The sequence below is a fragment of the Myxocyprinus asiaticus genome, chromosome 4 (assembly GCF_019703515.2).
Source record: "Myxocyprinus asiaticus isolate MX2 ecotype Aquarium Trade chromosome 4, UBuf_Myxa_2, whole genome shotgun sequence".
In the NCBI taxonomy this organism is placed as follows: Eukaryota; Metazoa; Chordata; class Actinopteri; order Cypriniformes; family Catostomidae; genus Myxocyprinus; species Myxocyprinus asiaticus.
Window position 1 is genome coordinate 59,152,789 of NC_059347.1, and position 119,499 is coordinate 59,272,287.

Sequence of the window (119,499 nt, forward strand, 5' to 3'; positions counted from 1 at the left end):
TATCAACATTACAATTTGAGGAAAAACTAACAAATTTCAGAATGTCAGTATTTGGAAAATGCCCCTTTTGCTTGAATGACAGCATGCACTCGAAATGGCATGGACTCCTAAAGTTATCCAGCATGATTTCAGAATGTTCCAAAGAGCATCTTGCATGCTTTAATAGAAGCAAGGAAATCAGTTAAAATGCTCAATTTCACAAATAAGCTTACATTTGTGCTGCCTTAAAGTGCACCTGGGAAGCTCGCACTTCCGTGCTGGACAATCGTTACTATGACATGTCACACATTCAAGTGAAAAACAAAAAATGGAAGACACCAGACTGAAAGAAATACACAATGAATGACAGCAAAAGCACTTTTTCTGATGTATTAATGAATAAGAATAACTGAACACACCTGCATCACTTTTACATGACCTAGATGATGTATTAATGTATGTTATCTAACAAATTATTCATTCATTTCCTTAAACCGCGAAGGGTGAGTCATTAGTTCACTATCACATATAGCATATTACACTGTGTAACACATTTTTTTTTTGGTTCCTGGGTAGTAAGTGTTATTTCCTAATTTCTTATGCCTCAAAAGTATAGAAAATGGCTATTATTCCCCACAAACTTTGCTTTTGTGACCAGGACAGTGATATTTTGAAATTTACATATTTCCAATGAGAAAACAGGTGAATTTGTGTCTTTTCGTTCACATAAAGTCAGAAAAAAACAACATATGAATCCAAATTAACATGTATTTATGCTAAAGAAATACAACGACTACAAAAGATATTGTAAATCAGTTTCACGAATCAGCCCCCAAATGTAGTCTCCCATCATGTTCTGGTTATACTGTCCTTGGTAGGGGCATTCAAAGTCCAGTATATCCTGATGGAAGCGCTTGCCTTGCTCCTCCGAGTACGCTCCCAAGTTCTCTTTAAATTTATCAAGATGAGCATCAAGGATATGGACTTTGAGGGATTTCAGAGGTCGCGCTGAGGAGAGAAACCCATACTACCCCAAACAAAAAGACCTCAACGACTTGATTAGAGATCTTGGTCTCACCAAGTCCAATGTTGAGCTTTTGACGTCTAGGCTCAAGCAGTGGAACTTGTTGGATGAAAGTGTGCAAGTCGCAGATCAGAGGAAGCGTCACCAACCTTTTCTAGCTTCTTCACCCATCAAGATGGGCTCTGCTTCTGCCACAATGTGACCAGTCTGTTCGAGGGAATTGGAATCGCCTGTAATCAGAATGAGTGGCGCCTCTTCACTGACAGCTCATCCAGGAGCCTCAAAGCTGTGCTGCTCCATAATGGTAACAAGTACCTGTCTCTTCCCCTGGCTCACTCCTAAGGGGCAGAGGTGGCTCAGTGGTTAAGGCTCTGTGTTACTGACCAGAAGATCAGGGGTTCAACCCCCAGCACCGCCAAGATGCCACTGTTGGGCCCTTGAGCAAGGCCCTTGACCCTATCTGCTCCAGGTTTGTCATGGCTGACCTGCACTTTGACCCCAGCTTATGTGAAAAATTAATTTCACTGTATGTATAATGTGTGACCAAAATAAAGGCTTCTATATACTTGGTGCACCTCAAAGAGTATAACAACAGGACACCTTGTAGTATGATGAGTATGGCTGGGAGGTCATAGGAGACTTCAAAATGGTGGCATTCCTGATGGGTCTCCAAGGTGGTTTTACCAAGTTTCCCTGCTATCTTTGCCTGTGGGACAGCAGGGACACCAAGGCACACTATCACAGGCAGGCCACTGGCCACAGCGGACTGAGTTCTCTGTGGGGAGGAACAATGACAAGTGGGAGCCACTGGTGGACCCCTGGAATGTGCTGATGCCACCACTGCACATCAAATTGGGCCTTATGAAACAATTTGTGAGAGCTCTAGAAAAGGAGTTGGCAGCCTTCAAGTACCTTCAAGACTTCTTCCCTAAGCTGTTTGAGGCAAAGGTCAAAGGTCTTCGTCGGACCACAGATAAAGAAGATCCTGGAGTGCAATGAATTTCCCAAGAAGCTCAGTAGTAAGGAGAAAGTGGCTTGGAACAGCTTTGTCACAGTGGTTCAGGGCTTCCTGGGCAATCACAAGGCCAAAAACTATGTGGAGCTGGTTGAGACTCTGGTGAAGAACTACGGCACAATGGGCTGTAGGATGTCCCTCAGAGTCCATATCCTTGATGCTCATCTTGATAAATTCAAGGAGAACATGGGAGCATACTCGGAGGAGCAAGGCCAGCGCTTCCACCAGGATATACTGGACTTTGAGTGCCTCTACCAAAGACAGTATAACGAGAACATGATGGGAGACTACATTTGGGGGCTGATTCATGAAAGTGATTTACAGAATAATCGTAAATCTCGAAAAACTACTCACTTCTAAATCTTTTGTAGTCATTTTTGTATTACTTAAGTATAAATACATGTTAATTTGGATTCATATGTTGTTTTTTTCTGACTTTATGTGAACGAAAAGACACAGATACGTCCGTTTTCTCATTGGAAATGGGTAAATTTCAAAATATCACTGTCCTGATCACAAAAGCAAAGTTTGTGGGGAATAATACTCATTTTCTACACTTTTGAGGCATAAGCAATTAGGAAATAACACTTACTACCCAGGAACAAAAATTGTGTTATATAGTGTTATTATTATTTAAATAAAGCACTGAAATCAAAATAACTTTGCAATCATTGCTTCCCATCATATTTCATGTCAACATGCCCCATCTAGTGTCCCAACTTGGCAATTTGGGTATCATCCAGAATTCCGACTTTCCCACTCGTAAATATGACTTCACTTGGTCATTCATGTGAACTAGTAATTACGATATTTCTGACTCCACTTGAAGGGCACATTGATTAGTGACCTAGAAATAGTGCAGAGAGGAATATTCCGGGTTTAATACAAGTTAAGTTTAATCGACAGCATTTGTGGCATACTGTTGATTATCACAAAAATGATTTCGACTTGTTCCTCCTTTTCTCTAAAAAAGCGAAAATCAGTGAAGCACTTACAATGGAAGTGAATAAGGCCAATACGTACAGTGCATCTGTAAAGTATTCACAGCACTTCACTTTTTTCACATTTTGTTATGTTACAGCCTTTTTCCAAAATTGATTAAATTCATTATTTTCCTCAAAATTCTACAAACAATACCCCATAATGACAATGTGAAAGAAGTTTGTTTGAAATCTTTGCAAATGTATTAAAAATAAAAAATGAAAAAAATCACACGTACATAAGTATTCACAGCCTTTGACATGACACTCAAAATTGAGCTCAGGTGCATCCTGTTTCCACTGATCATCCTTGAGGTGTTTCTACAACTTGATTGGAGTCCACCTGTGGTAAATTCACATGATTTGGAAAGGCACACATCTGTCTATATAAGGTCCCACAGTTAACAGTGCATGTCAAAGCACAAACCAAGCCATGAAGTCCAAGGAATTGTCTGTAGACCTCCGAGACAGGATTGTATCGAGGCACAGATCTGGGGAAGGGTACAGAAAAATGTCTGCAGCATTGAAGGTCCCAATGAGCACAGTGGCCTCCATCATCCGTAAATGGAAGAAGTTTGGAACCACCAGTACTCTTCCTAGAGCTGGCCACCTGGCCAAACTGAGCGATCGGGGGAGAAGGGCCTTAGTCAGGGAGGTGACCAAGAACCCGATGGTCACTCTGACAGAGCTTCAGCGTTTCTCTGTGGAGAGAGGAGAACCTTCCAGAAGAACAACCATCTCTGCAGCACTCCACCAATCAGGCCTGTATGGTAGAGTGGCCAGACGGAAGCCACTCCTAAGTAAAAGTCACATGACAGCCCGCCTGGTGTTTGCCAAAAGGCACCTCTTGAACTCTTTGGTCTGAATGGCAAGCGTCATGTCTGGAGGAAACCAGGCACCACTCATCACCTGGCCAATACCATCCCTACAGTGAAGCATGGTGGTGGCAGCATCATGCTGTGGGGATGTTCTTCAGCGGCAGGAACTGGGAGACTAGTCAGGATCGAGGAAAAGATGAATGCAGCAATGTACAGAGACATCCTTGATGAAAACCTGCTCCAGAGCACTCTGGACCTCAGACTGGGGCGAAGGTTCATCTTCCAACAGGACAACGACCCTAAGCACACAGCCAAGATAACAAAGGAGTGGCTCTGGGACAACTCTGTGAATGTCCTTGAGTGGCCCAGCCAGAGCCCAGACTTGAACCCGATTGAACATCTCTGGAGAGATCTGAAAATGGCTGTGCACCGACGCTCCCCATACAACCTGATGGAGCTTGAGAGGTCCTGCAAAGAAGAATGGGAGAAACTGCCCAAAAATAGCTGTAATTGGTGCCAAAGGTGCTTCAACAAAGTATTGAGCAAAGGCTGTGAATACTTATGTACATGTGATTTTTTTTTTTTTTTTTTTTCGGTTTTTATTTTTAATAAATTTGCAAAGATTTCAAACAAACTTCTTTCATGTTGTCATTATGGGGTATTGTTTGTAGAATTTTGAGGAAAATAATGAATTTAATCCATTTTGGAATAAGGCTGTAACATAACAAAATGTGGAAAAAGTGAAGCGCTGTGAATACTTTCCAGATGCACGGTATACGTTAAAATACTCACTTTTTCAAAAGTATAGCCACAAGACGTAAACATGCTAATCAACATGCACAATTTGCCAAAAGCATGTCGATGCAAATGCTGATTTCCAGTCATTTCAGTGGTTGTGCTGACTGCAGAGATTTCATATGTTGAGGGAAGAGTCTCTTGATGAGGCTCCTCTGTCAATGTCCTGTGATATGCTAGCAGGTGTTTGTGTGCACTTCAGCACATTTTCCCCTCCCAGAATCAAATCAATACAGAACGGAGCTGGACTGTCCTGCAGCCCTGGAAATTCTGCACACTCAAGTCTTCCAGGGGAATTGAATATCCTTATGTGAGCCAAATGGGGGGCTGTATATTGTCAGAAGGGTCTTTAGCATGAAGGTCAATGGTGCCATGACATGGAGCATTTAGTCTCCGCTCCAAAACCTAGTGAGCTGCCTAGGTAAGTAGAATCCTACGTATGTGGGCAGCAATTTAAGGCATTATAGGTGATATAAAGGCTGTTCCAAAATCCTTCTTTTGGCCAAATTTGAAGGCAGCCCTGTCAATTTAAATATCATTATTTAATACCAGAAGTATAAAATAGTTAGATAGTTGAAGTGGGCTATTTCACCCAATATTTGTATGTAATTTTATGTATATTAGATTATAGTATTAGAGTAATAGTTTGTGTTCCTGCACAATAAGTTTTGCGTCCCCTTACAAAAAGTTTGCGTCCTCTCACAATAGTTTGCATTCCCTAGCAATAGTTTTGCGTTCCCCCTCAACAAGTTTTGCGTTCCCTCGCAAAAAATTTGGCATTCCCGCACAATAGTTTGTGGTCTCTTGCAATAGGTTTTACATCCCCTCACAATAGATTGTGTTCTCCAAAATAATTTTGCGTTCCCTCGCAAAAAATTTGCCATTCCCTTACAATAGTTGCCTTTCTCTCTCAAAATGTTTTGTGTTCCCTCTCAAAAAGTTTTGTGTTCTTTCACAAAAAGTTTCACGATCTCTCAAATTACCATTCCCGCACAATAGTTTGCAGTCTCTCGCAATAGGTTTTTACGTCCCCTCACAACAGTTTACTTTCCCTCACAAAAACGTTTGCGTCCCCCAACAATAATTTTTACGTTCCCTTACAATAAGTCTTGCAATAGTTGCCTTTCTCTCACAATAAGTTTTGCGTTCCCTCACAGTAGTTTGTGTTCACCAACAAAAATGTTTAAGTTCCCTCACAATAAGTTTTGCATTCCCTTACGATAGTTAACTTATCCTGACAAAGTTATGTGTTCCCTCTCAAAAAGTTTTGTCCTCTCACAATTAATTTTATGTTCCCTCACAATAGTTTTGCATTCCCTCACAATAAATAGTTTTGCGTTCTTTCACTATAGGTTTTGTGTTCCCTCATGATAGTTTGCATTCCCTTACAATAAGTTTTGCGTCCCCTTACTAAAAGTTTTGCGTTCCCTCACAATAAGTTTTGTGTTCCCTCACAATAAGTTTTGCGTTCCCCCAAAATAGTTTTGCGTTCCCTCTCAGCAAATAGTTTTGCGTTCCCTCTCAAAAAAAGTTTTGCATTCGCTTATAATAGTTTACGTTTCCTCAAAATAGTTTGTGTCCCCTTACTAAAAATTTTGCATTCCCTCGCAATATTTTGTGTTCCCTCACAAAAAGTTTCGCTTTCTCTCACAATAGTTTGGCCAATAAAAATCAAAGTCATTCTGCCACAAAAAGGCTACCTACATATTTACTAAAGTAACACGATTTTATTTTTTATTTTTTTGTGGTACAAAAACCCCCCCATACCCTTACTAAAAACATACCCTTACTAAAATTAAATATGGTTAAACTATAGTAAAACTGGAGTTTTGGGTAGGAACCAATGGTTATTGTTGTAAAACCATGGTTAATTTTCATAAGGCTATTTTGAAGGAACCCAAAATAATTAAAGGAACGCAAAACCTTTTATGAGGAAAAACGTGAAAATATTTCAGAATATAAATGCACTCACTGTCCGTAAATGTGCTTCACATGAGGAGCGATATTTGTATAGTGCACAGAGTTGCTGCCAATGTGGAGCATTCAGATTGGTCTCTTATGAGATTCCTTTTAATTTAAGATGCTGCCTTAGAAGGCAGCTGCATATAGTATGTAGGTAGTAGACAGCAAAACAACTCTCACATATATAATGAATAAAATGACAGCACTGGTTCATCCTAAAGCTGTCACAGAGGCCTTCATGAATACATCATAATTACACTAGTGAACAGTTTTTGTTTTCTTTTTTTTTTCTAACATTCGAGTTGTGTTTTTGTAATCACTTAGTCATTTTACAGCAGACGGCGTGTTTCAGCATCAACACACAATACGGGCTAATTTGCATTCCTGTGCAAGGTCGTGTGTAGTGTCTTGAATAATAACTGCAGAACACGGAGGGTGGCGTGTGTTAAAGGTATTTCCACAGATGTGTGCTTGTGCTCTGTTTGTAGGTATTTGATTACATGTGTTATATTGGTTTGAGTTATAATCCTATTAACCCACTTGGCCTTGTCAGGGTTTGACGGAGTGATTGTCCCCATGGAGGCCTTTATTAGGGTAGGATAAATTTGTGAGTATTGATCTGCTCCCCACCAGCCTATTGAGATGTACTTCAAATCCCTCTATATAACTGTAATAGATACAAGTTGCATTCATAGCAAAAGAATTGTTGAATATTTTTTTGTAAAGCAAATGAAAATGTTAACTGTCATATTGTATTTAATCATATTATATTAACCTTATGAAACTAGATATTTGCTGTATATTTTCTAACACAATACAAACAATATACTGTTCTTACTATTTAAACTGTAATTATAAGGAAAAGTGTAAACTATTGTGTGTTATAAATATAGGAAACTAAGATTGAATAAATTGTACTTAATTGTCAAACAAATTAAATTAAATTAAGCTTTAAAAGAGGAATAGCTCTTACAAAAAATTACTGTGGCTGTACCATGGTACAGAGATGAAATAATAATACCATGGTACTTTGACATGTTTAACCATTTTCATGTACCATAGTATTTACATGGTATCCTAAGGGATTTCAAAGTATACCATAATATGATCATCATACATGTACTAAAAGAAAACAGTGTAATGCCATGGTATTCTTTGAAGCACCTTGGAGTATCATGTTAATGTCATGGTACATAAATATGGTAATTATCATGGTTATAAAATATAAAGGAATATGGTAGCATACAGTATAACAAAGTACCATTGTATAGACCATTTCAAGGAATATTCGTTGGTTTAAGGAAGTGACGTCTTTTTCCCTTGAACATTTCCTGCTAGTTGTCAAACTCTTTCAAAACAACAGCAAGAGGCACTTAATTCAAAGTGATTAAACATGATTAACATTACTATCATTAAAGGGATAGTTCACCCAAAACTGAAAATTCTCTCATGATTTACTCACCCTCCTGGCATCCCAGATGTGTATGACTTTATTTCTTCAGCAGAACACAAATTAGAAGAAGAATTTTTAGAAGAATATTTCAACTCTGTAGGTCCTCATAATGCAAGAGAATGGGTGCCAAAATTTTGACGTTCCAAAATCCACATAAAAGCAGCATAAAAGTAATCCATATGACTCCAGTTGTTAAATCCATTTCTTCAGACACGATATGATAGGTGTGTGTGAGAAACAGATCACTATTTAAGAATTTTTTTTATCATAAATTCTCCTCCCTGCCCAGTAGGGGGCGATATGCACGAAAAATGTGAATCACCAAAAACAGAAGAAGAATGTGAATGTGTAAGTGAAAGTGGAGATTAACTGAGCAGGGAGGAGATTTTATAATTAAAAAAGACTTAAATATTGATCTGTTTCTCACCCACACCTATCATATCGTGTCTGAAGAAATTGATTTAACCACCAGAGTCATCTGGAGTACTGATATGTTGTTCTTATGTGGATTTTGGAGCTTCAAAATTTTGACACTGATTCACTTGCATTGTATGGACCAACAGAGCTGAAATATTCTGCTAAAAATCTTTGTTTGTGTTCAGCAGATGAAAGAAAGTTATGCACATCTGAGATGGCATGAGGGTGAGTAAATGATGAATATTTTCATTTTTGGGCGAACTAACCCTTTAATACGATTGTCATAAAATGTGGACCATGTTGTTCGGTTGCTGGATGCTCCCTGGATGCCTGGAACTAATGGAAATTAAAGTGTTTAGATCTCCGAAAAAGCAACCACAAATAGATGCATGAACCGCAGCAGTGAAGCGAGATGGATACATGCAGGACTAACAACTGTACAACACATCTTATCTCTGGCAGGTGAACGACCAACATTTCAGTTAGGACAACTCTAAGAGATAGATTAAATATTTGTATTGATTATAATGACAGTGAAGTAAGCTTAGTCTTTGCAGACTAGATCTGCTTTTTGAAGCTGCTACTTGACATGAGTCGATATGCTGCTGCTGTTGGCACGAAAATATGATGCTTCTGAGACAGAAGAGACATGCTGCTGCTACTGTACCAACATCAAGATAAGCCCCCCAACAGCTATATTTAAAGATAGATAATACAAGCAAACAGTAATGTCTCCCCTGTTCCCCCTCCCCCAAGCAGATCAGACCATCAGACGTGGGCTGAAGTGAGGTGGATATCAGTCACGTGTAGCTTGTCATGTATCACTAAATGTGTTCTCAATAGGTTTATCTAGTGACCTGAAAAACTGTGTATGAGTGACAAACTAAATTACTAATTAACTATGAACAACATGTGCCCTGTAGAGTTTCCTCACTGAACTTAATTCTCATTTCAGTTAGGACAACTCGATTTAGCTTAAAGATTTAAGTTGATGCAAAACAGTGGAGTAGGCTTTGTCTTGATGACTGATCTGCTTAACACCTGCTGCTTTTTGACATGAGTCAATATGCTGCTGCTGTTGGCACGAAAACATGATGCTGCTGAGACAAAAGAGACTTGCTGTTGCTACTGTACCAACATCAAGATAAGCCCCCCAACAGCTTTATTTTAAGGTAGATAATATAGCAAACAGCAATGACTCCCCCTCCCCCCAGGCAGACCAGACCGACAGATGTGGGCTGCAGTGAGGTGGATTTCAGTCACATGTAACATGACATGTATCCCTAAATGTGTTCTCAATTTAGTGACCTGGAAACTATGTGTATGAGTGACTCTCAATTTAGCTTAAGGATTTAAGTTGATGCAAGACTGTGGATTAGGCTTGGTCTTGTCGACTGATCTGCTTAACGACTGCTGCTGCTGCTGCTGCTTGACATAGTATATATGCTAGTTTGCTTAGCATTGCTTATTCCTCTACATTCATCGTTTTATCCTTTGCCATTTTACCGCATGCTTTGTTTTTTCCCCACTTTTCTACCATATTAACTGCGTGTATATTACCGTGCATACCCGTTTTCTTTTCTTTTTTCTTTCTTTTTTCCTCACTTAGCTACACCTCGCATTTCGACTGCGTACATTCGTTTTGTCCTTCTGTTTTACATGGATTATTGCATCAATCTCAAGGAACCACCACAACAACAACAAACAACTACGTGAGGGATTCACATTGATCTCAAACCCTCGCCGCTCAAGAACAACCATAACAACAACAAAAAACAATTGCGGTAAATCATGGCATCCGCTCATATGATCGCTTTGTGCATTGCATGCCACATGTTTACTATAGCTTCTTCTGTCAGCAGTGAGGGATTCACATGTGATAAATGTAAGGAATTAGTTAGGCTGACAGAGAGGTTAATTAGAGGCACGCATCCGAACGCTAGTGGAGGTCAGTGAGAAAAGAAGCCGGTAGATATGGATGCGGGTAGAACAGCGGGCAAAACACACACTTCGGTTCTGGCTGTAGAGCCCCCGAAGCAGGGCGTTTGGGTGACGTCTCGGCGGCATACTCGATCAGCAAAGCGACATCACTCTCCCATTCCTGTTAGGGTTTCAAAATGATTCTCCCCACTCAGTAATGCACCCATTGAGAATCATGTTGAAAGCACCCTTGTTATAAGATATTCTATTGCAAGGAACGTGGAAATAGAGACTCCAGCCACTATTGTTAAATGCATTTCCAGTGCCAGAGTATCTGACATCAGATAAAATTTACAAGTGCTGGCTAATGCTAAACGTAGATTTTCTAAAATTGTTATTCATATTGGCACTAACGATGTCCGGCTTTGCCAATCGGAGATCACTAGAGATAATGTTAAGGAGGTGTGTGAACTTGCAAAAAATATGTCAGTGTGTGAACTTCAAAAACTATGTCAGACACTGTAATATGCTCTGGCCCCCTGCCTGCTCATCGTGGTGATGAGGTATATAGTAGATTAGTGTCACTGAATGGCTTGACGTCTGATTTGTGTCCAGAGAATATGTTAGGACTTGCTAAAGAAAGACAGACTCCATCCCTCCAGGGAAGGTGCTGCTCTGCTTTCTAGTAATTTGTCTCATAGTCTTAATAGTGATAGAATCTGACTAACTGGGGTCCAGGTAAGGAAGCAGACAAACTGGCTAATCCGAATGTCTGCTAGATGCCTTGATAGAGGTCTGCGTGGACCTTAAAATGAAACCCAACACAAAACCGAGACCGTGTGCCAACCCAGCCCGAACGATATTGTCAGATTTTAAGCCTGAACCCGACCCGAACCTGCAATCGCTTACTATCTCATTTCTTCTTCTAGCAAGTGCTGTTGTAATAGGCTGTATTTTATGTAAGCATATAGGCAACATTTTTAACAGTACTGAAACAGTAAACATACACAGTTTAACAAGCACCGTAGCCCCTCAGTACACTACAGCAGAAGAGGAAAAAGCATTGACTTAACGTTTATTTGCTGAAACTTCACTTGGTGCAGAACAATCTGGAATAATATGAAACATTGCAACAGTCCCCTCTATGTAACCTGAACTTTGATTGATAAATCTTTGTGACAAATGTGCTAAAAACAATCTAGATGCAGCCTAAAGAATGAAAGAGTGCGCAAGTGTCTCGACATGCATTTTTTAAAATTTGAGGTTCTTTTTAACTTGACATAGTGTTAACCCCTCACTAAATCATTTAGAAAAAAATTGATTAAGGTAAAACTTGAAAATAACAAAAAACTGGAGATAAATGTAATATAAAGGTAGGGCTACTAAACATTAGATCTCTTTCAACCAAAGCACTAATTGTAAATTATATTATTACAGATCATAGTTTGGATATGCTCTGTTTGACTGGAACCTGACTTAAACTGGATGAATATATTAGAGTCTACTCCCCCAGGTTATTGTTATAAACATGAGCTTCGTCTTAAGGGTCGAGGAGGAGGTGTTGCTACAATTTGCAGTGAAGTTTTTGGTGTTACCCAGAGGACAGGATATAAGTTTAAATCTTTTGAACTAATAATGCCTAATGTGACACCGTCAGATATAAATAAAAAATCTTGGTCGTCTTTTGCCCTTGCTACAGTATATAGATCACCCGGGCCATATTCTGATTTCCTTGGTGAATTTGCAAATTTTATATCAGATGTAGTAGTTACTGTGGGTAGAGCTTTAATTGTTGGTGATTTCAACATTCACATAGATAATGAAAATGACACACTGGGATTAGCATTTATCGATATTCTCAACTCTCTTGGAGTCAGACAAAATGTGACAGGACCAACTCATCACCATAATCATATGCTAGATTTAATTCTGTCATATGGAGTTGATGTTGATACTATAATAATTCTGCCGCAGAGCGATGACATCTCAGATCATTACCTCGTCTCTTGTATGCTGCTAATGTCACTCAATCAACACCACGCTACCGTTCAGGTAAACTATTCTTTCGACCACTAAAGATAGCTTCTCTAAAAATCCTCCAGATTTTACTCATATACTCAGTAAGCCAAAAAGTCTAGAAGAGCTTGATGTAATAACAGAAAATATGAATACAGTCCTCTCTAGTACTCTTGATAGTGTCACCCCTCTTCGATTAAAGAAAATTTAAGAAAAAAGCCCCGCACCATGGTACAATGATCACACTCATGCTCTCAAGAGAGCAGCTCAGAAAATGGATTGCAAGTGGAAGAATACAAAATTAGAGGTATTTCACGGTGCATGGAAGGATAGTGTCTGTAGCTACAGGCAGGCACTAAAAGCTGCCAGGTCAGCATATTTGAGCAAACTCATAGAAAATAACCACAACAATCCTAGGTGTTTATTCAGTACTCTGGCTAAATTGGTTAGGAATAAAGCCTCGACTGAACCAGATATTCCGTTGCAGCACAATAGTAATGACTTCATGAATTTCTTTAATGATAAAATTAAAATCATCAGAAATAAAATTGGAATTATGCAATCGTCTGTCACAGTAACTCAGAAAACTTTCCACACGAGCAACTTCAATCCTTCGCTGTTATAGGTCATGAAGAGCTAACAAAACTTATCAAAACATCAAAAGCCACAACATGTATATTAGATCCAATACCAACTAAGCTTAATATTCTTAATATTATTAACTCCTCTGTATTCTTAGGACATGTCCCAAGAATTATTAAAATAGCATTCAAACATCTTATTAAGATGCCACAGCTTGATCCTGGAGAATTGGCTAATTATAGACCGATTTCAAATCTACCATTTATGTAGAAAATACTAGAAAAGGCAGTGTCCTCCAAACTATGTTCATTTCTACAGAGAAATAGTATATATGAACAATTTCAGTCAGGATTTAGGCCCCATCACAATACAGAGACTTCACTTATCAGCGATACAAATGACTTGCTCTTATCATCTGATCACGGCTGCATTTCACTTCTAGTGCTTTTAGATCTTAGTGCTGCCTTCGACACCATAAATCACGACATTCTCTTGAACAGACTTGAGAATTATGTTAGCATTTGTGGACTTGCATTAGCATGGTTTAGGTCCTATTTAGCAGACTGCTGCCACTTTGTCTGTGTAAATGAGGAATTGTCAAATCAAACAATAGTTAAGTTATGGAGTGCCACAGGGATCAGTTTTAGGGCCTCTGGTTTTCTCCTTATATATAATTTCCCTGGGAGATATTATCAGGAATCATGGAATAAGTTTCCACTGTTATGCCAACGATAGTGTATCAGTGAAAACAAAGACTGGATGGCCAGAAATTTCCTTCTACTTAATTCCGACAAACAGAGGTACTAATTATTGGACCAAACATCTCTAAAAATAAGCCGCTAAAATATAATTTTACCCTTGATGGGTGAAATGTTACATCATCTTCAACAGCGAAAAAATTTATTTTATTTGATACCAATCTGTCCTTTGAAAATCAAATTTCCAATGTTTGTAGAACAGCATTCTTCCACCTCAGAAATATTGCTAAGTTACGACACATGCTCTTTGTTGCTGATGGCGAAAAACAAATTCATGCATTCATGACCTCAAGACTAGATAATTGTAATACATTACTAGGAGGATCTCTTACAAGTTCAGTAAATAAACTTCAATTGGTTCAAAATGCAGCTGACTAGAACCAAGGAATATGATCATATTATCATCATTACATTGGCTACCTGTTAAATTTTGTATTAATTTTAAAATTCTGTTAACTATGTACAAAGCTTTGAATGGTCTAGCTCCACAGTACATAAGTGACCTTCTACCACACTATATTCCATCACTTTCATTACGATCGCAAAATTCTGGTCCGTTAATAGTTCCTAGAATATCAAAATGCACGAAAGGAGGTAGATCCTTTTCCTATCTGGCTCCTAAACCATGGAATAGTCACCCTAACAATGTTCGGGATGCAGACACACTCACTCAGTTTAAGTCTAGACTAAAGACTCATCTATTCAGTCAGGCATACACCTAATTTATCCATCAACTCACAATTAGGCTGCTATAGTTAGGTCTACAGAACCAGATCACGGAGAATAGTATGAGCCCCACATGCTGTGAGTCTCCGCGGTGTCATGCACAGCGAGCCACGTGATAAGATGCGTGGATTGATTGTCACAGAAGCAGAGCCAAATGAGACTTGTCCTCCGCCACCCGGATTGAGGTGTGTAACCGCGCCACCACAAGGACCTAGTTAGTAGTGGGAATTGGGCACTCCAAATTGGGGAGAAAAGGAAAAAAAAATAAAAAATAAAAAATAAAAAGATATATATATATATATATATATATATATATATATATATATATATATATATATATATATATATAAATGACTACGCTAATATTGTTCTATTTGTTTCCCTGTCTCAACCTTGGGATTCATATCCTGAGGTTACCAGAGCCAGCCAGATGCAGCTGCTTGGTCCTGCTTGGTGTCGGACTCCACTGCTACGTGAGTTATGATGACTAAATGCAGCCGGTGCCAGCCAGACATCACCTCAGTCTATTACAATGGACTTCAGAGGATGAACTGATGCCAGCTGCAAACATAAGACATGGGATGCCACTGCCTGAACCTTGGACTTAGGATAGACCTTGCCGAAATGACCAGCCGGTTGAACTGCAATGCACGTCACTGATCTCTACCTGCATCATCTTGGTCTAATGATGGACTACACTCTTAAAATTGAATACATAGACTATCAATTAACCCTCAGGGGTTGACGGACCTGCCGGCGCGTCCTGCTGGATTTTTTCCTCATAACAGCGGAAACAACTTAAAATACTCCGTCATTTTGGGGCATAAGTGTAAGACATCATTAGAAACTATAAAGGGTCTACTTTTATTTGTGTACACTCACAATAACAACAAAACCTTGTGCTTTTGTAAAATAAAGAAAATAAACAGGGTGCACTTTCAGCCGTCTCTGTCTCCGTGAGCATCTTTCTGAAACACGTCACAAAAATGAACTGAAACTCCGCGAATACTTATCACACAAACATGAAACATATGTCTAAAGAAAGCTTACAATGTCTACTTTTAAATAAAACAATTCAAATTCAAAACAAATATTCTCCTGCAATGTAATCTGTATGAAACTAAACGATGTACAGTTTCTCCTGGCTCAGCTAATTATCCCTAATGTGATCACACCCACCGGCAGAGCGCGCTATTCATACGGTAATGTGCGATCAATGCAAACGGTAAACGCCCCCGAGGCAAGTTTTATACATATATATATATATATATATATATATATATATATATATATATATATATATATATATATATATATATATATATTTTAAATGCAATTCTTTCCTGTGATTTAAAGCTGAATTTTCAGCATCAATACTCCAGTCTTCAGTGTCACATGATCCTTCAGAAATCATTCTGATATGCTGATTTGCTCTAATATCTGATATAGGGCATATACACAATATTTATACAATTCTTTGATGAATAGAAAGTTCAAAATAACAGCATTTATCTGAAATAGAAAGCTTTTGTAACATTATACACTACCGTACAAAAGTTTGGGGTCGGTAAGATTTATTTTTTTTGGAAAGAAATTAATACTTTTATTCAGCAAGGATGCATTATATTGATCAAAAATGACAGTAAAGACATTTATAATGTTACAAAAGCTTTCTGTTTCAGATAAATGCTGTTATTTTGAACTTTCTATTTATCAAAGAATCCTGAAAAAAAATTATATATTGTGTATATGCCCTATATCAGATATTACATTTTATTCTGTTGCCAGGGGAGGGGTCTTCGTCTCCTCAGGTGTGAATCACATCAATATTCATGATCATTCACGCCTCCTCGCATATGGCCTTTCTAAACTAAAAGTGTCTTACAAAAGTTAAATGACTATATTGTTTTGTATGAATGAGTGATCAGGATGGTTTTCACATCATTTTGTAGCAAAAACTCTAGGCTACAAGATCCAGTTCTCTAAAGTCTTGTGAACAAATGTTTAGTATGTGTTATATGGTCTTATTTCAGTGACCTACATTTTTTTTAAACCACGCATAAACGTTATTTTCTCAAAAATACAAACATGTACATACATGTTGCTCACATATTATTGTAGCCCAGTTTGTGTTATCAGACTTTAGCCATTAATATGTCTTTAAGCAACTGAAAAAAGCACAAATGTCAAGGCATTTCAAAACTTCTCTAGAGAGAAGTTCTCTAAGTTTGAGAGGTAGCGTTCTAAAAGTGACTATAGATCGCTCTCATTGTAATGAATTCAGCTGCGCAAGTCATTTACTTTTACATTTAGTCATTTAGCAGATGCTTTTATCCAAAATGACTTACAAAATAGGAACATGTCAAGCAATTTGCCACACAAGTTCTCAGAGTAGCTGGAGTAGTATAGAAGCTAGTGCAGAAGAAAGAGTCAAGAAAAGTATTTTTATAGTTAAAAAAAGAAATCCTCACCTTATAATATATAATAGGAGCGGTCCAATGTTCCGGATCTCTCTGGTGAGGAAATAATTGTGTACATATAAACTACGATACGCTTTCATTGCCTCTCTCAAGTAGACGCTCAGTATCAACAACAAGTCTGGATAAGTCACTTCAGGTAAACCCTTGATTTTCTTTGGGAAAAGTATGTTAACTCAGAGCCTTATTTAAAGAAACCAGTAATGATACCGGAAATGCTTCAGGGTCAGTAGCATTCTAATTCCTTTGTTATTGTTTACATCTTTGAAATGTAACACGATACAGAGTAGGAGAGGCCGGGGTTGGTTGGATCACTTTTCATTCTTAGTTGTATATTTTTAGTGGAACAAACACTATGAAACCTCAAATACAACCCCAATTCTGAAAAAGCTGGGAAAGTATGGAAAATGCTAATAAAAACAAAAAGGAGTGATCTGTCAATTCTGTTCACCCTGTGCTATATTGAAAGCACTACAACAACACATTATTTGACGTTTTACATTGTGAATTTAATTGTTTTTCTAAAAATATACACTGTGATTTCAAATCATATGATTGCAACATGCAAGTTGGCACAGTCAAGTGTTTACCACTGTGTAACATCACCATTTCTTTTAATACCACTTATAGATACAGTCGGCAAGGAGGCCCCGCCCACTCGTGGAGGAAAGCAAAGCGCTGTTACCATAGTTCTGTTTCGATTCAGTTCACTCAACATTGCGACAAATGCCCATAGACTGTCGCAATGTCTCGTTCCCTTCATCTCAGGGAACCGAGGTTACATGTGTAACCAGAGACGTTACTTATACATTCCTATGAGGAAAACGAGGAGAACTATCCGAAAGATTTGGCTATTTTAACAACGAAAAACATAATGAAAGCTGTTGTGTAGTTTTTTGCACTTCTAACAATGCCAAAAAAACCTGAAACTGATTTTTTATTGCCCGACAACTGACAGAAATATAAGCTCAAAGAAGAGCACTGCGGCTGCAAGCTGTTGATGCATAAAGTAGTTTCTTAGCAGTGCCAGGCCACCCCAAGACAGAAGTTTACGTTTATGACTTTCACGTAATATTTTGTCATTCGATTGGTATCTTAAAACATTTTTATTTATACCTTGTAAAATGAGTGATGGTTAATGAAATGACTGTACACATAAAATAGCTCAAATTTCACATTTCACAGCAAGTTTACCAGAAACACCATTTACTAAACACTTCGCCAAACCGAACTTACCAAGAAATACACCCCCTTGAAATGTTTGCTTGATTAAAGCATGAAAAACAATAAGCAGAACTCCACTCTGATCATGTCAAGTGTTCACATGTATCTTGTCTTGTTTGTCTTTGTTTTGTCTTGTCTGGTGTTAACTCATCATCTCATCATTATGTCACCCTTGAAGAGCACTTGGACGCCACTTGAAAGGTCGTTCCAAACAGAAGTAAGAAAGTACATTTTTTTCATAAAGGGCCCTTTCAGAAGACTTTTAGTGAAGGCTACATTTAAACTATAATGCCATGTTCCCTTCAGAGTGCCCACTTCAAGAGCTCTGTCTTTCGTAGTGAGTAGGGCATAGGGATGCTCACTTTTGATTGCAATTCGCCCTTAGTGTATGACTTTCTTTTTTTTTTTATTAGCATTTTCCATACTGTCCCAACTTTTTCAGAATTGGGGTTGTAGGTGCAAATGAAAGCTTAACTTCTTGGTTAAATAAACAACAGATATAAGTAGTGTCACAAACCATTGTTTAGCTTTTGTTTATTAATGAACAAAAGTGCATTTGATCTTACCATCAGGTTGTGCAGTTATAATAATAGTATGAGCAAGGCAACAAACAGAAAAGATGAAATTGCTTATTTTAAACAGCTACCACCACTCAACACGAATTGGCCCGATAGAGTTATATTTTATGATTAATATTAATAATTTATGATTTATGAGGATCATAACCATTTTCATAAACGTTGATCCAACCAATCCCGATCTCCCCTTCTTGTTTTTATGAAGTTATTCGTGGAAGGAAAAGAGTTTCACATGTTTTATTCCAATGACAAACATTATACATAAAAGTTAAGGTCTTTTGCAACGCCCCTTTAAACGCGTGTTAGCCGCGTTCGCTCCGCACCCTTTTGAACGCGCAGTAGACGCATTGGGACGCCGGGTGCTGAGGAGAGCAGCGCTCATAGTAACACCACGGATGCGCATCGAAAGGCGCGGAGGACGACACGATCCACCGATAAGGCGGACTACTACAGGCGTTTTCACGTTAAAATGAGACTCTCTTCACATTATAAAGCCTAACCGCTTTAAACGATGGATATTGATGTTTTTGGCGGATGGACTGAAACGGTAAGAGCCTCATCCGATCTAATTGTGCAGCGCTCGTGACGGATGATCGCAGGTTTCCAGACATTGACATTGAAACTAAGCGCATTGACATGTGCCAGATACCATTAGCGCATTGCAAATGATATGGAAATGATTTGATGCTTTGTGGATGGAGTTGCGCATGAGGCTTTCATTAATATATGCATTGCTCAAATGCGTCAGGAACAACCTTTAGGCGAGTTAACAATCTGAATTCTGCTTTATGCATCGCGTTTTAATTATTATTTATAGATAGCTTGCAATAGGTGTCCAACCACCAGCCATATAAGTCTCTTATTCGCATTGGAAACTACTATCCTGTGCATGCAACTTACTTTTTGCATGCAACAGACATATGCTTGGCACTGTTTTATATGTGCTGATGTAATTATTATTAACGTTATGTAATGCAATCGTGGATTTATCGACCTCAAACGATGCATGGCCAGGGGCTGGGGACATCCTACTAGTGCAAGTGCAACTAACCTCTAATGATGCGTGATTAAATAGTCTTCTTGTGTCACGTGGTGTGGGATGCTCTGGGCTATACGTCATCGTGCAGTGGCGTCCAGAGACTCAAGTGTGCACGCTCTATGAACTGCAGTGTGCACTAGTGCAGGTTTGCATGGTGGAAACTCCTTGCTGGAGCTGTAAAGCAATTACCTTTCACCCGAAAAATAAAAATGCTGTCATTGTTTACTCCCCTTCATGTCGTTCTAAACTTCTAAAACTTTCTTTCTTACGTGGAACACAAAAAGAGATGTAAATTATGAAGATGCAATGAAAGTGAATAGTACGAAGCCCCTTATAGAGGACGGGGTGGCGTTTGCATATGGCAGAGTATGGCAGTTGCCATACTTTAGCATGCAGACACCGGCGGGAAAATATATGCTTCATTAAGATGTTTGCTCGTCACTTCAGTCTGTGTCAGCCTCGTTTCCCCAAAGCATTCTAAGTCCAATTATATCAAGAAATGACCGTACGAATCATCTTAGAATTATGGGCTGTTTCCCAAAAGCATCGTAATTTAAGTATTCTACTTGAAAATGGTCATAGATCTAGTGTTTTGGAGTAAGGACATATCTAACTTATGCAGGCACATGCATCGTGAAATTACACCTCATATAATTTAATACAGTTAATGTCTTACACTTTATGAACTTTATGCAGATGTATACAATGTGACCATGATAATTTAATTTTTCATTTTATTTATATTTAAATAGAACATAATTATAAATGTCTACTTATATAAATTAATCTACATAGGCCTATTTGTTGATCTAATATATAATTATATAGAGTTTAAAATTACGGAATAAAATAGATTAATGAAAATAAAAAAGATGAAAAAAAAAGAATGTTTGATAAAATAATTCATTAGCATAAATCAATAAATTACTGACATACTGTATTTGTGTGCAGGACCAAAGTGGCCACATGATTGAATTACACATTAAATTCAGAGGGAATTGAGATAGGCGCACTGCCAACACATTAAACATATTTGTTATAAACGAAACACTGAAAACTTACTTATGATGAACAAAGCACTGATTGTGTAAAAATAATAGATCGTACTGTATTGATCGTAAAATATGTTTAGTTAATTCGTTTGTTTAAGATAATTACTTTAAACCTTTCCCTGCTTGGTACATGACATGTAGGTTTTTGTGTGCCCTAGCAATAAAATAACCATGGTTTTAATATAGAATATTGTAGATTTTAGTAACTAAGTTGTTTTTTTTGTTGTTTGATTTTTTTTTTTTTTTTTTTTTTGCCAAACCATGGTTTTTATTATAGTTATATTGTTGTAACCAACCACTACCGTAGTAATGTTTTTTTATTTTATTTTATTTGTTTGCTTCTTTTTTTTGTGGCAAAACCATGGGTTTACTATAGTGATATTTTAGTGACCATAACTGTATTAATGTTTTTTTTGTTTGTTTTTTTTTTAGGCAAAACCATGGTTTGTTTATAGTTATATTGTAATAACCATTACCATAGTATTTTTTGTGTGAAACCATAGTTTTACTATAGTAAAATTGTAGTAACCATGACTGTAGTAGTCGTTCTTTTTTTTTTGAAACCATAGTTTTACTATAGTAAAATTGTAGTAACCATGACTGTAGTAATCGATTATTATAGTCATCGAATACCATAGTTTTACTATAGTAAAACTATGGTTTCAAAAAGTAACCATGACTGTAGTAGTCGTTCTTTTTTTTTTTCTTTGAAACCATAGTTTTACTATAGTAAAACTATGGTAATAACCATGACTGTAGTAGTCGTTCTTTTATTGTTAAACCATAGTTTTACTATAGTAAAATTGTAGTAACCATGACTGTAGTAGTCGTTCTTTTTTCTCGAAACCATAGTTTTACTATAGTAAAATTGTAGTAACCATGACTGTAGTAGTCGTTCTTTTTTTTTTTTGAAACCATAGTTTTACTATAGTAAAACTATGGTTTCGAGAGAAAAAAAACGACTACTACAGTCATGGTTACTACAATTTTACTATAGTAAAACTATGGTTTCAAAAAGTAACCATGACTGTAGTAGTCGTTCTTTTTTTCTCGAAACCATAGTTTTACTATAGTAAAATTGTAGTAACCATGACTGTAGTAGTCGTTTTTTTTTCTCGAAACCATAGTTTTACTATAGTAAAATTGTAGTAACCATGACTGTAGTAGTCGTTCTTTTTTTTCTAAAACCATAGTTTTACTATAGTAAAATTGTAGTAACCATGACTGTAGTAGTTGTTCTTTTTTTTTGAAACCATAGTTTTACTATAGTAAAATTGTAGTAACCATGACTGTAGTAGTCGTTCTTTTTTTTTGAAACCATAGTTTTACTATAGTAAAATTGTAGTAACCATGACTGTAGTAGTCGTTCTTTTTTTTTTTGAAACCATAGTTTTACTATAGTAAAATTGTAGTAACCATGACTGTAGTAGTCATTCTTTTTTTTTCCTCGAAACCACAGTTTTACTATAGTAAAATTGTAGTAACTATGACTGTAGTAGTCGTTCTTTTTTTTTTGAAACCATAGTTTTACTATAGTACAATTGTAGTAACTATGACTGTAGTAGTCATTCTTTTTTTTTTTTTTTTTTGAAACCATAGTTTTACTAATGTATTATTGTAGTAACGACGGGACTGCAGTAATGTTTCGGCAGAAACCTTTTATTTATATATATATATATAATAGTAATATTGTAGACTGTAGTAACATGTTTTTTGGCAGAATCATGATTTGGATCAAATTAACCATTTTTTTACTACAGTAACCATTAAGGTATTTGTAGTAAAACCATAGTAACCACAAAATTATTATTTTTATTCCTATAGTTTTGTTTTTTACTGTATTATTACTTTGATTTCACTACAAATATCATGGCTTAAATATGGTTACTATTGTAAACCATGGTAATTTCACAGGTTACTGTGGTTTTACTACAAATACCATAATTCAGCTAAGGTTAATTGATTGTGAGGGAAAGCAACTATTAAAAAAAAAAAATCCCTCCTTCGCCTCTAAGGGGCTCTGTAGAAACGGCGAACATTCTGCCTAACATCATCTTTTGGAGTCTTCTTCTGAAATATAATGTACAAGTCCATTGTCCTTTTTGGAGCCTGACCGACAAAAAGCGGGAAAATAGCTGCACGTTATGATTCTTCAAAAAGTATTACTTTTGTGTTGTGCTGAACATAACAACATATAGGTTTAAAACGACATAAGTGTGAGTAAATGCACACGTTTATTTTTTGGGGAGAACTATTCCTTTGAGTGATGAGCTGTATTTGCAGTCCTGTGGCTTCTCACATTGTTACATTGACAGTGATAACTGTTCACAGGAAACACAGTTGCCTTCGGTCTCATTGGAATCTCATTGCTGTCAGTAATGATTGCATTACATACATCACTCTCTCGCTCTCATGTGTGTGCACAGGCTGTCTCACAAACATTACATACACACTCAACTGACTCGTAGCTTTCTATTTTTACTCCATAAGCAACCATTGCATTATTTGTGCTGCTTTCAAGGAAACAGAGATAGGGACAATGTTTAAGATGTATTTAACACAATCATTCTCAGTCATTTAAACAATTAAAGGCATAGTTCAACCGAAAATTAAAGTTATAGGTGAATAGGTGACACTGCTGTGTACGTGTCATGTGCAGCTTAGTTTCAATGAGTAACCCTTCAATAACTTAAAACTTCCTACCCAGTCCATAAGGGTTACTCAGTGAAACTAAGCTGCACATGACACGTACACAGCAGCGTCACCTATTCATCTATAACTTTAATTTGTGGTTGAACTATGCCTTTAATTGTTTCAGCGTGGCACATTGTTTGCCAAGAGTCAATTATTGAAGTATGGGGCAGTTATTCAAACTATACTGAACCTTTAAATGCACTATTTCCCATGCAAAGAGGGCATTTACACAGAAGCCCCTCAAGTCATTCCAAATCTCTATGACTTTCTGTTCTTTGAGAGGAAAGTAAAAGGAGATGTTTTAATAAATATCACAGGCTGTCTCACTTTAAAGTTTAAAAAAAGCACTGAAAAGTATTATAAAAGTTGTCCATGCATCATATTCCAAGCCTTCTGAAGACATATAATGTGTTTTGGTAATAAACGGCCAAATTTAAATCATATTTCAGTGAAAATCTTGACATCCATTGCACCAAAACACCTTTTTTGGTCCATTGTCTGCATCACCAAACCGTCAGACTTTGTATTTTAAATGTCACTCTGATGTCGTATTCAACTCATTTCAGAGGATTTCAATACTTAACCCAAGGCTACATTTGTAGATAAAATTAACTTTTTATTTATTTATTTTTTTTTTATTTTTCCCTTTTTTCTCCCAATTTGGAATGCCCAATTCCCAATGTGCTTTTAAGTCCTCGTGGTAGCGTAGTGATTCGCCTCAGTCCGGGTGGCGGAGGATGAATCCCAGTTGCCTCCGCGTCTGAGACCATCAACCAGCACATCTTATCATGTGGCTTGTTGAGCGCGTTGCCACGGAGACATAGCGCATGTGGAGGCTTCACGCCATCCACCGCGGCATCCACGCTCAACTCACCACGCGCCCCACCTAGAGCGAACCACATTATAGCGATCACGAGGAGGTTACCCCATGTGACTCTACCCTCCCTTGCAACCGGGCCAATTTGGTTGCTTAGGAGATCTGGCTGGAGTCACTCAGCATGCCCTGGGATTCCAACTTGCGAACTAGCGAACTCCAGGGTTGGTAGCCAGATAAAATGAACTTAAAATTCTGTCATCACTGACTCATTGCTTTTTTGCTCATTGTTTTGTTTGCCAAGGGACACAAAGTGAGTTTTCTGAATGTTTGAGTTGCAGGTAGGGGTTAGGTGTTCAAAAATATCTGTATCATACAGCCCCACCAGAATTTCACGGCACTTTTTCTTGATCATCGCGGCCCAAAATGACGGAATTTGCTGCAGATTTTCTCATAAATTGCGATGTCATTTGCAGTGTTTTACTGTGTTGTTTTGCAGTGAAAAGTCACAAAAAATCAGAGTATACTTGTGTAATTTGTGTCAGTGACAGTAGAAGTGCAATTGCCTGTAAATAATATAGTGCATAATAACTGAATATACAGTCAGCAAGGAAAAAGTCATAAATACACACAAAAATACCATACATTTAAGAGGTAAAACCCATGAAATGGCTAATACGAGTTCAGTGGAAGCTAATTTAATTTCCTTATTTATTTATTTTTTATATTAAAATTGTCTTCGTCAGACAATGCAAGTAAACTTTGGTATGGTTAAAATAGTAGACCTACAATAAAACTGTAAACTTAAAACACAGATATATTAATAATTAGACCTGTTGCGACCATTGCATCGCCTGACACCAATCATTTGGTCTAACCATGATTATTTGAGATAACTGCAATTATTGAGCACTTTAAATTCTAATCACAATTTTACTCATTTTAAGCAAATATATGACATGAAAACCATGTTTTTGTGTTTAATTTGACATTGCAACAGTGCATTATGTGAGCACTCCAAAAGAACTCTGACCTGCACTAACTGTATTAACTATGATATTTTGGTAGACATAGTTTCTAAAAGTATTTAGACTACTGTTTTTCATGACAAAAATAAACCATAGTTACTAACCATGGTATTGAGGAGTCATGCAAGGTTTTAAATGTGGTCACCATGGGCTTATTACAAATACCATTGTTAAAATTGTCAATTTTCATGATTATTATGGACCAAGCTAACAGTTTTCCTTCTGTGTAAAATCTGTTCTCTTTTAATGCTCTCTGATTGTAGGAAAATGTAACTGGTTTTGTTTTCCTTAATTATTTCCAAGAGATGACTGAACTTAATTAAGGAGCCTGATGAAAGGAATCTTTAAAGGAGACCCAATTTATTCACTCTGTCTGAATATTTCAGTCTACTGTGGCCTTATATAAATGATGTTATTTTTTAACAGATGTTACTGTTAGTATCATCATTTACATCTCTATCCCAAACTCAAAATCAATGCTTACTGTCAAATGTGAATTTCAGTGCACAAAATATGCAATATTATTGGTTATCGCTTTGGTTATTTCAACTGGTCCTTTGAGGGCACACATAACGCTAATGTGGCCCTAGCTGAAACTGAGTTTGACACCCCTGGTTTAGGGGATCTAAATTATCGATATGATAGTATAATGTACAGTAACTAAAGAAATATATTTAGAAGTATATTAAAACATTTTGCAGTTAAAAATGCTTGATAAATCCAAAGATTGCCGAGCCTTTAAAGGAATCGTAAACACGATCTCATGAAAAGTCGTACAAATTCGTACGAGGTGGCTAATTCGTATGAAATTGTATACGAGCTTGTTCGTATGTACTCGTAAGACTGGTTGATGTAAAGTTCTGCGTGACAGACGTTGTGCACATGGTTCTTAATTTTATGCCCTTACCCAAACCCCATATCTAAACCTAACTGTTGAATCCCAGTGCATGATTTGAAGCAGAAAGAGAAAGTATGGCGGAAGAATTTTTAGAAGGAGACGAGGGAGAGTCACCTGATTGGCTGTTGTAAAAGTCGTACAAATTTGTACGACCCAACTCGCACAGTTTCATTCAGTTTAGCCAAGTCGTACAAATGCGTACGATTTCTCCGTGAGAGTGTGTTGGAATCGTCCAAACTGAGGTTAGAACATAAGGACAATGGCGTTTTCATGATGCAAGAAAAAAGTTGCTACTCTAGCTGTTTCCATCAATGTTGCAAATTCAATTTATGTTAAAAAACCATGATATCGCTAAAGCAATGTGCGGATAAAGCCACGTTTCCATGCCATGTTTTAAAAAGAACAAAATTGGCACATCTAGGGAAAGTGAGCGTATAAGATTTGAATGCGTATTTTGGAGATTTTATTAGCGTCTTGGTGTTTCCATCCAGCAGTTTTTATGCGATATCCAAAAATGAACATACAAATACGTGGACGGAAAGCTAGTGACATGGCGAAATGCTCAAATACTGTACATGCAAATGAGAGGCAAAAAATGGCAATAGTTGTGTGCTGAAGGCAAGCCAAGATTGTGACATCTGTCATAAGAATATCAAAATCTGTTGCAGATAGTGCTGGAGTTGGTTGGTTCAGTGCTTATCCAATTAGTGTCCAGATTTTTCCCCGGAGATGTCTTCATTAGAATTATTTGCACAATCTTTCATATGTTCAGTTGATACTATAAAGTCCTTTTGCAAGCGTATTTTACATAAAGGTGATTTAAATTGATTTAAAGGCAATTTTAATGTCCAGATAGTTCAAATATAATGTACATAAATACTGTATTTTGGGCACATATTGGCCTAATTCCCCCAAATGAAAATTCTGTCATCATCTCATTACCCTAATGCTTTTGCAAACTGTAATGGCTTTCTATCTTCCATGCAAAACAAAGGAGATATAAGGCAGAATCTTAGTGTCAGTAATCATTCACTTTCATTATATTGTAGAAGCGACATGAAATGATGTGGTTGCTTCAGAAAAAAAAATCCTTTTCGTGTTGAATTTGCTTTTAAAACACAATCGGTTTGGTTTAGGCGTTAGTAAGGGTAAGATGTCTGTTTTGCTCATATCTCATTTATCTTTTAGGATACTATTGGTTAAGTTTAAGCTAAAGTTTTAGGTTAGGGAAGTACGTTTTACTCATTAAAACATCCATCTAAAATTCACCATACAAACCTTGTGTGATTATAGCATCATTTCACTCGCTTTTGTCACCCCCTGCTGGACATTTCACTAGGAAACTGCAGACAAATGTGCAATACACCACGTAATTTCATGAGATCAGGCTGAAATATTGACTACAATACAAATACATACAGAATTTTCCAACACCATACCAAAAAATAAATACTCATAGCAAATACTTAAAGTGATAGTTCACCCAAAAATTCTATCATTATTTATTTACCCTCAGGATATCCCAGGTGTGTATGGCTTTCTCTCTTCAGCAGAACACATCTGAAGAAAAATAGAAAAATATCTTAGCTCAATAGGTCCTTAAAATGCATAGTGTGCTTAATGACAAAGATTGGTGAAATGTTTTTTTTTTTTTTACTTTTGCAGAAAAATTAAATTGAAAACCATTGTTTTTTTGTTGTTGTTTTTTAACACAAATATTTATATCTTATTCAATGTGCACATGTCTGTTTGTTTTGACATTAAAATCAGAGCTCATGTACACCCGGTCTTCTTGCGTTGTCTAATTGTTGAAAGTATTGTTGTGCAAGTATGGACACATTGCCTTCGGTTGTAGAAGAGACTGCATTTGAAAGCACAACCTCTAGTGGTTTGGAAATTAATTCAGGCTTGGCAACTGGATATTTTAACAAGAATTATTGCGTTCAGACATTTTTGAACCCTGCAGATTAGAGTAATTCACGACCCCCCTGAATAACCTCCCCTGGGCTGTTTGTGGTCTGCATTCCACTCAGCCACATTCTCATTTTACGTGACAAACTCCTATCGTGTTCATGGGTGAGAGTGGATTACTGAGATTAGAGATTTGGGTCACAGACTGACTGGCAGTGCAGAGTGCAGACGCTATACTCAGCTCTTATCATCATAAAGGTCATAAACTGGGAATCTCGCTGGCAGGGAATATGATGATGATGGAATTGTCGAGAGCAGTCAGGGGGAACTAGGTGACAGAGATGTCAGTGTCTTTCTGAATATCACTTTATTTTAAATGTCAAAAGGCCAGAGACTGCAGAGTTAAGTAGTAGTTCACCCAGAATTTAAAATTGTGTCATCATTCACTAACCCTCATGTTTTGTTTTTCCAAACTGTATGACGTTCTTTCATCTGTGGAACACAAAAGATGTTAGGATTTCTGAGCTGGGACTGGGGGCTGACAAGCTCCAAAAAAGATATAAAAGTGCAATAAATGTATCCATCCATCAAATACCTTAGCACCAGAATACCCTAGCAACACTTAACAACCAGCCAGATCACCCTAGCAACACTTAACAACCAGCCAGAACACCCTATCAACACTTAACAACCAGCCAGATCACCCTAGCAACACTTAACAACCAGCCAGAACACCCTAGCAATGCTTAACAACCAGCAAGAACATGCAGAGGCAACTGAAATTCACCCTCCGCTACCCGGACTGAGGCGAGTCACTACGCCACCACGAAGATTTAATGCGCATTGGGAATTGGGCATTCCAAATTGGGGAGAAAAGGGGAGAAAAAAAATAAAAAAATTAAATAATATATGACACTGTCCTTGTTGATGTAAAGAAACATAATGGTGCGAAGCCACAAGTCTGATAATGTTGTATTTCAAATTTGAGGATGATAACTTTAAAACTCTTAGTTATATGAATCATTTTCCAAGACCATGCCTTGTGATGCTAGCCGCAAATAGCATTAGCTGTTAGCATTAGTGCCTAAATACAGAATAGTAAACATTATAAAATAAACATTATCTTGTGTACATATTTTACTTCCGACCATAAACAAGTTGTTACAGCAGTGTGTTTTAATGATCTCATGTGGATTCCAATCATATAACGAGGCAGAAAGCAGATTATTGGCAGGTGAAGCTGATAGCTGGTGTACAGCTCTTCTGCAATTACAGCAACAGAACTATCAATAATCATATGCAAATATCAGAGACTGCGTGGAAATAATAGACAAACCATATATTTTTGTAATCGTAATTCATGATAGGTTATCTGTGAACAGAACGCTATCGTAAGGCCACTTAAGACTTGGAATGTAGCACACAAGTTGTATGGATTACTTTAATGATACTTTTATGATTCTTTTTTGGAGCTTTGAAGAATAAATCGGCATCCACTTTCCGAACTTGGAGAGAACTTTCATTTTGGGGTGAAGAATCACTTTAAAATCAGTGTGTGTTGAACACGGTTTGATGGAGTTGCTGAGAAGTTGGATGTTGCCCGCTTAGCCTGAGCAGTTGGTCGTTCAAGACTCACAGCAGGGAGCCAACTTTGAGACATTTGTTTTTGATGGTGTCTGTCAAGTTTATTTAGCAGATCTCAGCTCGAGTGTAAAAGTTGGGTTGAAAGCACAAGGGCCTTGTTACATCCCATAATCTGTCTCTTTTTCCCACATCAGCAGTGTGCTTTTCAGTTGTCTTTATGTCAAGAGTTTTGTACGAGCTATAATGCAGTTTGAGCTGCAAAGAGTTGCGTATCTGCAGTGGTAATTTAGCAGATTCAGGCTGCTGGAATTGGACGTTTTTGTTTGAAGCGTTTCACAAGACTGCCATTGTCTTCCGTATCAAATGGAATTCTCATTATGCAGAATTAGCGCTGGGGCTTCGCTGTGGAATGGATCACTTTGGCAGCCATCTCATTTGACATGGATAGGTTTCATTCAACATAAGACTGTAGGTTTTTAATGAGTTGCTTTATGAGATCAGACTACCATTGATAAAAGTGTAGAGGCTCTGATTGCTCATGAGGAATTCACTTTGAGAAATGGCATATTGGTGTAATAGGTAGATCACTCTATGTGTTAGAAGGCTTGAAAATGTCTTGAATTACATTTGTTCTTTACATTGTATTTATAGAGAAAGAGTGCATAAGCACATGAAACATCATAATTTTTATCATGAAAGTTAAGCGGCTTGTGATTTCAAAGAACTTGAAGCCAACCCTGTGGACAGCTTTTCATTTTGCATAAGGTAATAGGAACTTTTTGGTCATGCATGTTTTTTTTTTTTTTCTGTCCTATCATTTTAGCAGTTTTATAGCTTTATATATATATATATATATATATATATATATATATATATATATATATACAGGTGCATCTCAATAAATTAGAATGTCGTGGAAAAGTTCATTTATTTCAGTAATTCAACTCAAATTGTGAAACTCGTGTATTAAATAAATTCAGTGCACACAGACTGAAGTAGTTTAAGTCTTTGGTTCTTTTAATTGTGATGATTTTGGCTCACATTTAACAAAAACCCACCAATTCACTATCTCAAAAAATTAGAATACATCATAAGACCAATAAAAAAAACATTTTTAGTGAATTGTTGGTCTTCTGGAAAGTATGTTCATTTACTGTATATGTACTCAATACTTGGTAGGGGCTCCTTTTGCTTTAATTACTGCCTCAATTCGGCATGGCATGGAGGTGATCAGTTTGTGGCACTGCTGAGGTGGTATGGAAGCCCAGGTTTCTTTGACAGTGGCCTTCAGCTCATCTGCATTTTTTGGTCTCTTGTTTCTCATTTTCCTCTTGACAATACCCCATAGATTCTCTATGGGGTTCAGGTCTGGTGAGTTTGCTGGCCAGTCAAGCACACCAACACCATGGTCATTTAACCAACTTTTGGTGCTTTTGGCAGTGTGGGCAGGTGCCAAATCCTGCTGGAAAATGAAATCAGCATCTTTAAAAAGCTAGTCAACAGAAGGAAGCATGAAGTGCTCCAAAATTTATTGGTAAACGGGTGCAGTGACTTTGGTTTTCAAAAAACACAATGGACCAGCACCAGCAGATGACACTGCACCCCAAATCATCACAGACTGTGGAAACTTAACACTGGACTTCAAGCAACTTGGGCTATGAGCTTCTCCACCCTTCCTCCAGACTCTAGGACCTTGGTTTCCAAATGAAATACAAAACTTGCTCTCATCTGAAAAGAGGACTTTGGAACACTGGGCAACAGTCCAGTTCTTCTTCTCCTTAGCCCAGGTAAGACGCCTCTGACGTTGTCTGTGGTTCAGGAGTAGCTTAACAAGAGGAATACGACAACTGTAGCCAAATTCCTTGACATGTCTGTGTGTGTGGTGGCTCTTGATGCCTTGACCCCAGCCTCAGTCCATTCCTTGTGAAGTTCACCCAAATTCTTGAATCGATTTTGCTTGACAATCATAAGGCTGCGGTTCTCTCGGTTGGTTGTGCATCTTTTTCTTCCACACTTTTTCCTTCCACTCAACTTGCTGTTAACATGCTTGGATACAGCACTCTGTGAACAGCCAGCTTCTTTGGCAATGAATGTTTGTGGCTTACCCTCCTTGTGAAGGGTGTCAGTGATTGTCTTCTGGACAACTGTCAGATCAGCAGTCTTCCCCATGATTGTGTAGCCTAGTGAACCAAACCGAGAGACCATTTTGAAGGCTCAGGAAACCTTTGCAGGTGTTTTGAGTTGATTAACAGATTGGCATGTCACCATATTCTAATTTTTTGAGATAGTGAATTGGTGGGTTTTTGTTAAATGTGAGCCAAAATCATCACAATTAAAAGAACCAAAGACTTAAACTACTTCAGTCTGTGTGCATTGAATTTATTTAATACACGAGTTTCACAATTTGAGTTGAATTACTGAAATAAATGAACTTTTCCACAACATTCTAATTTATTGAGATGCACCTGTATATATATATATATATATATATATATATATATATATATATATATATATATGTATGTATAAAAGTTTCTCAGTTCACAGGTTTTTTTAAACCCATGGTAATACTTAATTTTTTTTAAAGATATTTAACCCTGTAATGCATGACATATGAAAGAATTGTCAGAAAATTCAAATTTTTTGACATTAAACTGTTTTTAGTACCATTGGACAAAATATTTTTAAAAATTTGATGTTTTTTTATTTCATTTTTTTATGTATCATATCTGATACATTAGGCTTTAAAGGTTATTATCCTCCTGAGGCACAGCAATTCATTTTTGTAAAGTACAGTTGTCACTTAAGTTTTTCTTAGCCCATAAATGCTATAGTGGTAAATCTTGGGGTATTCTCAGAGGATCACTGGGCTTTTCAGAGATACCAAATGTTTGAGAGTTTGGCCATGACAACTTCCTCTCCTTGATCTATAAATATGGATTGAAATGTATCACAAGTTACACAGCAAATCTTTTTTCGCTGGGTCTCAGGAACTTATGGTAAGATGACATCATAATAGCTTGTAATGAAAATAATGAAATCTTTATAATGACAGAGCAGGCTGCATATATGAAAATACACAGAAATATTAGTTAACACTTTAAATATACCTTATAAAAAGTATATGTCAGAATTTTCAAAGCTCTGTGATTTTTTATTCAAAACTTTTTTTTTTTATATATATAGTGGGCATTAATGGAATGGAATAGCGATTGAGAGATATACAAAAAATACAAACAAAGGCACGCACATCCAGTTTACCAGGTATTAGGGTGCAGAATCCAAACAACGGATAATACAACAGTAGAAAACAAAGGGGAGATTGAGAGATATACCTCAAAAGTCTGTTGTATCATATTTGATACATGTAATTTCAAAATGCTTTTTCAAATGTTTTTTTAACCAAACATAAGTTGCTTATATTCAGCAAATACTCATTTTAAAATATCAGCAACAATATAATCATTACTGTCACTTTTACTTTATTAAAATAAGTTGTCATTTATCCCAACATAAGAGTAATTTTTTGCGGAAGTCCGCCACCATTTTCTATAAATCGATATAAACATTGAAACCACTTTTTTTTCCACAAATAACCATTAGATGGGATTTTATGGTTTTTAGACTCTAAAAATAGAATAGAATCTTATTTAGCTCTAAATGACTAAATAACACCATTCATTTTCATATAATAAAGCACACTTTATGTTGTCTTCACTTCATTAAATAGGCTACCTTAATTTCAAGTCAAGTCAAATTTATATGTATAGCACTTTTCACAACAGGCGTTGTTTCGAAGTAGCTGTACATGAAATTATGGTATAACAGAAAATGAATGTTATGCCAATATTAGTTATTTATGTTTAGAACTATTAGTGGTTAAAATTAGTAAACTAAGTGTTGTGGGTCAATGGTTAAACAAAATGATTTTGTATGAACTCATCCTGAATTAACTGAGGAAATACATGTAGATACATTGTCCTTTGATTTCGGCTGATGATGGCTTTTGTTAGAGGTTAGTTTTTTTTTTTTTTTGTTTTTTTAAGAGAGTATTGTCCCTCCTTTGACCAAGTTGATAGAGGTATCATTCAGTGAGGAGCATCACAGTCTAGCTTGAAGCTTATAGCAGGTAATTTTGGTGAACTCCATCCTGAGCCCATGCTTCAGACAGAGGCTCATGAAGAATCCCATGTTTTCAGGATATAATCCTGAGGTATAGACAGGGAAAGAAATAGAATAAAATTAGCATAGATGCCATTTATTTTAAAGCAGGGTTAAAGAATAAGAGAAGTGTTTTCGGTTCCGGCAGACCTAACTAAAGAAACATAACTGTGAACTGAGGGATAAAGGTGTATGCCTGGCTGAATAGATAAGTCTTTAGTCTAGACTTAAACTGAGAGAATGTGTCTGAGTTCCGAACACTGCTAGGAAGACTATTCCAAAGTTTAGGAGCCAAATATGAAAATTATCTCCCTCCTTTTGTGGATTTTGATATTCTCGGTATTGTTCGGCCGGAGTTTTGCGATCATAAAGACCGTGATGGAGTATAGCCTGACAGAAGTTCACTTAAGTACTTTGGAGCTAAATTATTCAAAGCTTTGTGAGTAATTAACAGAATTTTTAAATGAATACGAAACTTAACAGGTAGCCATGTAATGCCAATAAAATGGGGCTGTTATGATCATATTTCTTGGTTCTAGTTAGCACTCTAGCTGCTGCATTTTGAACCAACTGAAGTTTATTTATTAAACCTGAAGGACATCCACCTAGAAATGCATTGCAATAATCTAGTCTTGAGGTCATGAATGCATGAATTAGTTTTTCGGCATCAGAAACAGATAGCATGTGTCCTAACTTAGCAATATTTCTGAGGTGGAAGAATGCAGTTTTTCAAAGGTTAGATTGCTATCAGATATAACACCTAATTTTTTTTGCTGTCGAAGTTGACATTACAGTACATCAAGAGTCAGATTATATTTTAGCATCTTATTTTTTGAGGTTTTTGTTCCAATAATTAGCACTTCTGTTTTATCGGAACTGAGTAGAAGGAAATTTCTAGCCATCTAATTTTTGATATCATTTATACACTCTATTATAGTTAATTGTGAAATTTCATCAGGTTTTGAAGAAATATAAAGTTGGGTATCATCAGCATAGCAGTGAAAACTAATTCCATGGTTCCTGATAATGTCTCCTAGCGTAACATATAGGGAGAAAAGCAGAGATCCTAAAATTGATCCCTGTGGCACTCCATACTTTAATTTGACCTAACAGTTCCTCATTTACACAGACAAAGTGGTAGCGGTCAGAGAGATAGGACCTAAACCAAGCTAATGCCTGTCCACAAATGCCAACATAATTTTCAAGTCTATCCAAGAGAATGTCATGATCTATGGTGTCGAAGGCAACACTAAGTTCTATGAGCACTAGAGGAGAAATGCAGCCGTGATCAGATGATAAGAGAAAGTAATTTGTAACTCTGATAAATGCAGTCTATGTACTATGATGGGGCCTTAATCCTGTAATTGTTCATATATACCATTTCTCTGTAAAAATGAACATAGTTGGGAGGACACTACCTTTTCTAGTATTTTTGACATAAAATGGTGATTTGAAATCGGTCTATAATTTGCGAATTCTCCTGGATCAAGCTGTGGTTTCTTGATAAGGGGTTTGATAATTGCCAGTTTAAAGTTTCTTGGGACATGCCCTAAGAATAATGAGGAGTTAATAATATTAAGAAGAGGTTCTGAGATTACACCTCTTTTAGGAGTTTTGTCGGTATTGGGTCTAATATATATGTTGTTGATTTTTATAATTTTTGTTAGCTCTCCTGACCAATAACAGCGAAAGACTGAAATTGCTTGTAGGGAATAATTTTAGTCTTCTGAGGTGCTGTGGCAGACGGATGCATAATTCCAATTTTGTTTCTGATAATTTTGATTTTATCAGTAAAGAAATTAAGAAAGTCATTACTACTATGCTGCGATGGAATATCTGGTTCAGTCGAGGCTTTATTCCAAACTAATTTAGCCACAGTACTGAATAAACATCTAGGATTGTTGTGGTTATTTTTATGAGTTTGCCCAAATATGCAGACCTGGAAGTTTTTAGAGCCTGTCTGTAGTTACAGACACTATCCTTCCATGCGCTGCGAAATACCTCTAATTTTGTATTCTTCCACTTACGCTCCATTTTCGAGCTGCTCTCTTGAGAGCATGGGATTTTTATCTTTAACTTTAATTGAAGGGGTGCGACACTATCTAGAGTGCTAGAAAAGACTGTATCCATATTTTCTGTGACAACATCAAGTTCTTCTGAACTTTTTGGCGTACTGTGTATTTGAGACAAATCTGGAAGATTATTATTGAAGCTATCGTAAGTGTAAGAGTGTAATCTTAAAGTGTAAGAGCAGTGCAGATGTGTTAAGAGCCATCTGTCTCTTTACATTTAATTTTGTGACATTACATATTGTAGCCAGCAGGTGGCAGCAAAAGACCATTTTTGTGTGTAATATGAGCCTGTTGGTGACATGAAGTGAATCAGCATCAGTCAGTGTTTTCATTCAACAGCACTCCGTGATCGTTCGTATTACTACTACACTACTAAAACTAGGAAATAGCTTTAAACGACTTCAAACTAAGAACTTCAGCATTAAGGCTCATCAAAGCTGAGAGACACAACAGACTGATTCATTATACAAACTCAAGACGCTTACCTCTTACCGGACTTTCCACAATGGAGAGGACAAATGGCGGAGGAGATTGCGGTTTCTATAGTGAATGACTCTTGCGCACCGGCTACCTGGAAATAGAGAGGAATACCCCTACTTGGATGGCTGTTTTTCCACTGAGAAAATAGGATCTATCTAGCCCTATCGCCAAATGACTACAGCCCCATAGACTCTCTGTGCCAGTGCATTGATGAAATTAACAGTTGGATGTGCCAAAACTTCCTTCAGTTAAACCTAAACCATAAACAATGACAAGACAGAGGTCATTGTATTTGGCAACAAAGGCGAAATTCCAAAGGTGAATACATACCTTGACTCCAAGGGCCTAAAGACAAAAAAGTCAAGAAATCTTGGTGTAATGTTGGAGTCAGGCCTTAGTTTCAGCAGTAACATCAAAGCAATAACTAAATCAGCCTACTATCATCTAAAAAATACAGCCAGAATTAGATGTTTTGTATCCAGTCAAGACTTAGAGAAACTTGTTCATGCATTCATCATGAAGGGTGAGTAACAGTAGGGTAGACTACTGCAATGGACTCCTAACCGGCCTTCCCAAAAAGACTATTAGACATCTGCAGCTCATTCAGAATTCCGCTGCCAGGATTTTCACCAGAACCAAAAAATCTGAGCATATTACTCCAGTCCTCAGGTCTTCACATTGGCTTCCAGTTACATTTAGAATAGATTTTAAAGTACTATTACTCGTTTATAAATTGCTCAGTAGGCTAGGACCTAAATATATTTCAGATATGCTTGTTGAATATAAACCTAACAGACCTCTCAGATCATTAGGATCAAGTCATTTAGACATACAGAGGGTTCACTCAAAACAAGATGAGACAGTATTTAGCTATTATGCCACCTGCAGCTGGAACCAGCTTCCAGAAGAGGTTAGATATACCCCAACAGTAGCCACATTTAAATCCAGACTGAAAACACATCTGTTTAGCTGTGCATTTTCTGACTGAGCATTGTGCTAGACTGAATTATTTTACTTTTGTCTTTCTTTCATTTTAATTAATCTATTGTATTCTTTTTATTGTATTTTTTTAATATAACTTTTTCTCAATGTGTGTGTAAACAAATTTTGGTTATCCTCTGTTTGGTCAGGAAGGTTAACAACCATTGAAGTGTTTGTTAAATTTTTTTGGTTATCTTCTGTTTAATCAGGGAAGGATAACAACAGTTATGGATGGTGTTAACAACTTAATATTCTTTTTCTTCTTTTTCATTTTAATCATTTAAAAAAAAAATCAAATTTATTTTATTATTTTTTATTCTTATTTCATGTTCTTAATTTTTTTTGATTTTTTTTTTATGTATCTTGTATTTTCTTTAAAATGTATATGTAAAGCACTTTGAATTGCCATTGTGTATGAAATGTGCTAAATAAATAAACTTGCTTTGCCTTGCCTTGCCTGAGGCAAAACGCGGAAGTGACCATGCATAGGTGGTGGTTTTTGATCAGCGGGGGTTTGAGATCGATGTGAATTCCTCACGTAATTGTTGTTGTCGTGGTGGTTCCTGATAACCAGTCGTTTGAGATCGATGTAAAGATCTGTGTAAAAAATGCGTGTGGTAAAGCATGCTGTTTAAGCACGTTAAAAGTAGAAAGGCGGGTGTGCATGGTAAAATGCACGTAGTTGTATCGCGTTAAAAGTATAAAAGCGTAAAAAACAATGCGTGCAAAAAATGGGAGAGATTAAAGATTAAACACTGAAAATTACAACGTGTTGGCTCGTGACTGATTTTTTATTGTCGATGTTGTTGATAACGCCAAATAATCATTTCAGCCCCAGTCGGTTTTACCGATGTTTATCACCATGTTAACTTATGCTACACGGCTAACCTGCTCTGAGTAACAGATCACAAACAGATACTTAACCAATCAGCTGTGAGTAAAGTGACATCTCTGAATCAGTAGTCACTTCATCTATACCTCTCTTCAAGTGACCAATGAGTTTCTTTTTTTTTTTATGAAAAACTGACAAGATGTCAAGCTGATCTGAACATTTTCGTTGCACTCAGCTGCATATCATCACAAACGCTGATTGTAATCCAAAGTGATTCTGTCACCAAGTGTTTTTCCTGCCTTTTTTCCTACACTAAAATGATATCAGAAAGCGGATACACCCAATTTCTTTAATCTTTATTCACTGAGAGTTGCATATGGCAAGCCTTGAAGGGACAAATACACAATCACACACTTTCACAAGGTTTGTTGACTCCATGAATTGCACAACTGGCTCATTTGGAGCATTTGTTTCAGAACCTGCTGTCCCGAGAGCACCTGGAGAAGAAATCTGTAGGTCAGCTCGTCACTGTAATTCATCATCAAAAAGCGGATATAGTCTTTTGGTGAATATACTGTATAACGTATAGTTGCACTTAAAATTAGAGTTATTTCATAATTCCTGAGGTCATTTGAACTTGTGGATAGCAGCAGAACAGACACAGGCGGGACGGCGTTTGTGTGTTTGTGTGCGTGCGCGAAATTCTTGACCCTGAAAACAGGTACTTTTCAATGCAGAAATAATGCAAAAGCAACTACTGACCGATAAAAATAACCACAACGGAAATTTTACAACTCATACTCATCCGTGTGTCAGATAATGTTTATTTGCAGTGCAACCTCTGAGTGGAAAGCGTATTCTGTGCCATGCAGAGAAGTTTTGCATAACCGTGACACAAACAATACATGAATATTTGTACCTGTAACCCACTGACACATTTTTACAAGTATGTAATTTTAAAGTATGTAGCCCCTGTTTCAGAGCAAATCAAGCAAGCTACAGGTCTGAAAACACCCTACGGTATATCACTCTATTGCACTTGTTTATGCACACGTGGTTCTCCTATTGTTATTTCAGCGAGCTGCACGTGACTGGGAATCAGAGAGAGAGGGGGCTGCGGTGAGTGGGTATGTTTGTCACCACTACACCATTCTTAATCGACAAGTGTGTCATACCTTCGACTTAAGAGAGCGAGATCTCAGCAAAACAGTCTGCATTTGTGACACCCTTGGCCAAAATCAAGTTCTTTGGAGTCTGCTAGTTACTGACACCCTCCAACTCTCTCTCGCTCTCTCTCTGATTCCCTGTCACGTGAAGCTCTCTGAAATAACAACAGGAGTATCGCGTGAGATTTCGCGTGAGATGTGACATATTCAGATGGTCCATTACCACATCATCCACAGTTTTAGCAATAAATGCTTTGAGAGTTATCAATACTAAAACATGTATAACCTTTCATATAGGCTAAAATAAGAACTCTCCTGATCCATGACATTTATCTTCTTTATCTTACGTATATATACATTTGTGTTGGTTTATGTATATTTATGTTTTGTTTTTACTTATTTTTTCCTTCACCAGTACCAGTCTTGTCTTTATGACTCATTGTTCGATCTGTACGATCGAAAGCATGATTTTCTGTAAAGCTGCTTTGAAACGATGTGTTGTGAAAAGCGCTGTACAAATAAAAATGACTTGACTTGGGAAGGTGCGTTTCGGTCAAAGGTCTTTTTCAATTTTTTTCAGTTTCTCTGAAGACTCTTGCAGTTGCATGTATATCACTGTTACCATCATGACTTACTCGAGAAGTTTCACGAATGACGCTGGTGATGCGATGCGCTGCGAACAGAACCAGAAAAGGTTAATGGTGGTGGACATTCTCCTCCCAGTGTGAACTGAAAACTTTTTACAGTCATGTCAGACCGATGTCAGAAAAAACATGTGATGACAGTAAGTCCTCACTTTCTTTGAGACGCTATTGTACTTGCTAAAGTTTTCGGGAAGGTCCATTTTACAGCGAATTTACTCATATATTTAAGAAAGTTTCATAAATGAGGCCCAATGTGTGGACTTTTCAGACAGCCCCTTAACCATCGTAGGTAAAATTTACAACTTAACATATCAATGTTAAATTAAAGATCTGGAACGATTTCACCGTGACGCCATCTGATCAGCTTCAATACGGGACAAAATGCATCCCGTATTGATTCGATACGGGGCACATCATTTAATCTTTAAATACAGGACAATTCCGTATTTTATGGGACAGGTGGCAACCCTAAGTATAACGCTTATGTCAATATGCATCTTTCAGTGAGTAAAGATTAAAGAAATTACGTTCAATAAAAACCGACTGTTGTGCCTCTGCTTTCTGATTTATTAGTCATTTTAGTATGAAAAAGCCCTTGGTGACAGAATCACTTTGGATTACAATCAGCATTTGCAGATAAAAACGTTCAGATCAGCTTGTCGTCTTGTCAGTTCTTCAGTAAAATAAAAACTCATTGGTCACTTGAAGAGAACACAAGAGCCCGCCCCGGCTACAGAACGATTTTTTAACAAGCCAGATGTGTTTTTTCAGTTCTCTTCAGATATGGCTTTTTGGTTTATTTTGATTTTGTGCATCCATACACTAAACTGTGCAAAGCACCACGTTCGTGCATTGTTTTTGTTCACGACTAACGTACAGTATGCTGAATACTGATATTGTATTGTTTTGTTTACTTTAATTTAAGAAGACAGAGAAGGTTTATATAGCGAACATCTTGAGATCACTGAACCCGATCCAAACCGGTTTGGCTCTATCTGCTTTTGTCAGCCTGAAACGTCTGAGTTTGTTCAACTGACTTCTTGATACAGGCCTCTAGTTAGGTTTCATGGATCTCTTTAGTCATAGAAGTCGGACTTTACATTGCAGTATTGCTATGTGCTTTGTCAGGATATTTGTTCTGGTTGTCATTCTAGTTTGTAGCCAGAAAAAGCTCAGATTTACATGCATTTATAATGGATCCATAAAAAAGGAATTATGAGAATAATTATTATGATAATCTGTGGATTGCACATTCAATTTGAGAAAATATGTTTGTGACGAGGAGGAGGGTGGGGCCGGGCCGTGAGTGCGCACGGCCGGCCCCCAATCGGGCTAATCAGCCGAGGAGAGGGATAAAGATGAGCCGGATGTGGCAGTTCGAGAGAGAGAGAGAGAGCCACACGCAGCTGCCGCATCCGACTCGTCTTTATCCCTCTCCTCGGCTGATTAGCCCGACTGGGGTCGTGCGCACTCACAGCCTAGCCCCACCCTCCTCCTAGTCACAATGTTCCTCAAAATAATCTATAAACATAGAAAGTAACACATTTTTGATCTGTATGCCTTTAATACAAGAGCTAAAGTGTTAGAATGTACTCTATGGGAAAACATTTTATTATTGTCTTGTATATTGCACAATGCACCTTGTGTGTACAGTTTAGAAAAGCTGAGCTCCAGCAGAGGATGAATGTGGTGGTAAAGAGGCTCACATGTTCAATAATTCACAGCCATCTGTACCTCTGCTCTGGGTTAAAAGGGTCAGTTTACCCCAGCAGCAGAGAGATGACAGTGAAGGTATCACAGTTCAGACAAATTCACACACTTTACAGATGAGCTAAAAGGACGCCACGGTCTTGACTTTGAGTGTGCTTATTGCTGGAATTGCTGGCGAGTTTCCTCACACAATTGTTTTCAACTGGTTTCTCAAACACGTCTTCCATGGACCCTTTTCATACTTCCGGGTTTTGGGATGTAGAAGTAAGCGATTTCAGGGTGAACTTTGATAGCGGTGAATGAGAGACCACGGCAAATATAATTTTTGCTTACCCGTTTGCTCCAACATCAAAAGAAAAACGCCACTACTCGCGCAGCCACGCTCAAGAGCCGCAAACCTACATTTTATGCTCTGTACGCAAAAACAAGAGCAGCAGAAACTGAGACTCTATCAAATAAAACGTGAGATAAGTCTGTTTGCCTGCAAGTCTGAGATTACTTTACCTAGATGCTTCGGAACATGCGTTCCTAATAGAATATTCATATTAGTGGTCGACAGAAAAGGGGTTTTCATTGTTCTGTTCGTAAGCCAATATAATAAACGTTAATTAAAACATTGATTAAAATGGTTACATTTATTGTATTAGTGTTTACTACAAAGCAGGAAAAAAGAAAATGCATATTCATTGCTTTGTTTGAGCTTTAGTAATGGCTATAATTTATCTTAACATGAATATTGATAGTAATAAAAGTCTGTCATTATATATAAAAAATGTGTTATGATATGGGACTGTTTATTTTGCACTCCCTTGTTTTGGTGGCTTTTCTTGTAAAGCATTAAACAATTAAGACAAGGAAGTTTCAAGGATTTTAACATTTGCTCAGTGCTAAAGATTAGTCTGTCAGATTTTTTCTTTTCTTTAACACATTTCAATTTCATAACATAATTCTATCAAATTGAATTTAGTAATCTTTAACTAAATAAAATAATTTAAAAAATATTTTCGGTTTTTATTAATTTAGTTACAAATTACATTATATATTTTGCTGGAATTTTGTTTGAAATATATGTTATACATGCAGTAATTTCCAAGTGATATGTTTTATTTCAGCAATACGTTTTTCAGTCATTTAACAGGTGTCCAGAAATTTTACAGGGCTGAAGTGGTAACCCTAATTAGTGGCAATGAAGAGTTTGCAGCAAAGCTCATTAGCATGTGAAAATAACAAGTGCAGAATTTACTGTAAGTTTGTGGCAACTCTTGATTTACTGCAAGAGACTACATGGCTGAGTGCACTGTGTACATTGTAAGTGCATAGTGTATAGTACATAATTAGAGACGTAGCTACACACTCTTTCACAAGTTGCATTAAAAACCTCTCCACAAGGGGGCCTGGGTAGCTTAGTGGTAAAATACGCTGGCTACCACCCCTGGAGTTCACTAGTTCCAATCCCAGGGTGTGCTGAGTGACTCCAGCCAGGTCTCCTAAGCAACCAAATTGGCCCAGTTGCGTGAAGCCTCCACACGCACTATGTCTCCGTGGCAACGCGCTCAACAAGCCACGTGATAAGATGCGCGGGTTGACTGTCTCAGACACGGAAGCAACTGGGATTCATCCTCCGCCACCCGGACTGAGGCGAATCACTATGCGACCACAAGGACTTAGAGCGCATTGGGAATTGGGCATTCCAAATAGGGAGAAAAAGGGGAAAAATCCCAAAAAAAACCTCTCCACATCTGTGGTAACTCATTTTTTTTAAATAATTCCAGGCTAAAATAACAATAAGCATAATGTTACAATTTTACACTAAATAGTTAAAAAATTGCAAATCTAAACAAGTTTGCTATATATATGTTGCTAAATAAGATGGAAAAGTGTCATCACAGTCTGTGAAAGGTGTCCATTGGTAGTACAAACAGATAGTCCCGCCCCAAACTTACACCATTGGTCGAGCCAATGGTGTGGTGTCGGGCTGGACAGGCCACTCTAACAAACAGAGGAATGTTTTGAAAGCGCCACAGAGCCACAGTTACACTTGTAGGTGAAATCAACCTACAATGACCTTGTTTATACATTAGTTGACTCTGCAGTCAATATGGAATAGAAGAAAGTATTTTAACATAAAAAATGTAACCTTTAAATCAAAATGCAATAGACACAATTGGCTGATTGAAATCATAATTAATGCTTTAACCACTATACCTCTATATCAGTAGCAATACTCATCCAATTTATTGACTATAAGGCTCTGCAGTGATTTAATATTCTTTCACCATGTTAATGAATTACTACAAAAGAAATAATTGAAAAAGTAATGGAGATTCATCAATAATAAATTAATCAATTAATTTAAAAAACGAAAAATAACAGTATTTTATGGAGATTAGATTTGTCATTGTGCTGTGTTATATAATTGGGACATGGCAATACGTATTTTAGAATGTCATGTCTTAGTGGATTCTTTCCGGCCCTCTGGGGGTTCTATATTATTTAAAGGACCTTGACAGAATGTACCAGAACCTTTATTTGAAAAGCCCAGTGTGACTTGCATTTGCCAGAGAGAAAAGCCAGCTGTACTGTGTGAAATTCGTAATATGCAGAGACAAATATGAGTAAATTATTTATACATTGATTCCCCTGAAAAGTCTAAACATTGTGGCTCTGTAGTGCTTTCAAAAGAATGTCCTGGCTCACCCTGGCGGACCGGACCCCGAATAGGTTTCATCTGGCCCGTGCCATGAGACACGCAGAAGAAGAGTGCTGTAAGCGAATGGCACTCCTGTTATAATGAATCATTTAACGCTCAGGGGCGTAGATAGCTCTGGGCTATATATATCCTTGATTTATTTATCTCTAGTACGGTAACAAACCTTTCACGCTCACTGCGCTGCAATCACCTCTCTCCCTCATATAAATGTAAGTGGGTCAATGACGAATAAGGGGTTTTTAAGGGCTATTTAAAAACATTATAATTTTTTGCACAGTTCAAATATTTGAACGTGTGTACTCAACAATGTTAATTAACACTTTAAATTAGTTTAATGTGTTTTTACCAAGTTAATCTGTGCTTGTCCCTAAAAAAGTCATGTGTTGTGACCATATACATTTTTTAAAAATAATGTGTTAGCTTAACATGAATAATATTTTAACAAGTTATTAGTAGTACAGTGATGTGTTTTTAAAACGAGTTTAAATTTTTTGTTTTGTAATCTGTAAATAAGATTTCCCATAATTATCTTTTAAGAACAATCTCTCGGGTGTTTGTGCAGTTTACAGATCCATTTTTTTCTTTAAAACCCATAACGTTTATAGGAAAATTATAACACAGTTATCCATTTTATCAGTGATTAATATTTCTGAAACAGGTGTAATTCATCTGAAGTATTTCATTAAAAGTGCTCATCACATTTTTGATTCTTGTGTCATGATGTCATGACGTTTGGTCACGACATGTGTAAGAACCAATGTGGATAACTTTATTGACATGTCACCATATTGGATTTGTGTTCTGTTTACATGAGTTTACAATAATTTAAAACATAAAAGTTGCTCTCGTGCAGTCTCATGAAGAGCAACGGTCAGTCAACAGTTTCACTAAATAATACATTAGATTTTGGTTTGTTTCTCACCAAGCCTTGTCATACGCTTTCAGAACAATGAGACTCATGGAATAATTGATTAGACTTCTGAATTATACTTTTGTGTGCTTTTGAAACGTGAAGAGGTAGTCACCATAAACTGCCATTGTATGACATCACTGAGCACAAACATTTTTTAATAATTTCTCCCATTGTGCACCGAAATAGAAAGAAAGTCATATGGGGTTATAACAACACAAGGGTGAGCAAACAAAGACTTCATCTTCATTTTTGGGTGAAGTATCCCTTTAAGGCCATGGGGCTGGTTGCACCACCTGTGCGTAAGTTACAACTTAGCCGGGTTATGGCATAAATGGGCACTACGCTACAAAACAGTTGTGGCCAAAAATATTACATATGAGCAAAGAAGGCTGTGAAAAAAAACTGCATTGTTTATCCTTTTGATCTTTCATTCAAAAAATCTACAAAAATCTAACCTTTAATTGAAGTAAAACAATTGAAAGAGGGGAAATATCTCATTATTAAAAAAATGCATTGGCCATAATTATTGGCACCCCTAGAAATTCTTATGAGTAAAATATATCTAAGTATATTCTCATTCATATTTTAATTTTTTTTAGTGCACCTGGGTGACTAGGAACATGAAATTGTTCAGCCATGACTTCCTGTTTCACATGGGTATAAATATGAGGTAACACACAGGTCAAATTCCTTTAATCATCAATCACAGTGGGTTAGACTAAAGAATATTGTTCTGATGTGTGGCAAAAGGTTGTTAGGCTTCACAAAATGGAAAGTGGCTATAAGAAAATAGCCAAAGCATTGACAATGCCAATTTCCAGCATCAGGGCAATAATTAACAAGTTCCAATCAACTGGAGATCTTAAGAATCAGCCTGGAAAAGGACGTGTGTCTATATTGTCTCCACGCACAGTGAGGAGGATGGTTCAAGTGGCCGAAGAATCTCAAAGGATCACAGCTGGAGAATTGCTGAAATTAGTTGGGTCTTGGGGTCAGAAAGTTTAAAAAAAATTATCAGATATCACCTACATCACCACAAGTTGTTTGGGAGGGTTTCAAGAAAATAAAGCCTCTGCTCTCATCCAACAACAAACTCAAGCATCTTCAGCTTGCCAGACACTACTGGAAGAGATAAAGAAGTACCCAATGCCCACGGTTAAATGTGGTACTGGATGTTTAATGTTGTGGGGTTGTTTTTCTGCCAGAGGTCCTGGACATCTTGTACGGATACATGGCATCACGGACTCTATCGTATACCAACAGATAAACAATCTAAACCTGGCTGCCTCTGCCAGAAAGCTTACAATGGGCCCTGGTTGGATCTTCCAGCAGGACAATGATCCAAAACACATCAAAATCAACACAAAAATTGTTCACTGACCACAAAATCAAGGTTCTGCCACGGCCATCCCAGTCCCCTGACCTGAACCCCATAGAAAATTTGTGGGGTGAACTGAAGAGGAGAGTCCACCAACATGGACTTCTGAATTTGAAGGACCTGTAGAGATTCTGTATGGAGGAATGGTCTCAGATCCCTTGCCAAGTGTTCTCCAACCTTATTAGGCATTATAAGAGAAGACTCTGAGCTGTTATCTTGGCAAAGGGAGGTTGCAAAAAGTATTGAATTAAAATGTGCCAATAATTATGGCCAATGCGTTTTGGAGAAAAATATTTATTTAATAATTAAATATTTCCTCTCATTCAATTGTTTTACTTCAAATAAAGGTTAGATTTTTGTGCATTTTTTGAATGAAAGATCAAAAGGTTAAACAATGCAGATTTATTTTTTCACAGCCTTCTTTGCTCATATTTTCCAAGGGTGCCAATATTTTTGGCCACAACTGTATACGCTCTACTAAATATTTGAGCATTGCACTTTTAAACTTGTGAAACCTAACCCTATGTGTAAACTAAATATTTAAGGAAACCTCCTACCAGGAGTAGTGGTTGGAATAAAAATGCAAACTGATTCAATTGCATTGATAATCTCATGTTTTGCACGACAGACATCCTTTAGTTTATCTTTTAGTTTAGACATATGACAATGTTGACATGTACACTCATTTACATTAATTAGAGAGAATGTTATGTAAAAACCTGACTTCTAAGCCACTCTTCAGCATGTAACTGATCTAAACAGTGCACTTTCCTCTGGGCATCGCCTGCTGTCACTGACATGCACAGTTACAAAATATACAACACATAGCAAATTTATAGGATATTAAAATAAATGTAAAATTTATCCAGTCTGTTTTTATTATTTATTTATTGCCCCTTACGAAGTTAGATACAGTACCTGAATGTTATTTACATGTTTAATTATAGGCCTACTATTTGTTATTACTTATTTTTTTACAATTTAAGTCAGAAGTTTACATAAACCTTAGCCAAATTACATTTAAACTCAGTTTTTCACAATTCCTGACATTTAATCATAGAAAACATTCCCTGTCTTATGTCAGTTAGGATCACTACTTTATTTTAAGAATGTGAAATGTCAGAATGATTTATTTCAGCTTTTATTTCTTTCATCACATTCCCAGTGTGTCAGAAGTTTACATACACTTTGTTAGTATTTGGTAGTATTGTCTTTAAATTGTTTAACTTGGGTCAACTGTTTTGGGTAACCTTCCACAAGCTTCTCACAATAAGTTGCTGGAATTTTGGCCCATTCCTCCAGACAGAACTGGTGTAACTGAGTCAGGCCCGCACACGCTTTTTCAGTTCTGCCCACGAATTTTCTATCGGATTGAGGTCAGAGCTTTGTGATGGCCACTCCAATACCTTGACTTTGTTGTCCTTAAGCCATTTTGCCACAACTTTGGAGGTATGCTTGGGGTCATTGTCAATTTGGAAGACCCATTTGTGACCGAGCTTTAACTTCTTGGCTGATGTCTTCAGATGTTGCTTCAATATATCCACATAATTTTCCATCCTCATGATTCCATCTATTTTGTGAAGTGCACCAGTCCCTCCTGCAGCAAAGCACCCCCACAACATGATGCTGCCACCCACATGCTTCACAGCTGGGATGGTGTTCTTCGGCTTGCAAGCCTCACCCTTTTTCCTCCAAACATAACAATGGTCATTATGGTCAAACAGTTAAATTTTTGTTTCATTAGACCAGACGACATTTCTCCAAAAAGTAAGATCTTTGTCCCCATGTGCACTTGCAAACTGTATTCTGGCTTTATGGTGGTTTTGTAGCAGTGGCTTCTCCCTTTCTGAGCAGCCTTTCAGGTTATGTCGATATAAGGCTCGTTTTAATGTGGATATAGATACTTGTCTACCTGTTTCTCCCAGCATCTTCACAAGGTCCTTTGCTGTTGTTCTGGAATTGATTTGCACTTTTTGCACCAAACTATGTTAATCTCTAGGAGACAGAATGTGTCTCCTTCCTGAGCAGTATGATGGCTGCGTGGTCCCATGGTGTTTATACTTGCGTACTATTGTTTGTACAGATGAACGTGGTACCTTCAGACGTTTGGAAACTGCTTCCAAGGATGAACCAGACATGTGGAGGTCCACAGATTTTTTTTCTGAGGTCTTGGCTGATTTCTTTTGATTTTCCCATGATGTCAAGCACAGAGGCACTGAGTTTGAAGGTAGGTCTTAAAATACATCCACAGGTACACCTCCAATTAGCCAATTAGCCTATCAGAAGCTAATTGGCTACTTGCCTAAAGGCTTGACATAATTTTCTGGAATTTTCCAAGCTGCTTAAAGGCACAGTTAACTTGTATGTAAACTTCTGACCCACTGGAATTGTGATATAGTCAATTAAAAGTGAAACAATCTGTCTCTAAACAATTGTTGGAAAATTGTTGGAATTATTGTCATGCACAAAGTAGATGTACTAAACGACTTGCCAAAACTATAGTTTGCTAATATGAAATCTGTGGAGTGGTTAAAAAATTTGTTTTAATGACTTTAGAATCTAAGTGTATGTAAACTTCTGACATCAACTGTACGTAGCCTATCGTAATTTCAATTGAAATATAATTTATTACCATTGACCTTTACTTGAGACAAAAAAAGGTTGAATATCAACCATGACAAGATAAAATGGACATGCATGGCTTTTGAACACTTCTGTTTAAAATTTGAAGGCTGCATACTGGATCCATAAAGGTAAATGCCAAATTATACGAATACACACTGCTTTACGGAGAGCTTACGACCTACCAGCTAGTCTTGTGTTAAGAACAGGTGATGCAACCAAATGAAGTACTAACTTAGTTACAAACTAACTAGTAGTTACTAAGCCTTTACAAGTTTACACGCATGCTTAAGTGAGATCTTACACACAGCTGGTCAATGTTATGGATCATCACATGGACACTCCCCCTATCTACACAGAGCCCCAAATCATTGAGAGGGCACAAGATCCCCCTTTATTTTTGACACTTTCCCCCTTGGACACTTCCACTTTTTTGAAAATGTTTCTGTTGATTATTATTTTAAATAAATGCCTCTCCAAGCCCTGACACCACAACCACTGTGTCTGTCTCTTGCTCACCCGCCACAGTGGTGGAGAATGTAGGTACTTTTGTGAGTGTAGATGCGCAGTTGGGCACCAACAGTTCACCGGTTAGATGGAAAGCCTGGAGCTGGACAGAGAATCCATGGGGCAGGCCTCCCAACCACCAAAAGGGTAAGTGACACTTAATAAGCATTTACACTGCAGCTGGTTGAGGCTGTCATGTCTAACCCGTGTTTTCTGTTTCTGCCAGGTGCAAACGACAGGGGGAACGACCCTCCCCTTCTTCTCGGACACTTTCCCCCTTGGACACTTTTAAACCCCCTTTTTTCTCTTGATTATTATTTTAAATAAACGCCTCTTCGAGGCCTGATGCCACACCCAATGTGTCTGTCACTTGCTCACCTCGCTACACTTTTATTGCTGCCAACTTGGAAATTTACAACACAAAATTATTTCCAGAAAATGCACATAGCTTTTTCTCCTTCCCATCTCCAAAGGGAAAAAAAAGGCCAATACCATGTTTTTGTGTGTGTGTGTGTGTGTGTGTGTGTGTGTTACTGTCAACTGTACAGCCCAACCTAAGAGACCTATAGTCCACCTTTTATGCACTTTTCTTGGACTGTTTGCAAGCAACAAAGGAAGATCCTTTTTTTATTATTATTAACTAAAGGTGCATCTGCAAAGCAACTGGGCTTTGAAGAAACATGATTTGCATACAAACTCTTGCGGCTGTATGTGTTGGTAGACAGCAGGTGTTGTGTGTAGACTCGACAGTGAGGAGACGTGAAAAGCTGCCAGACAAGACGCTGAGTGAGTAAACAGTGTCTTGGGACAGTCATGTTTGCAGAGGTGGCAATTCCTTGTTAACATAATTGTTGTAGAAACTTAATGTGTCTTCCTCTGTCTAATAAACTGAGCTGAATGGAATGTTTAGATGATCTTTAATACTATTTCCCTTTTGCAAGAAAATAACCTTTTTAAGTGGAACTTGCTCATTTTTAAGCATGTAATGTGAATAAGTTAGTGTACTATATAAGTATGTATTTATTTAATCTCTGCTGCTCTGTCAGTGTTACCATTCTTCACATTATTAATAAATGTAACTTTAGTCTCCAGCTATTTTGGAAACGTCAGTGCGTGAAGTTCTATGAGAATGACAAGTCTAAAAGCTTCAAAAAGTCTTAAAAAAGAAGAAAAAAAAAAAAAGACATTTCTGTCCTGTCTTGAACAGAGAGATTTGAATTTGATGTAAAACTTAAGAAATTAACAAAGGGGTTTGAATTACGTAAATGTTCCAATGCGATTAGCCATTCCAAGACATTTTAAAGATTGAATAGGAGAGGAATGCAGTTGAGTTCTCGTGCTTTATGTGCTTTAATGATAAGATATGGTATGATGATGTTGCCAGGGGTAACAGCATCCAATAGCAACTGCCTGCAATTTACACTCATGTATCCTGCCAACATACAGTATGTTTGTATACAGCACAGTGTAGTTTAAGCCATTCATATCCAGAATTAAGTTTATTTTCCATGTAGCTTTGCACATACAGGGATTGTTCAACTAAAAATTAAAATTCAGTCATTGGTTACTCTCCCTCTTGTTTTTCCAAACACTTACACTGGCGGCCAAAAGTTTACAGATGTACAGATTTTGCTCTTATGGAAAGAAATTGGTACTTTATTTCACCAAAGTGGCATTCAACTGATCACAATGTATAGTCAGGACATTAATAACGTGAAAAATTACTATTACAATTTGAAAAAAACTTAAACTACTTCAAAGATTTCTCATCAAAAAATCCTCCACGTGCAGCAATGACAGCTTTGCAGATCCTTGGCATTCTAGCTGTCAGTTTGTCCAGATACTCAGGTGACATTTCACCCTACACTTCCTGTAGCACTTGCCATAGATGTGACTGTCTTGTCGGGCACTTCTCATGCACCTTACATTCTAGCTGATCCCACAAAAGCTCAATGGGGTTAAGATCCACAACACTCTTTTCTTTGCCCACTTTAACCTTTTCTTTTTGTTTTTCTGTTTCATAAGTGGAATTCTGTTTTCTGTTTCATTCTTTGCAAGTCTTCTCATAAGGTCTGCACCCTTGAGTCTTCTCTTTACTGTTGTACATGAAACTGGTGTTGAGCGGGTAGAATTCAATGAAGCTGTCAGCTGAGGACATGTGAGGCGTCTATTTCTTAAACTAGAGACTCTGATGTACTTATCCTCTTGTTTAGTTGTACATCTGGCCTTCCACATCTCTTTCTGTCCTTGTTAGAGCCAGTTGTCCTTTGTCTTTGAAGACTGTAGTGTACACCTTTGAAAGAAATCTTCAGTTTTTTGGCAATTTCAAGCATTGTATAGCCTTCATTCCTCAAGACAATGATTGACTGACGAGTTTCTAGAGAAAGCTGTTTCTTTTTTGCCATTTTTGACCTAATATTGACCTTAAGACATGCCAGTCTATTGCATACTGTGGCAACTCTAAAACAAACACAATGTTAAGCTTCATTTAACAAACCAAATAGCTTTCAGATGTGTTTGATATGATAGCAAGTGATTTTCTAGTACCAAATTAGCAATTTAGTATGATTACTCAAGGATAAGGTGTTGGCTACTGGAAATGGGGCCTGTCTAGATTAGATCAAAAATGACTTTTTTCAAATAGTGATGGTGCTGTTTTTTACAACAGTAATGTCCTGATTATACATTGTGATTCTTTGTTTGGTGAATTAAAGCACCAATTTCCTTCCGAAACAGCAATATCTGTACATTACTCCAAACTTTTGGCCACCAGTGTATGTATGACTACACAAAAGGTGATTTTAAGTTGAATGATTACTCACTATTCACTTTCATTGCATCTTTTTTCCATATAATGAAAGTGAATGGTGACTGAGGTTAAAATTCTGCCTAACATCCATAGAAGAAAGAAAGTCACACAGGTTTAAATGGTGACACCATTTTCTACTATCCCTTTAACAGGAACTTGACTTGCGTGATACTATAAAACAGCAATACAACTCACCTTGTTTTGTTCTTCCATGTTTTGCAGGGAACACTGACCTAAAAATAATTTAATGGGGAAAATAAGCAGAGTCTCATTAAGATGACACGCACAGATACGCCTGACATACTAGGATCAACTGTGTATCAAGATGTCAAAGTGAATTCCCTCTCAACCCACTCAAGATCCTATAATCCCTCAAAACAATGTGATTCCTCATCCATCAGCAAACTGGAGGACACGCGAAAAAAAAGTGAAAAAAGGCACAGCCGTAGCTTTGACACTGAGTCTAAGGACAAACTTAAATATCATACAATAGCAATGGAGTACCCATACAGAAGGGCTGAGAGGTACGCGGCCAATCCAGAGGTTGCCTGGAATGCCTTAGGTCGCCAACAAGGGCATGGACTCCACCGTTTTTCTTCCCCAGACCTGATTAACTACCGTCTCGCCACCCAGCCAGCAACTGCTGACATGCCCGCTGAAATCGCTGTGACCGAATTAAAGAGGAGGGCCAGATCAAGAAGTGCCTCAAGGGTTCAGACCAGCCTCACCCCGGTATCATTCGATGCCTCTCCTCCAGTTGCAAGGAGGGGCAGGGAAGCTCAAAGGGCACATAGAATCCCTCAGCCAAGGCCAGAATTTTCCCCAAGAAGAGAGTCTTCCCATACCATTACGCGGGCACATATAAATGAAGTACACCCCATCAAATTGCAGCCACAGAGGACTGATACAAGCCGGTATTCCCCTATATATGTGTCTGAAGGCTTCGATGAAGGAAGGCCAGAGAAACCTGCAACTAGCCCTCATGTTCGGTGCCGAGTGGATATTAAACCAGACGAGTCAGCCATGCAACAAGGTGGTGGGAAGGCGGCTACTCCCCAGGTGGACATACCTTGGCAAAAGTATCCAAGCAGTGGCATTCGGAGTCTGACAGTGCCTCGCCATTTCTCCACCTCTAGGACACCAACACCCACTGAATCTTTAACAGGAGAATACAGGCAAGCGTACCAGTATTCCCAAAGTATGCCAAATAGTTACATGCAGCCTATGGAGATCTCCTTACAAAAGGTGGTCTCACCACGGGAGCCAAGGGAACACTATGGAAGGGAACGAAGGGCTCATTCAAGTCCCAACGTGCCAACTAAATTCTTCTATGCAGAGGATTTGGGGAAGTATGGATCTTCGGCTCCATCGAGGACATACTTTCAAGATGACCGATACAGCATTCCGTGCCAAACCTACTCACCTAAAGTACAATATATTCAAGATCCAAGGACTCACATTGTTCATACTGTTCCTGCCAGATCATATTTAACAGAACATGACCCCTATCATTACTCTGGACAACATGTATACCCTAAACCCTATGCTGGAAGTGAACCAGGGGCATATATAATACAGAAACCCCCAGCAAGAACTTTCTATGGGGATGACCCAAGGACTTACCAGATACAAACAGCCCCTCCTCGCATTTTCTACATGGCCGACCCCTTCACACCACCAATGGAGCATCATATTCCAGCAAGGGCATATTATACAGAAGGCAAAAGACATGCCCGTGTAGTTCAGCCACAATCAGATGACTGGTATGGCTCAGAGGTGTCTGGCTACTCTAGCCACTACCCCTCCTCCTATGTCTCACAGGTTACTCCTACAAGAGTTAGACAAGAGCCAAAGCTAACACCTTGGTATGCAAACCCATGCATGGAGCCTACAAGAACTGTAACAGACCCAAGACCTTACTCACGGTCTTGGGATAACATCCTTGATACCCGTAAAGAGAGGGAACAGCCTGTGCCCCGAGGAAAGAGTGATGAAAATCTTCTATGCCAAGAAATACAAACTGAAAGACCAAAACCTGTGGTTGTTAACCTCTCAAGCTCGCCAAGACGTTATGCCGCTCTGTCCTTATCTGAAAACTCTTTGATTGAAAAAAGCCCAACTGAGGCCAAGAGCTCTTTAAGCAAACTATTGTTTGTCACGCCGGAAATTACCATCACAGACAACGACATCAGACCAAGCAACCTGAGTAAATCAGATCCTCGCTCTGCAAGTTGGGATGTGCTGGATTCAAAAAGTCAAGACGCCCCTAAACGTGAAGCAAAGTCCCACTCAGTAGAATCTACCAAAGGAAAGATGCACAGCACCACATCCCTAAAGCAAAGTTTAGAGCAGCTTGATGAGCTTCTAGCTGACCTTGTCATTGATTACAAACCTCCAGCTAGGGGGACCAGTGAAGGCCTCCTTGATCAGCTCAAAAAACTCATTAATGAAGAAGAAGCAGTATCTTCAGTAAGAAAAGATTCAACAGCAGGGTCTGAAAGTGGTATGCCCCTTGACAAACAACCTACTTCAATAAAAATGTATCCTGACACTCTAAGAGACACTGATTGGAGTTGTGATGGGCTCAGAAGTAAGGAGGAGTGCTCCCCTGACCAGAGCCCAGATGAGGATGACACAATGATGTGTTCAAACAACAAATGCCGTCGGACCGAGACGTTGTTTAACGCTTGCCTCTACTTTAAATCCTGCCACAGCTGTTACACCTACTACTGCTCTCGCAACTGTCGCCGTGAAGACTGGGATGTTCATAAGGAGAGCTGTCTTTATGGGCGAATTGGTAGTGTGTGCCGCCACATTATTAAGCACTGTCGAGAAACGGCAGAGGTCCACAGAGCTTTCTCCCGTATAGCCAAAGTGGGATACCTATCTCGGGGAAGGGGTGTGCTGTTTTTGGGATTTCCAAATCCAGGTTCATCCACCAATTTCCTTCAGTTTGGACTGGAAAGTTTACTCATGTCTCCAACATACTTATCTCTTCGTGAGCTGGAGAGCTTTAAGGATAACCTTGGGGATTATTGTAAGGAGCTCCAAGAGGCAGGAAAGGAATATGACCCTAATGAATGTTTCCTCTTGAATGTATCCATCGCTGTTGGCGATCAAGTGCCTGGCGGACCATCACCAAGGGTCCAAGCCCCAACCGTCAGAAAATTTGCCAAGATAGCTCTAGCCTCCTATAGCCCAGAAAAGAAGGCCCATAGGAAGGAAAGTGACATGGAGACGTTGATCCTCACCCCACCTCCAGGTATGGCTGATATTGACAATGAAGGCGAGAAGGGACGGAAAGCCAGGGAGATATGCTTCATCAACATTCAGCGGGAGTTGAGGATACGTGGGGTGTTTCTTCGCCATGAGTATCCCAATGTCTACCAAAAGCTCTGTGAATTTGTTGAGAACAACAGAAGGTTCACACCTACCACTATTTACCCTATTGATAAAAGGACCGGAAAGCAGTTTATGTGCATGATTATGGCAGCGTCTGAGCCACGAACTTTGGACTGGGTAGCCAATCCACACCTCCTAGATGACATTATTTAAACAAGTGCACCTTTTATATATTAATGCATAGATCTGACTACAGCACATATCACTTTACGATATACAGTATCAAGCTTATTTGTTATACATGTTTGTAGATACGTATTTTGTTATTTGAAAAAAATGTATTCATGTTTGCAAGGTCACTATTATTCAGCGTTGGAATATTGCAACGTCAGATGCTGAATATGAGTTATCCATATTGTTTATTCATTAACTTGTTATTGTTATCTAGTCCAAGGTTTGGTTAATGTATGCTTACATTTCAGTGGCAGTTATTGCCTTTCAATTTGGTACCAGTTCTCTTTTGATATCATTCTTTTCTTATGGTTCACAAAGAGAAAAAAGGATCCTATTTATTTAGGCAAACTACAGAATTATATACTAATTTACTTCAGAGTTGAATATTCTTTTCCTATGCAACAATTATCAACACTGTCCCTCAAAAGTTTTGGCTAAAGAAATATAGTACTACGTGTATGTATTTTTATTGGTATGTATAATACAGGCATTGTATTATATTATATTATATTATATTATATTATATTATATTATATTATATTATATTATATAATCTAGAAGAACTGGAATTTAAGAATAACTTCAGTACTGCACAACAGAATCACAATACACAAAGGGCCCTGGATTATCCATGGCCTATATAGGGTACTCTGAGGAATGGCTTTAATTAAAAAAAAAGAGCTGCTTAGAATTAATTGGCAAAGTTTCAGTGCTTAGATTGTGCTCCAACTTGGTAAATCGTTTTTGTAAATGGTTTATGTAATTTAGGTTCCAATTTAATGAAGTAATTTGTGCTTTTATGTGTTTTGTCAAATTACTTGAGCAATAATGAACTTGAAAAACAAAGTAAACCTAGAAAACATTGTCTATATGGTATGGTATCAGTGATGTGCTGCACATGTTGGCTGGTACTGTTCCATCAGAAACACTGTGAACAAGACATCACTGTATGTGTAATTGATAGAGTCCCCGTGTGATCACTTAATAGACTTGGAAATATTTTAGTAGTTATAAAGATTATGAGGAATATGATATGAGATGCAGTTGTAGTTTTGTTTCTAGAAAAAATGCACATGAGTTGCAGTTGCTGTACGATATATTGATTATTAAGCTTGGGAAAAAAGTTTAGTTTTGTGGTTTTGTTGTCACTTACTGGTTTTACATTGATGGTTTTACACAAATGCTACAGTGCAATCTCAACATGTAGCAAAACAGCTCACGGATTCTTGAGATATGCCACAAAATGTCCCACAATTGTACCTGCAATTAGTTTTGAATATAATATTTGTACTTTGAGATAAATTAGATGATCATTGAATGTTCTTAACACAATTGAACAATTTTATTTTATTTTACTTACTTTTGCAAACTTGACAACTTTTCTTTCTCAATAACTCAATACAGATTAAACATATATATTAAGATAAACAGAACTCTAAATATGTATCTAGGAAAGAAACATTAGTGCTGTGTCCTGACAAAGGAAGAGGTAAAAATATACCCCTTTTATACTCTGCAAAAAGATGTATATTTTTTTTTATAAATGTACGCATTTCGATTTCATAGCAAAATTCCATCAAATTAAATTGTGTAATGTTTAACAAAATTAATTTAATAAAGCTGAAAATATATATATTTATATTAAAAAATAATAATAATAATAATTTAAGATTAATCAGTTTGATTTGATGTCATTTTGTTTGGAAATTGAAATGCGTAAATCTTAAAATATTTTTCAATACTGTTATTTGTAAAGAATTTGTTTGGGAATGGATCGGATTAGTCAAAATCAGATTTCAAGAAGTTTATTTATTTATTGATTTATTTGTTTGTTTTTTTATGCATGAGATGTTAGGCAGAATTCAGTCACCAGTCACTTTCATTTAATGGAAAAAAGATGCAATGGCTAACATTCTGCCTAACATCATCTTTTGTGTTCCACGAAAAAAAAAAAAAAAAGAGGGTGAGTAAATGATGACATTTTTTTTTTTTTTTTGGCTGAACTATCCCTTTAAAGTCGAATGCTATAATCTGTCAATATTTGACATGGCAGTTTATATTCATTTATTATCAAATGGTGTTGACATTATGAGTGATGGGCAAGGAACACACACACACACACACACACACACACACACACACACACAAATCATGTTTACCTACTTAACAAAACAATTCTTTTGGTACATAAACTTTTATTTATTTATGTCCAGTTCAGTAGCCTGTTTTGTCCCAGTACTCAAGAATCAGTGAGCCTGTGACACCTGTGAAAACTAAGAAATTAATTTTGTCATGTACGTTCAGTTCATTCATATTTAAGCGATTGTCATCCGTCTCTTTTAACTTTCAGATTATATTTTGCCTGACAAATTTGTTCACTGCTTTACTAATTTTTTAATATTGTCCCCCAAAGATTTATGTCATAGCACTACCATGCTCTGAATTCAAATCACTGTTGACCTCTATTGCACATGTCCCAAGGGTTTTTTTCATTTCTTTATTTTTATTATTAAGTGAATATATACAATGATAAACAGAAGGAAATGATTGCATGTGATTCTATTTTTTCTCATCATTGCATTAATATAATTAACCTGCCTGAATATTTGATATTTGAAAAAATACTGTAAATGAGGGATAAAGTATATAGTAAAATATATGAATATATCTATATAGTAGAAGTGATATTTTTAAAGATCATTGTGTCAGCCATTGCTGTTATGCTGAAAACAAGTCAGAAAAAGACTATATAAATAAAGAATATATATATATATATATATATAAGACGTGTCTTTAAAAGATTGTTTCTGTCTCGTTTCTGAAAGTTGTCATACGGTGCAAATGTTGCCACATTATTTTTCAAATGTCATGGCGCCACCATGTGGTGAGTTCGAAGACTTTATCGTCTCTTTTCTTATTTGCATATGTATTCATTTTACACAGCAGAAATATGCAATAGCCTTTAGATCATTATTTGTAAAAAAAAATAAAAAAAAAAATAATAAAATAAAAAATAAAAAAATCACAAATACAGGAAATTTCTCGATTTCCTGCGGTGATGTTGACGTCACTGTTTGCCACAATCTTGTATCTCAATGTTTAACCTCCAGAGGGCAGCAAAGCGCAAGTTGAAATCTTAAACAGCTGCGTTTATAAAATATCAAGGTTATATGTTCAGAATGCAATACAAGCCTACAACATACTGCATCAACACAGACAACTTCCCAAATAAGTATTATATTACGATGATGTCTCATGACCTCATTACGTTGCATACTTAATAATCCTGCCAGTGGCATCCAGTTATCTCCTATTTTATTTCCTTAATGGAAATGATAATAACATTCTGTATCCAGAACACCTGCTTGATTTGTAATGCATCTTTTACCTCTAGATGGCACTCAGTGTGTCTTTGATAACAATGTAGAAAAATTAATGAATGGGAAATCAATTTTACTGCTGCAGGCTCTCTGATATAAATCAAGCAGCAGCAGTGAATAATGTATTTAGCTCTTAGTCTATATTGCTTTATGTTTTGCTGAATGACGTTTGGCTGTATTATATTGCTGTCAAAGACTGTATATCAAAGCACACATACTGTAGTGAGCTGCCTACTTAGACAGCACTTTTACGCAAGTGCCTATTACGCACAAAGCTGCTGTCTAGGTATAGGCAGCCAGCAAGTTTTTGAGACAGCATAACATTTCCACAGTTCATTAGTGTGCTTATGTAGCAACAAAAGAATAGATTTTGAAAATATGAAACCCAAATGAGGCATACAGGCCAAGTTCTTCAGAGCTTAAAAGAGATTTTTTTAAGAGATGGAAATGTAAAGGACTTTGTTAATTCCATTGGGAATTGATTGGGTTAAGTCAAATTAACCCCAGAAGACCATCTCGATGAATACAAATTGTAACACTTCTTTTATCAAATCTATTGGAGAAGCTGGTGCTATTTGTTATTATTGCCGTTGTAGAATTCGAAATTTGAATATTTGTCGAATTTAAGATAAAAATGCACATTGGAATACTAAAACTGCACATTCGAATTGTGAATGTATGCCAAGCACTAAAATTCAAATATAAATGGAATATAATCCAAGTTTTGGTAATATTTAAGTTACATCTTTGAAATGAGTTTCTCAGCCCTGCTGACAGCTTTAATAGCTGTAGCCTTAACTACATTAACATCAACCGTACATACACTATATTGCCAAAAGTATTCGCTCACCCATCCAAATAATTGAATTCAGGTGTTCCAATCACTTCCATGGCCACAGGTGTATAAAATGAAGCACCTAGGCATGCAGACTGCTTCTACAAACACTTGTGAAAGAATGGGCCGCTCTCAGGAGCTCAGTGAATTCCAGCGTGGTACTGTGATAGGATGCCACCTGTGCAACAAGTCCAGTCGTGAAATTTCCTCGCTACTAAATATTCCACAGTCAACTGTCAGTGGTATTATAACAAAGTGGAAGCGATTGGGAATGACAGCAACTCAGCCACGAAGTGGTAGGCCACGTAAAATGACAGAGCGGGGTCAGCGGCTGCTGAGGCGCATAGTGCGCAGAGGTCGCCAACTTTCTGCAGAGTCAATCGCTACAGACCTCCAAAGTTCATGTGGCCTTCAGATTAGCTCAAGAACAGTGCGTAGAGAGCTTCATGGAATGGGTTTCCATGGCCGAGCAGCTGCATTCAAGCCATACATCACCAAGTGCAATGCAAAGCGTCGGATGCAGTGGTGTAAAGCACGCCGCCACTGGACTCTAGAGCAGTGGAGACGCGTTCTCTGGAGTGACGAATCACGCTTCTCCATCTGGCAATCTGATGGACGAGTCTGAGTTTGGCGGTTGCCAGGAGAACGGTACTTGTCTGACTGCATTGTGCCAACTGTGAAGTTTGGTGGAGGGGGGATTATGGTGTGGGGTTGTTTTTCAGGAGCTGGGCTTGGCCCCTTAATTCCAGTGAAAGGAACTCTGTATGCTTCAGCATACCAAGAGATTTTGGACAATTCCATGCCCCCAACTTTGTGGGAACAGTTTGGGGATGGCCCCTTCCTGTTCCAACATGACTGTGCACCAGTGCACAAAGCAAGGTCCATAAAGACATGGATGAGCGAGTTTGGTGTGGAAGAACTTGACTGGCCTGCACAGAGTCCTGACCTCAACCCGATAGAGCACCTTTGGGATGAATTAGAGCGAAGACTGCGAGCCAGGCCTTCTCATCCAACATTAGTGTCTGACTTCACAAATACGCTTCTGGAAGAATGGTCAAAAATTCCCATAAACACACTCCTAAACCTTGTGGAAAGCCTTCCCAGAAGAGTTGAAGCTGTTATACCTGCAAAGGGTGGGCCGACGTCATATTAAACCCTATGGATTAAGAATGGGATGTCACTTAAGTTCATATGCATCTAAAGGCAGATGAGCGAATACTTTTGGCAATATAGTGTATTAGCCATTGGCAACATTTTTAGAAAGGCTGCATTAAACAATAGCAAAAAAAATGCCAAAAATGGATATTTGCCTATTTGTTAACATTAATTTCCCCGCCCATGCGGTACCAGTCAGAGATACTCATTACTCATCCTGGAGAGACCCACTTGCCTCCAGAGCTTAGTTCCAACTCTAATTAAATGCACCTGAACCAACCCACTAAGGTCTATCATTGGAGAAAGTGGAATGGTCCACTTGGATCACTAGTCTTCTATAGTTTCACGACTGCAAATAACTCTTTACATAGAAATAAATGTGTGTACCCATAAAGCCGTAAAATGAATACTACCTGTGGCAAAATTGTCCATGACTTCTCTCATAAATCAGTATTTGTTTTGTTGTAAACTCCACACTTAGTTCACTCCAAACAGATTAGTAGGGGATAATCCATGGCTAGGTGTTCATTAAACAATTTAATGCAGGACATGGAGGCAAAGAATCACTGATATGTGATTAGCCATTGATTATCCTGCTTACTCCATGGTCACTTGCCAGCATTGAAAAGTTAAAGCTGTCACTGATATCTGCATCGCAAATTTCGACTGGAAGAATAAAAATGGTGAACTTTATCAAAGGGTCATTAGATCTAGAGCTCTGCCCGTTCTAAATCATACACAGAGATGAAGTAGTGTGATAATATTACATGTACTGAATAAAATAAATGGTTTGCACTCCTAAGAACATGTAATATTTAATTTCTATTTTTTGTCATTTTCACTTTAATGATGGTAAACTGGTGTTACGAACATGCAAATTGTAAAAACGGCACTTACACGATGAGGGAAAACCATCCAAAACCCTTTGAAACCTGCAGACTTTGACATCTGAGACTTCGGTATGATATCTATTAAGGCGGCACGAATGATTGTCTACTAACTGCAGCCTGTGCCAACTTATAATGTTCATTACGGAGCACAGCAGAGTACGTAGAATAGGCGCATTAATATAGAACGGTGATTACAACTGACTGGAACTACCTGTGCACTAAATGGTTTTAATGTACACATTCCAGCCAATCAGAATAGAGTATTTTAATACACCATGGAATCGTTTAATGTAAAACATGTTTGAGATAATCGGACAAGCAGTCAGTTCATTAAGTGATGAGCTGTGTCCTCACAAAAACAGTTTATACAGCACACTGAAGCATCTCTTCCAATAACATCCATTCAAACAGAACGGTCTCTTGTCTCCTTGTCAGAATCCCACAGCATTAAGCTAAACGTGGGTTCTGTTTGGATTTACTTAAAATTTACAGGCAGGGTCAGAAATTAACTCAGCATGAATGCAATTTGTATGAGTAGCACTGGCCTAGGTGATTCAAAAAACACCATAAAGAACTCCAAGGCACCTGTGCTGCTCGAAAAACAAGGGTAACAACACTTTGTGCATCAAAATGCAGAGTTGTTGTTTGAAAACCAGACTATAGCATCAAACAATTGCACTAGGCAGACAACAAAATGCATTGTGTGTGAAAAACCAAACTGACATTGCCTAGATGCCGAGTTGCACATGTAACAGTGGTCAGCTGATAGATAGCTGTGCAATGTGTATAAACCTCACTCTCCTGACCTCAAGAGGTGCACTAGCGACTGACGCTAGAGGCTGTAGCCTTTAGCCTCCTTGTTAGTGTAACTGCATCCCACGCAGGAGACGCTAGTTTGAGTCCCGTACGGAGCGGGTAGAACAGGAGCATCACAATGGTGCCGTGACCCGGTTGGGAGTGAGGTTTAGGGGGGTGAGTGTAAAGGTGGCCAGCTGATAGATAGCTGTGCAATGTGTATAAACCTCACTCTCCTGACCTCAAGAGGTGCACTAGCGACTGACGCTAGAGGCTGTAGCCTTTAGCCTCCTTGTTAGTGCAACTGCATCCCACACAGGAGACGCCAGTTTGAGTCCCGTATGAAGCGGGTGGAACAGGAGCATCACAATGGTGCCGTGACCCGGATGGGAGTGAGGTTTAGGGGGGTAAGTGTAATGGTGGCCAGCTGATAGATAGCTGTGCAATGTGTATAAACCTCACTCTCCTGACCTCAAGAGGTGCACTAGCGACTGATGCTAGAGGCTGTAGCCTTTAGCCTCCTTGTTAGTGCACCCGCCTCCCACGCAGGAGACGCCAGTTTGAGTCCCGTATGGAGCGGGTAGAACAGGAGCGTCACACACATCCAAACCAAACACTGTGACAGAGGTGAAGATGTTTGCTTCACTAAGACACCAGAGAAAGCAAAAACAAGTCTGCTCTTTTCCACAACACATTTCCCTGCAACAAGAACTGAGAAAATCCTTCTGCAGCTCCATGCCTGTCACTCTGCATTAAGTTTATTGTCTTGGTCATGGCGGTGTCTCGAGATATTTTTAACCAGGGTCTATCTCTGTTTCCCATAGAGGGCAGAAAAAGATCTCTCAGGGGCCACAGCTGGTGAAGAACCCCAAGAGACAGAGGTGTCTGTGAGGATGTGTCCTTTGCCAGCTGGTGTCTGATTTAGCACAATGTTTTTTAGTTTTCACCCCAAAGGCAAGACTTTACTTGTTGTTGAAATGGTCCCACTTCCATCCTGTTTTAAATGAGAATGACTGACAAGTTGGTGTTTGCAGTCAGTAGTTTCTAGAGGAGAATTTGTACGTCTTATGTTGGGGCTTTAACCTCACATGCTATGGAGTCCCATATTCTGAGGGCAAGTTCACACTCACCATTCAAAATAGAAATTGGCAACCAGGATATGTTTTTTTTTTTTTTTTTTTTTCACTTGCCAATGTCAGGTGAACAGAGTAAATTTACAGGTCATAAATATTATTTATAGACAAATTTATCATCCAGGCTGATAAATTGGCAGATATAAGGTCAGATAAAGGTTACTGGCATCAATAACATCAAAGGGGTTACCACCTTTCGGTGCAAGTTCCAAAATCTATGGACAGGCAAAGGTAGAAAGTTTTTCTTTACACATTTTATTTATTTATTTATTTTGTGTGTGAGTTTGAGTAAATATTGTGTAAAATCAGTTATGCAATTTATATATAATTTAAATGTCTGGGTCGGTGACATAATGCTCATTATTGTCCAGATCTATTAAGTTATTCAAAAATAAATAACGAAATGCAGTTCACACAAAACAATTACTTTGAACTCAAAAATGTAATTTGAGTTGTTTGAAAGTCATTTTGGTATGTCTTTTTAAAGTAAAAAGTGGTGTATCTGTCCATAGACTGTAATTAATAATAATAAAAAGTCTCATTAAATGCTTAAACTCTTGAAAAAAAGGGAAAAAATTATGTTTATTAAAATATTAATATTTGCTAAACTTTTGTACACCAAATCAAAGTCAAGCAGTGTAACCAAAAGGGGTGTCTCTAGGATTTGAAAGCATCAGGGGCTAAGACTACCCAAAATTCCCAAATGATTGACCAGTTTTCTTGATGCACACCAAAATCCTTTTAAAAAGTATCACATTTTACTTCATATTTACTAAAAATTCTTTAAAAAAAAAAAATTTGAAAATGAGAAATTTATACACTGAAGCTCAGACTTCTGATAATTAACCAAGCAATTATAGTTATCAGCCAGTACCGATCTCACAAACGTCCCGTATTTTGGCCAGTGTTTAAGCAGCGGTTTCCCCACACACATCACACTGAAAAGGGTCGCATTTTTTTTATTTTTTTATCCGAACATGGAGTTTGTTTTGGATATTTGTGCTGAGAGCGAGAGCAGTTACATAACATCTGCAACATACTGTATGTCTATTGATAGAGTGTTGTGTGTAAAAAGCAAAGAGGAAAAAAGAGATTTAGACAAAGTGGGAGAAAGAGATTTATTTTAAGAAAGAGGAAGAGAAAGCTCTTGTTTCTTCTTCTTTTTTTGTTTTTTTTAAGGAGAGCTGTCTGTCTCTTTTGTTGAGTAATATTTAAGATCTGTGCTCTTAGCACTTCACAAGTGAGTTTTCAGTTTTGAAAGACTCTTTCTTTCAAAATTCTTTACTTATCCTTTAACATGCATAGTAAAGGTATACACATTTTCTGTTTTACCAGCCGAGCTTCCACCACTACTCAAACTGTCTCACACTCAAACTGTCAAGTATAAATGACACCTTTTATATTTGTCCATAATTTGCTCTTTGATTAAGTAATTTGCAATGCTTCAGGAGATTGTAGTTCATCCCTTCATTAAAGATGTTAAGTCTACAGTCTTGTACCTTTGTCTTTTTGTCCGATTTCCAAATAATTTTATGCTTTAAATCTAAGTTTGTAATGTTGAGATTCACCTCAGAGCTGGTTGGTTTGGTTCATGGTTTAGAAGTCTTTTATGAATGATTGTGTGTAATCCCTATGGGGTGGGGGGGGTTGAAAAATACAAAGAGAACCCAATAACTCCAAGCTATATTTAGGACATGTACCCAAAACTTTTAAGCTTGCAGTTATCAAACCGCTTATCAAGAAACAACAACTTGATTCTGGAGAGTTGGCTATTTATAGACCGATCTCAAATCTTCCATTTATGTCTAAAATACTAGAAAATGTAGTGTCCTCAATGTTCATTTTTACAGAAAAAAAAATGTTATCTGTAAAGAATTTCAGTCTGGATTTATTATTATTATGTTGGCATTTGTGGACAGGCATTAGCTTGGTTTTAGTCCTATGTGTCTAACCGCTACCACTTTGTTTGTGTAAACGAGGAGTATTTAGATCAAGTGAAGTATGGAGTACCACAGGGCTCAGTATTAGGTCCACTGCTTTTCTCCTTGTTTACACTTCCACTGGGAGACATAATCAGGAACCATTGAATTAGTTTTTACTGTTATGCCGACAATACTCAGTTCTATATTTCCTCGAGACCTGATGAAATTTTTCCCAATTTTTCAAGTTAGCAGAGTGTGTCAGTGATATCAAAGACGGGATGGCTAGACATTTCCTTCTGCTCAATTCTGGCAAAACGAATTATTGCAAATGAGATGCTAGAATAAAATTTGTCTCTCAATGGATGAACTGTTACATCGTCTACTACAGTTAAGAACTTGGGTGTTATTTTTGATGGCAATCTATCCTTTGAAAATCACATTTCCCATCTTTGTAGAACAGCATTCTTTAACCTCAAATATTGATAAGTAATGACACATGCTCTCTGTTTCTGATGCCAAAAAGCTAATTCATGCATTCATGAACATAAAGGAATATTCTGGGTTCAATACAAGTTAAGCTCAATCAACAGTGTTTGTGGCATAATATTGATTACCACAAAAATGTATTTTGACTCGTCCCTCCTTTTCTTTAAATAAGCACAAATCTTGGTTCCAGTGAGGTACTTACAATGGAAGTGAATGGGGGCCAATTTTCTTTACATAAAAATACTCAGTCTTAAAATATACTACAAGACAAAAAGGATATGTGTGAAAACATGATTTTAGTGTGATAAAATCGCTTACTAACCTATTCTGTGTAAAGTTATAACCAATTTTACAACTTCGTCACCATAATGTCAGCAAACCCTAAAACGACTGTAAAAAATTATAATTTAAACAACTTTACAGCTCAAATAATACACAAGTTTTAACAGAAGAATTAATTTGTGTTTTTATAAAATGATAAACTTCACATCTCTTTACTCCAAAAATTGTCCCCATTCACTTCCATTGTAAGTTTCTCACTGTAACCTCAAATTTTGCTTTTTTTATAGAAAGGAGGGATAAGTCATAATTAATTTTTGCGGTAATCAACATTATGCCACAAATGCTGTCGATTGAGCTTAACTTGTATTGAACCCAGAATATTCCTTTAAGACTAGATTATTGTAATGCTTGGAGGATGTCCCGCAGGTTCAATAAATAAGCGGGCAGTGGGCAGGCCCGAGTCGGGCGATGGGGGTATGTGGTGGCAGGGGGTGTGGTCGAATGTAAGTGTGTGAATGGAGAGCAAGATGTGGAGATGAGAACGGAAATGCCGGAGAAGAGGGTGTGAGATTGACACGCCTGTCCTATGTGTGTGTGTCTGTGAGTGTTGAGCTGAAAAGAAGAGTTAGTGTGTGGGTGGCTGAAAAGCCCAATTTAAGTTGCCGCTGGAAAGCTGTTTTGTTTTTCATTAAGAATAAATGAGATACGTGGACTGTTCAACCAGCTCCTGCTTTCTCCTTATGAACTTTATTACAACATGCTTTATAAGAAAGACTAAAAACGAGATGTTTTTCATTTCGGTTCATTCTGAGCAAAAACTGTATTTTTTCTTTCTTGATCAGTTGTTCCACAGCCTCCTTTCCAAATGGTAACTCTTTAGAACAAAATATAAGAACTGTTAATATTGTTCTTATTAAAATGGCAGTACTCTGTGCTAAGGGGTGGGTGAAATATCATTTGCACTGTTGCCAGATCTCGCAAGAGAAACAAGAAACCTGTTCTGGAAAAACAAGCCCAAAATAAGCCACTTACCTCACCAAAATAAGTGAAAATAAGCTATTCAATTTTTTCCTGTGTGGTGGATTTATCAGCATAGAAATCATAACAAGCATTCAGTTCATTAACAGTTAAGTATCATTTTAATTACAGATCTGCTTCTTGGTCAAAACCCGGCAGCATCAAATCTGTATTAATGTAATCTAACAATAATTCAGTGAAGACTTGGAAACGACTGAGAAATGTACTTTTCACCTCTGTTAATGTTTTCATTGTATCATGCATGTATATGTAGTAATTATACATGGTTGTTAAAAAGGTCATATAACACCAGTTATAACTGGTTACCAGCATTTAAAAATAACGGTTTCACTCCACTTGAAAACCACTTTGTTCCCGTTTTCGGTAACGTTCTGCAAATAATTGAGTTTGTTTTCGGTTTTCATTCCTTGAACCATTTTTAGTCCCTGATTTACACTATAAGCTCAAGTAGTAAATGCTTAACGCATATAATCCATCGAACAATAATATACAAGAAGACAAATCAATGAATAACTCTTGGATGACTCCCTGCTCAGTTCTAGCTCTCTAGAGGCCTGTAGGTCAGTTAAGCCAAACAAAATCGATGTGACAGAAGAGAGACTGTAATAGCTTGAGGGTAGAAGCTTTCTTGGTTTCTAGATCTGTATTATTGTTGGGAAAAAGAATTCTCGGTATGTTATAAAGAGATGTCATCAGCCCCTAGATATTAAAGTTAATCAGTGTAAACCTTGCTATAATTGGCATAATTCATCATGCAGCTATTTAATGGAATAAATCTCCTAGAAATCCCATTTACACTTCTGTGTATTCATATTTACGGAGTTGCAAGCAGTCACAAGACACACGTGTCACTGACAACAAACCTGACAAATATTTAAATGCATGCAAACTACATTTTGTTTACCTGGCAGAAAAATTATTCAACCCCCCCAAGACAGTAAGGATTTACAAAGGTGAGCTTTTCTGATCACCCAGAATTTTTAAACATTACATCAATATCAGTTGAGTGACACATTCGAAGTCATAGTGTGAATATATAACCTAATATTTCTAAACAACATGTTTTCTTTTTTTAAATACAGCCATGTCATAATTATTCAACCCCTATTGCATGCAGCTGTTTCTTAAATATGTAAGGCTACACATGTAATTGTTTTAAACCGAAAGTCATCAATCTGCAATGGCACTTAAGTTTTAAATGTAAGTTTAGCGTTGTAAGCAAAAATGGATTTCTATGCAAACAATGCATTTTCAAAATCTAATAGAGGAGATTATTTCATTACACAAGAAAGGTCATGGCTAAAAGTACATTTCCAAGGCACTTCAGTTTCCAATAGACAAAGTTGGCAGCACCATTCACAGATTTTTTTAAATATGGTACAACAGCAACCTTCTTGAGGTATGGAAGAAAGCAAAACTTCACCAAGGGAAATGTTGACTGAATATTCAAGAAGTAATTAGGAAAGACCTGTGGAGTCCTGGAAGAAGGTTTTATAGACGTATGACACTAAACTGAAAATGAGTTTCAGACCCATGTGGCAGCAGTACGTCTTGAGTAAAATGATGACAAGAACGACACCATCCCCACATGTCAAGCATGGGGGTGGGTCAGTCGTGTTATGGGGGTGTTTTGTGGCTGCAGGAAACGGCTATCCTGACTATGTGACTGACACCATGGATTCTTTCAGGTATCAGGCCATTTTGGCATGAAAAATGTGATGCCTTCAGTGTGTAAATTGAAGCTCGGTGATCACTGGACTTTCCAGCAAGACAATACCACCAAGGATACATCCAAGTTGTCCAAAATCTGGTTCAGGGATAGGTTGTGGAATGTTCTTAAATGGCCCTTTCAGTCCATCATTAAAATCCCATTGCAAACCTTTGTTGGGATTTCAAGGAAGCAGTGGCAGCACAGAAACCAAAGAATGTCAATGAGCTGGAAGATTTTGCTCATGAGAAATGTGTAAAACGTCTAATAGAGAGGTATCCGAAGCCTGAGAACACTTACCTGAAACATTTATTTGCTGTTATTAAGGATAAAGGATGCTCCACGAATGATTGACTTTGGGGGTTGAATATTTTTGATGACATTTATGGAGAGAATTAGTTGAACTCTTTGTTCTCAAAATCACTCAAATGTGTATTAAAAACTTTCTTTGACTGTTTACTGAGGTTTTAGTTGATGTGTTTTAATTCACATCACCAGAATGTATTGCTGGTCAGGGGGGTTAAATAATTTTGATTGCAACTAATATATATATATATATCTATTGCTTGATTGTCCATAGGACGATTTCCATTGCAACATTATTTTTTGAACATTTAACCATAATTTATCCCCCTCCAATTCTAATAACATAACGCATTCAAAACATTTTACTTTTACTATTCACATTGTTTTCAAGAATGATCATTACGTAACACATTTGTTTCTTTTCAAGATGCTTTTTTTTTTTTTTTTGTAAAATCAGCAAAAATGAAAGGCAGTTTCAAGGGAGTATAACCAATTAAAACATTATCTTTTTTTCTGTGTCATGTTAATGAGAATTGGTGGGTAAAATGTTCGTAACTGTCATAAAAAAAATACAGTAACATTGTAAAATATTTTAATGGCCCGAAAAATAGGATAATTTTCTATAAGTTTTCATTTCTTATTAATTTTTAGATTGTGGAGTAAAGTATGACCCAGACATTTTCTGACAGGTTTCGTGAGAATCACTTTAAGTGATGCTTATTCAAGTACAGGAAAACACAACATAAAACAGCAAGACAACAAACCGTGTTGTAGTTCAGTCTTTAATTAGAAAATCTACTTATTTACAGTATACATGTACTGTAGCAAATATCATTGATTTCATAGGCCACATGATAACCCCCCAGGTCATCAGAACATTATAAATAAAGTTTTATTTGAAATGTCTATTCTGCGGTTCTCCCTGACATGGGAACACAACACATGCCGACTTTCTTCATCAATCAGCTGATACTGAGTATCAGTCATCGCTCTCAGCCTTTGACAGACGTAAAAAAACAAAACAAAACAAACAAAAAAACAAGATCAGTCAAGACAAAATGGCAGTCGGAAACCTGAGTCAGCACAGTTTTGGATAAAACAGACACCCTGAATCCAGTTTAACAACAGCAGCTTTTGGAGTACATAGTGTAAGACTTTCCCCCAATGTTTGAAAGAAACCGGTTAAAACGGTAGAATAACACTTTTCAATAAGGTTGTATACATTAAAATTTGTTACTGGAATAGTTAACATGAACTAACAATGTCAAAAGCTTCTTCAGTATTTATTAAACATGGTTAATGTTCATTTCTACATATACTGATACAATTTTAACATATGAATTAGTATGGAGCTAGAACAATGACAAAAGTATTTGAATACGAAATGTGTTAATTTGAATTCTAGACATGTGAGGATGTTTGTGGTGTATTTTATACATTTGTATTTTTTTAAACAGCAGATTATTATTTTTTTTTTTTTTAGAAGTGGAATTAACTGTAAAAATTCTGATTATAGAATAGCAGGTTGAAATTTTCAGATTAAGGAGAAAATTCATTACTCCAATAAATAACAAACAACATGGCCAAATGTCAAGCATTTACTTTTGTTAACTTTTCAAATAAAAAAATTGGGGGGAAAAAAATAGTCTGTTTTTTTTTTTTTTTTTTTATGTGAATCTGTAATTTTATAATCTGAATTTTTACAGCTAATTCCGCCTCTAAATATTAAAAATTACAAATCTTCTATTTAACTTTTTTTTAAAATATAAAATACAATGCATAAATCTTCAATTTTGTTAACTATCACGTCAAGAATTAATTTGATCAAATTTCAGAATCAAATACTTTTGTCATTGTTTTAGCTCCATACATTAGTTAATGCATTATGAACTAACTATGAACAACAGTATAATAATAAATGATCATGAATCAAAATTGTTGCTCAATATTAGTTCATGATACCTGATGCATTAACATACTGAACCTTATTGTAAAATGTTACCACTGGTAGGTTTGGTGCAGAAGCAAACCTTCCCTGCATACGCAGACGAAACGAAGATAGTATAATAAATTCATCTTTAACATTTATAAAGAAATGTGTTAAAAAGGGTCATACATTCCCATTGCAGCCAAAGAGGACAGAATAAACCAAAAGATCTGTCGGAAAGATAGACAGCGCTTGGTTTGTTACAATATATGCATTCCAAAGATATAATGCAGAGGAAAAAGGACCCATCACAGTAAAATGTACAATTATTAATTTCATATTTGATCATAAAAAAAAACTGTCATTTCTTAAAGGGATAGCTCACCCAAAAATGAAAATTCTGTCATTTACGCACCCTCTTGTTGTTTCAAACTCGTATGAATTTTCTTTCTTCCATGTAACACAGAAGGAGAATATTTAAAGAATCTTTATGCTGCTTTCTTGCATTAATGAAAGCACACGGTGATCTTGGGCTGTCAAGCTTTAAAAGGACAAAAAAGCACTGAAAAAGCTTAATAAAGGAAGTTATGCACTATAATCCCAAGTCTTCTGAAGCCATACAATAGCTTTGTGTGAGGAACAGACTGAAATTTAAGCCATATTCACTTTAAATATTGCATGACAGCCTTGGTCACCATTCGCTTTCTTAAAACGGAAAAGAGCCGCTAGGACATTCTGCTATAAATAACTCCTTTTGTGTTTCACGATAAAAGAAAGTCATATGTAAACCATGACAAAAAATAATTTTTAGGTCAACTACTTTTTAATCTACCAGCCCCCTCTGTTGGTAAAAAAAAAAAAAAGTTTGTAGGCTTTTCCTCAAAAAACCAGCGGATGCTTAAAATCTCAATGAATGCAATGTGTCCTTTTGTTCTGTAGCAGGCACTGAAGTACTATGGCCAAGAGGGTTTGTCAACCACCCTGAATGGGGTCGCTATTTACATTTTCATTGCAGATTAAGGTAACATCTTTGATACAGCGGTTATACGGGATACCTAATGCAGTTTGCTTGCTCTGTCTGGCTTTTAAGGGTTCCAGTGTCCATCTGCGTTCATTTGGGGTGCGTTTATTTACAGTTTGTATGTAGGCAGTGGAAAAAAGTCTTTGAAAATAAGTGACGCAAACAGCAGCGTGTGAAGTTTTCGGATTTGGGCCCCAGAATTCGGTGCTTCTGTATGTTCTGGGCGATGGATGTGGCTTCAAATGTTAATATAACGGTTCAATTAAACTGTTGGCTGGTCTAGTACATTCGAGTGACAGCAGAGAGCTCAAGAGTTCTGATATGTTTAAGGACCGTCAGTCCAGTTAAAAGTTAACTGTCAGAGGCTGAAAACTCGATTAAGATGAGACAACAAATGTCTGATCTGGTTCCTCTCACTTTTCCTTTAACCTGTCTCATATTCTTTCACTTTTTATCTTTTCTTTCTTCCTAACCTAGTCTTTTCCTGCTCTCTCCATGCTTTAGGTTTCCCCCAGACTTTCCATCTATCTTTTTGCCTCTTTTCTCGAAGGACCGTCACGCTCTCTGGTTGGTTCAGAGACTGCTCATCGGTTTGGTCATGAGCGCTACTGGCCCGATTTCTTATCTTTCTGGAAACTGAAGCTAGTGCGGCGGTTCAGTTTGCGTTGTTTCTGGGCGAAGTAATCCGCCCTTGAAGTGCTGGCACGAGACTCCAGGATGTAGTTCACCTAAGAGGAAGAGGACATACTTACTGTGAAAGGGACTACATTTACACAAACACAATTTACAGTAGAAAAGTCTAAATTCACAATTAAAGGGATACTTCACCCAAAAATGAAATCGTTTACTCAACATCATGCCATCCCATGCCCCCCTGCTTCATCCCCTTATCCCATTACGTGACATAATTTGAAAGTGGAGACTTTGTTGTACCAAAAAAAAAAAAAAATTTGAGATATTTGCTTAATTTGCTCAATGCAACTTCAATGCATTGCATAATTGTAAAGTTTTGTTAATAAATGCAGCAGAATGGAATAATGTTAAAAAACAAAAGCAGTGGGGGCCTGGGTAGCTCAGTGGTAAAGACGCTAGTCGCTAGTTCGAATCCCAGGGCGTGCTGAGTGACTCCAGCCAGGTCTCCTAAGCAACCAAATTGGCCCGGTTGCTAGGGAGGGTGGAGTCATATGGGGTAATCTCATCGTGGTCGCTCTAATGTGGTTCGTTCTCGGTGGGGCACGTGGTGAGTTGAGCGTGGTTGCCGCGGTGGATGGCGTGAAGGCTCCACACGCGCTATGTCTCCTTGGCAACACGCTCAACAAGCCACGTGATAAGATGCACGGGTTGACGATCTCAGACGTGGAGGCAACTTGGATTCCTCCTCCGCTACCCGGACTGAGGCGAATCACTACGCCATCACGAGGACTTAAAAGCACATTGGGAATTGCGCATTCCAAATTGGGAGAAAAAGGAAAAATCCCCCCCCCCCCCCCCAAAAAAAAGCAGTGAAACAATATTGTTTTACATTATTTAAAAAATCCACCAAATCAAAGTCAGGTAGTGTAACCAACATGCAGGTCACAATTTTGTTGTCATGTGACTGTATGTGAAGTTTTAAAGAATATCAGATATTTTGACATTTTATGAAAAGGCACATTTTGTTCAGATTCAATAGTTTAACCCTAAAAAAAACCTTTATATTCGTGATGCAAAATTCATGATATTTCTAAAAAATATTTTTGACCTAGAAAAATATGTTTGACATTTTTTTTATTTTTTATTAATGATTAAGTTTATAAAACACTCACGTGAATTCAACGTTTTACCACCAAAATTGTTTTTTAGAAAACGCATGAATGTTTTTTTTTTTTTTTTTTAAATGTATGAAACAAACATGTACACAAAGATTGTGTTATAAAGTACACATTTCATATGTTTATCTCAGACAACCTTATTTGTCAACAACCCCTATATACTGGTATATCATTAATGTGAATATATCCATCTAGAGAATAAGAATGAGAATAAACTCACCTTGAGCACAATCTCGTTAACAGTAGCAGCATCACATTCAAAGTACAGGGCTTTGTAGTCGTGGTTGCTAAGATACGTGAGCTTAAATATTGCATGACCTACAAAAAAAGAATAAAAATGGTTCTTATATTCGCCATATGAAAGTCAAATAATAAAGAGCTGCTGTTCCCTGATAGCCCTAATTTGATTTACATTTATAGTTATATAAATAAAGGCTGTGATGACAAAATTTGTGTCACACCCACTTGTGTGTAGCGTAAAGGCACGTGGAAAAACAAAGTATATTTTGGCCGATGTAAATTCCGTCATCACCAGGGTCCGTGCGGACTGTGCACATGCAGCCTAATTTTTGTAAGCACATTAACTGTGTATGCCGTTAGTGCATGTGCCTGGAATTGACAGCATTAAAGAGTATCACACAGCAGTCTTGGTGTGCATGCGTCACTGTGTCCGCACAGGCACACAGTCAACACAGTACCCAATGCAAGTCATAATGGCAAGCAGAAAAAACAGCATACCCTAAACTTAAACCATAGTAAGAGTGACTGTGAGACTGGAGCAGTTCAAGCTCTATTCGAAGCATCCGTGAGTGCTGCCACCGCCTCTTAGCAGACTACAGCAATCTGTCTGCACTTCATCAATCACTGTTAGCATCGCACGACTAGAAAGCAGCACGCGTGACCCTGTCATATCCACTAACAAGAGATGTCTGCATTACTTACAAATCCAGACCGTACAGAGAAACAACGTAAATGCTGTTTTCAGTAACAGAGGTCCTGTTTTACTCCAAGTGTAATATCCACATTGTGGAAGAAAATCTACTAAATGGATTTCAATATGGTAAAATGTGTTAAATGGAGCTGAGAGTCACTCATTGGTAACTGAAAGTGTCAAATTATTTAAAATATTTAAGAAATGAACATTTCTTCATTCACTGTGGCATTGTGATGAATGAATAACATGAATTCTTATATTAATAATAATTATTATTAATGCAGCAGAGGTGGGATGTTTACGCAGGAATCACAATCACCGGAAAGTTGATAGTTCTCACGCGCAACCTCAGAAAACAAGACGTGCAGCAATTGATAGCACCAAGTCACTCTGATTTGGCATTTAATTTACACAGAACGAAATATGCAGTCGAATGTTATGACGGGTGTTTGAATTTTGAGTACATATTATTTATATATATATATATATATATATATACACACACACACACACACACAGTATATATTTATATATTTTAGGGCTGTCAATCGATTACATTTTTTAATTTAATTAATTACTGTTCATGTTATGCCGACTAATCAAATTAATCTAAATAAATCGCATAAATGTTTGCTGAAAAAGCTCCTCAAATTAAAACAATTCAATATATAATGATTAAATAATTATAAATAGTTATATTGAAATAATAAACTCAGCAAAAAAAGAAACGTCCTCTCACTTTCAACTGCTTTTATGTTCAGTAATCTTAGCATGTGTGAATATTTGTATGAAAATAAATAGATTCAACAACTAAGACATAAACTGAACAAGTTTCACAGACACGTGACTAACAGAAATGGAATAATGTGTCCCTGAACAATGGGGGGGTCAAAATCAAAAGTAACAGTCAGTATCTGGTGTGGCCACCAGCTACATTAAGTACTGCAGTGCAGCTCCTCCTCATGGACTGCACCAGATTTGACAGTTCTTGCTGTGAGATGTTACCCCACTCTTCCACCAAGGCACTTGCAAGTTCCTGGACATTTCTGTGGGGAATGGCCCTAGCCCTCATCCTCCGATCCAACAGGTCCCAGACATGCTCAATGGGATTGAGATCCGGGCTCTTTGCTGGCCATGGCAGAATACTGACATTCTTGTCATGCAGGAAATCACGCACAGAACGAGCAGTATGGCTGATGGCATTGTCATGCTGGAGGGTCATGTCAGGATGAGTCTGCAGGAAGGGTACCACATGAGGGAGGAGGATGTCTCCCCTGTAACGCACAGTGTTGAGTTTGCCTGCAATGACAACAAGCTCAGTCCGGTGATGCTGTGACACACCGCCCCAGACCACGACAGACCCTCCACCTCCAAATCGATCCTGCTCCAGAATAGAGGCCTTGGTGTAAAGCTCATTCCTTCGACGATAAACGTGAGTCCAACCATCACCCCTGGTGAGACAAAACCGCGACTCGTCAGTGAAGAGCACTTTTAGCCAGTCCTGTCTGGTCCAGCGAAGGTGGGTTTGTACCCATAGGAGACGTTGTTGCCGGTGATGTATGGTAAGGACCTGCCTTCCATGGTGTTGATAAGTGTGGTTTGTTCTCTCTATACTTACTGCCCCCTGGAGAAAACAGGTGGTACTTTGGCTTGAATTGCTCCAATGGTAGGAATATTCCTTATTACAGTCCGGGTGGGGACAAGATTAATTGCGTTTTATTTTTTTAACACATAATTTTTTTGTATAATTAATCACAGCGAATTAACGTGGTAAATCGACAGCCCTAATATATACATACAGTATATATATATATATATATATATATATATATATATTAGTATACACCAATCAGCCACAACATTAAAACCACCTGCCTAATATTGTCTATGTCCCCCTCATGCCGCCAAAACATTGCCAACCTGCATTTCAGTATAGCATTCTGAGATGATATTCTTCTCACCACAATTGTACAGAGCGGTTATCTGAGTTACCGTAGACTTTGTCAGTTCGAACCAGTCTGACCATTCTCTGTTGACCTCTCTCATCAACAAGGTGTTTCCGTCCACAGAACTGCTGCTCACTGGATGTTTTTTGTTTTTGGCACCATTCGGAGTAAATTCTAGAGACTGTTGTGTGTGAAAATCCCAGGAGATCAGCAGTTACAGAAATACTCAAACCAGCCCGTCTGGCACCAACAATCATGCCATGGTCCAAATCACTGAGATCACATTTTTTCCCCATTCTGATGGTTGATGTGAACATTAACTGAAGCTCCTGACCTGTATCTGCATGATTTTATGTACTGCACTGCTGCCATATGATTGGCTGATTAGATTATTGCATGGATGATTGTTGGTTCCAGACGGGCTGGTTTGAGTATTTCTGTAACTGCTGATCTCCTGGGATTTTCACACACAACAGTCTCTAGAATTTACTCAGAATGGTGCCAAAAACAAAAAACATCCAGTGAGCAGCAGCTCTGTGGATGGAAATGTCTTGCTGATGAAAGAGGTCAACAGAGAATGACCAGACTGGTATGAACTGCCAAAGTCTACGGTAACTCAGATAACCACTCTGTACAAATGTGGTGAGAAGAATAGCGTCTCAGAATGCTATTCTGAGATGTGGGTTGGCGCCGTTTTGGTGACACGAGGTGGCTGATCGGTATATATATTTATCTATATAATAGTATGAGCAGAACTGACTTGGACTCTTCTCCTCCACCAGGTCGCAGGCACAAAGCAGGTCAGAGTCGATTGAGATCGGCTTCTGTCGAATCCAGAATTTCGTACTCGTCTTTTGATTGGTGACAGGATCGATCTCTACCTTTTCACCAGAAATTCCTGGAAGAAGGGGAAGGTTTTATTGTAAAACATATGACAGGTAAGATCTATTTTCATGTTGTCTATCAAAAGGGTTCACAAAAGAAGGAAGTCCACATTTTAAAGACTGAAGAGATGCTGAAGCTGAAATTTAAATATGAATGGGCAACCGACCCAGACCGACATTCACTCCATATGAAACATTATGAGAGAGGTTTAGAATATTTTTACAGGTCTATCTCACGAACACACACACAGCCTATCCATAATGGAAGTGACAGCTGCCCATCATTCAGATGACATTAAAAACATAAGGGTGTCAAAAAACATTCCAGCCTGTCAATCACAGTGAAATTCCAAAAGAGATTCCAGCCAGCACACAGGCTTCCTGCACCCGGAGCACTGCTGTAATTGGGATGGAACTGGGATTGTAGCAACTGTCAGCTGTGCTGGAATATTTTTTGTGTATTCATAAAAAAAGATAAAGTCTTTGATCTGAAGACCTTCGGCAAAGCTTTGTTCATGAGTAGAGTTATGCGCTTTGAAATGCAGAGAGAAACTGAGAAGACAAGTGAGAACTGGAGAGACTTACGCACAGTATTATCCTATATTATATCTATACTATACTATTTTATAATAATTTACTATTTTGGCCTTCTACACTACACTACACTTTCTCCAGCAAAAAACGTCATTATTATAGTTCGAAATCTCCTGGACTGGATGTGGATTTTGGACTGTGTATTGGCAGACGTAGAGCCAGACATTTTAATGCTGTAAAATACAGAGATTTGGAAAAAGCTTCCTCCTACAAATACCTAGCTGCACATCAGTGGTGAATCGAAGCTTATGGATCATGCTGATCTTGAAGGACTTGTAGTGGTGACTGCTCAACATGTCCTGTACCGTTGTGATGTCTATGGGCGGGTCCTCCTCCGAGCTATCCTCACCTCTAGAACCTATGGATAAGAAGTGAAAGGGAATAGAAAAATACATTTGCGTGAACGGAGTCAGACTGCATGTCTGTATCGTGGTGTATCTGTGCACTTTACATTTGATATTACTGTTGTTTTGTAAATACATCTGTCTGCTCTAACTAGAATGTTTTAAGAACATTTCACAAATGTGTTCAAAGTTCCCAAATAATGAGAAATGTCATCAGAACTTACTGTTTTCTCGGACCAAGCAGAACTCCAGCGTTCCCTGGTTCTCCAGCGTGCTGTCCAGGTCTACTGCAACGTTCGGTTCAGTTTGCTTCTCCAGACGATACATGGGACCTGAAACGTGCCCACATGACACTTAGTGTTTGCTATGAGATTCTTATGAGGTTAAATACATTAAAGGGGCTCCAATAGATCACAACAGTGCCCGCTCACTTTTTCAGCAGTCTTGGTTCCAGAAGTCTTTTCTCTCATTTATTTTTCCTTAAGGATTTTCTCATATGGACTTTGACTAGTTAATCACACAAAACCCTGGAGAGAGGATAGTTTTGATAAATGACATCAGGGTGAATCTGATGAAGAAAATCATAGTTACCATCCGATAGCTTGTGAATTTTGAGTTGACATTGTCTGATAATCTTTCCCTCCGCCAAAGCTCTCAAATCTCATTGGCACTTCTGCATAATTAAAGTTGTTGCATCGCAATCGCTTATAAAACATGCAAGACACTATTGTGTTTGGCATCACAGATGTCAAACCTGGCACTGCGCATCTTTACACACCAAATTCCTCATACAGAGCTATTATATGTAAATCCCATTTTGGGTGAACTATTCCTTAAAGTGTCTTGCTAAAAGGCACAATGATGATTCAATCGTGGGAACAAACGTAAAACCTTTCATTTACCAGCCCTCACATGTAACCACTACACCACACTGCCCAAGGCCAGAATGCTACAAGATGTCATTACACCAAAAATTCTAGTTACATCCAAAATATTTTGGTGCAAAGTTTGACTAATTTAGTACTAGAGAGGTTTGTGAAAGTCAGTCTATAAATATGGCAATGTAGGAACCATCGATTGGTTATAAAACAAACAACCAATAACATGGCTTAAACAGATCCTGATTTTTCTCGTGGGATGCAGCAGAAACAATGCCCGTAGGCAGGATCAAAACATTCTCTAGTTTTTGCCAGAAAAGAAAAAAAAAAAAAAAAAAACACTGCAGCTGACAATCTAAATAGGCGAACACTCTGGGCGATATTTACCCTTTGCAAATACCATAGTTTCCAAAATGTCACCAGAGCCTCCAAAAGCTTACGACCTCCACTGAGACACAGAAAGAAATATGTTCTCGACATCCTCCAGCACAATGCGTGATATATCAGAACACAACTGAAGCAAAACAAACTTCAGTTAGAAGTGAATCAGTGTTATGCAACACTCAGATTCTGGGTTTGAAGTGCAAGTATGGAAATAGTTAAATATATGGAAGCAGTGGAGACCGTAGCTCTTGAAATCTTTGGGAGAAAATGTGAAATCCTATAATTGCTGTGACATTGAAGAACAAGAGAGTGTGACTAAATTAGAAACATGGGATGTGACCTTTCCAACTCTGCCTACTTCCCTGCTCTCATCTCAATGAGCTACAAGCACTCAAAAGTCACAGTGATATGATCTCCAGGTATCAATAGCTCAGATATAGCTCAGCAATGACTTTTGCCAATCTCTTCAGTTACAGGATAAATCGATAGCCACTAAACAGTTAAAAAGGATTTTACTATGGTTAAGGGGACTATCAAAACCCCTTAACCATAACAAAATCACTGCAACACGCAGTCTTAGAGTGGCTGTTTTATTGCTTTTATAAAACTGCGATGAACTGCAAAAAAATGCGGTTGCTGAGGTGTTCTGTGTGGTTGCTAGGTGTCACAGAGTGTAGCCAACAGTTGCTAGGGTGTTCTGGGTGGTCGCTATATTGTAAGAGTGTAGCTATGTGGTTGCTAGGGTGGTCTGGGTGGTTGCTATATTGCCAGAGTGTAGCTATGCGGTTGCTTGGGTGTTCTGGGTGTTTTCTAGGTTGCCAGCGCCTAGCTATGCGGTTGCTAGGGTGTTCTGGGTGGTTGCTAGGTTGCCAGAGTGTAGCCAAGCTTGTGCTAGGGTGTTCTGGGTAGTTGCTATATTGCCAGAGTGTAGCTATGTGGTTGCTACGTTGTTCTGGTTGCCAGTGCCAAGCTATGCAGTTACTAGGGTTGTCTGAGTGGTTGCTAGGTTGCCAGAGAATTGCTATGGTGTTCTGGGTGGTTGCTAGGTTGACAGAGTGGTTGTTTTGGTGTTCTGGGGGGTTGCTAGGTTTCCAGTGCCAAGCTATGTGGTTGCAATGGTGTTCTGGGTGACTATCTTTTGTTTGTTAGGGTGTGCTGGGTGGTTGCTAGTATGTAGCTATGCAGTTGCTAGGGTGGTCTGAGTTGTTGCTAGGTTACCAGAGTGAAGCTATGCAGTTGCTAGGGTGGTCTGAGTAGTTGCTAGGTTGCAATCGCCTAGCTATGTGGTTGTTATGGTGTTCTGAATGGTTGCTAGGTTGCCAGAGTGTAGCTATGCAGTTGCTATGGTGTTCTGAGTGCTCTAGAATGTAGCAACACATTTGCTAGGGTGGTCTGAGTTGTTGCTGGGTTAACAGAGTGAAGCTATGGAATTGTTAGGGTGTTCTGAATGGTTGCTAGAGTGTAGCCAATCAGTTGCTAGGGTGTTCAGGGTGGTTGTTAGATTGCCAGTGTAGCCATGCGGTTGCTAAGGTTTTCCAGGTAGTTGTTAGGGTATTCTCAGTAGTTGCTAAATGGTTGGAAAAAAAAAAAGTGTCCACCCCCAAGTCTCTATGTTGGTCTCTAGAAGGTGCAAGTCTCTCCTTCAGTGTAAGTCTATGGTATATTTTTGCCCGTTTTATTGTCTGCTAGTTAAAAAATTTCGATTCAAATTGGTCTGGTTGCTTAAAAAAATGAATATCACACTTCATATATTTTACAAAGGCTTCCAACATGGCTGAACCAATCAGATTTTAGAACCGGAACTATCTGTTGTATAATGATCTTGTTAATAACTGGGGACTGAAATACACCACATGAAGCTACAAATCCATTTTTCTGCTCCAGCTGCACGTGTCTATTAAAATATCAATACAGGCACTAAATAAAACAGCTGATACTACATAAATACCTCATATGAACACAAATAATGCAACGCCTGAAACGTTTCGCATTGTATTGTCTCAGTATGTTCCTCTAAGCACATAAAGCATAACAGTCAAGGTCTTTCCTCCTAAAGCTCACATGAAGTTCACACAACGGCCCCAAACCGCAGCCGTCACCTCCTTCCAAATGTCACCAACATTTACCCTGATAAGGCACATAGGAAGCATTTAATCCTGCTTATCGCCCCCAACAGACCCACTGAGCTTTGAAAACCCTGAGCTGCTCCTAACACTCATCATATTTTACAGTGCACCCTTTATAGAGTCCAAACATATAGTGTGCAATACATGCTCAGTTTAACCATAAATAAGACAATTCGATTATAGTCTCTTTTATAGTCTCTTTTAATGATGGCGTATTTTTTTTTCTTTTTAAATAAAATAATATAAGCACAGTTTAAAACCCTGAGATGTGTTTAATAAATATTGAATAAACAGAAGATTTACTGGTTAACAAAATGTATAAAATTGCACAATAAATAACTAATAAAAACCATAGGAATGGGTATCATAGTTACAAGTAACAGGTTTTTAACAATTAACAGGCAATAACTTCACTGCATAAGTGTGCACACCCTTTTATAAATGGGTATGTGGCTGTGTTCAGATTCAACCAATCATCAAGCTCATGTGAAACAGTACACACCTGTCTTCACCTGAAGTGACTCTGATTAACTCCAAATAAATCTCAGCTGTTCTTGTAGGATTTTTCGGACATTTTCTTGGTTGCATGCTACTACAAGAGCCATGGGCCACAAAGAGCTTACAAAGCATCAACGGGATCTCATTGTTGAAAGGTATCACTCAGGTGAGGGCTACAAAAGGCATTAGATATACCATGGACACAGTGAAGACAGTCATCAACAAGTGGAGAAAGTATGGCACAACAGTGACATTATCAAGAACAGGACGTCCCTCCAAAATTGATGAGAAGACAAAGAGAAAACTGGTAAGGGAGGCTGTCAAGAGGCCTACAGAAACATTAATGAAGCTGCAGCTCTTTCTGGCAAGTACTGGTTGCTCCCTACATGTGACAATTATCTCCTGTATTCTTCATCTGTCTGGGCTATGGGGCAGGGTGGCAAGACGCAATCCTTTTCTGATGAAAAAAAAACATCCAAGACCGCAAAAACCTATATCCAGTCTCCCAAAACCATGTGGAAAAATGTGTTATGGTCTGATGAGACCAAGATTGAACTTCTTGCCCAAAACTGTAAACGGTATGTTTGGCGCAAAAATAACACAGCACATCAGCAAAAGAACACCATACCCACGGTGAAGCATGGTGGTGACAGCATCATGCTTTGGGGCTGCTTTTCTTCAGCTGGAACTGGGGCTTTAGTGAAGCTGGAGGGAATCACGAATAGCTCAAAGTACCAGTCAATTTTGGCACAGAACCTTCTGGCGTCTGCTAGAAAGCTGAAAATGAAGAGATCTTTCACCTTTCAGCATGACTATGATCCAAAGCACACATCCAACTAAAGAATGGCTTCAGCAAAAAAAAATATGAATGTTTTGGAATGGCCCAGCCAGCCAGACCTGAATACAATAGAAAATCTGTGGGGGGACCTGAAAAGGGCCGTACACAGGAGATGCCCTCGCACTCTGACAGATCTGGAAGGTTTTTGCAAAGAAGAGTGGGAAAATATTCCCAAGTCAAGATGAGCCAAGCTAAAAGACTCTTATCCAAAAAGACTGAGTGCTGTAATAAAATCAAAGGGTGCTTCAACTAAATATTAGTTCAGGGATGTGCACACTTATGCAGTTAGGTTATTCTAATTTCTTTTTTTTTTTTCTGAAATGTGTTACTTTTGTTTTCTGTGGCACTGCATAGGTTGTAATTTTTACATTAAAGGTGCAAAAATTCTGATATGATTTATCTTTGTTTAATTTTTTACATCACAAAAACCTGCTGTTTTAACAGGGGTGTATAGACTTTTTATATCCACTGTAGATATCTTCTTATAATTTATCCAGAAACTTACATTTTTTTTTTTTTCAAAAGATTTTCGAGAATTAGGACCAGAATACCATAGAGACTTGGGGTGGGCTCTTTTGACTTGGGCAAGTAAATATACACCTAACTCCTTTAGTATAGCAACGTGCTACAAACCACTCAAAACACCTTAGCAAATGCACAACAATGCCCCTGCAACCACTAGCAAAATTTTGATATTTTTAACCATTCATATTTGGTTTGGTGAGAAAAAACATAAAAGTAGGAACATCAGAAAGAAGGAAGACCAGGTGTGATGGGGTAAGCAAGAAACAGACACAGTGGGTGTGGCGTCAAGCCTCGGAGAGGTGTTTATTGGAAATATTAATAATAAACAAAATGTTCATAGAAAGGGGAAAATTGTGCACTGTCCAAATAAAGGGGAACTTGGCATCCTCGCGGTGAAAGGGGGCATTGTGTAGGATGGGGACTGTCCAGAGCAGGATCCAGGACATGGGTGGGGTCCGGCGGCCGCACGCACTCCCCTCCATGGTCCGTGGCGGCCCGGCATCCTTGTCCGGCATCTTTGGGTCTCTTTATCTCCAGCGGGTAAATAAACAATCAATACTAATCTAAATGCAGATAGGAGAGCAGTCTGCTCCACTCACAAGTCTTTCACAGTCTAATGTTTCTCTTCAGGACCAACTACCAATCACAACCATTTAGAAACAACATCCCAGACTTGAAGAGAAACAATCACCTGTGAGATGGGCTGCTGGGCTGGGACAGGGGGAATGGCTCACTGCCCACAAGGCAATTCTGTACAACTTTGCTTATTTCCAATGAAATTCACTCTAAGGGCTCTCTTGGGCTGCTGTCAAATCAATTCTTTTCTGATGAGGCTGTACATCAAGCACAAGTACTCTCAAAGCACTGGTACTAAATACGCCATTTCACTTGCCTGAGTGTGGGCGTACTTTTTAAGACCATATGAAATCGAAATTGAGTTTTGTGGCTTTTAGTCCATCTGGGCATCTGCATGTTATTGCACTCCTAAAAGCTGAAAACGTATCTTTTAGCAGAGACACCCATTTACAGTGTACAGCCTTTCTCTTCTAGGAAAACAGGCCAAAAATATTGATGACATCATCTTGCACTGAGGTGAGGGGCATATAAAATGTTTTGCCTAACAAAATGCAATCTAGAATGCAGAAAGGAATGCCAACAGATGGCATTCATAACCAAAAATAGCATCCAACACTATATGTCCTGTACACGTCAAGGACTATTTGTGAGGAAAGTAATTTTGTCAGGCACAAACAAACTTTATTAAGACAGATTATTCAGTAAACTTCTAAAGACAAAACAAAAGAGTTTTGCTGTGAAACCAGGAAGATAATGTAAAAAATAACTGTCTGTTGTCATTGCCATACAGTATACGAGAAAACATTTGAAATATTGTGACCTGACAATTTGTTATTAATTCACAATTAATAAAACACACCAGCAAATCAAAGGACTTGCATGATCTTAAAAACTGAGGTAAATCAAGGTAAATCTGAAACAGCTATAGACTAGTCTAAGTAGAAGCAATATTTCATTTGACATATTTAATTATATATACAATTTTATTAATGGATATTAGGGATACAAATACAGTCTAAATTTTCACAGCCCAAGTTTTTAGTTCACTGTAAATTTGCTTTGGAAATTAAATAAGATTTGAGGCCTATTAGTCTTTTAAATAACGTCAACAAAATAATTTCCTTAATTAACAAATTAAAGGATTTGCATGATCGTAAAAATGGGGAGAATTCAAAGTAAATCTGACACAGCCATTGCAGTCTGGTATACTAAGTTTAGCCAAACATACCAGAGGACATATATATAAGTCTTAAAGGTACAGCAGAAAACAACAACAGCCCATTTAATTCTAAGAGTCAGAGAGTGTCAAATATCATGTAAGACTTAATTATGACTAACTTTACCAGTGGACAGGGACAAAAATAAATGTCACAAACACATAGAATATGGTCTCTTTAAACCAATGGTCCTAGCCCCTAGCACCCTTACTGAAACAAACGTCTCTCACTGTAGGTTTTGGCCTCAGTGTGTGGTAAATTGAAGAGTTATGAAGCTCTAGTGACTCTCCACGCTCCATCATTTCCATTGCGTTTCATCCATTTTCGCTCTAATATGCTTTCATTCCCGCACCACTGCCTTCCATTCTTTACGTGCTGGTCTCCATTTCAGAGTCTGTCTGTGGCTCAATCTCTCTCTTCACCCCTCTTGTTTCGCCCGCTGCCCCGGCTCATCGCGGCCGTCTAAGGACCGATTCATTACCAGCGACTTTTTGTATTTAAGTGTCTGGCCTTATCAGATACTGCCCCATTCAGCTATCAATTGGCACATTGCCACGGTTATCATCCAAATCACAGCAGATGGCTTCACTTACTTTCACAGATGGAGACTACACACATACAAATTCCATTTTGACTGACAATTTAAAGGTGCCAATTTTGTAATTACGTTTTTTATGACCATATTCATCCTCTCTCTAATCCTTAGAAAACAACTACTGTACCTTTAAGACTTTCATATGTAAATAATAAAAAAATCCATCTTTTCACATTAAATAAAAAATGAATTGTGGAGATGTCCCACCTGACCCTTTCTGGGAACCCTTCCTCTTTTTAAGAGCTTTCTGCAGGATTTCCTTCATGGTCACTTTTAGGCTGTCCACTGGGATCAGGGAGAAACCATGAGCTGCGTTTCTGTAGGGTGAGAGAAGCAAAATTCAGTCATGTTGAATAAATCTTGAACGTGTGTTAGTTGCAACCTCCTATCATACGCAGCATCAACACCTCAAACTCTTAATGTAAGTTTGGGCTTTGCAACATATCATATTCAACTATATAAATGCTTAAAGCTTAAGTGTGTCATTTTTTCTAAGTTAAAATATTTTCACCTATCCCAGCTGTATATGCAAAGACAACTTTGTATGTAAAGAAGGGGGGACTGTTTAGGAAACAATTGTTTTTTTGCAATTCCGTATGTTGATGCTTTTAGCTAAGAAATTGCACACTTCAGCTTTAAGACATTCAACTTTAAGGGTTAGAATGAATTTGATGTGAATTGATTTTTCCCCAACAAAGCCTGAGGAAACTGGAGAAAAACAGTAAATAAGCACTTTACTGAATCGCCAAAAAACAAAACAAGAAAATTAATTTGTGTTAGTTAATATAACATTGTCATTTTATTAAAGTATTATATTTTGGGACCATTGCATCAAAGGTTTACATCCGTTTACAATGTCATCCCAACATAATATAAAAGGTACAGTGCTGTGAAAAAGTATTTGCCCCCGTCCTGATTTCTTCTGCTTTTGTGTGTATCTCATACTAAACAGTTTCAAAAATTCAAACACAATCTAACATAAAAAGGCAATCTGAAACACAAAATACAGTTTTTAAATGATAATGTTATTTATTGAAGCAAAAAAGTTATCCAATACCAACTGGGCCTGTGTGAAAAAGGCCTTCTCATCCAACATCAGTGTCTGACCTCACAAATGCGCTTCTGGAAGAATGGTCAAAAATTCCCATAAACACACTCCTAAACCTTGTGGAAAGCCTTCCCAGAAGAGTTGAAGCTGTTATAGCTGCAAAGGGTGGGCCGACATCATATTAAACCCTATGGATTAAGAATAGGATGTCACTTAAGTTCATATGCGTCTAAAGGCAGATGAGCGAATACTTTTGGCAATATAGTGTACATCAGTCTGGGAAGGGTTACAAAGATATTTCAAAGGCTCTGGGACTCCAAAAAACCACAGTGAGAGCCATTATCTCCAAATGGAGAAAACTTGGCACAGTAGTGAACCTTCCCAGAAGTGGCCGACCTTCCAAAATTCCTCCAAGAGCACAGTGACAACTCATCCAGGAAGTCACAAAAAAGACAAGGACAACATCCAAGGAACTGCAGGCCTGATCCTCAAACCTTTTGGGAGAATGTTCTGTGGACTGATGAGTAGAAAGTGGAAATGTTTGGAAGACGGGGTCCCGTTACATCTGGCATAAATCAAACACAGAATACCACAAAAAGAACATCATACCTAGAGTGAAGCATGGTGGTGGTAGTGTGATGGTGTGAGGATGCTTTGCTGCTTCAGGGCGACTCGCAATAATTGAGGGAAACATGAATTCTGCTCTCTACCAGAAAATCCTAAAGGAGAACGTCCGGTCATCAGTCCGTGAGTTGAAGCTCAAGTGCAACTGGATTATGCAGCAAGACAATGATCCAAAGTATAGGAGTAAGTCCACCTCTGAATGAGTCAAAAGAAACTAAATTAAAGTTTTGGAGTGGCCTAGTCAAAGTCCTGACTTGAGCCCGATTGAGATGCTGTGGCAGGACCTTAAACGGGCAGTTCATGCTCGAAAACCCTCCAATGTGGCTGAACTAAAGCAGTTCTGCAAAGAAGAGTGAGCCAGAATTCCACCACGGCGTTGTGAAAGACTGATCTCCAGTTATCAGAAGCGTTTGGTTACAGTTGTTGCTGCTAAAGCTGGCACAACCAGCTATTAAGTTTAAGGAGATAGTTCATTTTTCACATGGGTGATATAGGTGTTGGATAAATTTTTTGCAATAAAATATATATATAATATATATGTATTTTATGTTTACTCAGGTTGCTTTTGTTTTATGTTATATCTCATTTGAAGTTCTAAAAGACTTTAGTGAGAAAACACAAAAACAGAAGAAATCAGGATGGGGGAAAATACTTTTTCCCAGCATTGTATAGTACTTATAAATAAGATTAAAATACCATGGCAGGGGTGCTCACACTTCTACGGAATGAGATCTACTTTTTCATAATGTTATTATAGCAACATAGTCGGTAGTGAAATTTCACGATTCTCTATACCTATTTTGATACTAAATTTATCCAGCCAAGAGCAGTTAGTTGATTTGTTTTCTTTTTATTGTTGTTTGATTAATATTAATGACATACTTAGCAGCAGCAGGTCTGTTAGGTCAGATTTATACTTCAAGTCTGACATTTTGATACAAATCCGCTTTTTTGTCCCATTGTTAATGTTTACATGAAACATTACTGACTGTATTTGCATTACCAACTCACCAAGACGAAAATTTTTGGCAGAATTTTTTTTAAGTGTATTTGTCCATTTAGGCACGTATTCACATTCCCACGAGTGCTCTCAGAACACACACGCATTTAAAGCACACACACACACATAGGCCACCTGTCGGTCAAACAGCACGTGGATACAGAGGCGAGGAAATAAAAGTCAATAATTTAATGTTTTTGTTATTTGTATCTTTTCTCTCTCAGTTCTCTTTCCCTTTTGACCTGTTATCGAGATCGACCAGTGATTCTCTTATTGAGCACCCCTGCTCTATGCAACAAAGCCCTGAATCTCTGTTACAATAAATATTTAACTACACGTCATATCCAGTCAATCATTTTACTGATTTAAGTCTCATTAACTACACAAATTTGCAATTTTAACATTGCTGTTATAAAAATAAAAAAAAACTCATAATACAGCAACGAGCTTTGGCTAATTTCGAGGTGACAATATGATAATAACATGGCGTTCAGTGATTGAGTGAGTCATCTGAGCTGAACAAGATCGATACTGACCAATCACTCCTGTTTTCGATTCAGTCCGATTTGCCAAACGGCTCAATTGGTTAACTAAAAAGAATCACAACAATCAAGTGTTTCATTCACGAATTGGACAGAATGTGCACTGTATGTCTCTTTGTACACACCGCAAAACAGTACAAATATTCATTTGTCCTTATACATTTATGCTGATTAAAAATAAAAAGGTGCATGGATATGCATTAACTAGACCTATGTTTTCACATTTAGCAGTGTTGTTCCTGAAAACTTGGTGTCAAGAAAGAAAATCTTGCACACAAAAAGACTGTATTGTACTCAGTACTCAAGTGGGTGACTTGCTTTTTCAGAGCATTTCTTCAACACAACAGAGCCGAGGGGCATTCCACGAATCAACCCTTGAGCTCATGGGTGCATCACAGCAGTGGACACCACTGCATCAACAACAGAAAAACAACCCAAGGCCAAAAACTGCAGAGCACACACTCTTGAGTTCTGGACAGAGGACTGGCTTGTCCACTTCCATTTAGTAGTCGTGACACGTGTGCCTCTGGCCAGTGCTTCTGACAGTCTTCATGTCAGGCCTGAGAGGGGCCGAGGGACCAGCAGGAGAGGTCGAAGACCCAATGGCCCTCTGCGGGCCGAGCACAGGCTCAGTTCTCACCCAGGGATCCTGCAGTGCCACATCAGTGCCCTGTCTCGTGAAGGGAATATGTAGCTAACCCACAGCGCTCAGAATATCAGCCAACAGCTAAGAGCTGATGAGTAAATGGCAAATTAACAGACAAAAACTGGTAACACGCTCTGGAAAGTGCAAAACAGCTGGGTCAATGTTCTACAAGAATGTTTTTCTAAGTTCAAGGTTCACACACTTTTGACCATTGAATTTCCATGACTTTTCCAGTCGATTGTGATTACTGGAGAATCATTTAAAAACAAAATTTAAAGGATTTACATTCAGACCGATTTACAAATGGATCATTAAACCAATTTGTGAAACATTAAAAAGATTTGTGTTCATTAAAAAGAACCAACTCGTTGGCAAATCGTACATCGCTTTTGCTTGTGAGAAAGTTTTGCTCTTCACATTTGATGACCACTTTTATAAATCTGTAAATCAAATAAAGTATACTATTTGAGATGGAAAAATAAGCTCTGATATTATCTGCCTTCAATATTAGCTTAGACTAATATTGATAATGACAAAAATCTAAATACATGCTGCTACCGATATACTGTGTATGCCTAAATGGCATGTTACTGCTTTCCTCAGGATTTCTTGGCTACAAACACCTATGTTTTATATTTTTATGAACATTTGAAAAACATCAACTTTTCCTTCAATCAAAACCCTAAAGATATTTTTAGTAAGAGGAAATATCAGACAACTTGATTAAAGGGATAGTTCACCCAAAAATGAAAATTCTCTCATCATTTACTCACCCTCATGCCATCCCAGATGTGTACGACTTTCTTTCTTCTGCAGAACACAAATTAAGATTTTTAGAAGAATATCTCATCTCTGTAGGTCCATACAATGCAAGTGAATGGTGGCCAGAACTTTGAAGGTCTAAAAATCACATAAAGGGAGCATAAAAGTAACCCATACGACTCCAGTTGTTAAATCCATGTCTTCAGAATCAGAATGAGCTTTTTTGCCAAGTGTTCTCACGTACACAAGGAATATTTTTTGGTGATAGCAGAAATAAGTGCACAGACACAGAATATAAAACAAGGTAAGATAATAAATGGACATACAAATAATAGGACATATAACATAGAATGGCGTATGTACATGTGCAAGTGGTAATATATGTGCAAGGTTGGGGTATGTACAGTTATTAAATAGGAGTGAATTTACATATGTAAATGAGATATTTCTTTACATTATTGCACTATGGGGGAGTATATCATCAGAAGCTAAATGATAGTGTGGGTGAGAAAGAGTATTTAACAATAACAATATTTAAGTCCTTTTTTACTATAAAGCTCCACTTTCATTTTCACATTCTTCTTTTGTTTTTTGGCGAGTCACATTCTTTGTGCATATCGCCACCTAATGGTCGGGACTGGTCAAAGGTGGAGATTTATAGTAAAAAAAAGACAAATATTGATCTGTTTCTCAACTACACCTATCATATCACTTCTGAAGACATGGATTAAACCATTGGAGTCTTATGGATTACGTTTATGCTGCCTTTATGTGCTTTTTGGACCTTCTAAGACAGGTCACCATGAATTGTGGGGACCAATAGAGTTGAGATATTCTTCTAAAAATCTTCATTTGTGTTCTGCAGAAGAAAGAAAGTCATACACACCTGGGATGGCATGAGAGTGAGAGTATTTCAAGTTTATTTTCACAGTTTTTATTGTTGATTTTTTTTTAGTTTGGTAACTTTTGTAAAGTCTGAGGATTTCTATTCAATTTTATGCAGCCTTTATGTGCTTTTTGGAGCTTCAAAGATTTGGCCACCATTCACTTGCATTGTATGGACCTACAGAGCTGAGATATTTTTCTAAAAATCTTCATTTGTGCTCTGCAGAAGAAAGAAAATCATACACATCTGAGATGGCATGAGGGGAAGTAAATCATGAGAGAATTTTTATTTTTGGGTGAACTATCCCTTTAAGTACAAAAATAAATCACGTGAAAAAAAGTGTAATGGACACAAACAGTAAGATCTTGGGTACAACAAAAAGCAGAACCTACAAAACAACCCAAATCAAGGTTCCGGTGGAGACACATTTCCCTATTACGAGCCAGGGCTGGTTGCCAACCCAAATCCAATTAGCGACTTCAAAATAATAGGGGCTTCCTAATGCTTTGTCAGCTATATTTGCCAAACAGCTGATTAGAGATCGTCCCAAATGCACAGAAGAGCAGCCAACTAATTGAGAGCTCACAAAATAAAGATGAGAGCTTCATTCAAATCCTGTGAGACAACAGACTATTTTAATGACTGAGAGATTAAGACTTTCTTTAAAAGACTAGACATTCAAACCATTATATAACCTTATTGATTTAAGGCCTAAAACATTTAGATAACTGTCATGAGAACCTTATGAGAGGTTACGCACTCTGGCAAACTTCTTAACAACAAAGCTGAAGAATTCAGTACATTTTTTAGATTTGTGGTGTACTGGTTCGTCTGACCATTATTAATGCACATATATAGGTGTTTCCACTATTTACATTTGAATAGAAACCTTCTTATGGTTTGAGTAATTATACTTTTGAACATTTAATTTGAATATGTGAGCTGAAGAAGTGTTCATAATAAGACCAGGAAAGTTTTTTACATTTATAGGGTCAATTTTGATTTCAATGTTGACTTTAAATTCTTCGGAGTACTTGATTGGACATGATAAAGTCGGACTAAAGTGGCATTCTTACATTCGAACAAAGAGTGACTGTTTGGGCCCCGGTCCAGGAGAGGAATATTTCTCCACCAGAGCCAACGTGCTGAAGCCAAACTTGTGGATGGGCTCGTTTGAGTCGAGAGGAGGGAAGTCTGTATCCACCTCTCCGTCATCCTCAGCGATGTGCAGACAGTAGGTTTTGACATTTTCTCTGTGGAGGAAACAAAGGGGAAAATTATAAAATTATAAAAGCCCAGCATTACTAAAAATTAAAGGGGCCATACTGCACTATGTTTGTTTTATTTTACCAAATCCACTTAAAATCTTAAAGTGTCTTCTGCTAAAAACAGTCATAATTTAACTTTTCATGACCAACATTTTTTTTACTTCTCTCTGACCATTAGTATTAAACAGGCTGTTTTGGTACTCTACCTTTAAGACTTTTAAATGTAAATGACCAACATTTTCAGTAGTGTTTGTCTAAATGCCACACACACTAAATAAGTAACAACACCCCTCCAATTAGCTAAACACTAAATAAGCATTGATAAATAATTGCGAACAGTCATATGTTTGCGTGTTTAGGGTTGTATTGTACTATGTAGGCATACTTTGGCATCACATCAAATTCTTATTTCAAGAGAAAAGGAAAAATCCTGTTTTCCACTTCTTTATTTGATGTAAACCTATGTCATCTGTAGGCTTCTCTCTAAAAACACTGGTGTGCTTTAGTCTCCCAGACTCGAGACTAAAACAGAGACATCAAACAAAACCACCAAGACACACTTTAAGTCAATGTGGTCTACTCATTCTGGAATAAAACATTAACAACCTGGAGTTGAACACGCTCAAAATGGTGGAGATGATCGTGGACTTTAGGAGGAACACCCCAACATTGACCCCCCTCACCATTCTAAACAGCACTGGAGTCATTCAGGTTCCTGGGCACTACCATCTCACAGGACCTTAAGTGGGAGCCCCACATTGTGAAAAAGGCCCAGCAGAGGTTGTACTTCCTTCGGCAGTTGAGGAAGTTCAACCTGCTACAGGCGCTGCTGATCCAGTTCTACTCAGCGGTCATTTGAGTCTGTCCTCTGCACTTCAGTAACTGTCTGGTTTGGTTCAGCTACGAAATCAGACATCAGAAGACTACAAAGGACAGTTCGGACTGCTGAGAGGATTGTTGGTTGACCCCTGCCCTCCCTTCAAGAACTGTACACTTCCAGAGTGAGGAAAAGGGCTGGAAAAAAATCACTCTGGACCTCACTCACCCTGCCCATTACCTCTTTGAACTGTTGCCTTCTGGCCGACGATTCAGAGCTCTGAGCACCAGATCTGTCAGGCACAGGAACAGTTTTTTCCCTCAGGCTATCCATCTCATGAAAAACCAATTACCCATTGAAAAACCAATTATCCACTGAGCAATAATTATGTGCAATACACAGCTTAGTCTATTTATATTTATCCAACATACCATACCTCTTCTGCATTACATTCCCTTGCACTATCTGTATATAACAGATTTGTATTTGTATATTGTACATACATATATACATATACAGTTGAAGTCAAAAGTTTAAATACACTTAGGTTGAAGTCATTAAAACTCATTTCATATTAGCAAACTATAGTTTTGGCAAGTCATTTAGGACATCTACTTTGCATGACACAATTAATTTTCCCAACAATTGTTTACAGACAGACTGTTTCACTTTAACTTTCACTTGTGACTATATCACAATTCCAGTGGGTCAGAAGTTTACATACACTAAGTTAACTGTGCCTTTAAAAAGCTTTGAAAATTCCAGAAAATTATGTCAAGCCTTTAGACAATTAGCCATTTAGCTTCTGAAAGGAGGTGTACTGAAGTGGAGGTGTACCTGTGGATGTATTTTAAGGCCTTCCTTCAAACTCAGTGCCTCTTTGCTTGACATCATGGGAAAATCAATAGAAATAAGCCAAGACCTCTGAGAAAAACAATTGTGGACCTCCACAAGTCTGGTTCATCCTTGGGAGCAATTTCCAAACACCTGAAGGTACCACGTTCATCTGTACGAACAATAGTATGCAAGTATAAACACCGTGGGACCACGCAGTCATCATACCACTCAAGAAGGAGACGCATTCTGTCTCCTAGAGATGAACGTAGTGTGGTGCGAAAAGTGCAAATCAATCCCAGAACAACTGCAAAGAACCTTGTGACAATGCTGGAGGAAACAAGTAGACAAGTATCAATATCCACAGTAAAACGAGTCCTATATCAACTTAACCTGAAAGGCTGCTCAGCAAGGAAGAAGCCACTGCTCTTAAACCAACATAAAAAAACTACAGTTGGCAAATGCACATGGGGACAAAGATCTTACTTTTTGGAGAAATGTCATCTGGTCTCATGAAACAAAAATCAATCTGTTTGGCCATAATGACCATCGTTATGTTTGGAGGAAAAAGGGTGAGGCTTGCAAGCCGAAGAACACCATCCCAACCGTGAAGCATGGGGATGGCAACATCATGTTGTGGAGGTGCTTTGCTGCATGAGGGACTGGTGCACTTCACAAAATAGATGGAATCATGAGGAAGGAAAATGATGTGGATATACTGAAGTAACATCTCAAGACATCAGCCAGGAAGTTAAAGCTCGTCGCAAATGGGTCTTCCAAATGGACAATGACCCAAAGCATACATCCAAAGTTGTGGCAAAATGGCTTAAGGACAACAAAGTCAAGGTATTGGAGTGGCCATCACAAAGCCCTGACCTCAAGCCGATGGAAAATTTGTGGGCAGAACTGAAAAAGCGTGTGCGAACAAGGAGGCCTACAAACCTGGCTCAGCTACACCAGTTCTGTCTGGAGGAATGGGCCAAAATTCCAGCAACTTATTGTGAGAAGCTTGTGGAAGGCTACCCAAAACATTTCACAAGTTAAACAATTTAAAGGCAATGCTACCAAATACTAACAAAGTGCATGTAAACTTCTGACACACTGGGAATGTGATGAAAGAAATAAAAGCTGAAATAAATAATTCTCTCTACTATTATTCTGACATTTCACATTCTTAAAATAAAGCAGTGATCCTAAGTGACCTAAGACAGGGAATGTTTTCTATGATTAAATGTCAGGAATTGTGAAAAACTGAGTTTAAATGTATTTGGCTAAGGTGAATGTAAACTTATGACTGTGTGTGTGTATATATATATATATATAGTCTTATTGTGTATTTCTATATATACACCTATTTTCTATTCACTTTTTTTTTTATTCAATTTTTTATTATTATTTTCTCTGTCTTGTTGCTGTATTGTTTGTGCACTGGAAGCTTCTGTAACCAAGACAAATTCCTTGTATGTGTAAGCATACTTGGCAATAAAGAACATTCTGATTCTGACTTCATTAGCCTGTGTGTGTAATTTATAATAATAAAAGTTTCAAACTTTGGTCTAGTAGTTTTTACTCAGAACACAATAAAAGGCTCCTGACAAATGATTGTATTTATGCCTTAAAACACTTAAAAATCCTTATAGAATATTTCTTGACTTTATACTCTTAAAGTTTTCCACACAAACTTTCCAAAACACACATCAAAATCAACACAAATATGGTTCGCTGACCACAAAATTAAGGTTCTGCCATGGCCATCCCAGTCCCCTGACATGAACCCCATAGAAAACCTGAGAGGTGAACTGAAGAGGAGAGTCCATAAGTGTGGACCATGGAATTTGAAGGATCTGTAGAGATTCTGTATGGAGGAATGTTCTCAGATCCCTTGCCAGGTGTTCTCCAACCTCATTAGGCATTATAGGAGAAGACTCAGAGCTGTTATCTTGGCAAAGTGAGGTTGCACAAAGTATTGAATAAAAGAGTGCCAATAATTGTGACACATATATCTGACAAATGTATTTGTTTTTTGATAAAACTTGTGTTGTGTTTGCAACTGTTTGATATTCATTAGAGGATAGATTTTTTGAATATTTTGAATGAAAGATCAAAAGGATAAACAATAAAGACATTTTTTTCACAGCCTTCTTTGCTCATATTTACCAAGGGTGCGTGCCAATATTAGTGGATGGCACTGTATTATTTAATAAGCTAGCAGTTCCAGGTTAAAAGATTATAAATTAAAAGTAAAAAATATATGTTTAAAAATGTTGGTTATCGGTATTGGCCACCATGAGCTGTGAATTATCGGTTATTGGTATCAGCCCAGATTCCATATCAGTGCATCCCTACACCAAAGTTTAATATTTGGGGTCAAATATGAGCAATGGTAATAACAGTGGTAATAGTACTAGTGATGCTTACTTTTGTAAAAACCACTAATTAAAAGCAACCTATTTTATGACAGATTAACCACAGCAATGTTATAATAAGCCTTGGTCTTTATGATATAGTGTTTACACCTTAAGGGCAGTGCCAGCGCTGGTGTTGTACTGGGAGGATGGTGTTTAATTTGCTCTGACAAAATGTCAAAATCCAGACCTGAGCTGTACTAACTGTCATAGTGTTAATTCAGAGTCTCGAGAAGTCTCCTTATGGTGAGACACCATGGTGCAGAGAGAGACCATGGCAAATTAGGCCAGATTGCTTTCACACCAGCTGCAAACCATACCAGAATAGAAAATAGAAACCATAGGATTCGACTAAAAACACTACACTACACTACAGAATGGTGATGGAGATGAGATATTAGTGGTTGGCCCAGACAGCGATCTGGAACATCCTGAAAGAATCGCTGTGTTTTAAGTCAAGAGAGGAATAACTTAACCTTGATCCTTACTCAAAGGCAGAGTTCTCAGGGCCTCCAGCAATGGCCTGTATCTCTTCCTCTACAAAGCCTGACCCTTCTCCAGGGGGAAACAAGCTCATTGCTATGCTAATCAGGTCGAATCTCAACCACCAAGATGGTCTGTGTGGCTCCAAGCTGCTCACAAGAGAATCTGCTTTTGCTCTCCTTGGCTTTGTTCAGACGGACAACAAAAATATCAAATACTCAGATGCATTTAGGTTTTTGGGGGGGGTCTGAACAGCAAAACAAAAAACCTTAAAATCTCATCTTTACTAACCTTAACATCCATATGTATGAAATCCAATTAAAATCAGATTTTTTTGGAATTTATTCAGTTTCAGTCTGAGCGCTCAGGTCGAATTTCATGATGTTTTATTCGTAACGTGAAATAAAGTAATATTCTCTGCACTGAAAAAAAAAATTACTAATAACATTTACTTCATTTTTACACAGTTTTTCTAAGTAAATTTCAATGGAATAAGACTAAGTCAAATCTATTCACTGAAAAAAATGTTTTGTTGGTTTTACGTAATTCAATTGTGGACATCGGTTCCACACAATGAAAATGAGTTTCCTTGATATAAAATGTAAATGTAGGCTTTACTTAAATATTTTGTGTTGAATAAACCCAAAGGAATAGAGTTAACCTCACTTAAATTTGATTTGTCCAAATAACTCCAATGAACCTTGCAGCTTGCTACGAGCTAGCAACAATACATATTAGCATATTATACATATCTTTTTTTTTTTTTTTACCTAAAGATGGTGCTGCTGAGGGATTGCACTGATCCTCAATCAGCCTTTATGCTGATGATCCCTCAGCCTTTGCATCATGACAAAAGCAAAACACATTGTTATTTTTAGCATGGTAAATCACTCATCCTCAATCTAACCATTAGCTCCACTCTTCTCCACAATGGTAACCTCTAAAAAAATGTTCAGTCACGGAAGTCCAGTGCCTGCTAGGATCATCAGGTTCAAAAGGTTAAGTAACATTTTCTTATTTAATTTACCTAAGAAATTTACTCCAATTAACAAATAATTTAGTTTTTCTACTTTGGATTGAACAGCCTGATCTCATTAATATACATAGCTATTTATACGTAAATATTCGTAACATTTAAATGTACATGTTTGTATGTTTGGATAGACACTAAAACATACAACATTTGAAAGCATCTAAACCTTAAATATTTGTACGTACTTACAGCTTTAGAAACGTTAAATATTGACGAATCCATTACAAATATATTTGAATAAACAAATTGATTATAAATATATTTGTACATTTTTACTGTTTTATAGATTTTAGATCCCTACCCCAACCTCTAAACAAACACATTTCAACAATATAAAAACATGTAACAAGTTAATTAATGTACAGTAGCAATAATTTTTGTCAAACGATTAAAATATTTAATCGCAATTAATCGCATAATTTTTTGTAGTTAATCGCGATTAATTGCAATATCTTTATAAACATGAGTGGACAAAATATGCTTCATCCAGATGTATTTTTCAGCCATCTGCACAAAACCTACCCCACCAACAGAGCTGAACAACAGAAAATGAACACAACACAACTCAATTCAATCAAATTATGTACAAAATATGGTAGTTGTAAGTGTATTATGTGAGGATTTATTTGCTTCTTTTTATGAAGTTTTGACAGACATAATCTTTCCAGGAGCACAGTAGAATTAAATAGCTCTGGTCATGTGACTATTTGCACCACTCATGCTAAAAATTCTGCACTGTCATTTACAATTGACAACTCAAAAATACATCAAAAACTCCTTTTAGACCCCGGTCACCATTGTAACCGGTGGGATTAAATGGGTTAACCCATTTTGACAGTATAGTTTACCTGCAGGGTTGCAGCAATGTCTCCAACTTCTGCATTGGCTAGTGCACTATCAAACAGAGACACTGTAACAGAAGCTTGGAGACAGCAGCAGGGTTTCCATTAGCCGGTAATCAGTAACGCCACTCCCTATACGCATATTACGCAGTCTGCGTAGGGTACCAACTCCCTAGGGGGGCATCAGAAACTCCACCGGCTGCCTTTACTGGCACGTTATATGTTATTCAAGGACCCTGTAGCAGTCACGGAACACAGACGATCGCCTCGCACTCACACTTCAAGCTCACTCTCGCACTGCGCTTCGCAGTGCAAGGCAGTGTTCAAATGGCAGCTGTCTTGCCACTGCAATTATGTTACAAAGATCCGAGCTCTATCTGTGCTTTGCGGGCATGTTTTACTGCTGTGCTACATTGATAAAATGCTCGGTGCAGGTCTTGGCACAATGTCTCCCACCATCTGTTTTCCCGACGGTCAATGCATGTGACATTAGCGGCGTTTGCGTGAACCGACTCGCTTCTTATGAACTACAGTTTATTCAAAGGGTCATATTACGCGTTAACGGCATTAAAAAAATGAGTGCCGTTATTAACGCATTACCTTCGACAGCACTAATTAATTTATATTTATTTTACAGCTGCTAATTCCACACCTACTCCTAAACCTAACCATAACCATTTATTAAGCATATAAAACACATAACAGGCAGATTAATTTAATCACAAATATGTATTCATAAAAATGCAAAATTGAGTGCAAAAGTAGTCCAAAGGGCAATGCATCCGATGTGCTCCCTGACAGCATACAATAGCATTGTGTGAAGTGGAGAGTAGAATTTAAATTATAAATCGCTGTAAATCTTCTCCTGATGCACTCCATAACGGCGCTGTCATATCTCATTCAAACATATACATTGCAGAATACGGCATGTCGCAAACAGTCACGAGACACTTGAGAGCCAATGAGCATTCGACATCACTGCCGTAAAATGGCTGGTCGTAATGCTTGAGGCGGCAATTTTTTAATTTTGAAAATGTAACCAACGCGGGTTGACGGTTACAGCGGGTGCAACGGCGCTACGATGGACGGAGACGGAGATCGTTGTATAAAAGGCTTGAATTTGGGTCTATTCTTCACAGTAGCTGATTAATTCTATGAATTATTCTATATCAATCAATTCAAAGAGTACACGTAAACATTTGTACGTTTCTATAGGTCTTAATACATAAAATGATGATGTTTAGATGCTGTCAATATACAACAGTTAGTTCCGGTCCTCGAATCTGATTGGACGAGAGACGTTCCATGAGCACTGATGGTCTCACACCATCAGCACTCGGACGCTTCACTGTGTGTATCACTCCGCTTGTGTTCATGCGGTTCTAAAGTGTAAGAGCAGTGCAGATGTTTTATGAGCTACTGTGTGTCTCTTTACATGTATTTTTTGTTACATTACATATGTTAGCCAGCAGGTGGTGGCAAAAGATCATTTTTGTGTGTAATATGAGCCAGTCAGGTGATGTGAAGTGAATCCACGTCAGCCAGTGTTTATGTACAACAGCTCTACATGATCGCTTGTATTATTACTACACTACTAAAGCTAGGAAATAGCTTTAAATGGCTTTAAACGAACAACTTCAGCATTAAGGCTCATCACAGCTGAGAGACACAACAGACTGATTAATTACACAAACTCAAGGCGCTTACCTCTTACCAGACTTTCCACATTGGAGAGGATGTGCTGTTTAAAAGGAGGAGATTGCAGTTTCTATAATGAAAGACTTTTGTGCACCAGCTACCGCAAAACGGAGAAATACCCCCGCTTGGACGGCTACTTTTCCACTGAGAAAGCTGATCTTCAGAAAGCTGACAGCATCTCTACTTGGGAGTGGCAACAGGTGATCGCAAGCTCCAGCTCTCTCTCTCTCTCTCTCTCTCTCTACACACACACACACACACATCCATCCTTGTTTATCCAATAACTTGTGAGAAATAGCGCAAGCCCTGATACTATTTCTGAAGTGACATTTTTGAATTACTAACGAAGGCTTGAACGCATCATTTGGTTTGAACCAGCAACGTCAGATTCTGATCCGTTGTGTAAGAAAGTAGTTCCATGCACAAATGCGTTTTTTATGACCGTACTCATTTTTTCCTAATTTTTGTAAAATTTACTTGTTCATTGAACTGTTGTATATAAGCAATATCACACTCACAATCGTGCTATATGGCCCTAAATCAGCACTGCTGTGATTACCTATGGCAGAATCACACCAGTGCTAATGTAGGGCCATATCGCACTCTTGCTCGTGTGATATTGCTTAAATATTCTACTTTTCAGTCTCTATGCAAACGTAAGAGAATGTACGTTTGCTAGAACCAAACATTACATAAGAATACATATGATTTCTCATGAGATCACGTTGGATTGATACATGATGACACATTGTAAATACAACAAACAACCATAAATAATATTGACATAAGCGAGAGCATAAATATTTACGTTTAAATGGAGTACAAATGTAGAATTTAATTCACATTTTCAAGTTCACGCTTTAACTTATTCAGTGTAGAAAATACTTAATCTTTTCTGCTATATTTACTTCACCACAAAATCATTTTTTCTGTGCATAACTGTGCCTAAATCCACTCATTTCACTCACACTTTCCTCATAAAGGACTATGTAACATTCGCTATGAATAGTGAACGAGTGATTGGTTTTAGGAAACAGTCAGTATGTTTACACGCACAGTTATAATCGAGCTACAGCAGGTTTTTGCGTAGATGATAGTCTTTATTTGTCTAAGTATGCATGACAATGCTTTATCGAATATTGAAGGAAGGACAACAAATACGCCAGTGTAAATACCTGTATTTAAGAGCATGCACACAGCACGAGCCTGAACTGTTGTCCGATTAACTTGTTTACATGCTGGATAAAGCAAAGCTACAATAGCATTATCTAGGTATGTTAGTCCGACATTGCAAAAATAGGACTATTTTCATCTGATTAAAGGGTTTTGAATTCTAAAAAGATTTTATTGAGAATTTTTCCTACGTTGACTATGCTTTCTGAACAAATGGATCAGGTTTTGTCACTTACAAAATGTGATCAGTCTGTGCTAAGGATCAGATTTGAAAAACAAATCAGATTTATGTGCAAAGTAAACAAAGCCCTTGTTTCTACTCCTCTCCATTTTAATGCTTGTCCTCTTCTCAATCTGACCCTATAAATCTTTACATTGTACACATACCACAGAAAAAATTCTTGTGCTGTTCAGTCAGCAAACCCTGGAGACGTACTGAATGAGGAGATGAGAAAAGAACCCAGGGGAATTCCTGCATGAGCTGGGAAAGGTCAGGACTGACATTACAGCAGAGGTAGATGAGAAAAGAATATAAATGACTCTGGGGACGTGTATGTGTGTTAAGGACTAGGAGGGTCACTAGTACATTACTAGTAAAGTAATAGCCTACTCAAGAAGGTTGATCCCAAACATGTTTTATTTATGATAAACTGGAATGGGTCCATTTCATCAGTCCAGTTATGTTGCATTAAAGGCATGTTCTGGGTTCAATACAAGATTAAATCAACCGCATTTCTGGCATTGTTGATTACCACAAAAAACAATTCAAACTCGTCCCTTGTTTATCTTTTTTCTTTAAAAAAAACAAAAAACAAAAAAAGACACAATGAAAGTGAATGGAGCCAGTACATAAACATTAAAATACAAACTATTTCAAAAGTATAGCCACAAGATGTAAACATGCTATTTTCTAAATGCATGTTATTGATCTTATTGTGAACGATTCATCCATGCACATGTTTTATTTATTTTTTACCTCGTAACCTTTAATGAAAATTTCATAACTCGATCTTCCGGTGAAACGACAGACTTCTCTCTGGTGACATATGCAGGACTTCTCCAATCATCTAGTCCGCTTAAACCCCGCCCCTCTCTTATAAATACCACAACCTCGCGTAGAGTTGAACGAAGTGTCAATCACATGTTGGTGAAGATGGCAAGGTGTATTTTCCTTCAAAAATTTGTTCCTTAACCCAAACTTCCTTGGTTATGTGTCAGCTGGCTTGAATTTACATTTCAAATGAGGAGGAATAACGGCGAATTCATGGTTGTGTTCGAGACATTTCACGCCTAAATTGCTGAGATGATCACTAATGAATACAACGCTTCGGATGCCTCTGGAGTTTATTTATATTTAGTGTATTGTGATTCAAAACGTTAAATTATGGTTATCTTTTACTCACTCGTCTTTCAACATGGTGCACAGTGGTAGGGGTGTGCGTGTCCACTGCAAACTCGCATTCAGATCTGCCTCCGTTCCGCTATGCAATGCCCATATTTTCACAATGCAATCAACAACCAATGGATAAACTCAAATCCCCGCCCTAAATTTTTTTTCTTGTCCGATAAGTGGTTTCACTCGGAAATACGTCAAAATACAGAAGTCGGTCGCAACTTCTGTTTCATGCAACTTTAACATACTTGCTCATGTAGTCCATATTTAAAACACAATAAAAATGTGTTTTTATTTAATTATTAAATGTATTAGTCATTCACACTTAAACTGATAAATCAATAATTAATGAACTTGTTTGGATAAATTATTAGCAAGAATAAAATCGATCACTGATTGATCATTAACAGCTCTAGATAACTGAATTGTCCATTGTCCTATTTCAGTTTACCAGCTCTTACATGGACTGTAAAATTGTTTATGAAGAGCATGTGGAAAATGTTAAATCTGTACTAACGTGAGCTTGGGTTCACGGCCCTCACAGGTGTACTGCCAGCAGATGAGCCCGATGAGATCATGGACCCGAGCATTAGCCATCGTGACCACCGTCATGGGGTGCAATTTCTCTTGGGTTGACTGCATTGAGAGGTAGACGTCGATTTTTTTGGTTGCTGTTGTACCAACATGGCCCTGAAAAGAGAGAAAACATGTTAATGTATAAAGAACAGTCTAACACCCTGTCTACACCGGGTGCGTCCATTGACTGTCTACACCGGACTGTCTACACCGGATGCATCGACATGAATGTTCTAAACCATTTAATTTGTGTAGTAGTGCCAGCGCATGCACCGCAAATTGGAATGCGACACCCGTTTATTGTCGCGCGATGGACGGGCTGCAACAGACACTCCCAGTGTAGACAGAATCATTGATTTTACTGGGGTTCTGTTGCTTTTGACACAACGCACCACACGCGTCCAGTGTAGACAGGGTGTTAGGGGCCGTTCAGACCGAGTGAGTTCTTGCTCTACAAAAGGTAGATGCAGCAAAACAAAAAAACAGAACGCAGGTGTCTCGAGACACATTTATAAAAGTGCTTAAAAACATAAAGACCCTGCGTAACATTTAAAGTATAATGTAGAAAATAAATTGAAGAGTGCAGATGGATGCAAAAACACATTTGGTCTGACTTCTTATGTCTGTCAAATAACACTACTACCTTGAAAATAGTGGGCAAAAAATTCATAAAAACAAACAAATTTAGCAATCCTTTCTCATGAGCAAAAGACTTATAATAGTGTCTCTGATTTTAAACTTCAGTAACAAAATTGGTATTTTGCAGTCAAATTAATCTCCATGAATCTTTCCAAATGGTCCATTTCAATGAATCAATTCAAAACTCTGATTCAACAAATTGTGTAAGGCTTCACTCAATAATGTGCGGCATTTAGCGTAGACCTACAGTACATTACTATGTATTGTTATAGTGGTCCAGTGCTTAAAACAAAAATAATCAAACAGTATTCTTCACTGTGTTCATTTAGTGGAAAACTGTGTGGAAAACATCCTCTGATAATTTTTTAAGACTTTTGTGGTGGTTTAGTTATTGTATTACACATTTTAAATCTATCTGGCAGCAGTACCTGTGAGGATGAAATAATGGTTCATTACAATGAAAAATAAATCACCATTTTAAGCCATTTCAGAGTATAAAAAAAAAAAAAATTTCCTTTTAACTAATAACCTTTTAACTAGCTGATCATAAAAGTAGCCAAATAAATACAATCAAATTACAATTAAAACAAATAAAAAAAAAATATATCTATATATATATATATATATATATATATATATATATATATATATATATATATATATATATATATATATGCTGATCATAAAAGTAGCCCAAAAATAAAAAAATTAATAAACACAAATTTAAAAATAAACAAATAAATACATGAATTGAGTAAATAAATAATATATTAATACGTAAATTAAAAATAAAATACATTTATTACAAATGTTTTAAATGTCTTTAACGACATGAATGCACTAAATACATTTCTCGTATTATTTCAAAGTTCAGCAGAAGCAGCAGCAGACAAAAAATGCTAAAGAGCCATAGGACAACAGAACAAGTGTAAAGAATGGCGCAAGTGTTGCACGATGACAAACTGCACCTAAAATCTCCAAGACTAGCAAAAAATGAAAACGGCAGCCTTTCTCTCTTCGGTGAAGGTGTTAGTGCCTGCAGCTGAACCTAATGCAAGGAGACAGGACATAAACCTGCGTGACACTACGCTGTTTATTCTGCATTTCAGAGAGACCACGCTTAGAGTGATGAAAACCTTCAACCAATGCAAAAGAAGCATTTAAAATTGTGTTTAATTCAATTAACTCTGCATCCACTTAAACCTTTATTACATCATTTTTCCATCAACACCTCTTATTGGTGTGGTTTGATAATTGGGTTTACGGTGACAGCAGTGATTTCTTAAGAATGTGTTCATTGCTTTTTAATCATGCAGAACAGAAAGAGTTGGGCCCTGAATCATTTGTGACCTGTTAATAATGATGCATGAAGTGTTTTAACTAACAAGTGACTTTCATCATCGTTAAGCTAACAAATGAAGGCATTTTCTTGAAAAAAAAAAAAAAAAAAAAAAAAAAAGCTACAGAAAACTCTGTAAATATCACAATGTTCAAATTACATTACATTTGAGGTAGGCAATATGACCAAAATACACAGATGAATCATGAACAATAAGTGTAACACAACAGTAAAGGGACAATTTTGATTTCATGTTGTCTTTGTACAACACCTTAAACACTATTAACATAATAAGGGCGCATTTCATAGAAATTAGACACTTGTAAGTTCACAAGAAAACTACTTTATGTAGACACAGACGTGCTCACCTTGCCATCAAATTTGGAGTACTCATTGAAGGGGTTGTTAAGCTGTTGAGGACACTTTTCTAATCGTAGCGAGAGTGTCGATTTACTGCCTGTGCTCCGGGACCGGTCCTTAAAATCCTTCTTTTCAAAAAGCGAGCCCAAATCCTCTGCTATAAAAATCAAGTGAGGAACAAATTATTCAGAGGACAAGAAGTAAGGAACAGAAATGAATGTGAGCTTCACTTTTACCTGCTAGAAAGCAAAGCCACAGTTCTATCTACTGTACCTGATTGAGACGAGCTTCTCTCTTTCCATTGGATGTTTTTACACTTGATCTGGTTCTGTCGCTCTTTCCGCAGTCGCTCCAGTCTTTGAGCTTTAAATGAACAAAAGCACACTTTCATCTCATTAAAAGTATAAACGTGTGACCCGATTACGGTTCAAAGTAGGCAACATCACTTCAATTAATCACAACTGAGTTTGAAATTGTTCAATTCCTCGTTACTGGAAGCTGTTACATCCGTGATTGTCAAATATAAGGGCTCAATGTTAGTAAGGACTGGTGTCAAAAATAGGGGTTTATGACACCTTTTGTAAAATGATAACTCTTTGATAAAAAATGCAAAAGAAAAATCTGTTAATGCTGAATGCAAATAGAATTGAATAAAAATCACAATCAAAGGGCAGAAACTACAGGCAGTGGACCAGTTCACCTACCTTGGAAGCACTCTCTCTCTCTCTCTCTCTCTCTCTCTCTCTCTCTCTCTCTCTCTCTCTCTCGAGTAGTGACCATTGATACTGAAGTTAACAGCAGAATAGCAAAGGCAAGCTCAGCTTTCGCTAGACTGTGCTCCACTGGAACGTCAAGGAATTAGTCCAACAACAAAACTGAAGGTCTATAGAGCGGTGGTACTTACTATCCTCTTATATGCCTGTGAAACGTGGACTGTGTATCGAAGGCATGCAAGACAGCTCAACCATGTCCACATGACTTGTCTTCACAGAGTATTAGTCATCGATGGCAAGACAAAGTACCAGACATTGAAGTTCTCTCCCAAGCAAGTCTACCATCAGTACACTGCTGATGAGAGCACAGACCAGATGGTCAGGGCATGTTATCCGTATGCCGGACGAGCACATACCCAAGCAGCTCCTCTTTGGGGAACTCTCTACTGGCCACCGCTCACATGGGGGGCAGAAGAAATGCTATAAAGACACACTAAAGGCCTCCCTGAAGGCGCTTGACATAGACACGACCACCTGGGAAACGCTGTACTCAGTCTCCATGTGATTAATGATGTTGAGGCCTTCATCAACGTCGATGGACGAACAAGATCGTTGATGATTGACTATATACATTGTGATCAGTTGAATGCCACTTTGGTGAATAAAAGTACCAATTTCTTTCCATCTTTTATAAGTTTTGCTATTCACACATCAGCATCAAAATGCTGTAAAGCACGAAAGTAATTTGATGGAAATGTAGGCTTCTAGTTTGAAAACATGGCGGGGTATAAATTATTTGTATCTGAATGTACATGGTCCGTAATGTTGTTGATGTTTTCATTTTTACGCTGCATCTTTACATTTCTGCAGTTGCTCGTGACCAAACAACATGTATTAGATGACTCAAAATGGAACAGATGAACAGCAAGAAACAAAATGCTATCGCTAGTATCTGAAGACAGATCTTGAGCTAAAAAGCACAGTAATGTTTACGTGTTAAATAGTGCAGAGTAATTGCATCATCTCCGTCCGAACTTTGAGATTGACCCAAAAGAGACTTCTTACATCATGCCCAAACTGTTAATCTTATGGATTTTTCACGCATCATCAAAACTGAACTTTTCCAATAATGCTACAACAACTCATCTGGAAAAATGCCAGAGATTATCCCAAAGGGTCCTGTTCACCAGGGACTAAAAACTAAATGTTTTTCATTTCAGTTCGTTCTGAGCAAAAACTGTATTTTTTCGTTCTGTTTTGGAGGTTCCACAGCCTCCTTTCCAAATGGTAACCGGTTACAACCAAATATAAGAACGGTTAATATTGTTCTTATTAAAATGGCAGTACTCTGTGCTAAGGGGTGGGTGAAATATCAATTGCACTGTTGCCAGATCTCGCAAGAGAAACAAGCAAAATGGTCTAGAAAAACAAGCCCAAAATAAGCCACTTACCTCACCAAAATAAGTGAAAATAAGCTATTCCATTTTTTCCTGTGTGGTGGATTTATCAGCATAGAAATCATAACAAGCATTCAGTTCATTAACAGTTAAGTATCATTTTAATTACAGATCTGCTTCTTGGTCAAAACCCGGCAGCATCAAATCTGTATTAATGTAATCTAACAATAATTCAGTGAAGACTTGGAAACGACTGAGAAATGTACTTTTCACCTTGTATGTTGTGCATTTATATGTAGTAATTATACATAGTTATTCAAAAGGTCTTCATTCACAGAATGCGACATCCACAACGGGCAATTAGGCAAAGAAATGTGTGACGCAGCAGTTTCCTTCAGGATCAAAGCACACGTTAAATGTTTTGGGCAACATAAATGGTGTAATTTCAGAAATGAACTGCGATAAACCCTTTGGCCTTTGGTTTCTGATATTCAAAATTTAGATTTTCTCCCCTTTTCTCCCCAATTTGGCATGGTCAATTCCCGATGCGCTCTTAAGTCCTCGTGGTGGCGTAGTGACTCGCCTCAATCCGGGTGGCAGAGCACGAATCTCAGCTGCCTCCGCATCTGAGACCGTCAATCCGCACATCTTATCACGTGACTTGTTGAGCGCGTTACCACGGAGACACTAGCGCGTGTGGAGGCTTCACGCTATTCTCCACGGCATCCATGCACAACTCACCACGTGCCCCACCAAGAGCGAGAACCACATTATAGCAACCATGAGGAGGTTACCCCATGTAACTCAACCCTCCCAAGAAACCGGGCCAACTGGTTGCTTAGGAAGCCTGACTGGAGTCACTCAGCATGCCTGGATTCGAACTTGCGATTCCAGGTGTGGTAGTCAGCGTCTTTAAGCGCTGAGCTACCCAGGCCCCCCCCAAAACCCTTCTTTTGAGATTAATTCAATTTTATACTGATATTAAAATATTTACAGCACTGTTTCCTGTCCTGAACACTTGCTTCCCAGCCGGTTCAGGCCTCACGATACTGTCTTGTCATCCTGGGGACAAGTTATTCAGATGATCTTAATGGAGGAATAGTTTAAAGTTCTAGAACACTCTACCCAATACAATTTTCAGTCCGTATCCTGGGATTCATCCATATTTTTACACTGAATCATCTGCCTTGCAGCAAAAGGAGGTGCAAAAATTGACAGAAATTGAATGACTCAATGCCATTTACCCTCATATACAGATAATTAGACCAAAGAGACAGACTGTTTTCCATGCAAACAGTTGTGTTTTTGAGAACTTATCTCATTTAATTCTAATATTATTTTTGAAAAGTTTCACGTACAGACGACAACGTTGTCAAAACGATCCCCGTTCTCACGGATCCGCAAAAACGACTAAAAACGCTGTATTATGCATGCCAGGCCAGTAGTTGGCGATGTCACTTTGTAAAGAAACAATACGCACATGTGCACATAAGCATTCTTCCACAGAGCGATGAATACAAACAATGAAGATGGCGAAAGCATCGAGCAATTTTGTCTGGACGGACGATGAGGTTGCTTTATTACTACAAGTGACCCTGCACCATAAAGCGGCAAAATGTCAGGAAAATATTTTGAAGTACTAGAGCTCATGCCTATAGACTGAACACGTAATACGCGTGCGCATGATGTCGCCGTTTTCACAAATTCACAAAGTTTTTGTATGTTTACAAAAGTTTGCGTTTTCAGGCCCAAAAACGCCGTTGTTGTGTAAACGAACAGCCAAAATGATTTTTAGTTGAAAACGTTGTCGTGTAAACGGCCCCTAAGACTACACAATTGTCGGCCAGTGCGATTGGCTGATCTCAAATTGGCTGATTAGTCAGCCTGGCTAACATGTCAATCATTCACTTATCTTAATGTTATACTGCACCCAAAAACGAATCATGAATAGGGCTGTAACGATTATGAAATTTGGCTGATGGTTAATTGTGAAACAAATAATTGTGATTATGACGAGTAAATGTCTCTTTTAGGGCTTTCACGATTAATGGTCATATAAACTGTCGTATTTTCTAAGTTGCTTGTGTTCTTCATACACTTTAAAAAGTCATTTTTACATATTTAACTTCAAATTTATAAAGCTAATAATAAAACAGGGATTTATAATTTCCTTTTAAGGCTTTAAAAACTTGTAAATGACATGAAAAATAATGTTTTGCCTATCAAAATATTTCTAAATACTTAAAAATGACGGGAGTCAGACATCTACTTGCCTGTGTTGGAGCGCCGCCGAATGCCAAAGTCCCAGCTGGAGGTGATGTCGACGGACTGAGAAAGATCGTAGGTCTGCCCGTCTCCTCCACTGCTGCCGTCGCCAAACGAGCCTCCAGACGACCCGCCGCCAACAGATGCCACAGATGAGTTGCACTTCTCCAGATCCACATCGTGGTCGATGAGGACCATCTCGCACATCCCTGTGTCATCGCTGGTCACGTGGGACTGCCGGATGTGGGCCAGGATGATGCCGGGGTTGTCAAGGAACGCCATCCTGAGCGGCACCCTCTTCCTCCACGCCTCTCGCCCCCTCTGACTCTCTCCGGGACTCTTTCTGGATGTGCCGATCCTCAGTCAGAGTTACAGACTGAAGATTCCTCAGCAATGCAACGTCTTCTCTTTCTTCTTTTAGGGGTTATTTTCTCCTCTCCATGGTGGCACATGGATGCCTGTCTGCAGGGTTACATACAGCAGAAGACGTAAACACTTTGACCATTTCATTAAGAAGAACAGAATCAAAATAAAGATTGGCTTAACTCACAAAACAGACAACACTAAGGCTTGCAAGCAAGTTTAGCTCCAGGCAAGATCAACATCTAGCTAATAAAATACTTTAGAGCAGAGCATAAATTGAAAAATGTAAACTCACTGAAGAAATTTCTAACTGCTAAATGTGTAAATGGAAACTGAACTGTAAATTAAATGATTATTTCATTAAAAATGAAAATTCTCTCATCATTTACTCACCCTCATGCCATCCCAGATGTGGGTGACTTTCTTTCTTCTGCTGAACACAAATGAAGATTTTTAGAAGAATACTTCAGCTCTATAGGTCCATACAATGCAAGTGAATGGTGACTAAAATCTTGAAGCTCCAAAAAGCACAAAAAGGCAGCATAAAAGTAATCCACACGACTCCAGTGGTTTAATCCACATCGGAAGCGATCCAATCGATTTTGGGTTTATAAATCTTGACATCAGAAGTCTCCTTGGTGATCATGATTTCAAGTTCGATTACATTTCCTAGTGCCATCTGGTGCTCTGCACATGGGTCAAGCACTAGGAAGTGTAATCGAGCTTGAAATCATGATCGTGACATTTGTGTCTGTTCTCACTCGAAATCAGTTAGATCGCTTCAGAAGACATGGATTAAACCACTGGAGTCATATGGATTACTTTTATGCTTTATGTGCTTTTTAGAGCTTCAAAGCGTTGGTCACAATCCACTTGCATTGAGAGACAGAGAAAATTTCTTCTAAAAATCTTCATTTGTGTTCTGCTGAAGAAAGAAAGTCATACATATCTGGGATGGCATGAGGGTGAGTAAATGATGAGAGAATACTTTTATTTATTTACTTCCAACATAACACAGTTTATTGATAACAAATAAGACATACACAAAACAGCTAAATATAAATGAACTCATATAGCAGATTTTAGTTCAATTCTACCCATAGGGGGCGCTATAACTAAAAAAAAATGTCAGAACTTCAGCACCTAATAACTTAAATTGATAATGGCTGATGGTCATGAAACATATTATACACAAAAAGGGTCTCTACTTGAACCAGTATATAAATTTTTGTGAGAATCGTCCACACGGTTGCGCTATAATAAGCTAATTTGTGTTTTTGCTTATAACTCTGGAACCGTATAGACTAGAATAATTTTTCTTAGCTTCTTCAAATCCTTCAGGGCCCCCAAATCATATGGTCACATTAGTGTTGTCACAATACCAATGTCAGACAAACACTTTTGGACATTGGTTCTGCAATTACACACCGAAAACCGGACTTCAAATTCCTCAATGCCAACCCGCTGTTTACAAACACACCAGCAGTGCCCTTTGTTTGGGCTGCCCGGCCATGGAAATGCAGGAGGAAAAGGGGAAACGGAGCCGGCGTTCTCATCAGAGTAAGACGTCACGCAAATCGACCCCTGCTACCCAGTATTCTACTGGCAAATGTTCAGTCTCTGGACAACAAGCTCTACGAGCTGAGAGCGCAGATCTCTTTCCAACGAGAGACGAGGGACTGCTGCATTATCTGCCTTACAGAAACTTGGATGTCTGCGGAGATTCCAGATTCAGCCATCGAACCCGCGGGGTTCTCCATGCACTGAGCGTATAGAGCGAAAGACCTCTCAAGTAAAAGCAGAGGTGGTGGTGTATGTTTTATGATCAACAAATCCTGGTGTGATCAGAAGAACGTACATTCTATCAAATCTTTCTATTCTCCTGATCTGGAATTTCTCATGCTTCTGTGTCGACCATTCTGGCTACCGAGGGAATTCACAGCGGTCATTATCACTGCTGTGTACATCCCGCCACAGACCGGGCACTCAAGGAACTGTATGGGAGTATAAGTGAGCAGGAAACCACGCACCCTGAGGCCGTGTTCATTGTGATTGGGGACTGTAACAAAGCCAACTTCAAGTCAATAGCACCGAAATACCACCAACACATCAGTTTCAACACACGAGGGGACCGGGTTTTGGACCATTGCTACTCTCCCTTCCGGGACGGCTACATATCCCTCCCCCGCCCACCATTTTGCAAACCACTCTTCCATTCTGCTTCTGCCTGCCTACAGGCAGAAACTGAAACAGGAAGCACCCACCCTCAGAATGATCCAGTGCTGGTCGGACCAATCAGAATCTACGCTACAAGACTGTTTTGATAACGCAGACTGGGAGATGTTCCGGTCCGCCTCTTATGACGACAACGAGGTTTACGCTGATCGCATAACATGTTTCATCAGAAAGTGTGTAGAGGACGTTGTTCCGACCAAAACAATACAGATCTACCCCAACCAGAAACCATGGATTAATAGAGATATTCGCGCGGCACTTAATGCGTGGACCTCCGCTTTTAATTCCGGGAATGCGGAAGAGAATAAACAAGCCAGTTATGCCTTCTGCAAAACTATCAGGGCAGCAAAACGCCAGTACGGGGACAAGACTGAAGGACAGTTCAACACCACCGACTCTAGAAGCATGTGGCAGGGAATTTATAACATCACGGACTACAAACGGAATAAAATCTCTGCCATGAACGCCGCTACCTCTCTCCCGGATGAGCTAAATACTTTTTATGCTTTCAAGGGAAATAACACCGCCCTCGTGGAGAGAGCTCTCGCGGCCAAAGCTACAGAGGTTAGTTCACTCTCCGTCTCTGTAGCGGATGTAACCCGATCCATCCGACGGGTGAATATCCGTAAAGCCGCGGGTCCAGACGGCATTCCGGGCCGCGTCATCAGAGCGTTATGTGAGAATGCTGTTTGTAGACTACAGCTTAGCATTCAAGACCACAGTGCCCTCCAAGCTTGATGAGAAACTCCGGGCTCTGGGCTTAAACAGCTCGCTATGCAGCTGGATCCTGGACTTCCTGTCAAGCAGACGCCAGGTGTTTATGAATGGGCAGCAACATCTCATCACTGACCCTCAACACTGGAGCCCTGCAGGGCTGTGTTCTCAGCCCACTCTTGTATTGCTTGTACACACATGACTGTGTGGCAACACACAGCTCCAATGCCATCATTAAGTTGCTGATGATACGACGGTGGTAGGTGTGATCACTGACAATGATGAAACAGAGAGGAGGTGCACACGCTGACACGCTGGTGTCAGGAGCACAACATCTCCCTCAACGTCAGCAAGACCAAGGAGCTTGTGGTGGATTTCAGGAGAAAAGACAGAGAACACAGCCCCATCACCATCAATGAAGCACCAGTGGAGAGAGTCAGCAGCTTCAAGTTCCTCTGTGTCCACATCACTGAGGAACTCACATGGTCCGTCCACACTGAGGCCGTTGTGAAGAAGGCTCATCAGCGCCTCTTCTTCCTGAGACGGCTGAGGAAGTTTGGAATGAACCACCACATCCTCACACGGTTCTAAACCTGCACTGTAGAGAGCATCCTGACTGGTTGCATCACTGCCTGGTATGGCAATAGCACCATCCTCAACCGCAAAGCCCTGCAAAGAGTGGTGCGAACTGCCAGACACATCACCAGAGGTGAGCTTCCCTCCCTCCAGGACATATATATCAGGCGGTGTGTGAAGAAAGCTCGGAGGATCATCAGAGACTCCAGCCACCCGAGCCATGGACTGCTCTCACTGCTACCATCAGGCAGGCGGTATCGCAGCATCAGGACCCGCACCAGCCGACTTCATGAAAGCTTCTTCCCCCAAGCAATCAGACTTTTGAACTCTTGATCTCTCACAATCAAAATACATCAGCACTGAACTTTATTAATCTTATTATGTCACACTGGACTGTCATAAATTATATTCTCTCTTAACAACACACTGGCAACTGGCTATCAACCGTCAGCCTGAATGTCAATACAGTACAATACAACCTACTGTACATTTTATATATACTTTACTATTTTTATTGTATGTGTATTCTATATTATGTGTATTCTATATTGTGTGTATTGTATACTGTACATTGTATATTATTATTGTGTTGTGTAATTATGTGTATATTAGATATGTAAATTGCGTTGTGTAAATCTGATGTTTATTGTAAATTGGTATATGTCTCATCACTGTCACGACTGCTATGTTGCTCGGAACTGCACCCAAGACTTTCACCCACTGTTGCACTTGTGTATATGACTGTGTGACAATAAAAGTGATTTGATTTGATTTTAAATACTGTATGGACTATAGAACAATTCTACATAAAACAATAGTGAATTTAAAATCGAAATTTAACTTCTAATGTTAAAGTTTATGTTTTCTAATTTAAAGCAGCCCCCTTAAATTCTTTGGCGAGTTCATGAATAATTTATTTGATTTTATATGATTTATTTGAAAGAATTAAAAGAACAGTTTCATGTCTATACATGTATTTTTCATCTAGTCGAGGTTGAAAAGGGTTTTAGAAAGTAATTAGTCATAAGTAATGCAATTACTTTTCAGACAGAGTAATTAGTACAGTAATCTAATTACACTGTTGATGCAATTAGTAGTTAGTAATTAATTACTTTTTAGAGTAACTTACCCAACACTGCTTGCAACACACGACAAAAAAAAAACTGAAAAAAAGATGTTAGTTGTGTTGCTAAGATGCTAAGAAGCCAACCAGTTATCAAGCTAAAGAATTCGTATAAATAAACGCTCTAATTGTATTAGTTACGAAGGGAACTTATCGCAAATGTTCTCTCAATACTACTTGAAACGAGTAATAATAAATGTGGATTATATGTTAAATAAAAGACACATTATAAGAGCTCAGTGAACGCGCCCTGCTAATGCTCGTGCTAATCTGCTCGACCACCTAGAGAACATCAACATCATTATTTACCTTCACGCACGCGTGTTTCAGCGATTGAAAACATCACAGACAATCCATACCATCCGAGCAAGGTCTGCGCTGTGCTGTCTCATTTCATACTTGTTAAGATATTGTCATAAAAACACAATAAATGTATCTGTTTACATTGCTGTTCCGGTGTTGGTGGTCATGGGAGCTACTTCCGGCGGTTTACTCCTCATGCCGGAAGTAAACGGTTCAGGGAAACGCCCTCTAGAGTGAGATCGACAAGAAATTCGGCCAATCACGAGTGAGAGATTTTATACTCAATAGTATATTAGATTTATATTTTATATGTAATATAATATATATTTATATTGTATTATATATATATATATATATATATATATATATATATATATATATATATATATATATATATATATATATAATATTATTTATATATTTATGACATACATTAAATACTTTTTATATATTTATATTTAATATTTAATAGTAAAAAATGTCATACTGTTTTTGAATGTTTATTTAGGCTATTTATTTATTTCGTTATTTATTCTTACATTCACATCACAACATTATGTTTTGGCAGCATTAATAAGAGAAGTTTAAAAATGTATGCAAATCCATTACTACCAAATCACACTCTCAATTTGTTTCAAATTATTTTATTTTAAAATTCTGAAAAGCTAATAAAAGGTAGTTTATTGTGACAGCTTAGCTCATATGGAGTGACAACATGCCCCACTATTAGTATTGCCTCAAAATGTCAACATGTGCTCAGTGAACCAATGTCTTTTTGTAGTCAAAGCTTTAATGTGGCTATACAGAAATGTACCTCATCTGAGAAACATTCACTAGGACTGAACTACTCACGTGTGCAGCCAAACCTTCTCTTACAAACAGGTATTCAGCAAAGAATGATGTCCAAAGTAAATATAAATTACAGTAATCATTAAAGTCCATTTCTGCTGTTCTTTTGTGTTTCACATTATATTGCACCATTAAGTTTATATTTTTGAGTTTGATGATTGGTTCTCAAAATGAATGTGCATTCTAATCGCTGCAGGTGCTTGATAACTAAACATCTACCAGCTGTAAATCATGCCATAGTGCATTAATCACCACATTATCAAGTGTTTGGTGGGATACTCTTATCTGTGGTCACACTTTACAGCAGCATCTATCTAAAGTCAATTTTTGTGTTTGGGTGTGCTTTGTTAATGGCCAACTCAACAAATTTAACATAAATCATTATAGCCAAATGATTTCTGACAGTAGAAAATACAGCCCATAACATCACTGTTTTAAACACTTCCTTATTGTTGTAATAACAGACCAACAGACCAAACCCCTGCATGGTATCAATACATGCTCAAACACAGCATGTTCTCATATTATGTTTTAAAAGCTTATATGCTTATATGGTATGTTTCTCCCCTCTTCAAGTCATGAATGCCTTTAAAAAAATGACTGAATCACTAAAAAGTGAATTAGTAGTTTACTTGAGAATTTTTGTCATAACTGTAATAATTAAATTTAATGGCTTCATAGGATCAATAGAAATAATCAGACAAGAATGTTATTCCACCCACCCAGAAAGAAGATTGTAACACAACATGAGAGGGTCTTTAGTCTGAAGTTGCAACGCATTTTCAATTGAAAAGAACAAACGAGGATTTTGATATGACTTTAACAAAACCATTTTATTTAGATCTTAGCACACTTTCTTAGGTTATCAGACAAAACATTTTTTTTTTTTTTTTTTAAGTGTTCAGTTATTTAAATGTATTTATTTATACTTCCCATTCATTTCTTGGCAGTGTGTACTGATAATAATCTTATTTATTTATTTATTCATTCATTCATTCATGCTGTAATCTTTCATTTAAATGTATTAAATCATTGGAGACAAACAATGACTTAATGTTTAAACAGTACTAATAACAGAACTTAATAATAAGATAATACTATTACTATAATTCATTATTGTTAATATGATTATTTATTTGTATTGTTTTATAATAATAATAATAATAACACAATTATTAATATGGTATCAGAAATAATTAATTTATAAAATAAATACATATTTATTTATGCTGCAATCTTTAATTTAAATGTATTAAATCA

General features: G+C 37.8%; 2 protein-coding genes across 6 annotated transcripts; one reads left to right on the forward strand and one right to left on the reverse strand.

Annotated features, from left to right (window-relative positions):
• Positions 1–19,096: 19,096 nt before the first annotated feature.
• Positions 19,097–59,043, forward strand: LOC127439996 (apical junction component 1 homolog). Of its 5 annotated transcripts, none has more exons than XR_007897032.1 (4): positions 19,097–19,271; positions 48,875–49,018; positions 49,942–50,067; positions 50,147–50,272. XR_007897032.1 is itself a non-coding variant. In XM_051696339.1 (4 exons), the coding sequence occupies exon 4, from the start codon at positions 53,006–53,008 to the stop codon at positions 56,282–56,284; it is 3,279 nt and encodes a 1,092-aa protein (XP_051552299.1). In that variant the 5' UTR covers positions 19,097–19,271; positions 48,875–49,018; positions 49,942–50,067; positions 52,952–53,005; the 3' UTR covers positions 56,285–59,043. The 5 variants fall into 5 exon arrangements, 3 of the variants coding, with proteins under 3 accessions (XP_051552299.1, XP_051552300.1, XP_051552301.1); XM_051696339.1 differs by lacking the exon at positions 50,147–50,272 and adding an exon at positions 52,952–59,043; XR_007897033.1 differs by lacking the exon at positions 48,875–49,018.
• An 11,960-nt stretch (positions 59,044–71,003) lies between these two features.
• Positions 71,004–117,567, reverse strand: LOC127440026 (target of rapamycin complex 2 subunit MAPKAP1-like). The gene is made up of 12 exons (XM_051696398.1): positions 117,397–117,567; positions 112,085–112,538; positions 107,975–108,064; positions 107,710–107,858; positions 105,305–105,477; positions 93,918–94,094; positions 87,541–87,650; positions 79,921–80,028; positions 79,570–79,710; positions 78,635–78,772; positions 75,215–75,312; positions 71,004–73,911 (listed from the first exon to the last, which is right to left on the reverse strand). The coding sequence occupies exons 2-12, from the start codon at positions 112,356–112,358 to the stop codon at positions 73,789–73,791; spliced, it is 1,581 nt and encodes a 526-aa protein (XP_051552358.1). The 5' UTR covers positions 112,359–112,538; positions 117,397–117,567; the 3' UTR covers positions 71,004–73,788.
• Between the last annotated feature and the right edge of the window lie 1,932 nt (positions 117,568–119,499).

Excerpts from the sequence above, each read along its gene's own strand:
- LOC127439996 (XM_051696339.1), top strand. The coding sequence starts at position 53,006 with ATGACACGCACAGATACGCCTGACATACTAGGATCAACTGTGTATCAA.
- LOC127440026 (XM_051696398.1), bottom strand. The coding sequence starts at position 112,358 with ATGGCGTTCCTTGACAACCCCGGCATCATCCTGGCCCACATCCGGCAG. Across the intron at positions 107,859-107,974 it reads GAGAAGCTCGTCTCAATCAG|CAGAGGATTTGGGCTCGCTT; the intron begins GTACAGTAGATA and ends TGATTTTTATAG. Across the intron at positions 80,029-87,540 it reads GGGTTCCCAGAAAGGGTCAG|GTCCCATGTATCGTCTGGAG; the intron begins GTGGGACATCTC and ends GGCACGTTTCAG.